The sequence below is a fragment of the Dermacentor variabilis genome, chromosome 9, assembly GCF_050947875.1.
Source record: "Dermacentor variabilis isolate Ectoservices chromosome 9, ASM5094787v1, whole genome shotgun sequence".
In the NCBI taxonomy this organism is placed as follows: domain Eukaryota; kingdom Metazoa; phylum Arthropoda; class Arachnida; order Ixodida; family Ixodidae; genus Dermacentor; species Dermacentor variabilis.
The window spans coordinates 127471306-127615484 of record NC_134576.1 but is presented as its reverse complement, the minus strand read 5'-3'; the positions used below and the strand labels follow the sequence as shown (position 1 = coordinate 127615484).

The 144179-nt window shown below is 46.3% G+C and overlaps 4 protein-coding genes and 1 non-coding gene across 6 annotated transcripts; 1 reads left to right on the top strand and 4 right to left on the bottom strand.

Moving 5' to 3' along the window:
• Positions 1-31156: 31156 nt before the first annotated feature.
• On the bottom strand, positions 31157-46856 carry AIMP3 (aaRS-interacting multifunctional protein 3). Its single transcript, XM_075669295.1, has 6 exons — positions 46717-46856; positions 46087-46186; positions 43533-43639; positions 37803-37898; positions 35406-35465; positions 31157-35314 (listed from the first exon to the last, which is right to left on the bottom strand). The coding sequence occupies exons 1-6, from the start codon at positions 46828-46830 to the stop codon at positions 35243-35245; spliced, it is 549 nt and encodes a 182-aa protein (XP_075525410.1). The 5' UTR covers positions 46831-46856; the 3' UTR covers positions 31157-35242.
• A 188-nt stretch (positions 46857-47044) lies between these two features.
• Positions 47045-143657, top strand: LOC142557446 (ras-like GTP-binding protein rhoA). The gene is made up of 9 exons (XM_075669296.1): positions 47045-47192; positions 47861-48012; positions 48999-49065; positions 49845-49937; positions 53557-53628; positions 133939-134093; positions 136315-136518; positions 139201-139383; positions 142997-143657. The coding sequence occupies exons 1-9, from the start codon at positions 47180-47182 to the stop codon at positions 143042-143044; spliced, it is 987 nt and encodes a 328-aa protein (XP_075525411.1). The 5' UTR covers positions 47045-47179; the 3' UTR covers positions 143045-143657.
• Positions 55321-65056, bottom strand: LOC142557448 (ras-like GTP-binding protein rhoA). Of its 2 annotated transcripts, none has more exons than XM_075669299.1 (5): positions 64685-65056; positions 60382-60702; positions 59249-59449; positions 58490-58684; positions 55321-55455 (listed from the first exon to the last, which is right to left on the bottom strand). In XM_075669299.1, the coding sequence occupies exons 2-5, from the start codon at positions 60547-60549 to the stop codon at positions 55408-55410; spliced, it is 612 nt and encodes a 203-aa protein (XP_075525414.1). In that variant the 5' UTR covers positions 60550-60702; positions 64685-65056; the 3' UTR covers positions 55321-55407. The 2 variants fall into 2 exon arrangements, with proteins under 2 accessions (XP_075525414.1, XP_075525413.1); XM_075669298.1 differs by having other exon boundaries at positions 60382-60696.
• Positions 66442-76081, bottom strand: LOC142557444 (ras-like GTP-binding protein rhoA). Its single transcript, XM_075669294.1, has 4 exons — positions 75545-76081; positions 72086-72286; positions 68902-69090; positions 66442-66611 (listed from the first exon to the last, which is right to left on the bottom strand). The coding sequence occupies exons 1-4, from the start codon at positions 75707-75709 to the stop codon at positions 66573-66575; spliced, it is 594 nt and encodes a 197-aa protein (XP_075525409.1). The 5' UTR covers positions 75710-76081; the 3' UTR covers positions 66442-66572.
• On the bottom strand, positions 131561-131633 carry TRNAT-CGU (transfer RNA threonine (anticodon CGU)). The gene has a single exon. It is a non-coding gene; the product is annotated as a tRNA-Thr (tRNA).
• Positions 143658-144179: the final 522 nt, after the last annotated feature.

The following is a 144179-nucleotide window of genomic DNA, read 5'->3' as shown; positions in this document are numbered from 1 at the left end:
CGTCTGTTTGATTTTTTACATTAATGCGTTTTTATAGTAGCTGAAATTAAGTTTGAAGTTGATTATGATGAAAGAAAAACTTTATTTGTCGCTACGGCCGCTACATCCTTATTTCCAAGGCGTTTTCCTGGCGCAGATCCAGCGCTCGCTGGATGTTTGCCACGAGATACTGCTGGACTCCTGCAGATGTCGCTTGGGTCAGCCGAGCCGGGTCGAGCGGCATAACTGTGATCGGGGCAGTTGGTAGAGGTGGGGACCGATGGTGGGACATTCCCAAATGACGTGCGGTCCATTGGAGTACCCCGCTGAGCGGGGGCAGGTGGATGCATGGGTCAGTAGAAATGCAGTTGTAGATGTGGAGGGCCCGCGCAGGGGGTTAAAAGAATGCCCGTCGAGCCTCCCTCATAGGGACGGCGTACTTGCGTGGACGTGAGGGATGTGGCGGAGAGAACTCGGAAGTGTTAAGCCTTAGCTTTCTAAGTGTGTTCTCGCGACGGCTAGAAAGACCGTGCGCCCGGAGTAATTCGGTCCGGGCTTTTGCTTACAAGGTTACCAGACACTCCGGCGTGCCCTGGGGTCCGTGTGAATTCGACGCTCCAATTGCAGTCTTCGTTCTGTACGTTCGCTGTTAGTGTTGTTCGTTGGGCTCGATCTGTCGGCTCGGCATGCCTTCTGAGAGACGCTAAATATGAGTGATTACGGCAGCTTTGCTGTTGGCTTTGATAGAATTGAGAAACACACTGTGCGAGCAAGGTAAGGCTACATACGTGAATGTGAATAACACGATCATTTTGTTTCCTTGAAGGCCTCACATACACTTCTTTATCAGTTTATCGCTGTCCCCAAAAATTTTTAAAGCGAATAGCTTTCTTTGGCTTTTTCGGGCCATTTTCGAGGTTGCTCAGTAGTTGGTTCAAAATTATCGGTGGTCGTACTCGGCAGAGAAAACGACCACTCTCTCTCTCGCTCGCACCCTCTCTCCCTTGTTCGTTTGCTCTCTCGTGTTCGCTCATTATTTCCCGCTCGCTCGCTCGCTCGCTCGTTCGTTCGTTCGTTCGTTCATTCGTTCGTTCGTTCGTTCGAGCTATTCGCTTACATGGACAATCATTGTCGACCGTTTCTGCACGCATTTTAAGTCGATTCCAACAGCTATAACACGCAGGACTGCAGCATTATTTGCGTGACTGACTCTTTCCGTCGGTACCTAACAAGCGTGCTGCGCGGCGTCTCACTTTTTTTTTCTAAATTAACTTAAAAAATGTTAGACTTCCCTGATCAGCAGACGACTGACGCGTATTCCGGAGCAGGTCTAACATGACAGTCTCGCAAGCAATCAGCTTAACATCTCTCACTGCTTGCTCCAGTTTCTTCCTCGAGGGTCCATGCCTTTGAGTCGCCACCGAACACACGTTATCCGTATGTGTGTTCATATGTTGTCCGTATGTACCTCGCGCGTAGTTTTGCGGTTTGATGACGTCTAAATACTTGAATTGATTAGCGTGTACAAGTAAATTACCGACAATAAGATATGCAAAAGACATTACGTTCGCCTTCTTTTTCTGGTGCGCCAGTTCATTTATTGTAATTGATTTGCATGCCCCATAGCTTACAGCAATGATTGAAATTATCCGAATGACGGTTTTTTTGTTGGTCCGTCGCATTGTTCTGGCATGTAAAATTACAAGGTCACGGGCAAGAACCTTCAACCTGTGATCATGTGCTTAATACGTTATCTTTCCTTAGACTATGTTACACGCCCTTGACAGCTGTTAGTTAAAAAAACATGAGGCTAACAGACAATAAAGTCAGGAAAAGCGTATCATCATCATAATTGTAATCATCATCATCATAATCCTATTTATGACCACTGCAGGATGAAAGCCTCTCCCAGTAATATCCAATTGCCCTTGTACTGTGCCGTCTGACCAGATCTTACAGGCCTGCGAACTTCGCAATTTCATCACAAGACCTATTTACCGTTCTCGACTGCTCTTCCAGTCTCGTGCTACTCGTGCTGTAACATAGACCAGCGGTTAACCAACCTACACATTGCATGGCCTGCCTAGCTCCACTTTTTCCTCTTAATGTCAACTAAGGAAAGGCGCATGCGCGCAGTTAACCGTTCTTTGCAACGCAGACGCTAAAGGGAAGTGGAAGTGACCGAAATGAGAACACCTATTCCACATTACGCGCGCCAAGCTCTACCGTTGAGCCGATGCGGCGGCCGTTCTTTTATCCACTTACTAGAGTATCAATTACAATAGCACTTTATTCGCAAACTTATCTCTACTTTGTTACCACTTTACCTCTCCCTCCCCTCTCTCCCCAGCGTAGGGTAGCAAACCGGATCTTTTTCTCTGGTTAACCTCCCTGTCTTTCCTCTTTCTCTGTCTCTATTCGGAAACTCCGAGCGAATTCTCGCCATTGGCGTCGCCGTGAGGTTCCGTGTAAACCCCAAGTGCGATAGGATCCTATCGTGCCCTGCGCCCCGCATGCTTTGTGTACGAGGGAAAGCGTGCGACGGTGAGCCGAGACGGATGGCGACTTGATGCGCGCTGCCTTCACGCGCCCACAATGTTTCTAAAGTCTGCAACTAAAAGGTTACCTCATATAATTAGTTCATTAGTAAACGAATTGTTTGGTTTCTCTTGCAAATAAGTATTGCCAGAGAGAGAGAGAGAGAGAGAAGTTTAATCATACGAAATATATTTTGTCTGAGGTATATTCCTCTAGCCTGCTACTCGGCGTTGTGGGAAGGGGAAGAGATAGATAGATAGATAGATAGATAGATAGATAGATAGATAGATAGATAGATAGATAGATAGATAGATAGATAGATAGATAGATAGATAGATAGATAGATAGATAGATAGATAGATAGATAGATAGATAGATAGATAGATAGATAGATAGATAGATAGATAGATAGATAGATAGATAGATAGATAGATATAGAAGTATTGAGACAATTCATCTGTAGGGACGTAATGTGAGTAAATATTGTAGTCTCTCTCTCTTTTTTTTTAATAACGCAGTATCTCTATGAAACGGACCTGCATTTTTATATTTAGCTTCGTACTGACGTTGTGCCGCGTGGCAACCCAAGCGAATAAAAAGATATGTTCTTCATTTTTCTGTGCGAACAACGATAGTAGCCGTATGGTATTCGTAAAGTTTAATACAGATCGGGTGGAAACCAGAAATAACCAATTTAATGTTTTCACCGATTATGCAATTCGTACCACACATGTTTAACGGTGCTTTTCGTTTTTCTCTTGATTTCTTCCCGCTTTTTTTTTCTTGCTGAACGGGAGAACTACTAGCCTATCGAGTAGTGAGGGCAGTTGCAACAGAAAAAGACACGTTTCCATAGTCGCCCTCTAGTCTGAACTATTGTCTAAGGAGCTTTAAAACGTGGTGTTCTGATGTCCCACATGAACTTCGCACGGTAGAGCCATCGTAATTTATAGTGGTGCTACGCTTGGCCAGAGGGATTGCAAGCCCAACCTCGAGTCCCTAATATTTTCGTTCGTGCGAACTACTTGTCAATGAATACCTGGCTTCGATAATATTTATATTTTGCTTATATGTTCGCAAGAACATGTGCGTGAAGGCATGTTCTTACCACGTTCTTGTTGACCGCTTTAGCGCGAGAACATGCTTCTCACGTACGAGCATAAGATTTCGACTATTCTCTGAACATGTAAGAATGCATTATAATCTGCAGATGCGAGGTCACTCGGCACTGCCAAGCGCTCTTCATGTCATAAGCATTTTTATACGATCGCGCTTCAAATCTGCTTGGAAGGCGCCAACGCCAGCTCTGCGCAAGTAGGGGCTGGCAACACACTCTATGACCATTACGCCGCATCGCTTAGTTCTCTGAGAGGCCAGCAATAAATAAATATATTGAAAGGACGCAAGTAATCAAGCAAACTAGATGAACGAAACCACCAAACCAGTCATACCCAATGCAAAACAAACAAGCGAGTGCTTATCAGACCTCTTCTCTTCTGAAAACTAGCCCTTGGCGTCTTCCCGGACAGACTTACCACTACGCGACTAGCACCCACAGCCCAAGGTTACACACATCTTATTGTTCAGCTTCCAAGCGCGCAGGCGTAGCAGACACACGAGGCGTACGAGGCACATCAAAACGAAGAACAATTCGAAGGCAAATGCGAAAGGTCATTCTTACACGGAACGGAAACGCCCGAAATACAGAGCAAATCATCGGTTCCCTTAATGCGCATCCACGCGTGAACGTAGTTTCGAGCCTGAGACCGCGGTTAAAAATAGAAAACGAAACCAGACCCGACGCCAAGCGATGCCGATGTCATCGTCAGCAGACTTTCATCCGGGGCCTGACGCGTTCCGATGCGTTCCGCGACGAACGGTCGTCAATCCAGCGGGTTCGGAAGTAGACGCTGTTAGCGAAACTGCGCAATAGATGAGCGCTTTGTCGGGAACGCTGTCGACGCTGCCGTTCCCGCTGTCCGTGAACTCGATTGTCTGCACGCACGATAATCTCATGCCTGCTTTTAACATCGACTACACTCCTGCGAGCAGCGTCGCGATGCAACGCCGGACCGCGCCGTACGACGGAAACCCGATCGAAATGCGCAGGTACTACTTCCACGGCACACTCGTCGACGTTCCGGTCGTTCTTGGTGGCACGCCGCAGCTATTTGTTCGCATCCCCTGCGGACTGATGATGACCAGCTTGCCGAACGGAGTGATGGACGACAGGCCCCGGAGTCGGTTTGTTGTGCACTCCGTCCCGTGTTACTGCCCCGCGCTAGCTGGCTCCGGACCGTTTCCAGCGGTTGCCGTGCCCGCCTACGGAGAGCTGGAACTGGCCGAGCACGCCCCGATTCAGGTAATACTGCGCCAGATACTGAGTGCTGTGCCTGTCATCCTCGTTGCGGGGCACGGTCAACCCCAGACCCTGACGCATACTCCGCTTGGCCACGTTCCGATGCTCGCTCATGTGTTGCCGGCCATCCCGGTTCAACACCTGGGTGTTTCCGATGCCGTCGCCATGCCCGTACTACTGATACCAGTTTCAGCTGACGCCGACGCAGTGCCGCAAACGCCGGTCCTGATGGGGACGCCAGCTGCTCGGGCAACGAAGAAGCCGTCGGAGTGGACGGTGAACGAAGTCGCGGAGTTTATAAGGCAAATTCCGGGATGCGCCCGCTACGTCCGAGCGTTCCGGGCACACCAGATTGATGGCGGCGCTTTGCTGCTCCTGTGCGAGCACCACCTTATCTCGGTCATGAACATCAGCGTTGGCGCTGCCGTCAAGATCCGCTCGGCGATAAGGTGGCTGCGCCGTAAGGAGAATGAAGGACCAGTGGGTCCATAGTGAACGTTTGCCTCCCCCGTATCATGCTGAGTGCGTCGAGCATCGCTTCTTTCGCTGACAGCAAGTCCGGTTGTTGTTAATTCACATTTTATGGCCAAGTCGCGCATAGACGCTAGTCACGATTGGCGCTACGTTGCAGCCTGCCATGTGACGTCATTATTGTTCAGCGTTGCAGTGCGTTACTGTAAGATGCTTTTATTTCGCGAAATAAATTATTTTGTGGGTCGTGTTTCCTCGCAGTCTCCTTTTGTAACCTTCGTTAACGGACACTGGTGTTACGGTAGGTGGTCCCTCAGATGCTGTCTGTGGTGTAGCCGACAGACCACGTTGGAAGACTATTGCGTGGCGTGAACTCCAGGAACGCCGCCTCACTGGAGCGACGATCATCACGTCTGCCTAGGTAAACTATGTGAATCAATGCGTGCGACATGGAGATGACGCCGAAAGAAGACGTTTCAATCCTTTCGTCACCTGGATTTGTCCGAGTACAGCCAGTCAGTGCACTCATGACTTCCCGCGCAGTGATCGAGAATGTGGCTCCTTCGAACGATAAGGCGATCGTCTCGGTCTTACGCGCGCAATCGATAAACGCTTGGCTATGCTGGCAGTATGCGCTCCTCTCACGCACGTCACGAGTGCTTCGTTCGTTGTCCAGTGGTGGTATTACTACGATAGTACAATTGTGAACACTCCAGGCGAATTTTCGGCGTTGCCTTGATGGCTGCGGGTCAAGTGCGGTAGGATCCTATATTGCGCCTCGCGCATTGCATGCTGTGGGTGCGAGGGTGAGCCGAGGAGGGTAGTGGCTTGATGCCCGCCGGCCTCCGGCGTCTTTCCTTTCTCTAGATCACTATCATCATCATCGTTCAGTAAGCAACCGCAAAGGAGGGAGTGCGGTTGAGGACGCGGCGACATGATCAAGCACGCGCTGGGGGGTGGGGGGGGGAGCACGTGAGCACGCATCTTCGCATGTCTCCCTCTAGGCCGGCCGTGGCTGTGTGTGGCTGCCTGTGCTGCTGAGCACGCACACCGTCCGCCACCACCTGCGCCCTGTCTTGGAGCTAATCTGCGGCGGGTGCAAGGGTAGGTAAGCCGAGAAAGCTGGTCTCCTTATGTGCGCTGTCTTTTCGTGGGCCCAATGTTACAGGTCGCATGGCCTCAAGTTTATGAGACGCCCTGAAGCGAGAGGGGGCGCAAAGAAGTGGCAGCATCCAGAGACGGGGCGCTCTTCATGCCAGCGTCATGAAAGCGAGTGTTAGGGGTGATCGAGTGATATCTCTTCATATTTGCCTGTGCGTGCGTGACGCCATGCTTGTTATTATATATACTGGTATTGTTATATATACTGTTATTATTATTAACACCGTTGGTAAAACTACGAGCATTACGTCGCGTAGTTGTCTAATACTTTCCGATCAATATCAGTGCTTTCCCTTTCGCACAAAACGCTGACTTGGCACTTTTTGAACTCCGCCATATTGCCAAATTAACCATCGTGTCATCTCTTGACTGGCCCACAGGGTATCTACAACAGCTACTCTCATTGGCTCGTAACATCAACAGGGTGTTATTCGGCTGTGTAGACAATAGCACACTCTCCTTCGGTTCCTTTCTCGCAATTTGTTTTAGAGCGCGGCTCTTAATAGCCCGCTCCTGCGCCAAGCGTCGTCGGCTGCGTCGGCGTAACCGAGCCAACGGGTGCAGGGAAGAATGAAAGCGAACGCGGAGCGTAGCGGTAGATGAAAGAAAGGCCATAGCAAAGAGGGGAGGAAGAAAGCGCAGGAGGAGGGTGCAGCGGAACCATGAGGCGGAAAGCGGAAGAGGAGCGCAGTGGAGACGGCCTGCGCATGCGCTGTCACGGCGTCTGCAGCTGCGTGGGCGATCTCATCTGTGCTTCCGAGCGTAGGGGAAGGCAGGGTGCCGTGAGATGGGGAGGGCTACGCTCTCCGCTGCAGAGGTCAGTCTCCTCCCCGGAATCTTTATGTACCAGGGCCGCCTGACAAAAAAAAAAAGAAAACGTAATGCGACGATCTCCGCCTGCCCCACTCCGCCGGTCAAGTGCGCCCCCCCCCCCCTTATTCCCGAAAAAAAAAACATCCTGGAAATGCCAATAGATACACATATTCGTAACAGATCAAGCACGTTTCTGCTGCAGCGAAAGGCCGGAGACAACTCAGCACTCGTAATTGAATGTCAATATGTTCACCCGGTAAGAACTGTAGGGGACGTTCACCTTCCAGCAGTTCTGGGATACAAAGCGAACCGAGGCATTCATTGGTCAGCGGCTGAGATAAGCAAAAGACGTTTAGATTATTGGTGTACAAGCAAAAGCAAAGAAGCGATCGATAGAGCCGTAGTCATAGCAGGCATAAGCAAAGTTCTAATGAAGAGACCTTTAGGCTTGTAGCGCAGCTGAGAACGAGTCATCATCGTCGTACGGACCTTCCGGTTGCCACACGAAACGCTGTGGTTATAGTGCGCCTACGTAAGCAGCCAAAGCGCCATACTAACGCTATTTTGTGTTGAGACTCGCCGGTTGACACGCCGTTTGACTCGCCGATTGTGTGTGCGGCGCGTCAAACGGAAGGAAAATATTAATATATCGATGGAAGCATACGCTTTCTACGTGTGCTTGCATGAGTGCGTGCGTGTCTGGTCAAACAAGTACTAAACGAACCTGATGCTTGAACGCGCATGTAGCTGCTGTGATATCCATATGTGCGATACCACGGCGTCTGTGTATAAGAACACGGTGTTACAAAGAAGCAACTATGGAGAGAGCGAGAGAGAGAGAGAGCAAGGAGAGGAAATGCAGGGAGGTCAACCATTCGAGCATCCGGTTTGCTACACTACACTGGGGGTAAAGTAAAGGGGCAATAGAAAGAGGGAGAGTTGAGTGCACGTGGGAGGATGCACAGGAACGCCCACGAGCGGTGTCTCAAACCGGTGCAAAAGTGTACGAGTGCAAACGAAGGCAAGCAAGGAATGCGCTGCCAGGGACTGGCGCCCACGCGAGATGGCGATCAGGTCGGCCGATTGGCCGCTCTAGTGTCATTTACACTCTACCGGCCTGAGTTTCGTTTGTTGATTCCAAATGAGTACACGTTGAATAGATTGTCCACCCACTCGAAAAAAAATGAAAACATTTTTTTACAGAGGCGATCTGAATACTTACGTGAACCAGAACGCAGATGTGTAGATGGTACATGGGGCCGGAAGCTTCGCATGGGCGTAGGCTCACCGTTGCCAAGGCACGTGCGAAACCACCTATACAACCTCCTCTTGTCCTACTGGTCTCCTGCTTTGCCTTCATTTCTTTATTGAAACCGCAACGAAATTGCGGCTTCGAGCCGCATAGCAGCACCACTTGTTAAACAGTTCAACAGAAGCATCTATAAACTTTATTGTCTTTCAGTTCTTCGTCGACGACGTGTTGAAAGTTTATTGACCTTCCGCAACAACAGTTGTGGTGGTTGTCAGCTTGAAACCACCGTGGTATTCTAGAATGAATAGTTTCATGCTTAGTCACAGGTAGCAGTCTGCGTTAGTTTGCGCCCAAGAGCTAATATACCGTATACGAGTGCGTTCACTCTAACAGGAGCTTTTGTCTACGTTGTTCGATGTGATCTTCTCCCGCTTTCCTGCGACAATCTGTTGACCTTCCTTTTTAATCACGTGTTCTAACTGAGATACTCCTACATTCTTCTGAGAATATGTGAACAATCTATCGACGCTGTGTAACAACCACGTGTTCTAATAGAGCTCTCCTACGCTCTTCTAAAAGGTGAATAATATATGCACTCTCTGCAACAACGAGGTGTCCAGAGTGAACTACTCCTATGCTCTTTAGAGAAGATGTGGACAATCCATTGACAATATTTAACAATCACCTGTTCAGACTGAGCGACCCCTAAGACCTTCCGAGAAGATCTGCAACAACCAGGTGTTCGAACTGAACTACTCACACGTTATTCTAAGAAGTGGACAATCTATTAACTCTAAGAACCACGTGTTCCAGGTGAGCTACTCCTACGTTTTTTAGAGGTTTCTAAAATCTATTGGCCCTTTGTGACAACCACATGTCCAAACTGAGCTACTCCTACGCTCTACTAAGGAGATGTGGACATTCTATTGACCCTCTGTAACAGCCACGTGTTCCGAGCTACTCCCATGCTCTTTAGAGAAGATGTGTATTGACCATTTGTAACAGCCACGCGTTTAAACTGAGCTTCGACTACCTACAGTAACGTTGCGCTACCAGAAGTTTCCCCACTGTTTCGGCTAAATGGGTGCCTATGTGGCATTCAAATTTCACACCGACGAACGGCTCTGCCTGAATGCCCATTGCTCCTGTGAGATCCCATGACGTCACTTCTGCTGCACTCCTTGCGTGCCAAAATAGTAAAAAAGTGGGGCCGGTCGACGTCACTTTCCAATACTTAAGTGCCTCATCAAGCAGAACACATTGTTCGGTGATATGCATCCCGTGCAATTTCTCCGTGCATTAAATTTAATGTCCCTTTTGTTCCTTCGCTGTCTGCTCAGATGAGAATAAACGAGAACTGCGCGTCACCTGCGACTACGCACAGGGTGTGGAATTCGCGGGAACGAAACGGTGCCGCCGTCTGCCACTCGACACGCCACATTTCGCCCGTATAGCCTCACCGGATACGTTCGCACTAGTAATGACGAAACAGTCCCACCACTCTGTCCTGCTTAAATTCAACATTTCTCTGTCCGGCATCGCTACGGGCAACGCGTACTTCTTCCTTATATAGGGTCAGCTCGACTTCTGGCTCAACCCGCTCTCGTCGTGTTCGTCTAAACGTGGTCGAGTCGGGAGGAGTTTAACTCCTGACTCGACCCCCTCTCACCGTACTCGTGTAAACGTGGTCGAGTCAGGACGAGTTTAACTCGACCTCTGACTCGACCCGCTCTGTTCGTGTTCGTGTAAACGTGGTCGAGTCGGGACGAGTTTAACTCGACTTCTGACTCAACCTGCTCTATTCGTGTTCATGTAAACGTGGTCGAGTCGGGACGAGTTCAACTCGACTTCTGACTCAACCTGCTCTCGTCGTGTTCGTGCAAACGTGGTCGAGTCGGATCGAGTGTAACTTGATTTCTGACTCGACCCGCTCGCGCGCGGAGTTCACGTAAGCGAAGCTTCCACGTGCCCCTCCGCAACAATCACACGCGCGCGCACGCGAACCACACCGCGTCTAATGCGGGGTGACGGAACCGCCGGCCCCACGCGGCTCGCGTTCCCCGTGCGTCCGCACCGGCTGACCAGCGCAGCGGCGGGCGCCTCGGCGACCAGCAGTGCTGCCAGGGCCAGACCGTGACCGGCCAGCAGCAGCAGGAACACGGAGCGGAGGTGGTCGAAGTGCAGCGTGTCCTGCTCGCCGACGTCGACGCGGGGGCAGCGCGAGAAGTCGCCGCCCGAGGACACCGTCTCGCCGTACCACTTGAGCACCACGCCGGCCTCGGTCAGGCGGGCGCGTCTGCGAAGGGTGTAAGACAACGTGGCGACGCAGAATGGTAGCCGATTTATCAGATAGTTTTTAGCAGAGCGTTTCTCACTCTCCGCCACATACGCACAGACTTCACGCGCACAAAGTGGCTCCACAGAATGCATTGGTTTCGCTTGTCTAACAAGTGCGCCTCCCAGAGTCGCCAGTGACCCGCTCTCAGCTTGGCTGTAAAGCGATAAAGCAAGCAACTCGACGCACGCTGACGCTCCGCTAAATCGGGTTCCTGTAGCGGAACGTACGCAGCGTTCTATGTTCCGCTGCTGCTATGAGCGTTCTACGCACGCCCATCAGTGTTCTTGGTATAGCGGTATAGCGTTCTGCTGAGCGGCTGTGTGCAGATTGCTATGAATGATAAAGTCGGTCTGAGCGCAGCGGCCCGTAAATGCTCCGTTAAAACTGCCTGTTACAACGCGAAGCTTTCTTCGCCTCTTGTCCTGACTTTCCTGCTATCCGTTCCTGTTATGGGCTTGCCTCGCGTGCCGCTGGGTTTCTAGTCACACCACCAGATGACGCTCGCCACCGCACAACTCGTCATTGTGTTTCTAGCCAACAAGCAAAGCGATATGCAACGTCTGGCGAAAATTTAGGTCTGAAATTTAGCGTTAAAAATCAGGTGTTATGCTATTCAACGAAAACAGTGAACAGTAAATGGCAATACAGGGCCAGGAAATACCTCGGCTAAAAGAACCTTGGTATATGGATAAAGGAAGGCAATAGATATATGGAAGCACAGGACAAAACAATAACAGCAAAGGGGAACAGAAATGCGGCCGTAATGAAACACAGAGCGCTATGGGGATAATAGGTACAAGGTGCTCCGGGGTATTTGGAAAGGTGTAATGGTTCGAAGACTTAATTTGGAAAGGCGGTTGTTTGCTTGAAATCAGGGGTACAATCGGGACTCGATGGCAATCAAAGGTCACTGGGACGCCTCGCGTTGGGCACTAACGGGAAGACTACAGATGAAGCTGTGCAGGGTGATATGGGCTGTACTAGCTTTGAAGTGATAGAAGCTCACAGTAAAATTGATTATGAAGAGCGACTGAAGAATACGGAAGAAAAGTAAACGAGCTGGCAGCGTTTTCAGGTATTAAGGTAAGAGAACTAAGAAGCTTACCAGCAAGTATGCGGCTTTTATGGTGAGCTACACAGAAACAAAGAACGTCAAGAGGAAAGTCGGAGAGGCTAAGATAATCTCATGGGTGGCGGCAACGGAAAAGAAACCTGCCATGAGGAAATACTGATTAGGATAAAACGAAATCAGGAAAGAACAAATTTATGATAACTCAAAGGGAAGCTGTATTTTTCGAAGCGAGATCAGGACGCCTTAGAACACGCGCTTATAAAGCGAGATATAAGAAGCAAGAAGAAACACGTGCTTGCTGCGGTATAGCTAGGGAAACGTTGAATCATGTTTCATTAGAATGCGAAGATACCTATCTGCCCAGCAGTCGGTTTAGGCATCTGCGGTCTCCTTGAAGCCCTTGGGTTCATCAAGAGCAGGCGGAAAGTAAACATGTCCGCAGTAGAGATTAGTAAGCGGCGATTGCAAGATTGGTAGAAGAAAAGTAGGGAAACGACAAACAACGGAGGCTTGCAAAAACAAAGTTAACAATAGTGTTTCAGAAAGTTTGGTTATGGGAATCCATTGTGGAATTTTTTTTTTATTTTCTTTCCTTTTTGTCTCTTTAACATGGTAGGTCCGTCCGTCCGTTCGCCCATCCGTCCATCCCTTCCTCCCTCCGTCCCTCCAGGCCGATTTCCGCCGTCGTCGTCGCCGTGCTGTTCCGTATAAAGTCCAAGTACGATAACATCGCCGCCACGCGCTGTATGATGTAGGTGCGAGCGAAAGCTTGCGAGGGTGAGCGGAGAGTGATGGTGGCTTGAAGCGGCGGTGTTTTCTCGCGCTAGCAAAATGTGGTTGGGGGGAGGAACGGTGTGCTAGGATGGGGGAGGGGGGATGGGGCAGGTTAGTGCGCATCTCCTGTCTCTAGTTGCGGCGGCTGAGCGTTGCCGCGCCCGTCCTATCTTAGAGGTAATCTGCGCTGGGTTGGAAGGCTGTGGCCGACCGGAGATAGCTGATGACATCGTGTGCGCTGTGTTCTCACACGCGTCCAGTTCGCGTCGAAACGCCAGGCAGTGCGAAGGGCAATTGGCCCACTGCTGCTGCCGCGCTCTTCATCAAGCCAGCGCTCTGACGGCGGATGCATCCACGGTCATCGAGCGAGCTGTTCGGGTTTGCCTGTGCACGCGTGACAACGCGTGGTTGTTAATCAAAGTCAGTAAGCGAGTGTTTGCAGCAGGTTATGCAACCGATACCACGAGTGTCCTTAATTCGTATAACTGTCTACTAATTTGCCCGTCCGGCGAACCTATGACTTTCCTAATCCTGCGACAGCTAGCCTGTGGGAGACCTCCCGCTGAGTCCACTCGGTAAAGCAGCCGGAACCCTTTACAGTGAAGCGAAAAGGCTTCTTTCTAACAAGAGACATCAGTGGCTCACCTGCGCTCCCAGGCGTTCATGATGAAGCGCACGTTGTCCCTTCTGTAGTAGACCACCATCGGGTGCGAGAAGAGACGCTCCCGGCCCAGGTAGAACTCGTGGTGCGGGTACCGGTGGCATCTCTGGGCCGCGTGGTACAGCAGCGTCGTGCGGTCGCCCGCGATGACCGCCTTGCCCGCGACCACCTGGTCCAGCACGTCGGCGGACCACAGGCGGTGGTAGGGAACCAGCGAACCGGGCTTCAGCTTTCGGTACACTTTCCGGTCGTGTTCGTTCGGCGACAGCTGCGTTTTTTTTTCAGTCGCTCATCTATAAGTTTGTGTCCGTGCTGTACGTGACAGTTGGGATAGACTTTCGTAAGAGATTATTTGGTTACTTGATCAATTGATTGATTGATTTACTTTAATTTTCTAAAGGCAACACACGGGCTATAAGGAACGTCGTAGTAAGGGGTTTCAAAATCATTTCTACGACTGTTGTAATTGTTCTTGGTTAGTTTTTAAAATATTTTTTTATTCATGCCTTTATCTCATCGTATCATGATACTCGCTTTCTCCCTCTCTTTTTGTTCCGCTTTCACCCTGCCCTGACGCTGAGTAGCAGGCTAGAACGTAGCACTTCAGGGCGACCTCTCGGCTTTCTCTCTTACAATAAACTCCTCTCCGTCTCAACCACCTGGGACCCTCTAACGCTCGCCCAAAGCGTGGTACACGAATGCTTTCGCAATCCGCTCCTACAGGAATGCAGGTCGCTGCGACCGGGAGTCGAGCCCGGGACCTCATGTGGGCAGCTGCCGTTCGCCATGACACACGCGACGGTGCTTCGCGACGACTCCTCGCTGGACTCACCGCGAGCAGGATCGGGTAGGCCGGACCGCGAAGCATGTAGACGCGGACGTCCTCGCGCGAAGCCAGTTGCGCGGCCGAGTCGATCCGGTGGCCGCTCTTGTGGCGCACCGTGAGGCCCGCCTTCATCTTGCCGTTGAACACGTTGGCGAACACCAGCACCGCCAGCCACCAGGTGGCCACCACAATTCGGGACGACGGACTTCGAGGCGGTTCGTGATTGACTGCGCGCCGAAGGAGAAGGGAAAGAAGGCGACGTGGACGCGACGTACCGGAAGGCTCGACGATGTGATCCTTCTCGGAGTTTATTAACGCGAATGACATTAACGAAATCGTCAGATCAGTTTTTTTTTTGTTTGTCCGACTATCCAGTTAACCTAGCTATCCCATCATAAACGTGAGCCGGTCCCGGAGATTTAGTGCAGTCTAAAAAACACGGACCGGTCTCGAAAGTAGTGCAGACTGAAATCGTGGGCCGTTCGCGCTGGTACGAGCAAACTGGGTACCTGCGCGTACTTCTCGGCAGCGCCGCCAGAAGGCGCAGCGTGTCCAGAGGAAAGCGCGGGAGAGGACTCAGCACGCTTCATGCATGAATACTGACGACATGAATTTTTTGTCCTATATTGGGGCACCCGCAGTTAAAACCGCACAGACAGACAGACAGACAGACAGACAGACAGACAGACAGACAGACAGACAGACAGACAGACAGACAGACAGACAGACAGACAGACAGACAGACAGACAGACAGACAGACAGACAGACAGACAGACAGACAGACAGACAGACAGACAGACAGACAGACAGACAGACAGACAGACAGACAGACAGACAGACAGACAGACAGACAGACAGACAGACAGACAGACAGACAGACAGACAGACAGACAGACAGACAGACAGACAGACAGACAGACAGACAGACAGACAGACAGACAGACAGACAGACAGACAGACAGACAGACAGACAGACAGACAGACAGACAGACAGACAGACAGACAGACAGACAGACAGACAGACAGACAGACAGACAGACAGACAGACAGACAGACAGACAGACAGACAGACAGACAGACAGACAGACAGACAGACAGACAGACAGACAGACAGACAGACAGACAGACAGACAGACAGACAGACAGACAGACAGACAGACAGACAGACAGACAGACAGACAGACAGACAGACAGACAGACAGACAGACAGACAGACAGACAGACAGACAGACAGACAGACAGACAGACAGACAGACAGACAGACAGACAGACAGACAGACAGACAGACAGACAGACAGACAGACAGACAGACAGACAGACAGACAGACAGACAGACAGACAGACAGACAGACAGACAGACAGACAGACAGACAGACAGACAGACAGACAGACAGACAGACAGACAGACAGACAGACAGACAGACAGACAGACAGACAGACAGACAGACAGACAGACAGACAGACAGACAGACAGACAGACAGACAGACAGACAGACAGACAGACAGACAGACAGACAGACAGACAGACAGACAGACAGACAGACAGACAGACAGACAGACAGACAGACAGACAGACAGACAGACAGACAGACAGACAGACAGACAGACAGACAGACAGACAGACAGACAGACAGACAGACAGACAGACAGACAGACAGACAGACAGACAGACAGACAGACAGACAGACAGACAGACAGACAGACAGATAGATAGATAGATAGATAGATAGATAGATAGATAGATAGATAGATAGATAGATAGATAGATAGATAGATAGATAGATAGATAGATACCAAAATGCAACCAGTATTTTTTCAACAAAACTGCATAGAGTGGTTCGTGTTTTAATGAATGTGTGAAATGCCTATTCCTGTACATTTCTTTTTTAGAATACGTAATCTCTCGTTGTCTAGAGCTGGTCTATTTTTTAGCACGAACAGCATGGGCACTCGCAAATTGAGCTATATGTGGCAAGCTTTAGTTCTCGTGCATCTCGACAAATCCCAATTTCAAGGTAGTCCCCACAAAAATGAATAAATAAAAGTTCGCCAAGTAGCTACACGTACCTTGAAGACACATGCTCCGTGTGAGCATAAGCAGGCTTTCCACCAGCCTTGAGATGAACGTTTTCGAGGAACCAGGCGCCAGTGATACGATCAAGCCCAGCACGAGAAGACTGACGCCTACCATTATCTGGACCTGCGTGTATGACCAGAACGGAAGTGTATTGGTGCGTAGTAAGCGTACATCGTATACAGTAATCTACGCTGGACCCACGGGAGCCTGTGGCCACGAAAGGCACGGCGAGAGAGGATAGACAAGGACGAAGGAAACTATTGACATAACGGATAATGTGGTAAATAAATAAATAAATAAATAAATAAAGTAATTAGAAGCGACTATGTCAAGCGGGAACCTTTTCAGGAATCCACAACACGCAATAACACTCACAACGGAACGATTGCTCTTGTCGGCTGAGCAGGTTGAACAATTATTGAACAAGCAGCTGCAGCGCCCTCTGCTCGGGCTACGGTTGTGTCGAGTAGTCGTCACTCTCGAATAAGTGCTGAGCCATGGAAACACACGCACACTGCACGAACTGAGTCGCACACCTCGCAACGTCCCACAGCTCCCGGACGCCGTAACCACCGAACCGTCCACTCTTAAAAGGACTTGCTACATGTGTTTAGCCACCTAAACCACAGCCGTTGAGGCGCTGGTTAACGGCTCTCTTCTCTGCGTGATTGTGCAACGAAAAAAAAAAAAAAAAACGCCACCTAGATGTCTTCAGTGCAACGAATGTATACGCGTTCAAGCGCATCTATTCCTTTAATGAAAGCTAGTAACTTTCTAGAAGCGATCGGCTGTTGGCATTCATTGACTGTCGCCGTTTTCTGCACACTTTCTTTTTTAATTTTTGTATTCCGCTTCTCGCGGAAGCACAGATGTCTACGCGATGTGGAGACTGCGCGAGAGCGTTTTTTTATGAGTGGCACCATGCTGACAATGCCGGGAGTGATGAGTTGACGCCGCAGTTAAAGCAACATGAAGTATACCAACTGGTTAAACGAAGCGTTGAATTTTGTTATGGCTACCCCTTTCACCTAATGTGAGGAGGAGAAAGGGAAGAAGGCACAGAGGCGTGCGTCCTGGAAGGGAAAGGCGCACTCCAGCGAGCGAGACCTGCAACCGGCTATGATGAACGGCCTTACGCTGCTCTCAATCAATCAATCAATCAATCAATCAATCAATCAATCAATCAATCAATCAATCAATCAATCAATCAATCAATCAATCAATCAATCGTGTTACTCTCAACTGTTGAGAGAGCGTGCTTTTCTCCCTTTCTTTCTTTGAATTGAACCGAATTTTATTTCATGTAAATATTTACAAGGTTTACTTCTTTCTTTTTATTAAAGTGTGTCTCCAGGAAAGGTCGGCATCACGGGCGTACCGGCTATGCTCTTTCTCGCTTAGCCAAACAGTACACGGCAAAGAACGGCCACATAACAAACAAACAAATAAATAAACAAGCAAGCAATGCAACGAATGAACTAGACAGACTATCACAATAAAATGTAAATAAAAGTCAGAACGGGATAGCCTATACATCACGGGAAGTTCCCGTCAGCCACCTTGTAAGCCACAACACTTTCTTTCTTTCTTTCTTTTTTTCTTTGAACGCACACGCTGGCTTTCCCTTAGTGCCACCAGACGAGATCCGGAAATCCGTGAGGTCCTTATACGCTAAGGAAAGAGAGTCTGTATCTGTGTAACTCCAATACGAGATTCTCGTTATCAGGGTTTGTATATATATATATATATATATATATATATATATATATATATATATATATATATATATATATTGTGTGTGTGTGTGTGTGTGTGTGTGTGTGTGTGTGTGTGTGTGTGTGTGTGTGTGTGTGTGTGTGCTCACGTCGCGCTCGAAGATCTCCAGGGAGGCCGCGATGCTGCTGCCCTGCGAGGTGTCGTTGCCGAACGCTCCGAGGATGACCACGTCCTCGGTCCAGACGCTGGCCGTCGGCTGGGCCACCCCGTTCCGCGAGTTGGTCGGGTAGAAGAGGGTGAACGACACGTCGCTCTCCTGCGAAGGGGGTGGCGCCGCGCATGCTTCTTCGGCGAGCTCGAAGGTCAACTGCCATCGAAATTTCGGACCCCGTAAAAAAAGCCCAACGACAGCCTTAAGGGCGCAAACACATGCAATGTACACATAGCGTAGAAAAAGGAGACAGCCACGCTGTTATTTGTCTCCTTTCTTTCTTCTACGCTAAACGCTGAATGTGCTTGCGTCCTTCAGGCTGCCATTAAGATACATCAACTCGTTTATCATCAAGTAAAAAGAAAGCCTCGTTTAAAGCAGTGCAGATACGGAGGAACGTCCGCGCAAAACTTGACGTTTGAAAGACAAGCGGACGCGTCACGAGAAAGCTCGCATAAACAGCCGTTTTTTGATACCAAGGTTAGTGACCGGTCCAGTTGGCGTTCCATGTTACCGCGAATTGTAGCGCACACACCCGGACAACGACAGGAAACGACGAAGATGAGCGCGCTGTTTTCCTCGTTTCCTGACCTTGTCCCGGCATGCACTGTAATTCTCAGTTTTAATACCGAAACTGAAAATAAAAAATACGCCACTGTGCCGCTCGCCGGAAGTGACGCATTACCCAGAGCGCACGGCTCCTCGGCATGGCGTCCGAGATAAGTCGGCGCCGGCGGCGCGCTGATAAACATCTCGGAGGCCGGCTTGTTGGGTCTTCCGTCATAGCGACAACCAGCAGGTGCACGCGTCGTCTGCTTAAAGGCTGTTTAAAGGCGGCTAACAAGAAAAATGTAGAATTACCAGCTTTGCAGCTTAGCTAAGATTGATTCAGTGGTAGACACATTAGTCACTTATGTAACAAACTTAGGTGAAGTGACATTTCGTTGCAGTCGGCCTTTAAAGCGCATTCTTATGGCACGTGACACATTCGACTGGTCGCTCTAGATAGCCCCATAGAGCATCCTCGTTGCGCGGCTTACATTCGAGGGGTCGAAATTGAGTGTTCGGAACCCATTCGTCTGGTACATTCAGAGCGCCGCGATTCACCTCAGATCGCTAGGAGGCGCTCTTATACCTTCGAACTGATAGCGCGACCGTGTGCGACCGTGAGGTGAGAAAGAACATTCAGGCCACGGGCGTTTTCGGATCGACCTGGGAGCAGCTGGGGGCTAGGTTGGCGTAGACTTTCTTTAACATTCGGCTGGTGAAGCTCGAGCGCCCGAAACATATTCGTCTGGTCACTCAGAGCGCCCCACTCCAGCCCAGAGCGCTCTACCAGGGCTCTCTTCAACTACCGAGCGCTGTAGAACTCCTCGAACAATCGGCTCTGGGAGCCGCTGAACGTTCGGTTGGGTTCCTCTTGCTCCAATGTCGATAAAGTTCCGCACCGCTGCAAACCGAGCTGCAGCGCAGTAGTTCATGCAGTTTTCATTTTATGTCTATGCAGTTCCCCCAGTCGGACGTATCATTCGTAAAGTGCGTTCTCGAACGAGGCGTTATAAATGAGCACGAAATAGCAGGAACCAGACGCGGAGGAATGGTATGATGCGTATGTATCTGTGACGCCTCCATTGTGGCTCGGAAAAGTGGATTAGATGTGGTCGATATACTTCGTTGATTGCACGTTCCCGTTCACTATGCGCATGTGTGACAGCCTGGAGTTACATATTTTGGCTAGATATGATTTCCTGTAGGCACCTGTTGTAATAAGATAGCATCATCCGTCCTGTGTCCTCCCTCGCGAATGTTCTTCTTGATTCTCATTTTTAACGTCCAAGGCGCTTTCAATTAATTCCGTAAGAAAAATGCGAAGAAAATCGCAAGGCCCTATATACAGCTCTGTAACTCTGCAATAGCAGGCGTCACAATTAAACGTGAACTGCTGGTATGAGGGCGGTTAGAGTGGCAACGTTGAAAACTTCGTGGCAGCGAAGTCTTTTACTGCAATGGCGGGCAGTGTGAATTAAAGAAAAGAAAAGAAAGGCTGCTAAAGCTGCCGGGGTGTGTAAGCATGCTGGAGTGCCGTTCGACAGTAGAAAGTATAGGCACCCAAACTAAGTCGGCACCAACGGAGCCCTTTGTACTCAGTCTAAGAGGTACATGATCCAACGGGTAAAAGACTAGTGAAGTTATTTGACGTCCACCGCATTGTCTTACCACCGTTGCCTTAAGCAGAGGAATCACGTTAAGTGCGTTGTTACAATAAAGTGGTGGCAGGTAAAGTGAGACCTCACGTTTCTCTGCAGTTCACCCAGGAATCCGGTCCACGAACCATTGGCCAGCTTGACCCCCCAATCGGCGTTGTGCAAGACGGTGGTCTTGTGCCTGCCGCCAGTACAGGTGAAAACGAACAGTGCGCATTACTGAGAATTGAGTATATTGTATATTGTATATTGTACAGTGTATATTGTTTTGCCGCGTGCAGCATTGCATGCATTCACGCTGGGCTCACGCAGACTTGACAAAGAAGGGGTATATTTCAGAGTGCTGTTCTTATGCATTAAGTTTGGCCGTTTTAGGTGTATTATAAGTGCAGTTTACAGAATTAGGATATCATTTGTTTCTTTTCTTTTTTCTTTTTGCTGAGGAAAACTAGTTACTCAAGCTTCTTATTTCGAAAATTTGCTATTTTAAACAATTTATGTAAAACAATTGGCGGCCTGAATGGAAATTCTGCTTCCTGCAGTCGGCAGAAGTTAGCTTTTCCTTTGAAATGCAAGAAACCTCACCAAATTGGGCGCAGTGGTTGCCGAGAAAGACCATTCCTCCGCGTTCCCGTGTATTTAGATAGGAGCTGCCAAGCTAAAGTAGCCAGTGTGGTTTTGTCGGTTTTATTTGTGGTAGATTTGTTTATTTAGTCATACAGCGGGCCATAAAATTCCGTCCAACCAGCTGCGGGTTACGAAAGCTGACACACGCTAACAGTGCAAGCGCGCAATACAATGGCAATTTTTTAAGACATATGAATGACTTCTTTATTGGAAAGCACTAAAGACGGAAAGCAAAGAACAGCTGCATTAACCAACAATCGCGAACTAGACTTACTTCTTTTTTTTTTGTAAGGGCTGCACATTTTATAATACATTATATATACGTAAAACACAACAATGCGCAATAAACTTCAAACCAAGAGAGAGAATGAACTTTAATGAAAAGCATGGCTCAGTGGCCCAAACACGGGTGCGGGTCAATGGTGGGGATCATAAACCAAACAAATACAAAAGGCAAAAGAAAAAGAGAAGAAAGAAAACAACAACAAAAAGAAACAAAACACTACATGTTCATAATCAAAAAGAAACAATTTTTATCAGTTCTGCGAAATTGCTCAAGAGAGCAATGCGTGTTATCCGCAGCAAAGGTATATGTCACGCAACAATTAGTGGGTTCTAGTCTGGCATTGTTATGGTAGATGAAAGGGAGTGTCAAATCTGAAGGTACAATCACTGTGCGGAAAAAGTGGGCAGTTCGCCCCGCAAGGTTGGTGGTAGGTGGTGTGTCCAACGAATCACGACATATCGGCAACCCTTAGGTTACGTCCTCGAAGAGGGGAAAAAAAAAAAAGAATAATGAGCTCACCGGACTCCAAGTGTATCCGCAGTGTCCCACAGCAGCTTCAGGAGTCCCGAGGCAAACGTGATGTTGTGAAGGCTGCCATTGGGAAAGAACTGGCCGTGGGGAATATGCTGTGCGGTCGCAACAACAACGAGCAGTTGTCGTTGAAATGGCTGCTATCAAATGCAAATTATCTTAACCGACATCATCATCATCATCATCATCATCATCATTATTATTATTATTATTATTATTATTATTATTATTATTATTATTATTATTATTATTATTATTATTATTATTATTATTATTATTATTATTATTATTATTATTATCAGATATGGTAACATGTACCCGCCGCGGTTGCTCATGTGGCTATGGTGTTGGGCTGCCGAGCACGAGGTCGCGGGATCGAATCCCGGCCGCGGCGGCCGCATTTCGATGGAGCCGAAATGCGAAAACACCCGTGCACTTAGATTTAGGTGCGCGTTTAAAGAACCCCAGGCGGTCGAAATTTTCGGAGTCCTCCACTACGGCGTGCCTCATAATCGGAAAGAGGTTTTGGCACGTAAAACCCCATAATATATATATATATATGGAAACATGCAAGCACGCAAAGAAAGCAGGGAAGAAGCGAGCTGGAAACTGCTACCGAGAAGGGCACAACGCCTGCCTACTCTCTCGGGAGGAGGGAATGAAAAGAGGAGGATAGGATAACAAAAAAAATAGGGAAGAAAATGGGAAACAAACAAATGCCAGAGACACGGACAATAGAAAGTAGGAAGCGCGGGGAAAAAGTATCTATAAACGGGAGTCCAAATCAGTTTTCTGCATGAAAGTTAGCAAGGCTCTATGGGCCTGGTCGCGTTGAGCAGCACTCCCTCTCGGAAACAGGCAAGATAACATTGTACAATAAGCAGAATCTTTGCGGAGGAGTCCTTTTAAATTCTGGACATTGTAAATGAATGGGAATTGCTCGTATTAAGTGGAACAAACGAAAGAAGTGCGTACAGCATAAGATTTTTTTCCTTGTACGCGTTCCACGTGCATTTCTAGGGAGCTTCCTGCAACAAGGCCGTGTTAACGTTGCAACGTCCAACGTATCAGATAGGCCGCGCTGTTTCGATACCTCAAAATTATGATTTCAGCACGGAAAATTTAACGCGTAGCGATAGTAGGGTTTTTTGATACGCTGAAGCAAATCTTCATTAGAGCATAGTATACAGCAAACAAAAATGCTAATCAGCAATTTACTGCGTCAGTTGGGTTATAACTCAAATAAGATTTTGTTGCTTTGTTCTGTACAAATCTACTCTCCGTGGCCAGCAACGAAGGCGAGCAAGTTATGTAGTTTTATTTATATAGTTAATACAGATTTATAGCTTACTTGTATATAGTTGTTTGTTACAATTTTCTCGACGTGGAACTACGTTTGGGCATTACAGCGTTAAAATAAGGTTTTGTGGCTTCAAGCTTCTCTGGGTAGCTTGGTGGTGGCTACGGCGCTGCGTGGTTGATGTCGAGGTCACGGGTTCGACCCCGGCCGTCTTGGCAGCACAGTTCGATGGGGGCCAAGAGCGAAAAACGCGCGCGCGCTTAGATTTAGGTGCACGTCAAAGAAGAACCCCGCGGTCGGTCAAAAATTAATGCGGAGGGTGGCCCCAACACTGCGCGTCCTCGTAACCACATCGTGATTCTGGCCCATAATGCCGCAAAATTGATTTAAATAGCGGTATTTTTTAGTAGCTCGGACGATCACGGTTTCATCACAGCGCACCTTACGCACATTGAGTTATAGTTGGAGCTGGACTTTAGTTTTCACATTATTCGCAAAAAAAAAAAAGAATTTGAAAGAAGATAGCGAAACAAGAAAAGTGCATATCACGACGGATGTAGTAGTGCCATCGACGCTATCTCTTACCGCTAACTGCGGGCGCCATATATACGCTGTAATAAGCAACCAGCTATTTATTGATAGCTAACGTAACGTTCACACTGCTTACATAAACGATAATCAATAAGCACGGTACTAATAATATGTACGGATACCTTTTTTTGTAGTTCGCCTGGCAGGGACCTCGCAATGTTTCCATTGACATGCGACACATTCCCGCTAAACTGAGCTAGCGAAAAGGCAGACCAGCGGAGTGCCTCTATTGCCCACTTTCGTGGTGAACTCGTGATGGCTTATCCAGACCATTCTTGCCGTAATGAGATGTCTTTAAGGTATACGCGTACGGAGCTATAGTGCAGTCTGGAATGGTTCTCGCGTTCGACCACATTAGATGACCTAATCGTCACAGACAACCACAGCGCAAGACTCATCAGCGCGGCTTAACTGTTCATCGAGGGCAAAGGTTTTCGCTACAGCCGCAACGAAGATCACGCAAGGTGGTATAAAAAAAAAACAATAAGACAAGTTTACACGCTTACGCTCATGGTGCTTATGCGCAGCACGGGCTCGGAGATATTCGACATGCTTATACTCCTCCAGAAATAAAGAAACAGAAAACAACAAAGGTCGATGCTATACGATGCTCAGGCGTAAAATCCTGGACTTCTATACACAGCTGACTTTTAGGGTGGTTTTACACCTAGGTTATTACGAACTGACTGCGTAAAGCATAAACGTCACTTTGCGCACCGTTCTCGGTTAGCCTAATACCAATCGGTGAGGTGAGACAGTTCGCCAGCGCCTTAAAAAAAAAAAAAAAAAGAAAGACAGGCGTTTCTCGCCATACCTGATTGGTCGGAACTGCGAACGTCATCACGCGCGTTGCTCGAGCACCCGCGACTGGCGAGAGTTAACGGGGTCTTTTTTTTTCTTTCATAGCTCACTTTTTTTTTTTTCGTGGGACGGGAGAGTCGAACATCATTTAGGAACTGCTGACAAATTTTGTCGGTAGTGCCGATTCTTCAGTCATCGAGGCGAGCATTAGGGAAATGAGCCGGGAAAATTAATCGCTTTTGTAAAGGCCCAGTCGACTACATATGTGACGCAAACAAGTCCGAGTGAACGCTGGATACTGAGATCGGAAAAAAAAAAAAAATACACGCAACTTGCGAATACAGGCAAAGTGTCTCGAGCGGCCAGTCGCGCTGCAAATTTTGCGTGCATTTTGCGGGCTTCTTTCACGCTCGGAAAAAAAAAAATTTGTGTAGCACGCATTGAGGAACAGAAAGCTGTATCGGGAGTTTTTTTTCATGTCGCCTTACAATTTTCTCATTGACACTTTTCATCTAACTATAACATTTGAGAAGTTGATTAGTTTATTAAGACTAATTGACTAATTAGGCGTAGTGCAAAAGCTAAACTGAGTAATCCGTTTGCCGACGACAAGCGACGGCGAACAACATTGCCTTCGTTCTGTCCAGCTACGTGGCATTTGCATATTCTTAAACTCTGGACAAATTCATAGCTGGGACACCCTGCATACATTGTTCGTAATGGCCGCGCTTCTTTCGATTCGCGTCACAGCGCTCAATACGCGAGCTGGGCATGCAGCTACACGCCTCAAATTGAGAAGAAATGCCGAAATCAGACGCAGCGCCACAAAAATGCAGCAGCCGCCGAGTAATACTCAACCGCGAGTCGTTTCCCATTCGTCGACGCGCATTTCTTTCCTTCCCATTGCATATCGATGTGGCTCGCAATTCTGAGGAAGGATCATTCATCCTACAGAGAGCGCTGACCACGCGCGGGCGCATGGAAGCTCATAAACGTTAACGAGCCCTCGCGTTGTCGCTAACGGGTTTGAGCAATGTGCATCATTGTTCACGGTCGCCCCGCATTCGCAGTTGTTGATCCGTTGACATATGGGCAGCCAATCTTCTGCAGTACATGCACTTGCCAAAATTTTACAACTGCGTATACAGGGCTCTCTCGTCCTGTGAGGCCCGTGTAATGAGGGAATGCATGGGGATGTTTGAAAGTTCACAGCAGACGAAGCTTCGGCGGTTTACGCGACAGCGCGGTCCAGAAGTCACGCCAGTTGTTTGCATTTCACCTCGCCCTTTTGTTTCTCCTCCCTTTAGTTGTCCAGAAGTCACACAAGTTGTTTGCATTTCAGCTCGCCCTTTCATTTCTCCTCTTTTCAGTTAACCGATCGGCGGCGCAAGCAGTTGTTGGAAGCTCAAACGATGGTATGGTGGTAGACGCCACTGTCCGGAATCAACGTATGTCACATAGTTTGCCTTGATGGTTGTTCGCCTGCAGTGGCGTTGTCAGGGGGCAGTAAACGTGGTCACGTACACCCCCCCCCCTTTCCGTGAAATTTCTGTGTTAGTAAGCGGGCTTCCAAACCCTCCTCCCCGCTACCTCCCTCTCCCCATACCCCTCAAGGTACCCTCCCCTAAAATCACTTCTGGCTATGCCACTGTTCGCTTGAAACAGCTGCAATTAAAGATTCGTCTGTTTGCTTCGTTGAAATTTGCCTTTTCGTTTGCTTCTAATCTTCGAATACGTGCTCAATACTCTTGTCGCCCTAAGTCAGTCGAGCGTCAGACAGTGTCGGGGAGGATGCGTATTTTGGATGCTAGTATACTTTGTATACATGTGATGTCAGCGGCCTTCGTAGTGTCTACGGATAATTCCCCGCAGGCCGGTCTCAGAGGCGATGTAATTAAAAGCGTGCATGGATCCTGTTACCAGCACACCATGTGCGTGTTTCCTGGCAATGCTTTTAAAAGGACACTAACGAGAAATAATAAATCATTTGGACTGATAGAATTTTAGTTGAAAAGTCTATTTCTCGATAATTTCACAGTTATATATGCATTGTTAGACCGAGAACGTAAAGGCGAAAGATTCATGTTCTGAATTTGGCGCTGGGAACACCAGCGCCGGTACTTCAGTTTGACGTCACTAGTCTCGGAAGTATTCCTTCGTACTTTGGTTCGTTTTTGGTGCCGTAAATGTTCTCGAATGTTGCAAAATTCAGTGTTTGGTTCCTTTAGAATATAGTGTAGAGACCACCTTTGCCAAAAAAAGATTAACTAGGCCCGGGTACGCAGGTGCCGTCAAAATCAATGACGCCACGGTAACCTGGTGCGAGAACTTGAAGGTAACGCCACCACCAGCCCTTAGTTTTCGCTTCATTTCTGGCTTACCAGTCCTCTACTCAAAGTAAGAGTGGCTGTAGATGGGTAATGCACCAATACGGCTCAAACATTTTTTTCCCTATTTAGTGTTTAAAGGCAAGTTTGGCTCAGGCGCGTCGTCTAAACAGATGGGAGCTGAGAAATTCGTCTTCATCGGCAGCTACCACACCATATCTGACGAGGTTTGCTGCATTTAAACAGAAAAGTTAAGCCTTTGTGACTGTATACTAGCAGATCCTTTATTTAGGCCATCAGTTTTCTTTTTACAAAAATGGTTGAATATTGCAAAATATGTAAGAAAAGATGTGGCAGCACCCATCACACGACAACCGTTGAGGTTAGTGCGAGTAGCATTCAAGCAACACCGTATTGCGACCACCGAAACGCGTCATGTATGAGCCGCGTACTACAACCGGGCTCCGCTCTCGCGTTTCCCTCTGGAAACACTACGCCATCTGTCGGTGTGCCCGCGAAGTCCCCATACTTTTGTGAGGCGCAGCGGCGCGTGCTGACTCTAACCCCCGTATTAGGAAATGCATCTCAACTTAAAGACCATGCTTGACGTTGATATAAATGACGCCCGATGTGAACGCGCCCAAGAGACGCCCATTGCGTTTCCGTTGGTGCGTTCACGACAGGCGTCACTTAAATCATGTCAAGCGTGGGCTTCAAGTTAAGATATTTCCGAATAGGGGGGTAAGAAAGCCTTGCTGCACGCGGGCATGTGTGGCGCAGCTCGAGTCCGCATTTTGGGTCTGCAATCACATTGCATGTGATTGTGCCTCTTCCATGTGTGTGTGATTGTCATTGCGCCGCCATTATCAGCTATGGACGTTTGGTGAACGTTTTATGGTGTTATTGTATCCGCCATACCTTTAATCGTTCTCTAATAAGGTGATGTTGCCGTTACATAATACTGTAGTAAATACCAATGGGGGAGGGGGCTAGTACTGTTGGCGCAGCGCTAGATCATTGTGGTTCGGTGCTTGAGGAAGCCGTGTAACGTGGATTCAATTTCGCTAAGTATTCAATTTCGCCCCGCACCAAAGAAATTGAAAGGATTTTTGTTCTTTCGTTGAAGAGAGGCGTAAAGAGTCTAGATAGGTAGACCCAAACTAGCTGAAGTAGGACAAGAATGCTATTTGGATTGACTCAAGTACCAAGTCTGTAACTCAGTAATAAGACTGACACAATTCTGTAAGCTGCACCTTTTAAGGCATCTAAAGCGGACAAAAGCGATGCGTTCTACACCGCTCTCAAGTATACCACGAATTTCTGTGTAGGACGCTTGCAAAACTCTCGTAGTAAACACTTCAACGATTTCACGTGAACTTTTGTCAAACCATGCATCAAATTCGGCTGCTTTAGACGATCAACATACGCTGTTTACAGCACTACGCTATGTTTTAGGTGCGGAATGAAGGGTTTGTAAACTTCGAGCTTCAATTTTATGGAGTTATAGGGACGTTGCGCATTCCCGCCGCCGCCGGGAGCTAATCTTCAGTAACGTTCCAGAAAGGCCCTTCCCGATTTCGCGCCGCGCGCAGAATCGAGCAACCAGTGTAAGTGAACAATACTTGCCATAATTTACTAACATGACTTGGCGGCACCTTCAGGACACTAAAGAGGCAACGTATACACACCAAAGGTGGAACCTGGCCTGGTCTGTGGGTTGGGGGCAGGCAGAGGGCTCCCCGTGGAGGCGATGTACAAGATGGACTGAGGCCGCTCTTGTATACACATAATGTGATGACGGACGCCTGCTGGGACTGGAGTACTTAGACCTTCATCTCCCCCCCATCCGGCCCCTCCCCTCTCTTAAAAGGGGAATAAAGTTCATTCATTCACTAATACCAATACCCCGCGGAACGCTCCGGCCGCTTCAACTTGCCGACCAACATGCTTTTCTAGCTTTGATCCCACCGCTCTCAGTGCTCCCCTGATGCCTCCGCTTACCATTATTGTATTAACGCGACTAGAACATTATTAGCCTACTTCAGCCACTTCGCGTTCCTCTTTTCCCAATTAAAAAAAGAAAGTTATTTCAGCGGTACGCGGACTCGAACCCGTGTCACGCGGTTTCTTCAAGCGCAGCAGCCGGACACTTTATTGCTGTTCCGAGAATACCCGCGGGCAGCGAGGGATCTCATTCTCAGCGTCATCATAAGGCCCCTGCATAAGTTGCAAGGTAGGGCCGTTATTCTTTTACCGCTCCTTTTCTAGCCCTCCGAAATGTTCCGAACCTCCCAACACACGTGTAAAAACAAATAGCTGCACACGCATAAAATGTAGGCGTACTACATTTACTGTCAATACCCGTTTTTAAATATGTGTTTCGTGCATTAAATCCGTGTTCACAAGTATATTGGCGTAAACCGTGTTCTACGTTAAACAACTCTGGAAATTTTTAAGAGCGCTAGCGATCCGTGCGGTCACGTAGAAATGCCACGTGATCACACTAAGCCAATCACGTACGGACAATGGTAAGATAGTGAGAAGGAGGAAGATGGCGGCTAGATGAAAGAATGGCGTCACCTTGGAACTTTTTCTTTATCTAGGGACCCTACGTTAGCACGCACCGGTGCGCCACTGGTGCACTCTAGTGCAGTTTAGGAGGCCAGGAAGAGGGGGGGGGGGGAGAACACGCAGGTCGATTGACGGCAGCCGATAGATGGCGCAGCCTGCCCAGAGGGAATAGGGTGCCTCGATGCCTAACAGGTTTACAGGGTGGAGACACTGTCGCCATCTTGGGGCCAACCTTTACGACTTCGGGCACGTAGCCCACATGTGGACATAAATTTAAAAAAAAAAGGACGCGCCATTACAACTTCATACCAAATGCTAGTACTAGGAGTGCCCGAATATTCAGTTGGAATATTATATCTTTAATATTCTAATTCGATTAGAAAAATAGATATTCGAAAATGTTCCAATATTCGGTCGGATACAAATTTTCGAATAAAGAATAAATTGCTGGCTGTGCGGGAGCAGACACGGTTCTTAGCATCTGTTACTATCTAATTTACGAATATTACCGTGATTTTGTGCAGAATATTGCGACGACTCCGTGCTGCTAGCGAAATTTCACCTGTAAAGCACACTTAGCTACTAAACGTTGAAACTTTGCGGAAAAGCCAGCCTCTCAATAGCAAGGGGCACGAATTTGCATACAGCGAGGATTTACCCCTTTTTTTTCAGCCTCCCCCCCCCCCCCCCAATTCTGAGCTTACTGCTAACAGCAAGTGCGACGAGTGACTACTGCCACAGCGTCAAATGCCTCCGAGTTTAGGGGCATTTGATGCGGTATAATAAGGGCAGGCAGGAGAGGTCAGCTGGCGGGAATGTCTAAATTTTCTAAGTTAACATGAGCCAAATACACTGTTTTAGTATAACGGCTAACTAGTCTAGTTTTTTAACATTGACAATGCAATTGCAATGTTCCAACGTAACAAATTAAACCAACTTACTAATAAATGCATGCGCATATCATTATTCAATATTTGATTCAATATGCAAAGCTAAGTAGATGTATTCGATTCATATTCGAAGATTTTGATAGTTGCACAACCCTAGTGAGTATGTATGTCAAAGTATAGTTCCGAGGGCAATTAATAAATAATAATAATAATAATAATAATAATAGGCACTAGAAATGCTGTAATCTGGCCTGGATGTGAAAATTGCCTCCCTAACATAGGCAGATTCTAAAATTATAAACTTTCTTTTTTGGGGGGGCAAGGAGTGTCTCTAATCTGTAAACCTGTTTGGCATTGAGGCACCCTTAAGAGAGAAGCGAGAGAGAGCGCCTGGCTGCAGTACGCGGCTCATACATGAAGTATTTCGGCAGTGGCTTGAGTTGGCCACGAACGGCTACAAAGAACACGCGCTTTTGGGTTCAGCTACACTTTTGCCGTAAACTTGCACCCTTGTGCCGTCAGCAGCGTGGTGTGTCGCTGCATTGTGAAACGGGTTCGCCCCAATTTTTTTTAATTTTCTCGACAAATTATCATAGATTACACAGGGCCAAATCGTACAGTAAACGCGACTTCCTTCCTGCAGGAAGAAGCGTGAAAGGGCCATGTGCCATGGCCACAAGAAGGAAAAGGCAGACTTTTATTAAATGTACTGAAAAGAACCGTTTAAAGTGAAATCAAATGCACAGTATATGAGACTCATTTTCAGAAGGTTCTCCAAGGGCAGTGGAGTCCTTTATTACCAAGACAGAAGGCAAACCCGAGAACAAACTTTGATCACCTTGGTTTCAAACCAAATCCCAACATCAATATCATTGCTGCACAGTGAAACAAACAGAGGAGGACTTCAACAAATAACGCAAGGTGTTCAAAATGCACGTTTCTGAAATTACTTGCCTTCGCATTTTTCAACAGCCTTATAAATGAAATTTTCATGCAGACGCTTATCTACACTTCACTGGTGCCCGGAATACTTGATAACGTCCAGTAAATGGCAACATAACTTCAGGTCATTTGCCAAGAAATTTTCTAGGCTAGCGTAATGCAACAGTTAGCTTGATTTGGTTCCGTTTTCACCATCCACTGCTCTCTGTAGGCCAATTTCAGAAAGATAACAGGCAAACTACTAGGCCGAGTGATGGCATGCAAAAAGAAATGGAGTAGCTGCAATACCTGGTCCTGTACACTACTCACAATATTTGCAGACTTTACCATACTACCAGACTCCTGATACTACTAAGAATTATAATCGCTATGACAACCTAGGTACACAGTTGCAAATACAGCGCTGCCCAACTAAAAGAGAAATTAGATACAGTGTAACCTTGTTATAATAAAATCGTATCCGCCACGCAAATACTTTTGCTATATTGGGTATTCTTTCTGAGCATATATTTGTTACAAGCTGATAGTAGCAACAAACATTTTAGATGTATTTCATTATATTCGATTATTCATTATATCCGTGTTCGTTACATCGAGGTTACACTTAGATGTACCAGACTCATTTCATTGACAGTACATTGGCATCCTTCTATGGCAACTATGTTTCAGAGTGCAGATGTACAGATCACAAGTGCGGCGTGGTTTTGTGGGTGGAGCTTCAACTGAATTCTATTGAACTGCTGTATAAAGCATGGCCTCAGAGATCTCCAGAATCGCACACGCATTAACTGATCATGGAAGCAATGGCCTGAGCAAACACTTGTGGAGCACTGACCTATGCAGATTTGTGCACCACTGTTTATATAGATTTTAATAACATATGCCCTCACTTCCATATGCGGGCCATATGTTCTTTTTCCTTCTCGAGGGTTATAAACAGGGGAAGGGAGTAACATCCATAATTATGTCGCACTCCCAAGGTGTTAAAAAAAGACTGGATTCATTCTCATACCTTCTACTTTTCTGCAGCTCCATTTCATGCAGCAAGGTTTCTTTTCTTTTCTGTAGCCTTTACAGTGATTAGCCTTGCGTGATGCACAATCGAAACACACTACTTAATGTGGTGAAACAACTGAAGAGTGCCTAACAAGCTGGCATGTTTATACCAGAGTGCCATATGTAAACAGAAAATCTTAAATAGTGAGTAGTACTGTTTGCTTAAGAAAAGTGCTCAAGCATGTCACAATCATCCTGTTTCAAAAAGATGTCATCAACGAAAGCAAAAGCAAGAATGCCCCAAAGGCAGCAGAAAAGCATTCTATTGGAGACTAAGAAAAAGCTGCCAGGAAAACAAATACAGTAGAACCTCATTACAGTGAACCCGCATATAGTGAACAGCTACAGCAAGGAGAAACGCTCATCACGATCATACTCACACAGGCAGCGATGGACCTTTCACTTATATAACAGACAGATACAGAGAAGTGGATATATAAAAGAAAAACATACATTTTTTTACTATATAAGGAACGACATAAATAGTTGTCCATAAAAAAATAACATAACGAATAAAGGAAGTACTGACTTCCTGAAGATGACGGAATAAGCAATGATAATGTACTCACCATGGTTTCAACACATTGTTTCATTAACTATATGACAATTCCTATGTGTACTGGCTGCCTACAATTCGTATATGGGTGTTCACAGTTTTCCTATCAGACAAATGGTGGTAGCATCTGTACGTTTAATGATAGCAGTGTGCGAATGTACGTTTCAATAAAAAGCGAATTTGCATTCTTTTGACTGAGAATCAACTTACTACGCTTAAAAAAACTTCATCATAGTTACAAAAGCGAAAAAGGTGAACTACAGCTATAGTGAAGATACTGGTACAGTGATTTTTTCCAGTCCTAAAGATATGACTATAACAAGGTTCTACTGTACGTGCCAAAGAAACAGCATGAAGCAGAAAATTTGCATAAGAGAGTTGTTTGCTGGCTAGAAAGATGAATGCTTGCACTGTCCATTAGGACATGTCTGTGTCAGCGCTCTAGGAAAGCGACTATGAAACTAAACAGAAAGCTGTGTCGAGAGTTAATCAATGCTCACAGCTCAATCATACACTAGTCACTAAGGAACAAGAAACTACCGATAGCCTTCACACAGGACTTGTTTGCAGGAATATCGAGACTAGAGGTAATAAACAGTGGCCTCGTTGTCTAAACGTCAGCTCAAGCTGAAGACACGTCACGTTCAATCACTTTTTATCACTTACAGCGTTCAAGAAAGATTATGCAAAGACACTTAACATAAATTGTGCGTGAGAGAAGTGCATAGACGAGAACAGCAGGGAACACGTTAATAACGTGACAAAACTGACCACAAACACCAAATTATGTGCATGGACAGATGTTCTGGAGTGAATCACCTAACCTGAGACATTACATTTCCACATAGAGCTCAATAAATGATCATGAAAGTCTCGTGACGTCGCTTCACAAATATAACATGCTATTACTAACTTAGGTAGCAAAATATGTAGAGAACTTGGTTCAGAAGACAACAATGAATCACCACAAATAATAAATACACCACATGCCACCGAAACAAAAGTTATTCGTCATTTTCGAGCACGCTTAAAAAGACCCACCGACAGGCGCATAAATAACAAAGAGGCAGACGAGCAACTGCAATATCCGCGTCAAAAAGCCACTGAAATTGTTTCAGTACATTCAGTGAAGAAGCTTATGAAACAAGCAACTGAGGAGACAAAAAAAAAAAAAGAACAACAGTTGACAGCTACTTTTAGCAACTGCTTACACAAAACGCACAAAAAAAAGAACATTGTATCAGTCATAAATAGGTCAGCATTAGTAGACCACCACCTACGTTTACATCGTACAGGAAATTATATATAAGTGCTCAGTCACTATTAATTGGGAAAGATTACTTTTAAAGGAATAAAATCACCTCCATGCGCACAGTAGAGGCATATGCACGTTTGTAGTGAGTGAGCCTACAGGGATGCAATACTGTATAGTGGATGTGACATCCTCAATCAATGCTTCAGTCACGCTATCACAATTGAACTGCCACCCTATAAATCATAGTCTCAATAAACCTGCTATCAGCAAAAAAAGGACTAATCTGCCTTTGATAAACATTACATATGACATGAACGTGCTTTGTAGAGTTGAGATAAAAAAGGAACACCACTTTTCAAGTTTTACAGTTCACAAAGTAATGGTTCAATCACACCGGCAATTTGCAGAGGTCATGCATCTAAAGTTGGTTGCAAAAATCACTTTTGTTGGAAGGCCACTGTTTTGGGTCTGTTCTTTACGACTCAATCTTTTAGCTTTATAACCGGAGTCGCAAAGCTGCTGAACCAATCACCGGCACGAGAGCAGGACGCTAATATATGCTGACACTTAATTTACGTGGTGATGGTGGTGTGAGCAGATGCAAATGGCACCAATTACGAGATATGCCGGTGTAGAAAACGAGCAAATTTCACTTGCTGGGGCGAGCATCGGTTGCTGTGAGCTACTGCTTAGTCGCCAGCTGTGGTCGTTCATGCAAACTCTATCAATCATTGGTCTGAATGCACCCTAACATGTACAGTCATGAATCAGTACCAACTGTTAGCATGAATTAGTGCTAACCTGCCCTGTTCACTACTCTCGAATCACACAGAGAACTGATTTCCATAATCCTGCAAGTCAATGTTGGGCAAATAAGCTAGCACCAAAATTCTGAGCTCATCCCATAAAACAATTACAGATTGCAGACGAGAAAAGACAAGAGTCAGGCATAAATCGCACAAAACAGAACTAAAAGATATGCGATCATAGCATGTAGTGTGATTGAGAAGTGTTCCCATGAGGTTGTATTCAGAGAGGTCGTCCCAGGATGTGGCGTTAGAGGTACAATCGGGTCTTGGTGAAAACTATGATTGGGAGATTCTGCCGAAGACCATCTTGATGCTGAACCTGCGATGTCACAGTCACGGATGCCTCATCAACAAAACGATTCTGTTTGCAAAGGCAGGAGTAATGAAAAAACACTGATGGGCAGACTCACCAGGTCAAACCAACGGCAGAGATGACCGTACTTCTCCTTCTCTTTAAATGTCAGTGACAACTAGAAGAGAAGAGAGGGAAGTCACAATGACGAAAAACGGCAAACAGTGCACTCAAGAACATCAATATGGGTTTGTAACTGCTATTATGGAATAAAAATCCCAAGGAATTTTAGAGGAGTACTCATGCATATTTTTGAAGTAGAGATTCTAACACGTCACTCGCAGGCACAAACATGACACTCGACATTTATTAAGGTTGGAAAACATAAGATATTTTGATATCAAAGTTGGTGTTGGAATAAGGACCTGCCGTCACAGACAGTAGTGACATCACGATGCACGGCAACATTTGCCAACATTGTGTAGCAATAATTCTAGATAATGATGCTGTTGCTCATTCAACCAATACCGTAACTTCTGTTAATTCAACTCCGGTTAATTCGACCCCTAACTAGCATCCCGGCTGGCGCCCATACATTTATCTGGGCCCAAACTTCTGTTATTTGGATCTCAAAATTGGCCTTCACCGGATAATTTGAACTTGACTGGTCAGCATCGCCGAAACTGGTTCCCAGAAAGAAGTACTATATTATATTCCATTGTTTAAAGTTCTCTGATGCTTGCCAGCATTTTTTAGAGTTTAGAATGTTTGGACAATAATTTATTGCAAAAGGAAACCTACATACATAAATACACACACACACGTGTGTGCGTGTGTTCAAAATGTTATGTCAGTTATGTCAGTATTTAAACTCCTGGTCCAGAAGTACAAGCAAAGTACTTTTTATAACATGTGGTAAATCTAATGAGCACAGAACTAAATTGAGCTGACACAACACCAGTGCTGATGTTGTGAATCACCAAGAAGCCCAGATCTACAGTTTGATCTAATCATACAGTTTGAATGCCAAAAATTTAATGCCATTTGGTGGCAGGAAGGAACAGGGAAAGCTTATAAACAATAAGATATGGGGACAGTAGTCAGCAAAGTGTCGGAACGAAATGTTTTTAGTTCTGGTTTTAGTTTCATTACACTGAAAAATGTTACCTTCCGGTTCTGCTCTAAACCGGGGGGAAAAGATATCCGTAACGGTTCTTCACGAATTTGGTTTGCATGCAAAAACTTTCGAAGCAAAGTAATGATAAAAACATAGTAGCATTTATATTTCTCAATAAGTGAATTATGAATTATAAGATCATGCTCAGTGCCTTGAGACTCAGAAGCAGCACGTCATCAAGTGTACATGCCGAAAAGCGAGAGCACTGTTTCGATAAAATAAATTTAAGTAAATGATAAAACTTTGGTAACAAAGTGTTGTACCCGTAGAAAATGAAACGATAATCTCTTCAGCACACAAGCCCTGGGTTTTGCTATGTTGCCGATCTACTAGTGCACCGAGCGGCAGGCTTAGATTAGTGGAACACTCAACTGGCTATCACTCACACTATCCCTGCCTCAGACACATGCGCTTACACGGATCCCTGAGATATGCACTAATTCTGACGTTGCCTGTTGTTGGCTGTTTTGGATTGCCGACTTTCCCCTCGAACCAAAAACTGATTAAAAATATTTCAGTTTCACTCCGACACAAAATAATAAATAATGTTTCAGTAACATCTTTGTTCAGGTCAAAAATATTGTTTTGTTTTGTTTTTGTTTCGTTCCGACACATAGGCAATGCTCGTAACTCGAGTAGGCATGCATTCCTGTCCTGCGACTGGGGGCAGACAAAATTACAAACACCCGAGAAACACTACAGACAAAGTTTGCGGTAGCACTCCCTCACGAAGCATTCCTGAGGAGCAGATGAACCAACCGTGACGAAGGGCCAAATTACGACAAAACCTAAGTTTTAGCTTTCCTTTGTACAAAAATAATTCTGTGTTGCGCTGCGAGAAAGAGCACTCGAGCGGCACTGAATAAAAGCTAAAGTTGAGACAGTGGTAGTCGGCAGCTAAAAAAACTTAAGATTTGTGCCACCAGATAACTAATGAAAGATTTGGAAATCGAAGGATGAAGTGGTAGTGAGAGTAAGATACTAAGTACACTGCATTAAAGAAAAGATATGCTCACAGGGATACAAAAGTTGGCACAACAGGTGACATTTTGAAAACTGGCACATGATGCACTGCGACTGAGACAATGAGCAAAACGACAACAAGGTAAAAGCGGGAGCCAACGTTTCGACAAGTGGACTTGTCGTTGGCTCCCGCTTTTACCTTGTTCTTGTTTTGCTCATCGTCTTGAATTTCAATCTCACGTCTTCCCCGTGTTTTCACTGCGATTGAGTCGCACATGATTTTGCCGTGCTCTTTGTTCAAACATACAATGCGAATAACTGCCAAATTGTTTACGAGAATCAAGTGATGAGAAGATAAAGGTATCCAAGACTTACAACAGTGGGATGAAGACTGTAGTAAAGAAAGACATCAGCCAGAGTCAGTGAAATGCCCACAAAGAAACATCGGTCCGCTAGGTAACTGTCCAGCTCCTGAAAAGTTGAAAGCAAAGCCAAGCATTAAAAGAACATTAAAGAAAAAAAAATTTAAACAGTTTAAGCTTCTAAAGTATTCTTCAAAAGCACTATTTTACTTAATTTCGCAGTATTTGGTTGACTATTACAAGAGAAAAATTAAAGTCAGGATTGTATTTCTCGAATTTTGCGCTGAAATCCTAGCATCAGCACCGCACTGCAACATCATGGATTTCAATATGTTCTACTTTCAGCAATTGTGGTGCAGCAATAGTTCCCCGAACCAGATAAGTTCAGTCTTTTGGTTCTTTTACAACAGAGGACAGTCAATGTTTTCTGACAAAGTATTTAACTAGGCATGAGCAAAAGCCGTCAAAATCCATGACATCACAGCTGGCTGGTGTGGGAACTTCCAAGGGGGCATTGCCACCTGCCTTTCTGTATAGCGCCTCTTCTAGTCAACCAAGTCTCTTCCCAAAGTAACAGTGCCTTTTTTTGGTATTGTAGAAGGATAATTTACTAACACAGTTTGAATCATTTTACTATTTCATATCCCTTTAGGGCATGTGCCATAGGCAAGCCGCAAAGTCAGCTCAATTCTTGAAAAAGTGCTGACATTTTCTCACCACGCCCTTGGTAAAATATAACTACAGAATAATGCAGGCCTAACTAGTTTGCCTTCTCTGCAGTCGGGCACACACCAAATCCCGCCAGTGATGCGAAACTTGTGAACACCTTTCTTACTTGCACGATGTCCTCGTGCAATCCCTTGTACATTATAACACACATTGCTTTCAGTCCTTTTCAAAATTAACTCTGAAGCGATTACATAACATATCCATAGTAGACATATATGTCTACAATATAGACACAACTATATTGTAGTAGTTTGATCACATTACTGCCGTCAGCTTTTTTGAAGATAGACACTACTTTGATCGAGAATGTTGTATTGTCACAGATGAAAAGCGCCTGTGAAATGCATTTAGAATACTGTGAGTTTGCATTAAAATCCAAAATGTAGCATCAACATTCCAACCTCCCATGTGTTGCTGCACCCTCATCCCTGTGTTTATGTCAATAAAGACACTTTTTATGACAATGGTCACGAGGAGAGGGTTACATTGTACACATACATAGAGATATGCTGCCTTGCACATCTAATCATGGCATTGAAAAAAAAGAAAGGGTTTGTCAGGCTGGTAACACACCCCCCAATTGGGGATAAGAACGAAATTTAAAAGTCATTATGCCGTCAAGCTGTCTTTGTGTTTGAGGACAATATACAAAACATGTTGACATAGCTAAGGTAATGTAAAAAAAGTTATTCTGAATTTTGACCACCTGCGGTTGTTTAACGAACATGCAATACGTAATACATGGGCATCTTTGCATTCTGCCTCCATCGGAATGCAGCCAGGATCGAACCCATGACCTTGTGCTTAGCAGTTCAACACGGGTGCTACCGTGGCGAGTTGTCACTGAGCAATCGCTGAGATGACACAGGACTGTAATTTTGAATTGAGAGTTCAAGAAGTCTTTATGAAATCTGCTTATTTACGCTATAAATTGCTCATAACAGCAAGACAAATTAGAGTGTTTGTGACGTTTAGTCATGGAACATACAAGCGACAACAGCTGAAATTTAGGTTACTGTCGTATGCTGGTTCTATGAGTTGGTGGCACTGCTATGGTTACGTCTGAATAATGGAGCGAGTCTGAAAAATCAGGCTCTCAAAAGCAGTTGAAGACGGCATCTGTATTCCTTAGAAATCAGTGCTGCACAAACTGAAATCAGTATATTGCCCTATATTGGACACAAATAAGATATAGTTAAATCATCAGTGTCAATACAATAATTGCAAAAACAAGCTCAAAAAGTCAAGCATTTTATGATAAAATTGTATAAGTTGGCACTTATGCAGATATGCCGCAGAAAGAAAAAACATGTGAAAGCTATATTCCCAGACAACTTTCTGTGGCAATGAAAAGAAAGCTACAGGAGCAGAGCTTGTGCTCATGTGTATTAATGCAGCAGGTAGTAAGTTTCAGTTTCTTGCAGTACTGACTCAGCATAGCTTGCTATTTCCAAGTTTCACGCTCACCAAAACATGGAAGAGGAAAGTGAAGAGATAAGGTTGAAGCTTAATACTGAGAGTTGTATTTATATCTTAACGTAAGCGCCACAGTGAATGAAATGCCCGTGTTTTCTATTCCACGGCTTAAACTAATGCAACTGAGACGGTGAAACTACAGTACTTACTCGAATCTAACGCGCACCTTTTTTCCGATAAAACGGGTCCAAAAATTGCATGCGCGTTAGAATCGAGTACGACCCTAAATCCGCGTTAACATATCGCCATCGGCATTAGAAAAATGGCTGCCTCGTACGCGCTTCTAGCCTAGCTGCCGTAGCTTCTTCCATGTGCATACCTTCATGTTGCACATGTAACCAGGTGCTGGTGTGAACTAGTCTACCGCCTGTCTTTCCGTTTTCTGCGTTTATTCAATCAACATGGTAGCCCCAACTGCGAAGACCCGCCAAGTCCACCCTGATGCCGCATTTAAAAGGAAAATTATAATGTGTGCAAAGACGGACAGAAATCGGGCCGCATCACGGGCGTTCGGAGTTCCCGAAACTTGCGTGCAAGACTGGCACAAGCAGAAGAATATTTTCACCAGCAAAGCAACAAGGAAGGGTTTCAGTGGACCGAAGCAGGGCCGCTTCGCCGAAACATAAGAGCTGCACACGGAATACGTGCAAGAGCAACGAGCGGCACAGCGGCCTGTGACGACTGATCTGCTTAAAGTACGGGCGATGCAGTTAGCCCTACAGAATGGGCTAATGCGGAGTGACTTCAAAGCGAGCAGGTCCTGGCTATCAAATTTTATGAGAAGAAAAGGTTTTTCTCTTTGAAGGTGGACAGGGATATGCCAAAAATTGCCCGAAGAATATGAAGAGAAATTGCAGTTTTCAGCAGTACGTTTTGAAGTTGCGCCACAGAAACGGCTATTACTTTGGATAGATTGAAAATACCGATCAGACGCCGCTCTACTTTGACATGCATGCCGCTACAACCGTTGGAAAGAAGGGGCAAAGCAAGTGCGCATTTTGTCTTCCGGGCACGAAAAAACTAGAGTCACCGCAATGCTTTGTTGCACTGCGGATGGGCACGAGGTACCCCCGTATCTTATCTTCAGATAGAAGACGCTACCAAAAGGAATCGTGTTTCTGAGTGGCGTCATTGTGTGTGCAAATGAAAAAAATGGAAAAGGTTGGATGACCACGGACTTGGTCGCTGACTGGATTGATAACGTTTGGTGGAAGACACACGCAGCAGTTTGGGTCTGCGTGGGATGCTTGTGCTCAACGCGTTCAGGTGCCACCTTGACCAGTGCATCAAGGACACGCTGGCTGCATGCAACACCAACCTTGTCGTGATACCCGGCAGCATGACATCGCAGTTCCAGCCGCTCGATGTCTGTTTGAACAAGCCAGTGAAAGATAGAATTCAGGCGCTCTATGCCAAATGGCTTGTCATTGGCTGCCATGAATTCACGCCCGCCAATAAAATGAAGTGTGCCTCGCTGCAGGACTTTGCTGGATGGGTGAAAGATGCATGGTGCACAATCCCGTCTGCCATGGTCAACAAGGCCTTTAAGAAGTGCAGGATTTTGAATGCCATGGACGGCACTGAGGATGAAATGCTTTGGTCTGTTGATAGCGATAAGGAGTCATCTGATAGTGACGGCGAGTGATATTTATTGCCCCATGCGATTCGTACCGTCGCAGTGAAAATATTGGCGGCGAGGTATGCCACTTCCATTTGTGTTTTTATTCATCGCAACTTTAGTGTAGTGGGAATAAATCTGTTTTTTCCAAATGACAGAAAATAGTATTTCTGTATGAAGGCCTTGAGGTGTGCGCTATTGTACACTTCTATGTTTTTTTTGGTCATGGAGAACGGGTGCATGTTACAATTGAGGTTTTTATTTTTTTTATTTTTTTGGTCATGCAAAATGGGTGCGCGTCACAGTAGAGTAAATACGGTACTTTCAAGAGGACCATCACACATGCACACTTTGTCTCCACGGCTTTCCTTTCACTGTTACAGAAAGTTGTCTGCGAGTATAGGTGGCACAGGTCTACGCAAGCGGAAGAGAGAGATACTTTATTTCATGACAACCCTTAGTCTGAGTCGTCGCTGTTGGAGTCCCTCTGAGTCCTAGGTTTTGATGTTGAGTACATTTGTTGGGATCTAATAAACGTGTTCGATGTGGGCCACCAGCAGCGGCCGTAGTGTAGCTGCAGCTCTTGCAGTGCAGCGGTCCTGCTCTCCCAGGCATACGAAAGGGAGGGAGGGATTTTCGAGCAAATTAAAAAGTGCGGAGAAGAGAGCCAATCGCAGTAAGCATAGAGTGCATTGGAGTACTAGTCCCATACTTGTGGCGTGACATACATGTGATGAATACTCCAACGCACTCCATACTTGACACGCTGGCGTGCCATTTCTGTAGGTGGGAGAGAGTAGCTATGGGTGTCATTCTTAACGAGGTGGAAAAGACGAGCTGAGGAATGGGGGGGTCGTGAACAATACACTCGTAACATTTTCACAATTTCTCTCAGGCATATCTTTCTTGTGAGGCACAGCCCTCCACCGAAATTGTTCCTTAAGTTTTAAAAAAAGCAGTTTAAGAGATACTTCAGTGAGCTACTTCCCAGGTATAATGATGCTGCATATGTCCTACCCTTCGTTTTTTGTCAATGTCTGTCTCACACTATGCTGCTTTCTTATTGTGAATCTGAACCAGCTTGCTCAACTTACAGTGGTAAAGAATTATGTTTTTAGTACTGTTTTAAATTAAGGGTATCAGTGCCACTTAAAAAAAAAAGAACAGCTTTCGCTTTATCCACACATGAAGCAAGTGACAGAATACGTACGCAAGTGAAAGGTTAGTAGAGTTTCACTGGCATGATAGTGAGAGAACTATAAGCAGAGTAAAGTGTCAGCCTACAAAAAGGGCAAGAACGTGCAAATTCAATGCCTTAATAAGTCTCTATTCATTACATGTGCTGTCAGAAAGTAAAGTACTTTGTAATGTCACATAGTCTGTTTTATTCTGATTCAATCCTTATTTGGCATAGAATAGAGGCAGAGCGCTGAGTTCCCAAACACAAGGCCCTCGGCTCAAATCCCCGGTCCAAGAAACTACGAATTTCAGGCACTTTATGTGGTGCCTAAATTTAAGCTGGAGAATCATGCTACTCCAAGTGCAAACACATCATGAAGGCTCCACTGAGATTCAAGAAAACATTTCCTCGCCAGAACAGCAATTCACTCTGCTAACGATGGGACGTGATTGGCGACGACCTCCATCACGAATCTCGTCTATGGCAGCAAACAAGTGTAGCTGATATTGTAGACGAGATTAAGACAATGAAGTAGAGTTCGGTAGTTCATGTGGTGCATAGCACAGATAACTGGCAGTCTATTAAATTTACAGAATGGGTGCAGTAGAGGACAGCAGACAATTAGGTGGTGCGGTGAGATTATGAAATTTGCAAGCATAGTCAGCTCGCAGGCAAAAAAAAAAAAAAAGGTTTGAAGCAAAGAAAATTGGCGAGTATAGTGTGTAGAGAGGCAGCCATACCTGTAGTATACTGTGAGCAGTATCTGATGAGAGCGCGCCGTGTTCCCACCGAACAGCCACGTATTCAAGCCATTGCTGGATAAGAGCGCGCTCCTGGGCATCTTTTCCTGCAGTGAGCATGGCCGCACAGTATCAGCACGCATTGACCTTCCTATGCATACTTTCTATAACATAACAAAGTCATCATCATCATCAGCCTAGTTACGCCCACTACAGGGCAAAGGCCTCTCCCATACTTCTCCAACTACCCCGGTCATGTACTAATTGTGGCCATGTTGTCCCTGCAAACTTCTTAATCTCATCCGCCCACCTAACTTTCTGCCGCCCCCTGATACGCTTCCTTCCCTTGGAATCCAGTCCGTAACCCTTAATGACCATTGGTTATCTTCCCGCCTCATTACATGTCCTGTCCATGGCCCCCATTTCTTTTTCTTGATTTCAACTAAGATGTCATTAACTCGCGTTTGTTCCCTCACCCAATCTGCTCTTTTCTTATCTCTTAACGTTACACCTATCACACCTAACATAACAAAGTGACACACCGTTAAAGAAACAAAGGATCAGTACAATTTACTGACAACTGGAATGCAAAAAATTTTGCTGCACAGTGCCGATACTCATGAGCGTGCAGATAACAAGAGTGTCGGGCCTTTCCCACTATGCAAGATCGGCGAGACCAACGACTGTTGCCAAGACCAAACGTTGGCATGCAGTGTGTCACTGTGCACATGAGCTTCCTGTGTCGCATCGTAATCGATTACCCCTGAAAGTTTCACCCCCCCCCCTCCCCACACGATGAAAAGCGAAAGTCATCCGGCTATCTTATTGTCGGCATGCAGCACCGAACTGCAGCACTGGACTGTAGCACCGAGCAGCAGAATGTTTCCACTCCTGTCATCACTCACTCGTGCTAATATTTTTTTTTTTCAGATGAATGTATAAGGTTCCTAAGTTGCATAGAATGCATTCTACCTCTGTTGTTACAACACGCTGTTTTGCATTTTGAATGACATGTCAACTGCTCAAAGAAAACCCAGAACTTTTGGGGTCTTTTCATGGTGCCATAGGTATATGTGCTCAATAAATGTAACTGTGTCGGCACAATCCTTGCACATTTTGCATTGTAATAAAAAAAATGTTGAAAAGAAAAGTACAAGAGCTTTCGGAAACAGGAGTACATTTATAGAGAAGAGTACATACACATTGGCCATGAATTATTTTACCATTATTTAGAGTAAAAAAAAAAATGGAATTAGAACCTCAAAGATCTCTCTAAAAAAAGCCTCCCTTACTGATCTCAATATACCTGACCTGTGGGGCTTCATTAAACAAGGTTGTAGTGATATGCACCCCTTAAATGAGCACCAACAGCAAATTTTATAATTTGATCATTAGCTTCCAAAATTTTGAATCGAGAGTCCCTAGATCATCTTTGCGTGCGAATGGCCACTTGAGGCACTTTTCATGTATTTGCAGGCTTCTTTCATGCTCGGAAAAACACTTTTATGTAGCATGTATTGAGCAACAGAGAGCTGTCTCAGGGGTTTTTCATGTCGCTCTACAATTTTCTCATTGACACTGTTAATCTAATTATAATAATTGAGAAGTTGATTATTTAAGACCAGTTATCTAATTAGGCAGAATGAAAAAACTAATCTGAGTATCTCCAAGCGACGGCAAGCAACAGTACCTTGGTACTGTCCAGCTACGTGACATTTGCAAATTTTTAAACTCTGGCTAAAGTTAGTTGGGACACGCTGTAGACTTGAAAGGTAAGCCAGAAAGGGCTGGATCGAATTAAAGGGACACTAAGGACACGCCTGCCAACCTGTTAACATTGAAATTCACAAAAATCCCAGACACAACCCCCCTTCTTTCTCTTCCTAAGGAAGGAGAGGGGGGAGGCAGAGAGGAAAGCTATTACACTAATTATTTTTCTTTTTAGTTTGTCCTGAGAAGACATCTTTTGTGGGATAGGTACACACTTTATTGATGACGATTTACCTTTAGACGCAGTACACAAGCATCAAACAACTTGGGAGAGCAGAGATTGAAAAGAAGCAGATTGCTCTGATGTGACTTCTGCAGTGATTCTGAAGTTGCCGATTTTGCCTGCTGCAGGAACTTGTCTCACTAAACTTGCTTGAAGCAAGTATCGCTCTGGTGTCCTTTCACCATCGGATATTCACCTGGCGGTTATTTCACTTTAATTTGTTATTCAAACCAGCCGAAAGCAGTCATATTAAACACAGTGCCAATTCATTAGCTGCGTCTATTTTCGTCACAAACATGACGTGTTTTGATTTTTTTTACTTTACTTAAGCTGTACGCTCTTCATGCAATCGACGAAGCTCACTGGAGAAAAATTGGCAGGCATTTATTGTTTAAAAGCTGGTAATTCTTTCAACTGAATTCATACACTTTTTGTTTTCTATCGGACATCCAGTCAAAGCAACACATCTTCGAACAGCACATAATGCGAATGTCACATCCGCTGCCCCTCACGGCGGCGTAGATTGCCGTGTTCATAGTCGACAGAAGTGAAACACCTTACCGAGAACGATCGGTCCTTTCTCCGACTGCTCGGCGATGTACCGTCCGATCGGCGCGCATCCTGTGAGCTCAAGCCCAGAGTCCACCTTAACCGTAGGAACCTGCAAATTTCGTCGCAACGTTAAAGCGCACATCCGTTTCGAAGAGCCACAGAGCTGTTTACCACCCAAGATCGCAGCTTCTCTACGCGTGCAATTAATCCATCGCAATGAGAAATACATCGAAAGCCGGCGCCCACTTCGACATGACGTGTCGGGGGCGCCGTTCTGCATAGGGCGCCTGTCTACGTGGAGTGAGTTTCCTCCCGGCCATGACATAAGAGCTTACAAAAACAACAAAAAGAATGAATGGAGACTGGGGTTACCAGATGTGCGGCGTAGTTCGTTCATGCACCCTATCCAATTTGACGTCCCTGTGATCAGTGCGCCGTTCACGCGGCATGACAGAATCGGCAGCGAGTGGTGAGCAACAGAGCAGGCGATCGGTGACGCCAAAAGAGAAGGTTGTGTCGGAAGCAACCGGCATGAACACGTAAACACATATGGCAAACTCCTTTGAGTTTTGTGTCCGCGAAGTCAAAGTAGGCGGTTATAAATGCGGATCGAAGTAGAAGGACTGAACTGTCGCTCACCTTTTCTTTGAACTGAATATTTACACTGTCCGCAGAAACATTCATGAAATCGAGAAAATGCTTTATGTGGGCTACCATCTTGGACACCGGTCGTATTGATGCTAACGCTGGCATTTGTTTTTGCTGCAACAGCGCGAGTTGCGATGACCGAAGCATTACCCATGAAGAGGTAAATTTTGTGTTATTGACTTGGATATTTTTACTATTGCGCACTTTTGTTTAAGAAGATTACATGGTAATACGTAATAATTATCATACGTGTCCATCTGACAAATTGAGATAGCACCGTAACCATGGCAACAAACTTTACAAATGGTAGCAATCGCAAAGGGAGGTTTGGGAGGAGCTCAGAGGAGCAGCGTGTTTTTCGTACATAAATGAAGTATTTAAATGAATACGCTGGGACCACGTAGTTGTCGGGCGTTCCAGTGAACATTTAGTGGTCGTGCGGCGCACTGTCGACATGCTTGACCCTGGTAGGTCGTCTCGGTCACCCTATGACTTGCATGCATACGGTGATGGCACAATCCGAAATTAATTATTACTCATTCAACAGCACCTTCCTGATTACATTTTAACCGGTATTTCAACCCTATTCAATGCTATTCCCATAGATATTAGGAAATTTATGCTCTACATTATTTTGGTATAATCCACCCATTTCTTGGCCAATCCCCCATCGTGGGTAGGAGCCACACGTGCCACAGGCTACAACAACAACAACAAGCTAAATACAACTGCCTTATTAGAGCCCTATGCTATCACTTATCTTTACAGTTTGCCGTGTACGGATTCCGTTCTATTCCACGCCTCATCGTCATGTGCTACATCTGAGAAAAATCATTTTATCGTTCACGAAAGTCACGTTCACTGAAGTCGCGTTCACAGCCGTCGTCTAGGTTTTGGCGTTGTGCATATGTTGTGCACTGCGCGGATAGTATGTGAAAAATTACTTGTGTTCTGGTGACAGTACCAACGAAGGCTTCAAACAAAGAATTGTGCAATGCGCTTGACCAGAGCGCTGACTTGGCATCCTCGAGTGATCGTCATTTGCATGCTAGCCTTCGACATACATATTGTTGTGTTGTATGATTTTACTTTACTAAAGGAACGGGCTTTTGTTACCGCATTTTTTTTTTCCCAGTGCAAGTGCTGTGGCTAGTCGCCGTGGCCGCTCTCTGGGGGTTTTCAGCCCCGCTCTTGCGTCGAGGAGGCAAAGGTGTGGAAGATATCAAACGCCAAGGAGCACTGAACCAGTGGCTAGCGGAAGTTAAGTTCCTTGCGACCAGGCCTCAGGTAAAGGCCTTGACCACACGCTATGTTTCATCCCACTCTTTATGAGCACATATCTGGGAATGTCATACGTCTGCAGCCTGTTTATCACGCCGGGATTCGTCTGGATGCTGCCTAAGATATGGTGGCGTGCATCATAATTATAAACGCGGCTAGAACTATATGTAGCTAGTCTAAAGCAATCTTCATACAAAATATGTGCCAAGATTTAAGAGCTAAGAAGGGAACAACTACGTAGGAGTGAAAGCACTACTTATTCCATCCAATACTACTTACGGCTTCAGCTTTACGATTGTGTATAGTTCAAGTTGGGCCCGCATGTGTAATCTGGCACAGCATAGGGCAGGCGAAAGGGCCACACTCACATTGGCTCTAATGTGTGTCCCAAATTGTGCTGATCAACCTTTGTTTTGAGGATGGATCTGAGACTGGCTACATTGCTTTGGCTACTACTGGGGTCTGTACTGGTGTTAACAGTCATGTTCAAGGCTTTATGCCAAATTTCTTTAATTGCTTTTCTCATTATTGTATACAAATAGGAGGATATGCACATTTTATTTGGGACATTACTGGTGTTAACAGTGCCACGTTCAAAACTGCAACATTTCAGCATCAACATTGATTGCTTTTCTTGGTGTATGCAAAGATGGACAGATAAAGGAAGGAATGCACTGTGCAGTCCGACGCTTGACTGACCAAGTACTTCGCGACAAGGTTTCCATACTGTTCACTGAAACCTCAAGTTACTGGCATATTTCTGGCAGGGCTGGAAGGATGAAAATTATGGTTATATTGATCCCTTGTAAACATAAGACCTGTCCTGGCAGCTAAGTGCTGTTGTCAATGGCCAAATGTTGCACATTACCCTGTGAGAAGACAGTGTGTTTAGTATAGAACTTCTTCTGTGGCCAGTGTTACATTCTCTTATTTATCATGTTGCTGAAGTGTGATGTGCTTCTCTCTTTTTTTTTATATATATATCTTTCCAGTATGTGTTGCCATTCCTAATAAACCAGAGTGGGTCTGCCATTTATGCACTGGCCTTAGGATCTGCAGGTAAGTAGGGTGGTTCATTGGCACTGTACGCTAAACTTGTTCTCTCCACTTGTCTGTGAGAAGAGTTTGTCATCCATTTGGCCATTGATATTATCTTTAGCAAATTAGTAGTGTCTCCCTTTGACGTTGCAAACCAAATGGATACCATTCAGCCTTTAATGTACACACGTCCACAAAATATTAAAGGCACACAAGGCCGTTCTCCACAGGCAGCGCTAATGCAGCTTCTGCAGCAGGTGCAGCGATTCCTGGAGGCATGACTCTATACTACAATATTTGGGCATGCCAACATGAATGTTTGCTGGTGTCGACAATCTAGTGCCAAGATGGTGAAATCACCATCCTCCCTCATGTGGTACTAGCACACAAGTCTGGCGACAAGCCAGACATGAGTTATGGAGCTATGCTACTGAAAGCAAAGTTGAGTCAAAGCGCAGAATGAGCAAAGACACTGATGCGTTTAAGAATTTTCTCTGTTGTTTCTGCATCTTTCCCCCATTAAAGCTCTGAATATGCAGTCTCATGCCCTGTAGCAGTGTCATTAGCTGCAGAGTTACTATGGGGTTTGCTTGTTGTATCCCGACAGTAATAAAGTCATTTACAGGTACATTTAATTTCTTCAACTGTCGCTAAGTCTGCAAACATATTGATATTAAATAGTCTTCCATCTCTTCATGAATTTTGCACATTTGAAGCTGCACATTTGAAGCCAATTTCACACTGTGTGGCATTCTATCATGGTGATCACTTGAATGGCAGTTTTATTGCATTTATTACAGACTTGTCCTTGGCGGTGCCGCTTACCAATTCTCTCAACTTCATCTTTGTCACCTTGGCTGGGCGTATTCTGGGTGAAACAACCACCAGTGCTCGTGAGTACCGCCACTCGTGTCAATTGAGGACTGTGGCCAGTGATGCGATTGCTGCTCCAATTGCCCTGAACTGCTCCAAAAGGCAAATCCTGCTACATTTTCGCTAACAATCTCCAAAGCTGCATCAAAAGATGCTTTCTGCTACTTTCGAAGACGAGACAAGTATCTTGAGGTAGAGGCGCTTTACTGTCGCAAGCGACGTCATCCTTCCACCATCTGTTTCCCTTCAGCAGGAAGTAAAAACTGCAAAGATGATGCTGGCGAATGCAGAGCTCCTCATCAACCACGGTGCAAAGACCAAGAGTTTCAGTGACATTTAAAGTAGGCAGGCTTTGCTTGACGTAGGCAAGACATCTGCTCTAGACAAAATGTTGCATCAAAAAAGTGCCAACTAGCCAGTATTTGTAATTCAAGAAGAGCACAAGCACTGCCGCATACATGCAGGGTAGAGGGCAAGTGCCTTGCTTTATGATGGGTCTGCATGCTGAGAATTTATTCAATAATTTCATGGAAAACAGGTGGAAGGAGGGAGATGGAAATTCAAGACGATGAGAAAAACAAGAACAAGGTGAAAGCAGGAGCCAACATTTCGACAAGCGGACTTGTCTTCTTCAAGGTGCCTTGAAGAAGACAAGTCCACTTGTTGAAACGTTGGGTGCTGCTTTCCCCTTGTTCTCGTTTTGCTCATCGTCTTCAGTCGTTTCATGTATGTTATTAGCATACATGTTTACATCGATTACATTGTGAATTGCAAATAGTGCTGGGTTTTTGTTTAAACTTTATCATTACAACTTGTACAAGCTAAGCATATCTAGTCACTCTGAAATAAAATAAGTTCCACACTGACCAGAAGTCCAGTGCTATGGAAGTTTGGAAGCTAGATTAGAGCACTCATTTGCTCTTAGTGAGTGGGCCAAACATAGTGCATAAGTTGTAACATTTTTAATTTGCGGCAATATCTGATGGGGTTACACATTGGCCACCAACACCCATTTTCAGGCACAACTATATTTTTTTTACCTCGACTTCCTCCTTCTGAAAACACTTTTACTTCCCTCAATGCCAGTTTTTTCCATGATGAAGTATGCCTTTAGAGGCTCCAAAAGCCTCTTTTTCTGCTCCAAAACAGCTTTGGCCAATCACATTGCTCTGTGGCTCTTTGCCCTGATACATCACTGAAGTAATCTGACACGGGAGATAATTTCCAGCCATTTGAGATGCTGTGTCACACGCAGCCTACCGTTATGCCTTCAACCCACCACGGTAGCTTTGTGGCTGTGCCATTGGGCTGCCAAGCTCCAGGTTGCAGATTTGATCTTGGCTGCAGCGACTGCATTTCCATGGGGGCTAAGTGTAAAAACGCTCGTGTGCTTATACTTTTAGTGCATGTAAAAAAAGACTCAGGTGGTCAGAATTAATCTGGAGTCCCCACTATGGCATGCTCCGTAATCTGATTGTTACTTTGGCATGCAAAGCCCTGGAATTTCATTAAATAATGTAATCATTACACCTTCCCTTCTGAGAAATCCCAGCCATGTGAGATGCTGTGTCAAATGCAGCATCTCAAGCGACTGCAATGTATCAGATGTGAACGTCTGGAGAGCCGTGAGGATGTCATGAATCGGACGGCAGCAAAATGCTGTTTGAAAGGGACGAACAATGATGTGAATTTCTTTGCTCCGATTCCGAGCTTCTGGCATGTTTTGGTCATCTTATTTGGGTTTTCTGCACTGCAAATTTAATGTGATAGTTGTTTACATAGGGCAGTATTTAATATGTACCATTATTTAGTTGCTGTATTGACCCGTTAGAACCTGATTTTACTGTAGCTAAGCTGATATCTTGCCCATTAAGATGCTTTCATTCTGGCTCTAGCATGGGAGCAACATAGTTTAAGACCTCTGCCATCAAGCTGTGCACAATTTTATCATTTTTACTATGAAGCCAGAGAGAGAACTGATTATAGGAAAGGCAGAGAGGTTGGCCTAAGCTAGTAGCATACCTGGCAGTTCTCCCAAATTTTTCTTAAGTAGTTATGAATTTGGGCTCGTTCTACGATTTTGCAAATGTTCTATAGAGTTTTCCTAAAAGTAGACTTCATTTGTGAAAACATTTTAAAAGTGTTGAATAATGGGACGGTGCAAGATTGCAGAAAAAAGAAAAATAATTCTTACTACAAAAAAAAAAAGATTATGATAGTACCTGTCGGGGCAGTCCAAGATGCCAAATACTAGAGGGATCCTCTCTTGGAGCAAGCTTATTAAGGGAAGTTCCTGAAACAGGCAAAATTCACAAGCAAAGGCAGAGTCGCAGAATAATTTGCTGCAGTCTAAGAAGAATTTATTGCTTGTCAGTCTTTGGTGTGCCATGCTAATGAATCATTAAGAGGTGCATACGTATCCCACAGAAAGGTGGGATACGTATGCACCTGACAAGCATAAATTAGCATGATAAGCATGCTGCTCAGGGTGAGCCTTAAGCAAAAATGAGTTCTATATCCACGAGAGCTTTCTTGCTCCCTTCCTCATCACAATTTGTATAAACTGTGTTTATTACATAAAGTTAAGTGTAACCTAACCTAATAGACGAGGGGCAGGATCTTATTGCTGCACAGTGAGTGGGTCTTGTAGTTATTTTTGCGGCCTGTCACCAATTGGGAAGACTATTGAGGAGTGGCCGATTCATTCCCGTGGGGAAATGCTGTCGAGCTTCTCACCCTCTCTAAGCATCGCCGGCCACCCGCAGTGATACCAGCTGAGAGCGAATTTGTCATGTGCTTGCTGCTGCACCAAAGATGACCCCCAGTGTGACCACGACAACGCTGGTGCATTTTGCTGTGCACAGTTTTCTGCCAGTGCGGCTGTGCATCTATAGTCCTACCAACAACAGCATCCAGCAAGTTTCGACAGCAAGAACAGCCATGTTTCTGACGCATTGTCTGACAAATCAGCAAACTCGTGCTACGATTTGGACCGCAACCTGCTACTACTCTAGTCCTGACTTGTGCAGTCATCTTAATCCTGCATGCGTACAGCAGGTCTACATCAATATTTTCTAAGGTTTTGACTGCAGAACCCCAGGGGTCCTTCAGATCTAGGTTCCATAGTCTGTAGAAAAGTCTCTGGTAGCCTCTCCAAATGTACACCATTGCCAAGCATTTTGTATTGCAAGAGTAAGTGAGATGTCTGGAAAGGCATTTGCAATCTGTTTGAAACTGCATTTCATTCTGATGTAGATCAAATAAAAGATTGATGCAGGGTTGATGATAAAGTGGGCTTTTAAACATCTTCCTTTGATTGACATGACATCTAAAAATCTTGTTTCCTGCATTCGACGTCCCTTTCTCATTATTGATGGACTGTGAGTGATATATGTACTTGAACTTAAACTTATTAAAATGACCTTAGTAGTTCTACACTTGATGGCTAGTTTTCTATGAATACATTTGCATAAAAGATGACATGCTGAACACGGGTCCACGAATAGTCTGCAGTGGCTAAATTTTTTTTGCAACTGCCGGCCTAAATGGTCTCATTCCGAAAGTGATTGCAAAAGTTGAACAAAGGTATCTGACACAGAGTTATGTTAGTTTTTGATGCATTTTTCTCTTTACTTACAGGCACATACATTGGCATGGCCTTCGTGACTACAGGAGTGACCCTGTGTGTTGCCGACAAAGCCTGGAACCAAGGTTGACCTTCCTTTTTTTTTTTATAGCAACAGCATCAGGGAGACGATCACTTTAGCATCCCAGTCATAGCAGCACCTGGATATATCTTTGTGTAGACTGAGGAAAGTGCGATCATCAAGTGATTTGTACAGAAGTCAGAAATTGACTTTTCTTCCAGGCTTGTTCTTTTTTTTTTAGTTGCACCTTGTACTTATTTAAGTTGCCAAACTGGAATGTTCAAGTGCTCTGACATTGTATGGCATTTCATCTTGTCTGGCTGGGATCCTAATTTATAACAGAGTGCCTATAGTGTCTTGTCAATGTGCAGTCAGACAATGTGCGAGAAGTGCACAGTCTTGTTTTCATGCTAAGCTGTATAGAGTGTCCGGAATCAAACATTCCATCTATTTGTCTGCACTTGCTGCACTAGTTCTGAAACATGAAACATACCTTGTGTACGAGTGCAGTGTAGCAACTTGATCTCTTCATGGGGCACCCAATTAGTAGCGTAGAACAGTGCAGTGACATCCATGCCTCATTGTCCGCTGTCATAAGCCTTTGTGGTGAATTCCATGCATGCAGGCATGCAAAGCCTTTTTTTATATGCATGTAATCATTATTACCATAGTATATGCCGTATTTACTCAATTGTAAGGCACACCTGATTTACATGGCGAGAAATAATCTCAATTTTTTTTTATCATTTGGAAAAACAATTAATGCATTCAAGCGACAGTGAACTGGGCACTACTCATTGTCACTGTCAGAGGCCTTCTTATCGCTTAGTGCTTCTTAGTGCCGTCCACAGCATTTGAGATACCAAATTTCATTAAACGCCTTGCAGACGACTGTGGGCGCATAACAAGCTCGCAAAAGTGGGCACAAACATTGTTGCAGCTACTAGAGCTACAGCTCATGTGTGGATTGGTTTGGATTACAGCAATGTTGAATGCCAATGATGATAGCTCGTCACTATTGCAGTTCTGGTTTCACACTCTATTCCAAAGTGCATTTCATTGTTTAGTGAAGCTTTCTAGAAAGAAGCGCACATTAAAATTGAGTAATTATGGTATTTCATAGAGGCAATGAAGAGGGAGCTGTGGATGGATCTTGCTAGGCAGAAAGTGTGATGGATGAGAACTTGGAGACACTATCATTATATGTTTGTGAATGTGTGCTTGTAACAATCCATCCTGTGAACTTACCTTCTGCTTGGTACACTGATTGCGTCAATGAAACATTAAGTAACGTTATGTTTGGCATTGCTGGTAAGGCTCACAGTGCTGTGTTTTGCATTGCGAAATATTTACATGGCACCTGCACGTTCTACATTTCTAAATAAGCTACAGTAAACGTGCCAAGAAGTTGATTTCTTACATAGTGACGGAAGGAGGAGTGGGGTGCAGGCGTCTCATGCTGTACTGTTTCTGAGCAACTGCAGCCAAATCAAGCAGAACCTGTGATATGCTGTTCTAGTGCATTAGAAGTGTTGCCAGAGGTAGAGAGTCAATAAAACAATTATGTACAGGAAGTTGACTGTTCCGAAGCAGTTCGTGTACTGGAGTGGTTGACAAGAAGAGGCACTAGCCAATTGTAACAGTGAACATATTTGGTGGTAGTGAAGGCACCCAACTGATGACGAAACACTTATGAACGAAGAAGCTTTGCGAATCAAGCTGCTCCAAATTCACTGTCACAGGAGAGGAACTGTCACGTGCAACTTTGTGACCAGCATTTGGTTGAGATTTCCTCGGTTGAGATTTTAATACTGAAAGACGTGAAACTGTACAAACCAAACGGTTACAGAATACTGCAGCAGCAAGGGCAGCATTTCTTCTTTTGGGTTTTCTGCAAAAAGAAGAAGGATGTGTCACTTTTACCAGGTAAAGTGTTAGTTATGCTTCTCTACTATCGTTGATGAGGATATGCAGCAAAAAGATGATCTTGCAATTCAAAGCATGTTGAGCTCTTGGTAAACTAAGCCAACATAATGTTTGCTCGATTGATTGGTTTGAACATGGCCCATATTTTGTAATGTTGCATTTCACTTGCCATACTTTGCTTATTATGGTCACGACAAGTGGCAGATCCTAGCAATAACGGCATCTGAGCCATTGACAAAGGCAAAAAAGAAACAAAAATGAATAATTACAAATTCAGCCTCAGATCCAGGTATTAACAATAGACTCTCTGGAGTGGAGAGCGAGAGAGAGGTCATAAGGGAAAGGCAGGGAGGTATACCAGGCTGAGCCCGGCAGGCTACCCTGCACTGGGGAAAGAAATTGAGAGGAGAAGGAAGGGAGAAGATCACACTTTGCACGGGTACATACACAATCAAGCGTCCACTGCCGAGTCAGTCACAAGCAGCCATATAGGCTGGTGCATTCTGCTAGGGTACCTGACATTTTTTGTGATTATAAAGCAAGTGGTTCAGACACAAGAGAGCACCTCTCACTTGAAGTGTTTCTCACAAATAGTGTGCTCTCAAAAAAAGCTATAGATCTTTGAAATTTCCCTCATCTCAATCTGCAGCCAGCTCCTTCAACTGGTATTTCGCGTAGCTACGGAAGTGTCTCGTCTACTCGGGCACTATCTTGCCCAGTGATACGAGTGTTTGATACATACGGTCAGATTGAATCGGTGCTTTTGCTCGCAGTGTTGTCATGCCTGGTTTTTTCCAGCACATTCTTTCAGTTCGCTACCTGCAGCGGAGGTCTCAGTGTGAAAGTTATATGCAGTGTGTGCATATTCCAGCTGATGCTCGCCGATACTTTTGCAGTCTTTGTACTCACTCACACTTGCGCGCACTCTGCAGTCGTCGCTACTGGTTCATGTTCCTACTCTCGCCCATTCACTTGTGTTCACAATTACCTACGCCAACTCCTGCTCACGCTTGCAGACAGTCACTCATGTTCATACTCATGTCCACTTGAAGTCACCGTCACTGACTTTTGTTGGCACTCACCCCAGTTCATACTCACGTCCACTCACACTCTTCATTGCTCACTAATGCTCTATCTCACACCTGTGAAATGAGTGTGGAGCTAGCATAGGTCAGTGCATGGACTTGTGCACTCACTCATGCATGAGCTAGTCTAGTATAGTGCACGCACTCGTGAGTGAGTATGGCAACCTATCCTTATATAAGCGCACGTGTGTGTTCTCATCTAATTCACTCGTGTGGTCAGCAAGCTCGCTCAGGCACAAACCAACCTATCAGTGAGTTTGCATAAGCGCAGGGAGGTGTTAGTCCGAGTCGGAGTGAGCGTTGTTTGTTTTGCCAACCTATGCTGCATGAACAGAGCAGGTGCAGCTAATGGTCTTTGTTCCCAACCAGAATTGCTGGTTTAATGCTGAACTGCAGAATTAATAGATAATTTACGTTCATGACTTCCATGCTATTATTTTTAAATGCATGCAGATTACTCTCAGTATCGCAATATTTCTGAAAAGTGCATTTGTTCGCTGTTGTGTTAAGATTGTTACAGATGAAGTCCTGTGAGAAGTCCATGAGATCGTTCGCGTGAGAGAGGTCACGACCATTTTACGCAAGTGGGCAGAGGCGAGAGGAAACGTGTTGAGAAGCCTACCTGTTATTGACAGGGATGTACAACCTTATATGTTCGTTCATAAATTAGTAGTCTTACGCATAGTGGATAAAATTGGCCCTTAATGTTCATCAGAACCTACCTTACCTAATCAATGCTATCAGCACAGGGTGGAGGGTTAGCTGGTCACAGTTTTAAATGAAAGACATGTTTTGCACAAGTGTGAATGTACATCGCGATTTCTTATGTGTTTTATCTGTTGTTCATCCACATTTACACTGAATGTGCCCTTGGTTCAAAAGCAAAAGGACTGTGCAATTGTAAGTAGGGATGTAGGATAGGACGTTGGGTGTGATCACGACCCCTTTGCTGCCACCCTTAGATTACTGTGTGGCATATTGGCAAGTAAGTGAAAAGCCGAATTGCGCAATTGTAAGAAATTTGTTTTGCTGTAACTGATGCCACTTTAGAACTTGAATTTCGGTTCTGTTCTAGAGCATCCAGTGGAACTCGCTGTGGCTAGCAATATTTTCAGCTTACTTTCTTCTTGTGTTTGATATTTGCTTATCAGTGCTTGTTACAACAATACTGTACACTGTTCAGGTAACGCAAACTACTTTTATACTGCATGCTTGCAGCTCTGTTTGCAAAGCTTTTAATGATGTGTACTTGGTCTCATACAAAAATGCATCACAGTCTTATATTTTAAAACATGTTTTGCGAAACATGTTTTCATAGGTATTATTGAAATTTCGCAAGGTGTTTCAGACTGAAACATCCTTCCTGGCTATGCCTGTGTCCCAGCGTCATGTGTAACTTAATGGACAAAAAAGAAAAATGGACTTGGCCCTCGCCAGATTTCACATCAGTCACCTATCATTGTAGCACTGCCACTGCTTTGTAATCATCGCATGTTTTATTCTTTCCCAGCCCCAAAAACGATAAATGACAATAGAATGAGCGCTGCTATAAAAAATTTTACCTCGTTCCTGGATTATTATCTTCTGGTGCAACCCTGCAGCATAGGTATTTTTTGATCTTATAGGGGGGTGCTCTCACAAGTTCTGGATTATGCCTTATTTGTTCTTATTCACTCGAGTGTACATATCTTTCATGCTTAGTCATCGAATGGCTGCTCTCAAGAGTTCTGGGTTGCGCCTTATTTGCTTCCGGTAGCAGCCTGACACTGCATGTACCTTTTGTTCTTAGCCGCGGATATAAAACTGCGACGCAGTCACGTAGGCCTGATCGAGTGCTTGTGGCCGCTACTTCTGCCATAGTTGTCCGAGTACGAGAGTATTTAGCAAGGAGGAGGAGGAATGCCTATGACCTACCTGCTTGAGTGCCACTTCGATTGCTGCACCAAAGACCCTTTCAAGACCTTGGTCCATGAGAGCTGAGCATTCCACATAGGCAGACCCTCCGATGCATTCCAGCATGGCTTCACCCTCGGAAGTGCTCACAAATGACTCAGCATCTGGCCTTGGATTCACTTCACACAGTGGCTGTGGATCAATGTCGCGAAGGTCCTGCATGAAGCCATATATAGCACTGTCATGCTACATTATGCTGTTTGAGGTTGTCACGCACGACTTGCAACCACTATGGGAGATGTTGCAGTGGTGGGGACTTTGGGTTAATTTCATTCACATAGGCTATGTACCACCCCCAATCAGAATGCGGCCACTGCAACTAGGGATCGAACCCGCAACCTAGTTCTTAGCAGCGGAATGCTATATCCAGTTTTCAGAATCTGCATGCGTGGTGGCTTTCTAGTTAGAATTGCGCACTTATTTTTCTTTTCCAAATATTGATCCTACCTGGTAAAGCTTGCAAATTTATTTAGTAGCTGGTCGCATGGCAGTTTGCCTGTTTCGGCAGTTAGCAGATTAAGTCATTGCAGCACACACAGTAATCTTTGCCGAGTACAATAGTATCTGCAAAGTTGTGTATAATCATATCTTCTGAAAAAAATATTTCATGCCTGTAGAGTTTTGCCGAAAATCAGGTTTTGCTTTTCACGCTGATCGAAACCGACAACAGCGCCAAAACAACATTTTAAGGCCACGCTGTACGACACGAGCCAAACTTGCCTGTTTATTTCCAACGAGTATTATCGGCACGTTGGGCAGGCGTTGCCTAATCTCGGGCGCCCACTTCTGCTCGACGTTGACTAGGCTGGCGCGGTTGTCGAGCGCAAAGCAGATCAAGACCGCGTCAGCCTCGGGGTAGGCGAGCGGCCTCAGCGCGTCGTACGAGCTGGACCCCGGAGTATCCCACAGGCTCAGGTACACCTGTTGGAAGGGAATAGAAAGAGAATGCCAGTTGAGCCTTCGCCTCAGTTATTTATCGGTATTCATCCAGCGATTAAATGTGGGAAAAGTCAGTCGGTCCGAGGTCATATGTGGGTTTTACTGCGGCGCCTGTAACACTTTCAACGAGGTAAGAAAATGATCGTGATCCGTAGACAATGCCACAAACACGCGGGCCACGTATCATTCTGCTGCAAGCAGCAGTGAGACCACAACATCCAGCATGAAACATCGCCCACTCTTACATGAGGCTTGTACTAAACCGTCTCTATCATATGTCGCGCCCATTACGTTGCAGGCCAATAAGTGGCAACCAGCAGGCGCCACGACAGCGAGTGACTCCCAAGTGAAAGCTCGCGCGCGCATGCGCACTTGCAGGCAATAGGGAAGCGGCGGACAGCGCGACCCACCCGCCGTGTCGCCACCCCGTAGCCAATTCTCTTGCATTTTTGTCAGGCGCCAACCTTGAAGGGCTACCATAAGGGCACGTTGAGAAGTGCGCAAGTGCAACCTCTGCAGCCGATGCAAACGTTCAGAAGGAGTACGTGGGTACGGTAAGCATTGTGCTCTCTACATCTGTGTTTCAATCAATTTCAACATTAGCACGGTTACTTAAAAAAAATGCAGGAATATATTCAATGAAATTACACCCATTGCAGCTTGTTGCCCGATGTCAAGAAAGATGTGTTTCAGGGCCCCCTTAAACCTAATATTCCTGCTTGATGTAGCTTTAGCAAGAGCCAACATACCAATTTCGTAAGTGAGAGAAATAGAAGGCAGGGAGGTCAAGTAGACGCACGTTCGGTTTGCTACCCTGCACTAGTGGAAGGGGGTACGGGGATGGAGAGAGAGAGAGAGACTTGCGCAAGATGCACCTCGACAAATGGTGCGCGTGCAAGAAAACTCGCGCCCACCGTTTCGCCGTTCCAGTGCAGCAGCGTCTCCTTCTGGTCGAGCGCCGTGGGCGGACACTCGGCCGGGAAGCACCGGTGCACGAAGACGTGCAGCACGGCGGACTTGCCGACCGCGCTGTCGCCCGCCGCTACCAGCGTGACGCGCACGATGTCGCCCTTGTGTCCCATATATGGGCGCTACGCGACGACGTCACGGAACCGCCCGCTTCGAGCGTGGACGCTGGCCTTACGAGCCGGGCAAGCACGTCCACTGACGCCCATGGCGCTGCTCAAGCCATGGCTTTGGATGTCGAGGCCGTCTGCAGGCAGCGTGCTCTGAAACTGAAAGAACCCCAACTTTAGGCCTAACTTTGCGCACGGTGCCGCTGACGTATGCACATGCAGTCGGCGTCAAAAAAAAAAAAAAAAGTTGAGGGACCGCGTGATTAAGAAAACGTTGGATTTCCGGGCAGTATTGTGAGCGTATACCCATTAGGTAACTGTAAAACAGTATGTTAATTGTTAGCGTCTGTGGTACAGGTTGGAAACACGAACAGCGCGCAGGACAAATACTCAGCTTCATTCGGATTCCACGGCCTGTAGGCTTTTGATGCCGACTGTACGTTCTCCTGCTCGCCACTCGCCGCGTCACGTGCACGTTGGCAAATTTGCATTAAGGTGCAGATGCTACACGCGTTGGCGAAGGTGTCTGTATTTTCGGTGGTGCGGCGTTACGGAGCCACCTATCCTTCAATCACTTGTCGAATGGCAATTGCTTCTATTGTTCTGGTTCATTTACAAGAAAAACCGTGAAACGGCAGGCAAACGGTGCCGTCTGTGAGGCTATAGCCCACCGATAAGCAGTAAGAAACAAACATTGACAGTATATGCAGTAATCAGACGTGTGCAGGTATTCATTAGCATCAAACAGAATGCTGGCTGTCGCCTCCGATATTTCTGTGGAGACTCAAAAGTGCCTTTCTCCGCCGTCCTCCCCCCCCCCCTTTTCTTTTCATTGCATTATTTGACATATGACGTACGAGAGGCTTCAGATTACACGAACCAGTGCAAACAGTAAGATAAGAATTGCTACTGCATCTAAAGTCTCGCGTGACGTCATCTCTGAGGCGCATATATGACAAACGAGAGCCTGCACGCAAAAATGTTTCACGAACCAGGGCAAATACTATGTATGACTCGTTTCTGTGAATAAAAGGGTAGGCAATTAAGTTGCATTCCTACTAACTCCACGATACTGCTCCTGTGATTTCTATCATCCCAAACCGTGATACAACTAAAATGCCTCCTTTCCGTCGCATGGCCTAATATCATCTTGTGCGGAATAAACGACCACGAAAGGCGTACAATTCACAATGTCACTACCTCAGTCGCAGGCGCCCTTTCAATCAGCGACTTAGCTGCTCGTCGCTGCCTGTATCGTACTATAGGACAGAAAGAAAATGTAGCGCTTTTCTATACATTGGAGTACTCATTTAAGGGTCTAATGGTTTTAAAGCGAATGTGTGAACTCGTCAAAAAGCCAAGTGCATTAGAGCCGACACAGACGAAAATAGCACTCCTTAAGAGTCCTAAATGCTGCGCACTCAAGGCTCATTGTGGACGCTGCAGGACTCCTTAGCCAATAGGAAGGCCGAATTCCTCTCGAGACGTGCTCGTCCGCCACAGTAATTCGCGACATACGACGTGCATGCGCAAATGTCTCGCGTATCGCTGTAAAGTATCATGTACGAAGCAAAATATTAAACTGTACCGTTCCGCCAATAATCGCAGTTACGCCCGGAACTACATTCTGCTGCGCAAGGATATTACCTGAGTGCGCCTCGTACCTCCGGCAGTGCTGACTTGCGAGATCGAGCGTAGCCGTCATTCAGACTGATGTGCGCGTATATATCCCGTAAAAAGTCGAGCAGGAAAATCAAGTTGATGAGTGGGACTCGGACATTCATCACTGAATATGACAAAAGTGAAATGAAGAGATCAGGTTGTGTCGGTAATTTTGTATTTCTGTTTTTTTTTTCTCTCTCTTCGGTCTGGCTTCCTTAATTCGAAGGCCTTTCTCACCCCACCCTCTTGCACAGTAGCATTTAGGCGAATACTCATACGCCGCCGAACCTCTCTGCTTTTTTAATAAAGATGTATATCTCTCTCACTCGGTAACGTATCGTGCTGCTACGAAACTGTGCCATTTCTGTGCTGTGTGGGACTGCAGACAGTGTGTTCAATGGAGCTCGTTGGTTCATCTTGATAATAAAACAGACTGCAGACAGCCTGCATACTCGCGAGTCTGTGATGGAACTCCTATCGGGCCGCTTGGCCACTGATTGAGTAGAGAGAGAGAGAGAGAGAGATGCAAATGAGAGATAGGCAGGGAGGTTAACCAGACTTAAAACCTCCGGTTTGCTACCCTGCACTAGGGGAAGGGAAAGGGGAAGTAAAGACGGAAAGAAGAGCGTGACAAAAATAAAAGCGTGAGAAAAAAAATATGAAAAGGGATGAAATGGGGTCCTTATAGTCTTTCTAATAGGCCACTGTCACGTAGAAAAGTCAACAAAGTCTTGACCGACTTTTGCTGCGACGACAGTTCACGTCGACTGATTGAGTAACTTACTATGACAACCATGGGGCTGCCACTACAGGCCACACCCTCTTTAGAGCGGCGGCCAAGTAAGTAGCAGACACGATCATTATAAAGCGTCGTTGTTTCGTCAACAAACGAGTGCCTTGCACTAAACGTGGCTTGATGGAACGTAACGGTGATAATGCTATTGATAATTCTATTTAGTTTGTGCTCTAGGCGCTAGCATGATCTATGTACTGATTGGCATGCGACTATGTAAGAAAAAAAAAAGCAAGACGTGTTTCTCAAAAAAACCAGAAATGTTGTAGATGTAGATCCCTTGGAAATACTGGCACATACCCACTCTGGAGTATTGGACAAGGGCAAGGTAGGCCGAAGTAAAGTAAAAAATGAGAAGACAAAATCTTATCGAAAGCTAGAGATTGGAGAGACTGACTTTACAAAAATGAGAAATTACACGAGAACTACAAACACAAAATTAAAATTAACTTTCTTTAAGAGAAAATGAAGCTTAATATTTGAATTCAGAGCAAATATCATTGATCGTAAAAGAAAATCGTGGATGGCAGCGCGAACGTTTCCGTCGCTGTGCTCAGAGTAGAGGTACCCAAAAAATAGTAAATTTTAACTGTTAAACCTAAGCCGAGAAGGGCGGAGTGGTTTGTGTAGGGTTCCTTTTCTTAAGCCAATAAAACGTCGACAAGAAATAAAAAAAAAGATTTTCCTATGTTCTCATCTTCCCTATACACGTAAGATAAATCGGTGAAGGTGTCAGGCCATTCATGTGCAAGCAAAAATTTTAAAAAAATATACGCCGACAGCCGTAAACCTACTAACAGATACTTCAATTCTGTTCTGCGCTTGCTGAGTGCGCGGGGCTACGTTTTCTTTCCTTTTTTTTTTTTACATTTCTACGAGAGACGGATGTGTCACGGCGGTGTTTACCGTGTTTGCGTTTACACGTTTCGTTTACCCCGCTCGTTGAGTCGGCTCAGCGACACATCCGCTGTGCACGCACTGCTGAATGCGTTCCACGTATTTACTAAGTAAGCCTGCCGCTTAGTCACAACTTCTCGTCTCCATACCCTGCGAGTTTCTAAGCTCAGCGAAATTTAATTTCATTGATTGAGTGCTACATGTCCAGAAATACGGAGAGTCGTGGCTATACCTTATATTCACTCTGTCACGTAGAGATAAGAAAGTAGGGAGTCGATGCGGGGTTGACGTTTGTGGTTACGGCTGCCAGCAAGTTTAGAAACGAAAATAGACGGTAGAGCGTCCATGTGTATTGTGTGTGTGTGGACGGTGCGGTGGGGAGGGGGGCGGAGGAGGGGTTGGGGGAGGGCGACCACTGTCAGTCGTCGGTGTGAACGAGCCCGATCCAGTGCTCCAGACAGAAAGACAGGGGGCTAGCTGTACGGGCCCTCGCGGTATTTGTTTGAGCAAGCGCGTCATGGGTTCGTAATGAAGGACCCTGCCAGTAGAGTAGACAGGTGCGCAATGCGCATCCCGCCTGTTTCGCAACACACCCCGCGTGCGTCGTGCGCTTGCAGTGTCGCATCCTGTTAAGCCTAGCAGGGAGGCTGAACGTGAGAAACGCTGCCAGGGCAACGAAAACCGTGGGTGGGGGAGGAGGAGGGTTGAATGAGGAGAGGATGAAGAAAAGTTTCGCGGTAGTGCGATGGAGCAACGCGCCGATGGCGAGACGTGCGTACACAGACTCACCTATTCGCGCTGTTTCCGGGGGCGACGTCTATGCGCTGCAATGCAGTAAGCGCTGCTTCCACGGCCAACACGTGTTGTCGGTTCCCCTACGCGAGCCGACTTTGCTTGCGTGGCTATGCGTCATCCGCGCGTACGCCCCGTTGGCCCGGCGCCGGTGCGTCTCCGATGAACATTCCTCGCAGGAGAGTCTGCCGCAGTATGTGTGTAGTATACGCGCGTATATACGACGGCGGCGACGACTGAGAAGCAGCTGCGAAAGCACCGATTCTTCGGCCAGTCGCTGGCTGGCTGGATGGACTGTTTGCTCGAGCTCTGCGCGCAGCTCGGGTGCTCGGACAGTGTGTCGATGGCCGATCGGCCATGTCGACGTGACCCCTGCGATTCGATAAGGTTCGATAACGGGGAAACGCGATAAGGCGTGTATGTATACGCTTTGTATGCTCGGCAGAGCCACCGGACAAATTGATTTTTCGTTTCTGCGCCCGCTGCTGTGCTGCGCATCAATTGCGCGAAATGTTGTCGCATATAGTTTAACTCTGTGGGCGCGCGATATAATAAAGCGAGCGCTGCTGGGCTGATTTTTCTGAGTTTTTTTGTCTTTTATTCAAGCCGAACAGCGAAAGTGTGGTACAGTGCAGGCATCTGGGGAGCTTTGCAGCTGGTGGTTTCAGCCAGTTTACGTGCTAGTAGCATTATGAAACATCGTTCCAGAGCACAAATAGACGCGGACGAGCAGATAGGGACAGCAAGAACGCCGGTTGTGTCGCGGCGGCTATGGGTAGGGCGGGAGATTTGCAAGATCGTTCATCAGCGATGTGAAAAATGTTTTCCTTCATTTGTAACACAGGGCACTGCTCTGGCACTGTCCTGTGTTACGGGATTTTAACGAAGAAGAAGACTGTACGAAGGACATCACAGACCACAGACAAGACGTCCGGCTCCTGGCTGCCCAGAGGGCCTGTGAACGAGCGGAGAGCCATGGTCTGCCTGTTCCGACATGGGATGAGCCCAACGGCTGGGTATGCGGCTGGGTATGAGCTATGCAGGGGGCCTAGCAGGCCCCCTGCATAGCTCCTCAGGATCCCGATAAAGTTGTTTACTACTACTATATACTACTACTACTATTACTACTACTACTACTACTACTTCATTTGTTTTTCTGCTGCCTTTCATGATTGTGGCCTGGTTCGAGGAAATATGTTTGGGCGGTCGGGGGCACCAGCATCGCCTCATTGTCTATTGCGGCGTTCTTGTTGTCCCTCCCTGCTCGCCCCTGTTTATTTGTGCGCTGGAGCGGTGTTTCACAATGCAATTCGCAATTAACTAGCTCAGCTGTCCACGCTTAGCGATATGCCATCAGAACGCGCAGACTTAGGCGAACTGGCGATTCCTCTTCGGTGCCACATTTTGCACCAGACGCGCATAGAATAGAAAGTTTTAGATTAGGGGACGCAAGCCGCTTGCGTCCCCTAATCTGAAACTCTCCAATGTCCCCGTTCTGCGCGAAAGTATATCGCAAACTGTTGTCGAACGTGGGGACTCGCGTTCAACCACACATTCTATGTTTCGCCACTAGCTTGGTGCTTTTTTGCACGTGTTCCGCTTGCGTTCTGCCTACTCTGTTTTTAGTGTAGCTTTTTATGTAGCCTCAAGGGTAATGGTGTCAGCTATGAAAAATTGTGGCTGCAAAAGTTAGTTCACGTGCATGTGTTGGCGAATGACAATTCAAATGGCTTAGCTTTTCCCGACGTAACGGGATATTTATTTATTGTATGATTTTGATTGACTGTGCCTTGAACGACTTGAAAACGGGGTGCTGCTGCCTCGACAGGGACGATCACGAACAGAAGCGTTTCATGTGTGACGATGGCTTGCCTCTTGGGTACAGTTACAGCATGCTACACCGACGTTGCTTCTTTCGTCCAGTCTGAAAAAGAAAATGCGCAAATAAAGAAGTATAACTTTACAAGAGTGTAAGAAGAGACGACGTACAAGAACACAAATAAAATGTAGACGGGCGTGAAACTTCGTTTTCTTTTTTTTAGGTCGCATTGTTTGCCATAATCGCCTCGGAAAGGCGAGCGCCAGGAACGCCATTTTTTAACGCTAAACGAAAGCACATCAATACTTCTTGTTGGGCGAGTTGGTTCATCTTGAAACATATGGGTAACAGTGCGAACAGACGACCACAAGACTACAAGTGTACGTGTCTCCCTTTTTGTGGTCGTCTGTTCGCGCTGTTAACCATATATTTAAAACGAAAGCACGCCAACGAATTACGGGTGGATCGGAGGCTTGCGGTCTGCCAGTCCATGTTACGGAATGAAAGTTAAAATATGGTACGGGGAGACCCGATTGTGAGACATGGAAATAGTGGGCGAGGCATGCACCTTGTCTCGATACACCCTCGCTTTATACATCCAAGCACATACAAAGGAAAGTGCTGTGAGGGAGTGCCAATGGGAGGCCAGAAACAGTCGGCCCAACAGGTGATCATGTCACGGTAACTTTTAGTGTCTTCCACCGCCGCGCTAGCGAACGCTTTTGCGCATATAGTTTCTTACAATTATGCTATGACGGGAACTGCAAGAGTGGCACTTTAGCCAGCATGGGAATGATGGGTGGCATTCGTGGATTTGCCTAAACTTCGTCCTCCTGGCTTTAAACGGCTTCGAGACTTTTCAATGTGATCGCTTTTAAGAAAGTACGGCGTTATGAATAATTAAACAAACATTATTAAAACTGTACAACGGCAGGATTCGAACACGGGGCCTCAGGTACGGAAGCCCGATATCGAAAATATTACGTCACGAACGCACGGACGAGCGGAACCACCAGCTGCAATTAGCAGCGATTATGCGTGCTACTTTGCAGAGTCTTACTGCCTCCTGTATTAAAAGACAGTATAAATTGCTTTACAGTTTACGCCAATTCAGGCCCAGGATAAGGCTTAATAAACGAGGCCACAAGAACGTCTGAATCCACAAGCACGAAGATAAGACAAATCCATGTGCTACCCATCATTCCCATAGTGGCTGAACGATCGCAGCGCCAGAGTTCCCTCTTGCGATTATTGTAGGAAACTCTCTCCTCATCCGATAAGGCAATGAGTGCGACGGCAACGGGCGACTGTAGCATTCGCTCGACGCAAACAAGACGATAATTGTATATAACGTTGCAATAAACGACCGAATTTGCACAAACACATCGCGAGGAAACGTGGACATAGCGGTCGGCGAAAGACCCGAACGTCGATTAAAACCTACCGGTAACCAAACACACTGGGCCCAGTACGCCGAGCGCAGGGTCACGTGCTGGGCCGAGTTTTTTTTTTTGAGAGCGAAAAAGAGAAGGAGGATGGTTTCGTGCAGAGTTGGCTTGCGACGGCTATAGCTTCGTTACGTAACGCTTCCGCCTAATGTTTATTTCTTCTTTGTCCAATATTATAATATCAATCACAGAAATCCTGTATTGTTTAGCGATGACTGTTGTAATAGGTCAGCACCCCCCTCCGCTCACAGGTAACCGTAACATACGAAAGACATGGAACTTTGGCATCGACCGTGCTGCGCTGTCTCGCCACGGATGACACGAAAGACATAGCAGGAAGTGACATACGTAGTCATCCTGTTAATGAATAATAGCCAATCGGTGGTCTTTTGGAGTAATGGTGCCCAGGGAACGCAAACGAGGACAGTCGAGTGTTAGAGGGTGGGACGAAATTAGGAAATTTGCAGGTACAGTTACGAAGTCAGCTAGAAGACTGTTCTAATCTAATACCATGCAGAACTGACGTATTTCATGTTTTGCCTTCTTTATTTTGCTCAGCCGCGTTTGGTAGCGAACTGCCAAATAGTTGAAACTGCTATAAAAGTTAAAAGGCCTCACTTGTACCTATCATCATCTATCATTCATACAATTTAACGTCGTGGGGAAGCCGGCGACACGCTGTATACTTGTTGCCAAAATTCCCGATCGATCGTTCAGTCAGTCTATCACTCAATCAATTGATCAATCGATAAATAAATAAATAAATAAATAAATAAATTGATCAATCGATAAATCAATCGATCAATCGATCGATCAATCATTCATTCATTCAATAAATCAATCGATCGATCAATCAATCAATCATTCAATCAATCAATCAATCAATCAATCAATCAATCAATCAATCAATCAATCAATGAAGCACTGAGGATAGTTGGTGTCTCGACCTGCTGCTGAAGCGACGCCTTGATGGCCGCGTCGAAGACCTCCTTGACGCCGATCCTCTTGAGGGCCGAGCACTCTACGTAGGCCGCGGCCCTGATGCGGCTGGCCACCGCTCGTCCTTCGGAAGCCGTCACGGGTGGCTTGTAGTTTCGCGGCAGCACCAGGGGCGGCCGGTAGTCGTCGCGGACGTCCTGCGCACCGGGTGGGCCGAGAGTTTTTTGACAAACGCGAGCCGTCTCGTACCTCGTTTAACCCTTCCTGGTCTAATGATAATACTCGTCGTGGACGGCTAAGTAGACTGATGGGTGGATAGCGGCCATCCTAGGTGTTGTTGCAATTCTGACGGAGCCAGCAAAAAGAGACAGCTTCGCGAAGACAGCATATATCGACGGCGAAAACGATGTCGGCAAACAAGATGGCGGCTGAGCAGAAGGGCTCGTATGCTCCACTGGTATGTCGTCTGCTCAGAAAAAAAAAAATGTAGTCGCCCCTTTCCTATGCGTTTAACGTAAGCGACGTTACGTTTTTCACGGCTTCACACACGCAAAGTGTTAAAATACAGCGTTAATATGTGCCTTTCTTAGCTCTTTTTTTTTTTTTTTTGTCAACGCGAGGTGGCGTCACATTTGAACGCAGTAGTTTTGCACAAACCCGCAAGGTAGAGAGAAGTAATTAAGGAAAAATGAGACGTCCACCCAATCGTAGCGATTGCTACAAAGGAAACCGATACGGGTTCCTCGAAAGAAAAAGCCTCACAGTTGAAGGAAAACTCGTCCTGGTACGGGACGAAGAGAGAGATTCATCCCGTACCAGGACGAATTTTTCTTCAACTGCGAGGCCTTTTTCTTTAGAGGATCCCGTATGGGTTTCCCTTGTAGCAATCGCTACGATTGGGTGGATGTCTCACTTTCGCTTAAGTGGCGTCACGTTGTAGAGACGTTTCCCAAACGGTTGTATAGATGGGTTCCATTAGTTATGCTCAAAACTGGCTTCTTGTCTGTTAACGTAGACTGTCTCCAATGCTGGCCGGCATTGGAACACAGCCACTGTCTCCCAGATCGGCCTACTTTTCATCCCGCCATGGTCTGGATTGGCACAGATTACACTGCCTCTGGGATTGGTTCACGAGCGCTACTCGGCGAGAGACCGACCCGGAGACACGCCAACAATCCGAAGAGGAAGGCCAGCGAAAGTTTTGCTTCAATAAAAAAAAGGAATTATTCGCTTGAAAGGCGTATACTTCTTGCTGTGAGGATATATAGGTGTACCGTCCGTTGTTTTCTTGTAAATTCTTTAGAGAGAACAAAGCCGCGGACACCGGCGCATTTGTAAGGGTATAGTACAGATGGCTATAAAAGCCGTGTCTTGACCCGTTCGCGGTCTGAGTTAAACCAAACGCCCACCGATTAAAGGATTTAGATTGTCGATTAACAGAACGTGGCCTTTATTTGTTGCAGCAACCTGCGCAGAGTGACAGAAAAATACGGCTTTGGTGTCCTTTTGGCTTCCCGTTTCCCGTCTCGTGCTGTGTTTTCGCGAAACACGTGCCAATTCGCTGTAATTTCTCGCTGCGAGAATGGCCACGTGCACGTGTGATTAAAGATATACCGCACGCATACCAGCGTTTCATCGAAAGAAAAATTTAAAAAAGAGAATTTTTTTGGCGACTCGGTCTCGGACCGAAAACCTGAAACTGATGAATTAACCATGACGCTTGCAATGTCATATCTGAACCGCGGTCGTCAGTTCCATGTTGCAAGCCAAGGCGTCGATGAAGTTCACTTTTTTTTTCACAGTGCCCGTGGTTAGCGAACTTCTAACTCTGACAGTACGGAGAGAGATTGAGAGCAAATAATGTACGCACCTAAATGTATACCTCAAGTGTCACAGCTTGATCTACGTGTACTTTGACCATATCCTATGCATATACATGTATAATGCCGCCGATGCTTCCCGCGCCACGAAGGTACTTCTAGCTTATTATTTAGGTTGCGAAACTGCGATATCTGAGCAAGGCAATTTAATTTCTGTATGTTGTGTGTGTTAAGCGTATGGCTTACGTCGTCCGTCCTGCGTGTATAATGTTTCATTTGTCACCGCATTCACCTGTAGTAGCCCGCAAGGCAAACCTCTATACTAACCAGCAAACTCCTGCAGTTTTCACTGTCTGTCTGTCTGTCTGTCTGTCTATCTATCTGTCTCTGTCTGTCTGTCTCTGTCTGTCTGTCTGTCTGTCTCTGTCTGTCTGTCTGTCTGTCTGTCTGTCTCCGTCTGTTTGTCTGTCTCTGTCTGTCTGTCTGTCTGTCTGTCTCCGTCTGTTTGTCTGTCTCTGTCTGTCTGTCTGTCTGTCACTATCTGTCTCTGTCTGTCTCTGTCTGTCTGTCTGTCTGTCTCTGTCTGTCTGTCTGTCTCTGTCTGTCTGTCTGTCTGTCTGTCTGTCTGTCTCTGTCTGACTCTGTCTGTCTGTCTGTCTGTCTCTGTCTGACTCTGTCTGTCTGTCTGACTCTGTCTGTCTGTCTGTCTGTCTGTCTGTCTGTGTCTGTCTGTCTGTCTGTCTGTCTGTCTGTCTGTCTGACTCTGTCTGTCTGTCTGTCTGTCTGTCTGTCTGTCTGTCTGTCTGTCTGTCTGTCTGTCTGTGTCTGTCTGTCTGTCTGTCTGTCTGTCTGTCTGTCTGTCTGTCTGTGTCTGTCTGTCTGTCTGTCTGTCTGTCTGACTCTGTCTGTCTGTCTGTCTGTCTCCGTCTGTTTGTCTGTCTCTGTCTGTCCGTCTGTCACTATCTGTCTCTGTCTGTCTCTGTCTGTCTGTCTGTCTGTCTCTGTCTGTCTGTCTGTCTCTGTCTGTCTCTGTCTGTCTGTCTGTCTGTCTCTGTCTGTCTGTCTGTCTCTGTCTGTCTGTCTGTCTGTCTCTGTCTGACTCTGTCTGTCTGTCTGACTCTGTCTGTCTGTCTGTCTGTCTCTGTCTGACTCTGTCTGTCTGTCTGACTCTGTCTGTCTGTCTGTCTGTCTCTGTCTGACTCTGTCTGTCTGTCTGTCTGACTCTGTCTGTCTGTCTGTCTGTCTGTCTGTCTGCCTGTCTGTGTCTGTCTGTCTGTCTGTCTGTCTGTCTGTCTGTCTGTCTGTCTGTCTGTCTGTCTGTCTGTCTGTCTGTCTGTCTGTCTGTCTGTCTGTCTGTCTGTCTAAACCATACCCTTTTGTTTCCGACGAGCACGATTGGAACCTTGGGAAGGTAGTGGCGTATCTCGGGCTCCCACTTGCACTCCACGTTGCTCAGGCTGTCGGGGTTGTCGAGCGTGAAGCACATGAGCACCACGTTGGCCTGCTCGTAAGAAAGGGGGCGGAGTCGGTCGTAGTCCTCTTCGCCGGCCGTGTCCCAAAGCGACAGCCGTACCTGCGACGGCGAAAATTTCCGGCGTCGCGGAGTGCGAAAAGATCCTTATACAGTGTATGCATAGCACTGCTTACAAGGGCAACGTGAACCTCTGCGCACCAACTTCACACGTTTGGTCAGCTGAAAACACTGGTACACATATTTTAGACTGTGTGGTAAAGCGCGAAGTACAGGGCCGGGACACAGGAAGAAGCGAGGACAAGCGCTTACAGCCAACTGGAAATTTATTGCTTGATACAAGGTGTTATATGAAAGAAAAAAAAAAACAGAGGGAAAACGATATAAAAGTATGTATGTAAAAACCAAACAGCAAAGATGAAAAAAAAAGGTGGAAAAACATTACAAGGATGCCATCACTGCTCACTGTTCGCGCTACCGTTGTCTAAGAATGCCATCTCCCTCCGTGATAAGGCCAGGGATGGCTTGATTATGCACAGGCATACTTCACGTGCCACGCTAGCCGATGCAACGACGACGCGCCTTCGATAATCCCTCGGTGTGAAGATTACTTTTGTTCTTTCCTCTACAACACCTTGTATCGGGCAATACATTTTCAGTTGGTAGTATAGCGCTTGTCCTCGTTTCTTCCTGTGTCCTCTCTCCCGTTTCGCGCTGTACCACAAAGTCTAAAATGGAAGACGAACTAGCTATAGCTATCACTCTTCTAAGCTATACGCATATTTCGAAGTCGTCGAAGCAGGGCGAAATGGCGGGACACAAAGCGAGAATGCGAACGAATAACAGCGCCGACCTGCAACCAACGTTCACGGAATATAAATAGACTGTAAACAGAGAAACGCTAGGAGAAGGCAATCCGGACGAGGTACATCGGAGTATACCCGGTGTACCTCGTAAGTAAGTACACCCGGCCACAAAACATTACGGACCATGAAATTTGAGAAAAAGCAGAATATATCCGCAACCTCACAGCGCAGCCTGACATTTGCATTTCGGGCGTCAGCTAGAATATGCTAACATTGTAGTATACAGTTCTGTTGGCTACTGCTACAGGCTGCTTGGGAATTGAACGTTTTCTGCTATCCCATGCTCCGTAAACTTTTGTGGCCGGGTGTACGATTTGACGTAAGTGCCACTGTAACTCCGGCGCGCACTGTACGTGTAAAAAAGTTCTACGTCTTTATCAAAAAAAAAAAAGACTATATTCAATGGCACGTATAGGTCCTTAGAATATATATGAAGGCAAGTACATGCAGACACGGGCAGATGCTGCGTGCAAATACATGGCCGGCAAATACAAGCCAGTGATTTTGAAGGTGCGCATTTATATTCCGCGAGCAGCAGCACTGTACAAATATCAGTGCACAAACTGTAGCCGCTGAGACTGCGAAGCAGATCCGCATGAAGAAGGATTTTTTTGGATGACACCATCCTCAAGATGAGCGCCATCGAAATTCCGGTAAAGAATGAACTGTTGTTCCACTTTTCTTGTCTTTTAAAAAAAAAAGGACGCCATTTATAGCATTGAAGCGCAAAAGTAATTGCAACGCGAATATACTTCGTCGAAAAATTCGGGAATTAATATTCCGTAACTGGTGTCATCGCGATAATTCGTTCCAAGTGTATCTTGCTTGCAGACTCACCTGCTACAGTTTGTAAATTGCAATATGTGCGGTAAGGTAATTAATTCAAAACCAAATTAGTTGATGTTTGTTAATAATTGATTATCCATTTCGATTTCTTGTGCAAGTTATGTCTGCCTCTTCGAGTATAGACCAGCTCAGAGACTAGAATTATCCTATCTGCCACAATCGATATTAAAAAAAAAATTGCTTAGTTAGTCTTTGCAGAAACACCCTGTACACGCCGGTGGTGCGGCGGTTTATTATGGTTTACGTCTGTTCCCGCCGTCAGCTTTCGTAAATATCGACGCCGATTCGATCGATGCCGTTGTGGGGTAGCAGACGATGCTAAAGCAGTTGTGACGTTGGTTCCGTTGTGACGTTGGTTCCGTTGTGACGAGTGTCCCGTTGCAATATCGTACTTTGGGACCATCGTCTGTATATCTTATATGCTCTAATTAACACACGATGTAATAATAATTATGTGTAACGCTAAGGGATAAGAAGAGAGCAAGCTGGGTGAGGTAACAAACGCGAGGTAATGACATCTTAGTTGAAATCAAGAAAAAGAAATGGGGGGCATGGGCAGGACATGTAATGGGGAGGGAAGGTAACCGATGGTCATTAAGGGTTACGGACTGGATTCCAAGGGAAGGAAAGCGTAGCAAGGGACGGCAGAAGGTTAGGTGCACGGATGCGTTTAAGAAGTTTGCATCGACAACGCGGCCACAGTTAGTACATGACCGCGGTAGTTGGAGAAGTATGGGAAATGCCTTTGCCCTGCAGTGGGCGTAGCCAGGTTGTTGTTGTTGTTGATGATGATGATGTAATAATAATAATAATAATAATGAACTGATTTGAAACTGATTTTGATTTGACGTGTGTTTCGACTTCCAGCGAGTTGACACGAAAGTACAAGCTGCAGCGTCAACGTGCCAAACCATGACCACGTGACGTTACAACCTTCGTCACTGCGTTTAGGGAAAAAAAAGAGAAATAAATAAGAAAAAAAAAGGCTGTTTTCACGAAAATGCGCCTGATGAAATGGTTACTTTCTGCGCGTGCGTCTGTGAGCAAAAGTATACGGGCCACAGGCTCGCTGAAAGAAATAAGAAAGAAGGAAAGAAAAACTGAATTCATACGCAGTGCAGACGCGAAAACTCACATTCACGAGTGCAGGGGAAATTTGCAATGTCAAGTTACATTCACAGGCGGCGAAGGAAAATCGGTTTTATCGCTGAATTCTTGGTCCGTATGCTTTTGGTATGGAGACACTGCCTTTAGGATATGAAGGGGCACTTCAGAAGAAAATCGGATTATCGCGTTCGTAATATACCAGCAGGTATCTATAAGGTGTCCCAGCTGACATTACCCAAGCCGCTGAATGAAAAAAGAATTATTAAAAAGAAACGGGGTGCAAGACACGATTTTAACACCTATAGGGATTCGGTTGTCAGGACGCTGGTGACCGAGCACCCTAGGTGTATCATGCAGCGTGTGCTTTTTAGATAATTTATTTCGCCGAACGGCTAGGGTAACTTTAGCCGGTAGACACGGTATTGTTAAGAGCCGCTTTGAAAAAAAAAAAAGCGATTATACATCCGAGCATGACTTTCCAACTGAGGAGGTTATAATAGCACGCATGAGAGGATACACATGGCCCCTGTCATGTGCGTACCGTCTGCTGGTTGCACTCGACGAAGGTGCTGTACGTCTCGAACACGGTCGGCACGTAGAGGTCCGGGAAGCTGTCGCTGCAGTAAGTGACGAGCAGGCAGGTCTTGCCGCAGTTGCCGTCACCGACCACGACGAGCTTCCGGTCGACGGAGTCCTTCCCGGTCATGACACTGTCCCGACGTCTCCCGGAACGCTTTCCCACGGGCCCCCGCCCACCACCCCCAACGCCGCGCCCGCAGGTTCGGCAAACTACACTAGACGTCCCGGTCCGAAGGCGCGGCGACGTCGCGCGAAACCTCACCGCGTCGGGAGAGACGGTCGGAGACCCTCAGTCGTGGCAGGATTGGCCATCGCTCGGGAGGAGGCGTCTGGGGACAAGCCTGCGAGGCACGGGGTTCATCTCGAAGAAGCGGCCTCGGCGTTCGTAAAAGTCTTTTCCACTCTTTCGCGGAGGCGAGGCGGAGTTTCTGCCGACCAGGCCGGGGTTCCAGTTTGAGCCGTTGCACACGCTTGACGACGTCGATGTTTGTTTCGTTTCCTGGTGGTGCGCTAGGCTGCGGCGCGACGCGGATCTTGCTTCCGCTGATAAAAGAGGACCACGGTCCCCACCCCCTCGCGCGGAGCAAGGTCGCACGGATCACGTGTTTCCTCTGGCAAATGAAAAACATGCGTCGCACGAATCTTGTATATATATGTATAGATGTGCAGTCGCGAGAGTTCGACGTTCTCGCGAAACTGATCACGCGCGCGGCCTTCTCGATCGAGAGAAGCGATTCCAATTGTCGTCTGCATCCGGCGTGGTGCGACATTCCTCTCGTAACGTTCTGCATGCCAAGCACGACGAGATCGCGGGTTCGTTTCCCCGACTGCATTCTGATGGTGGTCGCGAAACCACCTCTATTTACAGGAGACCATACAACACGAATAAATGGGACAAATTACTTCACATATCAGGGAGTCCAAATTGACTTCCTGTATTTGCGTGTATATACAGACGAAAGCGTGTGCCAGGATGTACCATTTAGCCTTTTTTTTTGCGGGCTAAGTTCGTGTCGGAGTGCTGGTCCCGGCTTAGGCGGCGTGGTGGCGGCCGCCAAAGTCCGTAGCAGGTTTTGCGCGTCCGCCGTCTCATCATCCCGATGGCGTAAGGGAAAGGAACTAACTGGTCGGTTGGTTTGGGTCGCCACGAAAGATCGGAATTACAATGCAGATCTTTCCAGGGCGGCGTCCCGATCGTGGTACAGGTATAGCTTTAGAATCAATCAATCAATCAATCAATCAATCAATCAATCAATCAATCAATCAATCAATCAATCAATCAATTATGACCCATGATAGAAATTCATGTGGGATTTTCATCAAAGTTCGTGATGGATGAAAGAATAACACAGATATCACGTCGTCAAAAAGGTTGAAAAAAGGTAATCGAGAAATGTTTATTGGTTCTCAAATTACAATGGTGTACCACATCTCATGCATTGGGCGCTTGTGGTTTAAATAGCCAAGGCACTTGCCATTGCGCTCTTACCTCCTTGTATGAAAGTATAGCAATTATATGGAAACTTCAGGCGCATTACTGCCGTCGCCGTCGCCGTGAAGTTCCGTATAAAGCACAAGGGCAATAACATCGTCGCCGCGCGTCGTAAGCTGTAGGTGCGAGTTAAAGCGTGCGAGGGTGAGCCGACGATGGAGGCTCGATCTCGCGCACGCAAGGGAGGAAAGCGGGCACGTAGCGCGCCGTCTTCCGTCGAACTTGGAGCAGCATAATCTGACAAACAACACATTGTTCTTTAAATATCACAGTGGCATCTTTCGGCACAATTGCTGTTGCCGATTGGGCCCACTTCTGGAACTTGTCTGTATATAAACTTGTTCGAAGCAAGTGCCAACCTGGTGACTTTTAACCACCACCAGAAAAATTTCCAACGGAAAGCTTGCAGATGACCGATGAGTGGAACTTTCTCGGGAATAGAGCTCATTTTTCGTAAAAACTTGACTCAACATTTATAAAAATATCAAATTGGTTCGGCGGAGGCCCGCAAGGTGAAGAAAAATTCGTCCGGTACCAGGACGAAGTTTTCTTCAGCTGCGTGGCTTTCTCTCTGAGAAAACCGTGTGTAAGTTTCCTTTGTGGCTTCGTTCTACCAAATGGGTGGATCACAATTTTCCCCCCTTTCATTCGTAAAAGTGTAAAGTGAGCCAAAAGTCGTAAACGTTACGAAAAAAATTCGGGGGAGGGGGGAGGTTGGCAGGTAGACCTAAAGGGACAGTTTAGAGAAACTCTATAAATTTCGACTGAGAAAGAAAGCATCTTTTCGAGACTCTCTTTCATTAATTTCGTGATAACAGATGGGCTAATGGAAGAGAGAACGAAGTTCAAAGTTTCATGTTTTGAACTTTGCTCCGCGACCGCATCTTTGTTACGTCACTTTGACGTCACAGATGTCAACGCATTTTTTTTTCACATTTAGGCCTTATACGTACGTTGTGGTCCAGTAAAAAAAAAAATTCTTGAAACTGAAGCAGTCCAGTCCTTGGATCTTTTTAGATTGCAATGTAGTCATGGCAAACTGGCTAGGGAACTTCAAGGCAACCGCATCGCGAAACTTTCGTTTCTGTGTCCTTTCTGGCTTACCAGTGCTCTTCTCGCAGTAAGAGAGCTTTTGTGTTCTCTGTTAATATTGCAGAAGGATAATTTACGAATGTTGCTGGAATTACTGATATCATTAGTATAGTTATATCCCTTTAAAGGAGTGCGGGTGCGACGTATTCCGACTTATCGCTTTTTTTTTTTTTTGCGCTAGGTGAAGGTCTTGGATATCGAAACCATAGAAGAAATATTAGTTGGTACTCCGTAATAGTATGCACACAAACATGTACTTCAAAAGCGTTACGTTTTGTGCGAGTTGGTTATACATCAGAAGAACTTCACTTTGGCCTAGTTGGTATTTACTGCATGTCATATTGACCGCAAAAAAGACGGACAACCGCCCGTGCTGCCCGTGCGGTTGTCAAAAATGACAACCGCCCGTGCTGTTTATTTGTTATCTCCCCTCTGTCCCCGTCTTTTTTGCAGTCAATATGATATGGTTATACATCGTTCTTATTAGACTTCTGCGCGCAAAAAGACAGGACGTCGAACGAAGAAGGGACACACAACTGTGTTGTGTGTCCCTTCTTCGTTCGACGTCCTGTCTTTTTGCGCGCAGAAGTCTAATAAGAACACGAACATGTACTGTCCTATGTGCCACCCCGTGTATTGTTTGCGAATATTTTTAGCAAGCCTTCGACCGTGTTTAAAGACGTTTCACGTCAATAAAGAAGAGTGAAAAAGAATTGGTTCGTGAGAAACTTACTGTAGTAAATTATTCAAGTGCGTTCTGACAACCGTCATGCTTGCAGCTCATGTACAGACGCTAGCGGCACTCTTTACTCCAGCAACTTTTGTGGGAAACTAGATCTATGGTCGAAAGCTCACTTCGCTGTGTTCTAGCACATCTATCTTTAATTCAAACCGTAATAATAATAATATTTGGGGTTTTACGTGCCAAAACCACTTTCTGATTATGAGGCACGCCGTAGTGGAGGACTCCGGAAATTTTGACCACCTGGGGTTCTTTAACGTGCACCTAAATCTAAGCACACGGGTGTTTTTTCGTATTTCGCCCCCATCGATATGCGGCCGCCGCGGCCGGGATTCGATCCCGCGACCTCGTGCTCAGCAGCCCAACACCATAGCCACTGAGCAACCACGGCGGGTAATTCAAACCAAACGCGAAAGACAATGATGGTATACACGAATACTAAGGTCTGCGTCTCACAGTGTGGGTTTTTCTTTTTTGGCGTGAAATGTCATTAAGAACGGTCAAAAAGGAGGGGCGCGGGGGGGGGGGGTGTAGGGTCGCTTGCTGAGACTGATGGAACGAAAACGTGCCATAGCATTGTCGCCTATACATCTTTGCAAGCATACTAACTACACACCTCACCTTGCTTTGTTATCTTTATGCAGTGGGAAACAATCCCTTACTCATTCATGTACGTATCGCGCTCACAGATGGCGTCGTTGTCGCGCAACGCGTGACGCAATCGGAGCTAAATTTAGCCTCTTCTCAAAAAGGCGGTCAAGGAGGCGCACACGTCTGCCGATTCGCGAGCAGGAGTGGTGGCGTTTGTGAAAAGTTAACTCAGCCATAGTATAGGATGATGGATTCCTTTAAACCATGATAATAGGATACCTTTAAACCATGTTTCATCCCGACCAGACGGGCTTCCGTCAAACGCTGAAATTCATAGGATAATCCATCAAACTGATACCTACAAGATTACCAGGCGTTTAAGGGCTTACAAGTGCACGTGCGATTGTTTCTTTTTGTTGTTGTTTTGTTTTCGCAGAAATCTAACGCTTGCTCGGGTATGGCGCCCCCGCATTCGACGGACGCGTAGGTTCTAGAAATGGCATTAAGAGATTGGGGAGCGCAAGAGCAGGACATTGAGGTGAACACGGGAGTCCCAACCAACCATCTACATACAAGTGCTGCGGGCTCGAGTGGCACAGGGCAGTTCCGGGCACCACCGTTAGGGCATTGCCATTAACTCTAAGACAATTGCTAATAATTCTGCCTGAAAGACAGGCGCGAATTCAAGTAGTCAAATGAAAAAAAAAACACAATTTATATGTGGTGATACAATGCCCATACATGCCTTCGCTTCACGGATGGAAGCATCAGTCGCTATCACGGTCTTTCTATCCAAGTTTGTAAGAGGCTATTCAAAAGAAAAAAAGAAAGAAAGAAAAGAAAAAGAAAAGCGATATGATAGTGACAGGGCAAATGTTTAGTATTGTTTGGAAAAAAATCATCAAATTCAATTTTAGCGACTGGAACAGAGGGATTTAGTAAGACCACCTCGCATAGGCGAACATTTAGTGGGTCCAATAGTTTTTTGTGCAGAACAACTTGAGGGCAATGTGAGCGATACCATTGATGGTTAAACAACGAGGCCGAATCAATAATATGAAAGCGTATTGTGACCTCATCTGTGGAGATGCATATATCTTTATGAAGGTTCGTACTTTTAGGTTGTGAAATCTCACGAGAAGAGAAGGCAGGCGTGCTTCTTCATGTAAGATATCATTTGCGACAAATTTAGGAAGCCCAAGACGTAAACGTGTTCTGTACTCTAGCTACTGCCCAAGCACCCTCTGCAGAACAATCGGCTCCACTACAAGTAGGGAACGAACGCGATGTTAAAATTAGGCTCTTAAGACCCCGACTAACCGTAGCATAAGTCAGGGATGTAACCATTCTAATGAGTGAATAAATTTAACTTGTGTATTTGGTTACGTCATTTTTCTGCCCCAGCGCCTTGTACACCGTCTTCGGTGTGTACAATAGGACGTTTCACGTGTACACGATTGCGGCTGCTTTCTCCCTGATACAACCTACCCGATTTTTCACATCTCACGAATGTCCGTATTTGAGCATCATTCTTTTTTAAACGGCATTACAAAACTTGTGGGATACTCGAGCTATAGAATCTGCGTGTTTTTCTTCTTAGTTTCATCAATTCTTTAAAAATATTGCCTGTGGCACAACTCTAAAGATTGAGCACAACTCAAAAGCTTGAGCTAAATTACTCGACGAGGAGGCCTCTACTTCCACGTGAAATCGAAATGCTTAATTGAGTAATTAACTTAATTGCGAGGGAATTAACTTTATAATTTTTTTTTTTTTACTTTACGGCACCTACATCAATCCACGAATTGTAGCCGGCGAGGTCCATACTATTCTCGAACGGTGTATATGTTATTCTGCTCTCTCTGGCTCTCCCTCAGCATTCGCCTCTTTGCTCATCGCAGCTGTGCATCTCTCGGAAACGCGCCGTCCGGTCGCCGTTCCCGTGACTGCTTTATTAGATAAGAGCTCGGAGGAGACGAAAAGAAATAAATAAAGGAAACAAAGAAACACTCGAGGCAGGGCAGGGGGTCGGGTCTGCGTCGGAGATCCGTCGTGCTGCGGTCTCGACCGATAAGCAACGACGAGGCGCCGCTCCTTCGCACTGACGGCAGGACCGGCAGGACGCGTGTTCGCCGATCTAACCGCGGCGCTCTTTCGATCTGGCTTCCTTCCACCCCGTTGCGGCGCGATTTCATTTCCTGCGGATTCCTCGGCGATGCGCCACCGGAGATGCTCCGGCTCTTGGCTCCACCAACTCTCTGGATCGCGGTGGCTCTGCGGCTTTCAGCGTTGCGCTGCCGAGCGCCAGGTCGCGGGTTCGACCCCGCCCGCGGCGGCGGTCGCGGTCCGACCGAGGTATAATGCAAGAAAAAAAAAAAAGAAAGAAACAGTGACGTGGGTAGCGTGCTTTGGGTGTGCACGTTAAAGACCCCGGGTGGTCGAAATTGATCCTGGCGCTAGTTCCCCGCCGCACGCGTCAGCTGCGCAGTTTTCACGATGGTTATATTGTGTGCAACTTCTGTATGAACGTAATGAGTACTAGTAGTAGTAGTAGGCGTAATAGTGCTGCTAGATAGCAGTAGTAGTAGTAGTAGTAGTATCAGTAGTGTCAGCAGTAGCAGCAGTGGTACTACTACTACTACTACTGCTACTACTATTACTACTACTACTAGTAGTAGTAGTAGTAGTAGTAGCAGCAGCAGCAGCAGCAGTAGCAGCCACAACTGACACGGCTGTAGCATTGGTTGTTCACGCTGCGGCAGTGGCCGTTCGCAAAAGAGAAGCGCCCGTTGACCACATCGCGCTCCCAGGGCACACCTTGACCGTGGTCCCTTCTCCCGCCTGACGTCTCTCGCGTATAGGCTATTCATTAGCGAAAGTGGTCGCAGTTTTGAATTACGCATAAGTCTCTTTATAGGCTCTTGTGTGGGTTTCCCCCACCCCCTCGTCATCGCTGCAGCGTTCATTCCAGGACGCGCGCGCAGTCTCGTCGCCTTGCGTGGGGTCCCTCCGTGATGCGAAGTTTCCTTGTGTTGCGAAGGGAACGCGACCCAAGCCCTCTCTCTCTCTCCTCTCTCTCTCTCTCTTTTTCCGCGCCCCACGATTACCTCACACCGGCGGCGACGTCGACAGCGCGGAGGAGGTGCTGGGAGCTTCCGCGACGCACTCTCGTATACGCGAGCAGAGCCGGATCGGACGGGAAACGTTGCGACGTTGTGCCCCGCCGCGCTCGACGTCTACATGACGATTCTCCCTGTCTACCCGTCGCCGCCGCCACCGCCGAACCAACGACACCGCCCCAGCCTCTTCTCCTCCGCCTTCGCTGCCGTCGCCGAAGGAGCCGAGATTGAGAAGCCGTTGGCGCCGCGCATCAGGTGTTTCTTCTCGGGTGTCTGTCGCGGTGCTTCGTCGCGAGACCGCGTGTGACTCATGTTATTCTACCCTGTCGAGACCTCTGGAAGGCGTCCCGTTCGGCATACCAGCAGGTGCGCCGCGCGCTGAGGCAGCCGTTGAGAGACGACGTGTTTTGAGGGGAGAGCTTGAGAGACTGTGCTCGAGACGAAACGGCCCGTGAGAACGACGTTGCTTGAGCCCTTCGGGGGCTTACTTCGAGAACAGAAAAAAGAAAAGAAGCGCTCGAACAAGCGTGCTGCGCTTGAGAACATTTTTGAGACCACGTTACAAAGCAGGTTGTAGGACACAGTTTGAGACTGAATTTGAGACGACTCAAGTTTCAGTTACGCTTGAGAACCACTTCGAGATCTCGCTTGAGGCTGCGACAGAGCTGAAGTGTCTCACTAGCTGCTTCCACCTGACCCGCTGAGCTGTTCAAGACGTCTTGAACGCGATTCTGTCGAGCGCTCTTCAAGACATTTCACTCCAGCCTGCTTGTTGAGGCTAGCAAACTTTAAGTCGCGAAGTAAAGGGCTGAATGAACTGAACTTCTTGAACCAGAAAGGCGTTCTGGCGACAGGCCTACAACAATCTCGACAGTCGCATCGCAGGACTAAATCTGATCGAGCACTGAGGGAGAAGGCTTGCCCGGCGTGCGTGACAGTGCTGGTACCGGAACAGGGGAGCCTACTCTGGAACTAAATATCTGCGACGTTTGTTCCACGTTAGTTTTGCTTTTCATTACGCCGTGTGTTTGCCTTGGCATGGATTTCGCTGGCGATCTTCGAAGTCGCCTACGTTGCTCCGGCCACAGCTGAAGAAACGAGACATCCATCGTTGTGATTGGCACTGTGATATAACAACGTTAGCTCGAACATGGGTGAGTGGATGATTCTTTTTCAACATGACATTCTGTTCTTCTCTTCCCATTGTGTTTTTATTTTTATTTTTTGTGCCACATATGCAGCCGATGGAGGAAATGTTGCTTTTTGAGTGCTATTGAGGAGTCGTCGCGACCTGTCACGTAGTGATAAATTGTAGGTGCCTTAATAATAATAATAATAATAATAATAATAATAATAATAATAATAATAATAATAATAATGTTCACTGCAGGATGAAGGCATCTCCCTGTAATCTCCAATTACTCTTGTCCTGCGCCAACCGATTCCAACTTGCGCCTGCACATTTCCTGATTTCATCACCCCACCTAGTTTTCTGTCGTCCTCGGCTGCGATTCCCTTCTCTTGGCACCCATTCTGTAACTATAATGGTGCAACGGTTATCCATCCTACGCATTACATGGCCTGCCCAGCTCCATTATTTTTTCTCTTAATGCCAAGTAGAATATCGGCTGTCCCCGTTTGCTCTCTGGTGCATACCGCTCCCTTCCTGTCTTTTAACGTTACGCCTAATATTTTTCGTTCTATCGCTCTTTGCGTGGTCCTTAACTTGTTGTCGAGCCTCTTTGTTAATCTCCAAGTTTCTGCCCCATATGTTAGCACCGGTAGAATGCAGTGATATTACACCTTTCTTTTCAATCATAGTGGTAAGCTCCAAGTCAGGATCTGGCAATGCCTGCCGTATGCACTTCAACCCATTTTTATTATTCTGTAAATTTTCTTCTCATCATCAGGGTCCCCTGCGAGTAATTATTCACTATGTATTTATTTATTTATTTATAAACTGGTCTTAATTCATGTCATGCATGACGAGCAGTCACATGTTACCTTCGAAGTGTGAACGCAAAGAAGGAACTGGTTTACGCCTAATTATGACAAGACGCACTCAAAGGCAAACAACACCGAGGGGGAAAAAAGTAACAGGTTTCATTCCGACCTCTACGGCGTCGCCTGACGCCATGAGGCGTGAGATGTTTTTTCTTGTTCTATTTTTGTCACTGTCGTTCTTTTTCCGTAGCACATACCGTGTGAATTTTCACTTGTTTCAACTTTCCGCAACTCGAGTACGCCTATCAGGTAAACACGGAGCCGCCATGCGAACAATCTTAGGCAAGTGTTTACGCAGACGACACTGTATGTACAGTGCGGTAAATTGTTAAAGGGAACACGCCAGTGTGGAACACGTGATAGTTTTTTTCTCTCTCTCTTTCTCTGGTAAATGTGCAATCGCCAGGCGTTGCAACAGGTGTCTTGAATGGACGCTCTGGTACGTTTCTATGAACATGTACAATGTGTTCACATAGACTCCCTTACAGAAATTATAGTACATATTGTGTTGTATCTCTGTTTAATTTTTGTTGCCTTCTATAGACTTTCTGTAGAGATGCTATTGAATATCACGTGAGATCTGTGTTGGGATTGAACCGCCACTTGCAGCTATAGAGCGCCAGCACACTGAGAACCACAACATTGGAGTGGTCCTTTTTAAGAATGGAATGCATTTGTACACTGTACATACCATTTTACTCAGGAGAAAATATCCGGAAGGATGCTCGCTTTTGAAATCGCTCGGTTCGTTGTGTTGTTATCTTGATGAATGATAAGTGCAAACGCCAGCGAAATACACCGCCGGCTGACAGCGGACGGTAACCGCGATTAACCCCACGAGACTTCGTCACTCTTATCGCGAGGGTGGAAAAGCGAATCATCATCATCCTCCTCCTCCTCCTCCTCTTATTCCACTGCAGGACGCAGGCCTCTCTCAGTAATCTCCAATTACTCCTGACCTGCGCCAACCGATTCCAGCTAGCGCCTGCGAATTTCTTAATTTCATCACCCTATCTAGTCTTCTGCCGTCCTCGACTGCGCTTCCTTTATCTTGGCACTCATTCTGTAACCTTAATGGTCCACGGGTTATTTAACCTACGCGTTACGTGGCCTTCCCAGCTCCATTTATTTCTATTAATGTCAATTAGAATATCTGATATCCCTGTTTGCTCTCTGATCAACACCGCTCTCTTCCTTTCTCTTAACGTTGTGCCTGATATTCTTCATTCCATCGCTCTTCGCGCGGTCCTTAACTTGTTTTCGAGCTTCTTTGTCAATCTCCAAGTCTCTGCCTCATATGTCAGCACCGGTTGAATGCCTTGACTGTACACCTTTCTTTTTAATGGTAATGGTAAGCTTCCAGTCAGGATCTAACATTTTCTGCCGAATGCGCTCCAACCCATTTATATTCTTCTGTAAGTTTCCTTCTCATGATCAGGGTTGCCTGTGAGTAATTGACGTAGGTAAACATACTCCTTCACAGACTCTAGAGGCTGACTGGCGATCCTGAACTCTTGTTCCCTTGCCCGGCTATTGATCATTATATTTGTCTTCTGCATATTAATCTTCCAATCCCTTTCATATACTCTCTCTGTTAAAGTCCTCAATAATTTGTTGTAATTCGTCCCCAGTGTTGCTGAACAGGACAATGTCATTTGGAAACCGAAAGTTGCTGAGATATTCGCCGTTGTTCCTCACTCCTAAGCTTCCCCAATTTAATAGCTTGAATTCTTCTTCCACGCACGCAGTGGCAATGGCCCAAGGCCCATTGGAGAGATTGTGTCTACTTGTCTGACCACTTTCTTCACAGGTATCTTCCTACTTTTCTTGTGGAGAATTAAGGTAACTGTGGTATCTCTGTAGATACGTTCCAAGATATTTACGTAAGCGTCCTGTACTCCTATTACGTAATGCCCCTATGTCTGCTGGTATCTGTACTGAATCAAATGCCTTTTCGTAATTTATGAAAGCCATATAGAGAGGCTGATTGTACTCTGCGGATTTCTCGATTACCTTATTGATGACATGGATGTGATCCACTGTAGAGGATCCCTTCCTGAAACCTACCTGTTCCCTTGGTTGACTGAAGTCCAGCGTGGGCCTTATTCTATTCGAGATTATCTTAGTGAATATTTTATATAATACTGGAACTAAGCTAATGGGCGTATAATTTTACAATTCTTAAACGTTTCCCTTTTTATGGATTAGTGTAATGTTGGCATTCTTCGAATAGCGGGTGACAACGCCACCTTGACGCCCCTCACCCCCCCCCCCCCCCAGGTCGTTTTGACGTCATGGATTACGACGGTCTATATATACTCGGGAATATAGCTATTGTAGCAAAATCTGTTATTGGCTCACTCCCCTGGTCGTTTTGGTGTCCGCCTGTTTATATGTCGCAGGAATTCCAAAGGGCTTTGACAAATTTATAAAAAGAAAAGAAAAAAAGTGCAGTGCTCCGTGTGGATTCGAATTCTGGCCGCACAGAGCAGCAGTTAGAGGTTTCGCCTTTCAGCCATTCTACTATATTTTCCCCCTTTATTACGAGGAAGCAATGTCAAAGCACCCACACTAAAAAGTATCACAGGTCGGTGATCAGGCAAATTTAAAACACAAACGAAACCAATAAAAACATTCATGAGCACTGATGTTGCGTTCCTGTATCCCGCGTGTGTGAATTATCTCTTCCTGAAAGACGATCTTTACTGTTCGCGGTCGTTCAGCATTTGATTCAATCATTCTCGCTATCCTAATACTACGCATACCGACAAGCGAAAATGAGATCATACAGCAAGGTGCTGTCCTCTCTTTTTTCACATCAAGTCACTTGAAAGTGGTTGGATTGATCTCTGTCTTTTTTTTAATGTTCGCTGTAGAACATCTCAGCAAAATTACTGTATCCCAATAAGGAGAAATGGAAAAAAATGAGGCGAACTTTTGGTTAGAAGTCAATGAGGGCGTTTGATCTACTTGTAGTGGCCTTAATAACGAATTGGTGAACCCTTAGTTTTAGCACCAGTCGATGCGTTTGAGGAAGGAATTCTTACCGCGTATAGGAGGATTGCTAAAGCAGAAAAGAGGGAATTTTCTTCTTTCGGAAGTTTTGTTGAACTTTTCCTGCGTCAAGAACGGCCCAAGCACGAGAAAATGCCTTGAAATCTAATTTATTAGACTTACGTGCCAGCTTTGAGGTTTCTGCGCTAACTTCAGGAAAGGGAGGCCTCACACTCATTTCCTGCAGCAATATATCCAACTTTCTTCTGCCGAATGAATGAATGAATGAATGAATGAATGAATGAATGAATGAATGAATGAATGAATGAATGAATGAATGAATGTCGTGTTTTAAAGTTGTGTCTTCTTAAAGCTTTTTATCAGTAGAAACCGCCGGCCTCATGCGCAAGGCCCAAAGCAGCTGTTCCTCTCTTAAATAAGATTAAAAAAAACCCAAAAATTGACTGCAATGTTTTCTCAAAGAAAGCAGGAATCGGTGTAGCATAAGCATTGAAAAACACTTAACCATAACGTGAGCGTAGTGATGAATTAGAGCGAATGAGTATAATGCGTACATAATAATCAAGACGAAATGTGAAACCGGGGAGGGGGGACATAGGAGAAAGACAACAATGAAAAGGCGAGAACCTTCACTGAATCCCGTTTCGTGAATACGTACATTCAATTAATTCTGTAGGCGTCAACGCTCTCACAGTACCCACGTTTACTACTACTATTTTACTATTTTACTATTTGCTGTGTTAAACATAAACTAATTTAACGTTGCTTTTTCATACCGTGATTTCAACTTCATAACAGCGTTTAAAAAAATTTATTGTGCTTAAAGAGATGTTGCTGCTTGTAGGACGATGCAAATGTTATAAGCAAGAATATATATATATATATATATATATGTATATATATATATATATATATATATATTGAAAGCAATTCCACGCACATGAATAAAGAAGGTATGCACGCGTACATACAAATACAGAAAGAAGACATGTTCCTTTGACAGGTGACATTATGCGGATGTTCCTGTGGAGGTGGACTAATGAGGTTTCGCGTGAGTGCCGCATTTAAACATCTTTAAAGATTCTTACAATTCCCATTCGCTCGGTTCGTCGTCGGAGTTGTCACCGGCGGGCATAGCCGCACCAAGGTAGGCCAAGGTCGTTGAGTCACCTTGATCTACATTTGATAGGAGGGGGGCGGGGGTAGTGGAGACCGGTCTCGCACTACGACTGAGCAAGACAAAGTGACGTAGCGACGAGGAAAGAATCGAGAGTGTGAGTCCCACGAGGACGCCCCGGCGGCTCGGACGCCCAATCGGTCGGCGACCGAAGAAACATAGCCCCGATGACCTTTTTTTTTTACTGTAGCCAAAGCTGTAATTAGGTAAATAAACTTAATTCGTGTAGCAAGCGTCGGCGTCATCGAAACGTCATTGAACAACGACAACGCCAAAACACGTCGCTCGCGAACGCGCACACTATAGAGTCACGGAAACAAGGAAATAAAACGAAAAGAAAAACTTATTTTTAAAGAAAACGAGGAAAAAGAAACTTACTTTTGTCTGGCGCTGGCCAGCTGCCATCGGGTGATTTCCATTGCAGTACAGAGGCAAACGACGCTTCGCTTTAGAGACGGATTCTTTTTAAAATAAAGAAATAAACACAAGGTGAAGGTGTAACATCACGTTGATACGTTGCTATACGTTGGTGGTGTGTACTGGATTTTTCGTGGCGGCTCGCGGTATCGCAAGTGCGCTTAATTCGCGGGTTCCTTATCGTCGTTCATGACGACGCAGTGGTATTACGCGAATCAAATTGCTACCACTTTTTACAAGAGGTAGGGACAAGAGTATTTGTTTATTTAATTATTTCGTACTGCCTGGGACGGACCACGGGAAGAGCGTCGTTAGGGCGTCAATGGGCACGCTTGGGGTACAAAGGGGCAACTTAAAGCCAGAGGAATCGGTAACCCGACGCGCGGTCTCTTGAAAGGCAGGCTGGCACCCGAGACAAATCCATCTGTGCACTTAGCTTCACGGGCCCGCCGGAGGAGACGAACCATGCACAAGACGGCATGGTGAATCGGTGGGTGCACTTCGGCAGGGGTGCCCTTTGCGGCACACAGTGCGCGATGGTTTTAATTAAGGTGCGAGGATGGGGCGACGCAGATGGTCGTTTCCCGTAAGTGTTCGTCAAAGTGTCGGGAGGCTTTTCCATATATGTCGCGGAGACGAAACGGTTGGGATGTTATTTGTTTATTTGTTGTTTGGGTGGTTCCTTTCTCTCCCTCTATCTCTCTGAATGTTCCGAGGAACGCAGAGAGAGGGTGAGAGAAAGAGAGTGTCCAATGAGTGACAGCCCAGTTAACCCAATCAGGTGATTGGGGTGTCGTGATTTGCCGTGAGGGGATTCGGGAGGAGCAACTGAAGGGTTAAAACCTGGCTCCCGACCTCTCACGGTGGTTCCGGGCGCAGGAAAGGTGCTCTGCACTTTCGGCTCTGCCGAGCTAAGGCGCCGGTCCCAGTGTAACCCAAGGGTCTTGACGTACGAACGGTGCTACGCGCTATCGGCTATGTCGAGTTGATACGTCAGACCCGCTGTAAATAGCTGTCAATGTAAATATTCTGTACATAAAGTCTATTCTCCAAGTGCAACGTCTATGGCGTCCCATCTCTGATGGAAGGGGAGAAACGACGACAGCTGAAGAAAAGTTTTCTACCAAGTCAGCTGGTTACGCCAGCTTGGAGGCACTCTGTGCCACGAAAGTAAGAAGAAGGGAAAGAAAATTTACTTATATATATATATATATATATATATATATATATATATATATATATATATATATATATATATATGTGTGTGTGTGTGTGTGTGTGTGTGTGTGTGTGTGTGTGTGTGTGAGGTTTTTTAACATGCACCTAAATCCCTAAGCACTCTAACATTAAATTTTTTTGCATTTAGTCCATATCGAAATGGAGCCGCGACAGTGATTTTTTTTCTCCATTTCGCTCCCTTTGAAACGCGGCCGCCGCGGACGGGGTCGAACCCACAACCTCGAGCTCTGCAGTGCAACGCACTCGGCTATCGCGACTGACAGTCTCAACTTTGCGGAGGACTGAACGCAGCGTGCACTATAATGTACAGTCAGCCACACAATCTTACGGAACACGAAACCTGCTAAGAAAGAAAAAAAAAGCCTGAATATCTGCGCAGCCTCACAACGCAGCCTACACTACTCGCATTTACACCCTCTACCTACCAGTACTCGTGAACAGCATTGCGATGTCCGTTTTTGTTTTTTGTTTTTACTGACTATACTTTTACAGGCTGCTTGGAAACTGAACGTTTCCTGAGATCCGCTGGTTGACTTGTGGTTGACTGTGTGGTTGACTGTGTCGTTGACTGTGTCGTTGACTGTGTGGTTGACTGTGTGGTTGACTGTGTGGTTGATTTATGGTTAGCTTCTGGTTGACTTATGGTTGACTTATGGTTGACTGTGTGGTTGACTGTGTGGTTGACTTGTGGTTGACTTGTGGTTGACTTCTGGTTGACTTATGGTCGACTGTGCAACGGGTCCACGCGAGTGTGTGAACACGTCTGAGCTCTGTTTCACATCGTCGCAGATAAGAGTTTCCCGCACCAGAAAGTGCGTTAGGTTAGGTTAGGTTGAGTTAGGTTAGGTTAGGCAAGGCAACCAAACGTGGGCGACGGAAGCCAGGCAGAGCCAGGTGCCCGCGACTTCTGTCTCCACGCGCTTCCAGTTTAACGCGACGCCGCGCGCGGTAATGGGAGCCGCTGTCTCTCGCTTCTGTCTCTTTTTTTTTTTTTTCGCCGTACCTGTACCGTTCGTGGAAACCCCGGGGCTCCCGTAGCACACACGTACTGCACGCGGTTCGTGCGGCAGACGCAACCTTCCAGGTACGCGAGTCGGCGCACCGGCACGACAGGATGTGACGTCTGTCGGGAAAGCCGATGCTTCGGGGTTCGTTCCGTCAACAGCGCCGGAGGAGTGTAGAGATGGCACGGGGTGTTCGGCGAGGCTTCCGCCGGGTCTTCCGTGAAGAACTGTTCTTCCTTCGTGTGGCGCGCATGTGGATGAACTCTCGATGCGCTTGCGGCGGGAATTCGTAACGGAGTGTGGCGGACTCTTTGTTTAGCCGTAAGTCGAAGCTTTCTTTTTCTGTATTTACGGCGGCCACGGTAATGAAATGGCGAATTCGTTGTTCTAAGTCGATGCTGTTCCCGTTATTGCGTTGACCTTGTTGAGCAGGTGGCCGACTCCTTGCTTTTAAGTCGATGCGTCTGGTGTATTTACGGGGATGTTGATAACGACCTGGTGAATTTTTTCGTTAGGCGTACATGACCTTCGATGTGGGCTTGATAACGAAGTGGTGAACGCTTCGCTTAGCGTATATATATAAGCAGATGTGTTTGATGTGCTTGCGGCGGTATTGATAACGAAGCGATAAATTCTATGTTTTAGGTTGATGCGCTTGCCGTACTTACGCTGGTCTTGTTTAACGAAGTGGCGAACTGTTCGCTTAGAGCAAGTCGATACTCTTGGAATGTTTGCAGTGACATTCATAATGAAGTGGCGAACTTGCTTTGGTCTAAGTGGATGCGTTTGATCTATTTGCGGCGGTATTGATAACGGTGTACTCCTTCTTCGGAGGCGATGCGTTTGAGGTAATTACTGTGGCAGCGATAACGACGTCGTGAATGTTTCGTCTGGCGCAGGCCGAGGTTCTTGTTATATTTTCAGTAGCACTGCTAACGAAGTGATGAACTTCGTTCAGCGAAACTCGATGCGTTTGATGCATTTGTGAGTGTTGAAATGAGCGAGAAACTTATTTTTTTCGTGAAGGTGGTAAAATATCTTAAATCGATGCGTTCGATTCATCTGCGGTGGCATTGATAACGAAGTGGTGAAGACTTTGTGTAGCGTGAGTCGAGGCTTTTGCTTTATTTGCTGTGGCCTCGATAACGAAGTAACCGGCTCCTTGCTTTAGGTCTGTAAGTTTCGGTGAGGTCAACGAGAACCTAGATCTTCATTTTCTCTCGTAACCATGAGCCTGCATTACCGCGAAATTAAAGAAAATTGAGTTTTTTTTTTCTATAAGTAACTTATCCATCTCAATTGGCTCAGCGTGTCTTTCTTTAGCGTCCCTATTAAATATACGATTCTCGTTTTTACGTTGGCAAACAACAGTAGGCGAACCCAACAGTCGGTTTACACAGAACTCTCGGAAAACGATTTATCCGCTCCACATCTGGACCCGGAACAATTTGCTCTGAGGTGCTCCTATTACCTGGCTCCGTCATTGAGATAAGCGTAGAAGACTCGTTAGCTTATCGCACGTGCTCGTCGAGGCACGGGCAACGGAGATACGCGCCACGCAGTGTACGTGCATATGAAGTAGGTGACGTCGTCGAGCTGATGCGATAAGCGCCAACGTTTTACGCGGGCCGTGACGAACTCGGCTGGTCGTATATGAATGAGTAATTCGCTGTGACCAGTCCGTCGAGAAACTGCGTCTGGGGCGCTTACGGGGGGCAGAACATGCAGCGTTCGCACGCATCTAGCTCGGTCCAATGGACGAGAGTCGGCGTGGAACGTGTGAGACGTGCGTTTACTAGGAAGGCGCTAGCTAGCAGGCGGTCTCCGAAAGGCATTTTGCAAGACGATGCTTAAGCGCCTTACAAGACTCGACAGTAAGTCTTCTCACTACATTTTCGCTTGTTGCAATCGCAGTTCTTTAGGGCTCGTTAAAGGCTGTGTCTGCGTGATCACTGACTCCTCGAAATATATCTGGTCTTGTTTTTTTTAACCGTTTTATTTTATTGCTTATTTCTGTCATGACGCCAATATTACTGAGGCGACCATTACAAAGGAAAAGTTGACGTAACGCCGGCGCGTAGACTATTTGCAATTACAAGTACGTCATTCTTCAGAGGCTTCTGTTTGCTTTGGTCATCGATGGTATAGCCTTAGAAAAAGAGAGAAAACTAAAAAAACAAAGGCAGGTAGGTGAATGAGACGGATGTCCGGTTGGCACGTCTTACTTAAATGCGTTACATGCTTGCAACTTTGTATCCCTTGGGGCTGACTACGTTTGTAATTGGTAGCTGAGATTCTTTACTAACTGTGGCTGCCTTGCTTAGTCAGTACTGTTGCTAACTCTAGCCGTTACCAACTGCTGTTATATACCAAGGTAGTGAATGTTGTCACAGCTAAGTAATAAATACAACAACCCTAATATGCAACAACGTGTTCGTGTTTTATATGCTTTTAACGCATGCGCACGCATTTAACTGTTTGGAGTTGAGTGTTCATAACTGCTACCTTTTGTAATGTCTTTGGCCCTCTGGGATCACTAAATAAACAAGTAACCAAAAAACTCTATTGCTCAGGTCCAACGCGCATGTTGGAAGCCATGTGAAGCGAAGCTTTCGCGAAGCGCTTAATGAAACGTTATGTTTTTTTTCTTCGTTTCATTCCTGCGTTTCTCGCGTAGCGTAAACTGGTGCGCATAGCAGTCGCATACGCAATGTGACGAAACTTGTACTGCATATCCCCTTCAGTCACGAATCATGATCGACTGTTGATAGATGCATGTGTGAAACACAGGCGGTGTTTGACGCTGCATTGAAAGCAAATCAAGGTGGTAGAATGACTCTTAGAGCATTTTGTGATGAGTTATTATAATTACAGAATAACTAAACATTTGAATATTGTAAAGTCGGTCGCGCTACATTTCTTCGTAAAAAGGATTAAATCCCCTACTCGAATTACACGCACAAGTTATTCATTGGCCTCAAACAGTTCAAGAAAGAAAAAAATATATATTTCAAGGTTGGAAACGACATGCCCCACGGCAATAATCACGTAAAACATGGTAGTCAATACATATCATTCAGAAGCAAAATGGAAGTAATTTAGCTTATCAGAATGTTCAGTTTGCCCTAGGCTTAATGTTTGTGCTCCATTCCTTGCTACCATTGCACATAAATGGCACAAGTAGGTCGCGTCCACATATGTGGACGCCGTGACTGAAGGGGATATACTCGTATACGGTACTCCAGGATTGTCTGCGCTTAAAGCTGCCGGTCACAAAGGAAAAAAGAAATGTTTGGAATACTCGCATGGCAGTGCTTTTTCTGTTCGAAGCAAGTTTAGGGGGTTTTCGAAACGCGCCGACGAAATATTGCAGAAACCGACTGAGCGTGCTCAGGAAGAATATGTAACAGCATCCATCGAGCGATAACAAAATGCATATATTTATAGTTAGCCTGTTCGCGGGCCTGGAACAAGTATAGAAAGCGTAGATGGGTCGGCTGTAGCATGAGAGACACCGTTTGAAGAAGTGGAAAAAGAAGTCGATATTCACAGTTCGTTTTGGGGAGGGGGGGGGGAAGGCTTTTCTGAAATGGCCCTGATTGAATTCGGCTGTGGAGAGAAAAAAAAGTTACGGTCCACTATGCAGCGGTGTCTCAGTTGCCGTGGTGTTGCTGAATGCGAGGCCGCCGGTTCGATTCCCGGTGGCTGCGGGGGCCGCATTCCGATGCCACGCGAAATGCAGAAACGCTCGGTTACCAAATTTTAAATTCTCGTTAGAGAACCCCAGGTGTGTCGGAATTTAATCCGGAGCCACCACAGCGGTGTTCTCCCAGATCGTGGGCACGAAACGTAAAGCTCACTTACATGCGCATCGTATCGAATATTATGTCGTGCCCTCTACGTATTGCTCATCGATTCTAGCGTGCTGATTGCAAGTGGTTGGCATTTTACCTGCGTGTGTGTGTGTGTGCGTGTGTGTGTGTGCGCGCGTATGTTCTCATTTGCTCGTTTCGTCGTGTCACTTTTGTATATTCATTATAAAATCAGATGCCACGAAAAAAAAAACAAACGCTCGCGACGAAAGTTGAGAATATTTTTTTGTGTAATCAAATAAATCAAAGCAAAATCTGTATTTGAAAAATATATATCTTGAGTTGAGCCGTCTGGTCGTCTTGTCTCGCGTCGGATTTCCTCAACAGAAGTAGACGACGTTGGGTCTATCGTCTGGTTCGCGTGGTTCTTTAGTATACAGTCTTTTGTTTTTTGTTTTCGCGACAGATCCAGACGACACTTCAAAGGCGTAGCGTAAACAACGTTTCTATATGCAGAAATGACGTCGCAGAAAAGATAGCAGACAATGAAGATGACGAAACATGCGAGAAAAAAAAACGAGACAGAGAGAGAGAGAGAGAGTGAGAGAGCTCTGTATATCCAAAAGCGCATCATCAACAAGGCCGAGAAATTCTATCGCACAATTGCGGTGTTGAAATGAAATAGCTGCGCGCACCATCGCCTGCGAGTTGCTCGCGCTAATCTTTTTTTCTTTCTTTTTTGTTGTCCTCGCAGTAGCAATAATAAAAATGCAAAGAGAACGAGGAATGCAGCCGCAAGGCCGACTTGTACGTCCACGTATATGACAGTCTCGTTTCCGCATTTTTGTTTGACACATTGCCACATTGTCACATTAAATTTAGTTTTTTTCTTTCCTGCAAAAAAAAAGAAAGATAAAGAAAAGAAAGGGAAATGTGAGGAAAGAAAAGCTAACAAAGAGGAATGCCGCCGCAAGAAATGACCCGAGTGTTCACGTGACATAGTCGTTTTCCACATTTCGCTGGACGCATATTGCCACATTGTTCTGAAGAAAGGCGCACGAATGAACCACTGGTTGCGCCAACACGATGCCTTTGCCGCCATAGCTTTCCACGTGATCCCACTGACATTAAGCCTAAAGAATAATAAGAAGAAAGAGACAAAAGAATAATAAGGGAAACAGCCAGTGAGAACATTGGCCCCACGGAATTTCCTACAAAAAAGCAGTATAGGCTAACTCTGGTGCTAAACGTACGGGGTGATGGGAAACTAAGCTTTACAGATTTACAAAAAAATTAAAATACAACAAAAGGTATGCGGCCTGGGGAGAAGACATCCGGCCACGGTGTGATGTAACCGCTGCGTCACATCGGGGAGAAGCTTTGCGCCGACCCTGACGGTCTTGCATGCCTAATAGGTATACAAACCGAGATGAAAATTTGCAGACGGATATCTTAGAACGCGGGTATGCTAGAAGAATTCTGCCGAGTGCAGTCGTGTATAGGGATACGACTGCCTGTAAGTTTTCAATGCAAAAAATGACCGCTTACTGCTGTCACTAAGGACAAAGTTCATTTATTGCAGCATGGCCATTTGTTGGGCGTGTTGGACTTGGAAATCATATTTAGCGCCAGCAAACAAGGACAGAAGGTGTTGTCTCCCTTCTGTCCTTGTTTGCTGGCGCTAAATATACTTTCCAATTCATTAGTTGATTTTAGTCAATTAAGGTGGCTGACGGGGACTATTATCTCGCTTTGCGTACCCCTAACTTATGTGCAGAGCTAGATTTCACCTACCTCCAAGTACCTAACGTTAAGAAATCTGTAAAGCTTAAATTTGATTCCCCTATAGTGTATTAGTGTGGATTAGCGGGGGGGTCAGAGACAAAACGGCGGTAGCCAAATATTCTAGTTGACTTTAAGAGAGAGGCAAAAAAAAAAAATATTGGAGCTGGGCGAGCCAGGTAATGCGTAGAGAAGATAACCGGTGGGCCATTAAAGTTACAGAATGGGTGCCAAGGGAAGGGAAGCGCAGTCGAGGGCAATAGAAAATTAGGTGGTGTGATGAAATTATTAAATTTGCAGGTGCATGTGGGAATCAGCTAGCGGAAGACAGGGGTAACTGGAGATCGTTGGGAGAGGCCTTCCTCCTGTTGTGGACATAAAGATAGGCTGCGCTGCAGCTGATAATGATGATAACATATTGAATAAGCTGCGAGAGCTAAGAATAAGCTAAGAAAGCCTTATTGCTGTGCTCATCCGCCCATTCTGAGACCGTCAAGAAGGCAATCGCTTCCTTGTGTTTGGAGTCGTCCCTTGCGAAATCGTCTCCTCACATGATGCAGGCCAGCTTCCTATACAGATCAGATTGAAAAGTTAAAATCAGCTGGGCTTCCGCAGTCGGTGCTTGTAGCGGTATAGTTGAGACCGTCCTGCAGAAGTTTAAAAGGGCGCCCACAAAAGCAAAGGCAGAAGCTAGGGGCCAGGCGTCTTGCGTGGTAAGAAGAAACCGCAAGTGGTTCCTCACTCACACAGCGTTATGCTTAACCTGAAGAAGGTTGCAAACCGTTACGACATGAGCAATGGTGTTTTCGGCACTGAGAAAAAAAAAAAAGAGACTTGCACGGTTATGTTCGCGTATTTCACGCGATGAATCCACGAGCCGCTGTGGCAAAAAAAAAAAAAAAAAGAAAAAGCATGAAAAACCTATACGCTGCGCCGCAGAAGTGGTATAAGAGATCCCGCGAACCTCTGGGAAATCCTACGTCCTTTGCTTTTCATGTCCCCCGGTGTAGAAAAGAACGGAAAAATAAAAATGGAGGTAGGCCCGCACCAGCTGTAAGGTATAACAGGCATGAAGCCCAAGAGACTTTCGACTACATAAGTGTGGAGACATGTAGAACCCTCAATGATGTATGACGGAACCACCCAAGAGATAAGGAGTAGCCGGCGCCTTAAATTGCGCGCCAACATCTCCTTATATCATATCAATAAAAAAAAAAAGCCTAATACCAGCACACTTATAAGGGGTCCCACCACCCACTGGCAGCAGACTGACGCCCGCTACCTCCCTGAGTCATTCCAGCCGAGTGTTCTAGACACGAGGTGCAAGCAACCGTGCACGAGAGCATCTGCTGCCTATATCAAAAATAAAGAAAGGGCCAATTTTGACCGCTCATTGCGCTGCCTGCACTTGTGAGGCGCGATTTCATTCCTGCCAAGATGCTGTAGGAAGAAGCAAGAAGGCATGTGCCCGAGAGATTTTGTAGGCGTTTTCTTTTAATCAAAAGAAGAGGCAGTGCCTGTGTAAGTGGCACATCTTATTGCTGTTGTCCTTATTAGAAATGTCCTTATTTTTATTAATCAGATGCATTAGGAAGTTCTGTGGGGATTTGAGAAAGCGCATCTATCTTTCTTATTCTTTTGTATACGCCTGCGCATTTGGGCTGTCCCTGTAAAGGCATGTTTTGTAACGTCCAACGTTGCAGTAAGCCAACCAGTAGTCTGCACTCGATCTTGCTGCTTGTATCTTCTAGCGTCATGCCCTGTTTTGCAATTTTGCGCATTTAACAATCAGTCATCAGAATAAGCCTGCTATGTAGCTCCTCGAGACATTCTGTAACGTCATATGCTTTTTCTTCCTCAGCCATGTCTCTAACGCGGATGAGAATGTGGAACATTTCTTTTTCCTTCTCAGGAGCGCTGATATGCTTTGTGCGAGCTTTGCCCGCGCAGCTTTACAATTATAAGCTATAGAAAGTCGGTTAAGTTTCTATTGACATTTTAATAAGATTCGATTTACTTTTTGCAGAAGGGCAATTGAAAGTCGCACATGTTTTTTTTTTCTTTTTTCTTTACAAAGGATAACCTTACCTTCGTTTCCCCAGAAAGTTGTCCTCGGAAACTCTATTCCTGTTCCATAAACAACAATAACTCATTTCCTTTCTCCCTTACCATGAGGCCCGACGCATTACAGAAAATCCTCCGGTTTTCTTTTTTGCTTAATAAACGTTCGAAACATCAACTCTATCCGCAAGGTAGCCCTGGTGCAAGTAGCGAGGACATTAAGCGAAGAAAGAAAGAAAGAAAGAAAGAAGGAAGGAAAGGAATAAATAAATAAATAAATAAATAAATAAATAAATAAAGAAAGAAAGAAAGAAAGATAGAAGTAGAAGAGTTGAGTTTAATGGCACATAAGCAGCTAAGGCTATCATGCGCCAAACACTAGGTATAGATTCTTTAAAAAGTTGGGACACCTCGGTGAGTCCTTGCCTGGGCAAGAGCCCGGAGGGTCCCAACAAATTAACTAAAGACCTCGGCCTTCTCTCACAGATGAGAAGGTGGATGAGGTGTTCTGTAATATGTAGTTAAGCACTCTGCGATGTTTTAAAGTTCTATGAGAACACCTGCTTCTCTTAAAAAGCTAAAACATATGATATATCAACAAGCGCACCTTCGCCTAAAATCAAAGCTGGGTGAAAAGGAATGCGTTCATTGTAAAATAGGGTAAAAAAAAACTTCTTCCTTAGTGGTTCAAGCTTTCTGCATGAAAATAAGATGTGGTTTACTGTTAGTTCGTCTCCACATGATTCACATTGGGGTTTGTCTTGCTTTCTTAGAATGAACTTGTGTGTTAGGTGTGTGTGTGTCCTATGCGAAGACGGCATAGAATCGCTTCTTTGAAACGTTCCTGGTGTGTGCAAGATTTCCATTCGCCCAACGCGGGCTTTAGCAAACGTAATTTGTTGTTTGTGTTTGTGTAATTTGGAGGTAGACGAAGAAAGGAAACAGCTGGGGGGAGGGAGTGGACGGGGTTGAGGAGGCGAGGGAGTTGACCCGGCGGCACGGATGCAGCGGACGAGTCTCGGCTCGTGCCATAGTAGCGGTGTACATGGCGAATTGCGAAACGAAACGGGAGACGCGCCGCGTATAAAACTGATTCCGCGCGCGGGCCAGCTTTATCACGCGCTTCCTTCACCCCCCCCCCCACCTCCCCTCCCCCCCACCCCCCCGGGACAAGCGCACGCGGCGTGCCCTCGGACGATGCGGAGAGATGGCTCGCAGCTGGCGACCTTGTTTATACGTATGCACCGCCGCGAGGACGATGTGCGGCAATGCACTCCCCCCCCCCCCCGCCGCCGGGACTCACGCCGCATAAGCGTGCGCGCCGCAATGTGACGTGTATACACACACGCGTATAAGGGTCACTTCCATCGTGGCCGGGTGCTTTGTGCAGCAACGTCCGCTTGGTTCCTTCGCAGTTCTTTTTTTTTTTTTTTTTGTGCTCTCGCTTTCTCTATTACGGCGGGAGAGGGGTAAAGCGGGGTGGCGGACTCGGGTCTATGAGTTATATGCGAACGGTGTGTATACCGTCAGAAGCGAAAGTTGAGGCCCTGCTGTTTTTTTTTTCAAGCAATTATCTTATTTTCTTGGGGGGGGGGGGTGCGTGTGAAGGGGGGGGGGGGCTATTTCTTTCTCGTGTTCGTGGTCAGTATGTTTGCGATTATATATATATATATATATATATATATATATACATACAAGCGGCACAGATGTGCTGGTTGGCCGCTCCGTTGTTCCACGGAATTATGCAATAAAACGTGGAACGCTACCAAAACATTCTCATTGCAAGAAATCCATGCGAGTGTTGACTTGCACGATTATAACCGATTATGATCAAATGCGCAAGAGTATATGCACATACCTTTTTTGTAACCAACATCAGTTGGAAGTTTGCGCTTCTCCTTGTCGCCTTTTTAGCGTCCCGTGTCCACTCTTGCACTAGTCACTTCGGCATGGAATACCAGCTAGCCCGGTCTCACACCCTGTTACGTTGCTCATCCGTTTTGGCTAGGGCGTTTCGAATAGAAGGGAAAGTAGCGGCAAGGCTTCGGTGGCGATTTCCTACGCAAAGAAAGTCATATATTGTCGCATGATGGTGTACACTTCTGGACCGATAATCTATTGATTTAACTCGACGGAATATTTCCTTTAGTGTCCTTTTAACTTTGCGAAGCAACTCAAGGACTATGCGAAACGCTGTAGGGGGAGGGGAGGGGGTGGCGGGGGTGGGATGTCAGTAATAGTTTAGAATCTTAAAATACTGAGTTGGGTAGCCTTTGGTAACAACAAATTACTTTATTGCCGAATTTAAGCAAATAAGAAATTCAGGGATTCCTCGTGTTATTAGCTCATGAAGATGCAGTGCGAGATCGTTTGGCGGATTCTATCAATCGATGATCTCTCCCAACAATCATTCGCTTAGAATGAACCTCGAAATTTTCGCTGCGCGCGCAGACTGATAATTATGTTTTTTTTTTTTTTTACCGAAGCACATCGGACCTCGTGCGCACTTGGCCCAAAGAACATTTCAACAGATTTATTGTTTATTTATACAATACTGCAAAATCAACACTGCGATGAAGCAGGAAGGGCAGCATGAATATTGCAAAAAAAAAAAAAGAAAATGATGTGAGTACATTGTTTACAAAGAGCAGAAAATAACATACCGAATTCGCTCCACGAAGCGGAAATGGAAGGCACAAAACTTTTTCTTTCGTATTTCTTTATTCTCCTAGAGAACAGCTGTGTAAAGTTGAAGGAAAGCAAGCTTGACAGCACAATTCACGATATCGAGAAAAAACAAAAACAAAGGTGAAGTAAAGAAAAAGTAATGGGATGGGGACACAGATGCGGTACCGCAAACAAGGCGAAGGTCGCAGCGACACAGCTAGGTGCGACAGAACATGGTGAGCCTGCCTACCTGATTTTTTTTTTCTGGCATTTCCGTGCAAGCACATTTCTGTTTCTACTTGCTCTTATGCAATGACAGCGCAGATGCACCGTACTACATCAGAATTCCGGCTTTGTAACTCCGGAACATGCATCGAACAAATATATTGCAATTCTGTGAGCTGCATCTGTTTAGACCTATTGATTAAAATTAAATTATGTGGTTTTACGTGCCAAAACCACTTTCTGATTATGAGACATGCCGTAGTGGAGCACTCCGGAAATTTGGATCACCTGGGGGTTCTTCAACGTGCACCTAAATCCAAGTACACGGGTGTTTTCGCATTTCGCCCCCGTCGAAATGCGGCCGCCGTGCCAGGATTCAATCCCGCGACCTCGTGCTCAGCAGCCCAACACCATAGCCACTGAGCAACCACGGCGGGTACCTATTGATTATGTATGTATGTATGTATGTATGTATGTATGTATGTATGTATGTATGTATGTATGTATGTATGTATGTATGTATGTATGTATGTATGTATGTATGTATGTATGTATGTATGTATGTATGTATGTATGTATGTATGTATGTATGTATGTATGTATGTATGTATGTATGTATGTATGTATGTATGTATGTATGTATGTATGTATGTATGTATTTTGTTGTTTATTTATTTACTGTATCCCAGACCTTACAGTGAAGCATTGCAGGGAGGAAGGGCTAATATGTATAGGCAACTAGCAAGATAGGAAATACAGACGATGAGCAATCAAATTATAATGCATTGTAATATGTAAGACTGCAATGAAAAGTAGATTGAAACAGTAAGCGCGTAATTATGACAAGAATAAACATGCTACATAGCAAGGCACTTGTTGCACTTTAAGGAGATACAACAATGCAAGTGACATACAGAGGGAAAAAATTAAAGAAAGAACAAAGAAAGAAAACACAACTTCTTCGAAACGCCTACATATGCCAGCAGGTGTATCAGATGGTGTTAGTGAGGGCGTTAGGGAAGGGATTGTAATTAGAACATTACACGAAATTAGAAACGCAGGCATATTGTCACGGCGTAAAAATTAGCAGAGTAGAATGTTGGGCAAGTTGATGCATAGCTTTAACGAAAGACATGTAGCGCGGAGTAAGGGACAAGAAGCACAAGAGGGACAGGACAGGACGCCGAATGCCGAATACCGCCGAAACTGGCGTCCTACCCTGCCCCTGTTGTGTTTCCGGTCACTTATCATACGCCGAATATCTTTTGTTAATCCGTAAAATTGATTTGAGTGTTGCTTTTTTTTTCGGCTGGGCAGAAGTTCGCCCAATGAATAGTTGGGGTTCTAACTCAGTACTTTTGGCAGTATTTCTTTCTCTTCGCACTCTGTGCAACGTGGCGGTATCAGCGCCAAGGTTAGCGCATCCGTAACTCTAAAGTATAAAGCACAGTTGTACTGAACCTAGTCTGGCTTGCAGTTCTGTAGCCCTGGAGCAGGAACACATATATATTCAATTGTGTTCGTTCAATTGCGCCTTTTTAAGAATGATACGCATCTTCATATGACGTCACTGCTTTTAGCTCGACTAATTTCAGCGCTCCCCGATAAATGAAGTAACGATTTCACATGTGTGCTATAAATCAATACACCAACATTGTTTCCTTAAATGTTATTTCAGGTACAATTTTAAGCAATTTCGATGCTTTGTTTTCTTGTTCTCTCCTTTTTTTCACTCCAGGTTAGGTTAGGTTAAGTCGGGTTAGGCTGGGTTAGGTTGGGTTAGGTCGGGTTAGGTATTGGAGCGAACTTGAAACTTCAGTTGTCTGAGAATATTTCAATTTGCTTCAGTTATCGCTAGGTTTAAAGGTCCGAACGAAAAGGTCCAGGTGCCAACACCCTCTAGAATTCTACTACGTTATTTATCTTCTTTTGCAAGAAATGTTGTTCAAACTTGTTAGACGGTTTTCGAACGTGCGCACAATTCTGCCCTTTACATATGCGGCATATGTTCTCGTACTGTTGAAAAAAAAAAAAAAACGTTGCGCGGACAAAACCCACCTGGAACGGCATTTCACGGGGCACATTTTAAGTGCGCATTTCTCGGAACGGCACGGGGCACGAAGTCTTTGTCTAAATGTTATACATTTGCTAGTGGCTGCCTCCGTTCAATCTACAAATGTAATATCTTCCGTAGTGTCCTTAATTACAAACATAATTAGCGACATGTTCTTAGTTAATAATGCTATTGACGATTGCTGCTCAAATTCTAATGTATACGCCGCTGCTATCAAAGCAAATTCATAGCACGAAACAACACGGGGACAGGAAGCGCGGAAAGTAATTGACAAACGCTGTGAGGGTGCGCGAATAATCGAAAAATTTCGAACACTTTCGAACACAATCGAATAAACGTAAATACCAATATCTACAACGAACTCGTAAACCACGAACATCTTTTGCGAATTCACAAGAGCGAATACTTTTCGCATAGGTCTTGAACGGTTTTTTTTTTAACTCGTCAAGTATAACAGTAGTGAGTTGGACAAAGAGCGTACGACCTTGACAAAGCAAATAAAAAAAAGAAAAAGAAAAGAAGGAATGCCAGGCGTGCGGCTCGACGGCTTTCATGGGAGGCGCTCAATAAGCGCTATCCGCAAACGCGAGAAATGCCCATTCGTGACGTCAGCGTGACGACAGTGAACCGCATAATGCAATGGCTTTTCCTACTGCTGCCGCTACGCGCGTCAGAGAGACCGTCTTTGTAGGCGGCACTATGTCTGCAATGAGCGTCGAGCTTAGAACTGCGGTACATTTTCAGCCCACGACGAAGCACCGCTCGTTGCCTCCTCTCCACCCCCACCCCCCCTCCGAAAGCGCTGCTGACGTGGTACTTGCGGCCGGGCCACGAGCCTTAACGAAACTTTGTGAATATCTCCATAGTGTAGACGGGTGTGTGTGAGTGCACTGTATATGTCGTAATCATCACCCAGCACTTGTAGTAGCATGCCAGGCGAACAGCCAGGCTGACATCTCCAGCGTATCATTAAAGCTTGTATGCCCCCCCCCTCTCTCTCTCTACTGTGGAAAGTACCAATACGCATTCTTTCCCGATGGGCCCTATTCTGACCTCTCTCAGTATCTTTGACCAGAGACGAAGAGAGAGAGAGATCAAGGACAGGAAAGGCAGGGAGGTCAACCAGACGGGCACCCGGTTTGCTACCCTACACTGGGGGTGGTGGAAAGGGGAATAGAAAGAGGAAAAGAGGAAGAGAGTGAGCGCTGAGTGCGTGCGGGAGGAACAGACTCTATTTCCGGCTACGACTTCCGCTTAGATGAAATCCTGTAGGAAGGGCCGGAAGATGTCGGCAATCTAACTGTCTTGTCGCTTTTTCATTTGATATTGAATAAATGCGTAATGAATGATTCGCGCATAGTTTTATTCAGTGATTTATTTCGTTCATTTATTATGTAATTCATTCAGGTATCTTTTCATTGCTTCATTAGAGCGTGTATCATTTCCTTCATTGTTTCTTAACTTCATTCCTTCATTCGTGCCTCCGCTCTATCGTCCTTTCTCCAATTAATTTATTATATTTTTCATTCAGTGTTTGATGATTCCTTCTTTGTTACCTTCATTATTTGTCTTTCGCTAATTTATTTCCGTGCTATTTCATTTACTCATACATAAATGCATTCATTCTTAAGCAACGCGTAACTTTGAGTGCACAAGTCGACGTTTGCTTCATTCCATAGTGAATTGCTTCTTCTTTCTTTTATAATAGAGAGAAAAATAAACGAAGAACACAATCCTCAAGTACCCGCGCGCGCACGTTACCTGTTCGCGCGTGCGTTAAGCGAAGCTGCCTTATAATAGTGTAATAAAATAATAGTATAATAAACGCTTTCCTCGTTTCTCTCAATGCCGGAAACCGTAAAAGGCAATAATGAAACGGGTCTTTGCACAGCTTCCCCCATGTCTCAGTATACGTGCGGTCTCTCTCCCTCTCTCTTCTCTGTTCTTTTTCTTTATCCACCCCTTTTGTTCTTTTCAACGAATGGAATAGAAAACGACGTTCGCTCCAAATAAGGAACGGGTCCGGGGCTGTCGATACAGAGGCGGGATACGAGCTTACAGGAAGGCGTACCTTGCCTTCAACCGGTCGAGGCGGTGAAACGTTCGACCAAGGAACTGAAAGGCAAGGAGTTCAAGCGCGCTTGACAGGAAGTTTAACCGAAGGGAAACTAAAAATGAAGGAAGGGGGGGGGGGGGGGAGTACTTTGTGAATATTTCTGGGCCCGTTCTTATGTCCTCCCCGTGGAGTGGAAGGCGAGTCAGGAAAGCACGTATTGTGAAATCTCCTTTTTTTCTTTCTTTTGAAATATCGGGGCGATGTAGAGTTAGGCTTGAGTAAAAGTAGTGCGCACAACAGACGAAGACAACAAGCGAGAGACAGGAACTAGTGCAGCCCTCTTATCTTCTTTTTTTTTTTGCGCCGTATCTTTTCATAAGCATAATAAACGAAATGACCCAGCAACAAGTCTTTATTGGGGCAGAGTTACGGACTACTATGCTTATGGGACAGTGCTGTCGGGTGTACGGTGGAGCAGAGACAAACGAGGAATTGCAATTTGCACTTAGCACTTCAGACTTAATTTTCAGCGAGCCGGCCTTGAGATCCTAGTTAGGGCTGGTAGAATCAAAAAGGATACGAAAAGGCTTATCGTGGTGCGGAATCTTCAATGATAATAATAATCTTCAGCCTTCAATTATTTAACAGGTATGCATGCCGCCGAAGAACGTCATGAACACAAACAAATAAATTTTTTGGGATCCCGTACCTGGCGTTCTCGTGACAGGTAGGCCTATGAAATGAGCACATACGATATCGAAAATCAATCAATCAATCAATCAATCAATCAATCAATCAATCAATCAATCAATCAATCAATCAATCAATCAATCAATCAATCAATCAATCAACTTGTCTGTGGCGTAAATTGTAATATGCCGTAAGTCTCGTCGCCCAAGCACGCCTTACGCCGGCCCGTGCTTCGTCATCATTGTTATCATAAGCGTCATCGATTGGCCGTCGCTCTTTCCTAAAAATAGATTTCAGAAGTGTACAAAACATTGAGATAAAGGGAGATTAAGTATAAAAGTGCACGTTTCATTGTTCTTCTTTCATTCTTTGGGCAGTTGCAGTGGTCGTAAAGAAATAAGAGGATCGCGTAGGATGAGGCAGTGCTGACCACAGCGGTGTTGGTACAAATGAGGTTTGAGCCTGACCGTCTGGGTCGTTAAGTGGCTTCGCCCTAAGCTTCTATTTTGGAGACGTGTGTCTCGAAGAGTCTTCCGGGAATACAAGTTGCTGCGCGCGCTGTAAAACACACACACACACACACACACACACACACACACACACACACACACACACACACACACACACACACACACACACACACACACGCACACACACACACACACCTTTTTTACGCAAGTTGTCAAGTAGGATAAACAGAAGTACGTGCGCTTGTGCGTATGAGAGAGAGAGAGTAACTAAAGAACGCTATGGCGCGTAGCGGGCACTGCCGACATCCTAATGGTTTGCACGCTTCGACGACTGCCAACGCTTTCATGTGCGTTCGATGCCGCAGTATTCCGGCCGTACACGCCGTGATGGTGCTGCATTACAAGCTTGCGGCTCATCGTTATTATTCTGCGGCTCGTCATTATATTCGCTCGAACGGCGTAGCGGATGCAGCTTCGCTGCCAGCAGATGCGCGTCCTCTCTCAATCTTTACCCTCTCCCTCATCCCTCTATCCTCCTTCCCTTCACACATGTTTCTTTGCGCGTACCACGTGCAAGCGTACTATACCCAGCCCTTCTTGCGGTATAGGGTATACATACTACTGCCGCACCTAGGCGGCGTTGTGACGCTAGGCGAGGCAAGGCCGCGCGAACGCGCTTTCCTACGCAAAGCGTTCACCGCTGCGGCGCGCGTCGTGTCCGACCGAGCGCGTGTCACGGGTACGCCGGCGGCGGCGGCGGCATGCCGCTCTCGCAAACAGCAGCCATATGTGGCGGGGGCTCTCTCTCCCCCGCTGAGACGAGCGCGCGATTGTGAAGCGCCGTGCCGAGCTGCATAGCTGGAACGAGTTTATTGGCCGCATCGGCGGCGTATCGTTCGCCACGCGCCTCTATCGACGATCGACTGACTGACTGTGACTGCGAGCCCGAACAACCCGCTTGGGTGAAACTGCTATCGACGCTTCCTGTGTGATCAGCGTAATCGACGATCGACTGGACTGACTGCCAGCCCAACAACCCGCTTGGGTGAAACTGCTATCGACGCTGCCTGTGTGCTTAGTGGGGTAGGTGCGTCCGGGAACCACGTGCTGCAAGGTCGCCTGCTGGTCGACGGGGTGAGACGACGACGCTGTGTGCAACTCCGACCACGCCGTAGTTCTGACGGACGATCGACTTAGGCGACAATCCGCGCTGGGGAAAAAAACAAACAAACAAAGAATCCGGCTGTCGTGGTCGATTTGCGGCGGGGGGAGGTTCTTTCTCGGCCTTACGTACCGTACGTCGTTTCAACAGTGTTCGGAGGTTTCGTGCGACTCGTTGCGAACCCACGGTCCGACGAGAACCGCAGGAGGACGTGCCTCGTGGTGACCGACCAGCCCCGGCGCGCATCGTACGCGAAGAACGAGCACGATATACTGCACTGCGCGTGGGTTTTGTTCCGCGTCCGAGTGTTTGCACCGCTTGCCGCGTGAGTCGGGGTTTAAGAAAAAAAAAACAACGAAAAAGGAGACGTTGCGGAACGCATCGGTGCCTTGAGAAACCTTCCGGCGGAGACCCGCACACCTGGCTTTGTGGTTCCTATAGATTACGCCGCCGTTAACAACGGAGAGGTGCGCGCCGAGACGGATACACGTTCGATCGTCGAAGAGGAACGAGGCGGAAGCGAAAGCTTTGCTGGCGCCCGCCGCACGTGGCTCGCGTGGCGGCAAGTGTTTGTTGCGTGACCCTCGGGCATTCTGCCGGCCGGATTCGCCGTCGCCGCTGGCTTCTTCGACCGGGAGGCGGCGAGGGGGAGACAAAGAGAGAAGCCGTTGCCGGCACTTTCGTCGCTTCCACGTTCCGAACTCGTCGTTCGCCGCCTTTCCCGTGTGATACCTGGCGTCGTCGTAGTCGGCAACACTACCACACCATGACCGGCTGCCGGGTTTTCTCCTAACGTGAGTCACCGACTCGACCTTCGCCTCCGCCTTCTTTCTTCTGTAAAGACGTCGTAATTAGCGTCTATTCTAAGCGTCACGCCTTCTTGCTACTTTGTGTGCGGCGACGTAAGTACGTTGGGCGTGTTTGTACTACGATCGACGAGCTCGGCTGGTAGCCGCACTCGCGAAAACACTCGTAGTGACACCCGCTGCATGTCCACGCGTCGTCGTCGGGAAAAGTCCAGCAATAAAAACCCTCCCCCCTCCCTCAAAAAAAGAAAAGAAAGTTTACATTTTAAATTATCGTGGTGCGAGTTGATTTTGGAAGCAGTAAAGTCGGATAGTTAGCGTCGAGCGTTAGATCGGTATACCTCGCATGGCGATACTCTAAGTTGATTTTGAAAGCGGTACAGCCGGACAGTTAGCATCGACGGTTGACCGGTATACCTGGCGTGGCGATGCGCATTTGAAGGAAATGACCCGAAATACGAATATATACTCCGCACGAGCGGAGGCTGTTACAAGCACGAAAGTTAAGACAGCGAATGGGCGTATCTGGTATTTTGGCTCGGGTTACGAGGGAGGGAGAAGCGCGGAGTTCGTGCGGATCGTGTAATGCGTAGAATAGATAAATCGGTGGTCTACTAGAGTGTGCAGAATGGGTGGCAAGAGAAGTGAATGGCTGTCGAGGACGGCAAAGGTTTTTATTAGGTCGTATGATTTAAACTAGGAAATTTGCGGGCGCAGGATGTAGAGCCTGCTGACGTAAGACAGGAGAGTGCCCTTCCTGCAGTCGGTATAAAAATAAGCTGATGATGGGGGCACTTAACAAGCGCAAGTCTCTCATATGATATTTTAGAACGGGGACGATCCTATGTTCGACAATCCTCACTCAACTGTTGTGAAGTTTACTCGGCCACCTTCATCGAAATCTGCATTGGAGCATCTGTGTTCTTGACATGCGGGGTAGATCGAACGTAGCTATTCCGTTGTCGGCCACAATTCTCATTTTTTTTTTGCTTTATTGCGCGAATTTAATGACGCGACAAGCGCTTGGGGGCACTTCTGTTCAGTGCTTGCTGCGTAATAACATCAAAATTAAAATAGATATTACTATTGTGTATATCTATATATGCAGACTAGATAGTGCATTTTTTTGTAAATCTGGTTTGTTTACATTGCTGCATTGTATTCGCTAAAAGTTGCTTCTACATAAGATGATGTTAGTTGTTCCGAATAACCTGATGATGTTCGTAGTATAGCTATTTTTCTTTGATGTGCGTATTAGCGGGAAGTTTCGCATTCAGTCATATGGCTATATGCGACCTCCTCCTATATTTACGTCTTCGTTTAAATTCATACTTCAGATTTGCAAAAAAAAGAAAATCGAAACATAGGAAGCGTTTGCGAAAATTGTCGACCCGTAGAAAAATGCTGCACGTATATATGTGGTCCGCATAAAGATAAGGCCAAGTTCAAGTACGTAGACGAACAAGAAATAGCTTTCTAAGTGCGCAAGAAACGCAAGAACGTCGAATTTAACCGATTCAGAGTAAAAATAGAGCGGGGAAAAAATACAGCAGTCGTTGTAAGGATGTGTCATGTACACTGCGAGCAAAAGTATTCGGGCTAGGGATAGCGCGATAAAGCATTTTTTTTTTTTCATCTGCCCGTGAAAACAACTTGGAATTGATGACTGCAGTCCGAACTTGGTATCGCGAACTTTCCATTGTACTCGTCAATTTTAGTTTGTGCACGTTAATTAAACAGAAATTCAGCTTCTTCGGCGACCCTGTGGTCCGTATACTTTTGCTCACGTGTGTACTACATAGTGCTGCAGACAGCTCCGGCAGAGCACTGTTTCGTGCGCGTTGACTCACGTGCATTTGATTACGCGTGTTTTTTTTTTTCTAGGCATACTGCGTTTGTGTGGCGTTTATACGTAGTGCATCTTTGCTAACTGAAAATTATACATATGTGTTTTTTGAAATGCGTAAGAATTTCTATCCAACGTGAAAAGCCGCCCGTCTGTTATACGTAAGGCGAATCGATATAAAGAAATGTATAAACCGCGCGTGTGATGTATAAAACAGAATAGATTCGAGAGTAAACAAAAATGTTTGTGGTGGTGAATGAGCAGTCAATGACTTCATAAGGATAAGAAGTGATGAGGGGTTAGATGGATCCTGTCACGGTTGATAATGGTTCGGCGCGGATGGATAAAGTGCTAAAGAGCGATAAGGGCTTATAATTGTCGGGACAATTCTGATAAGGTTAACAAGCAGCGATAAAGGTTGATGAGGGCCGGATCAAGTCGTATAAGGTTGATAAGAACCGATAACAGTTGCTAAGAGTCGCTTTATGCCAGGTAAAGTTGATAAGGACGGATAAGGGCTGATAATGGTTGGATCGATTGCGATAAGTTTGATACCGACCGATAAGTGTTTATAAGGCTCGTATCGAATCCTATGCAGTTGACTGAAACCGATAAGAGTTGATAAGGGTCGGATCTAGTCCGATAAGGTTGATAACGACCGATAAGGGTTGGGGGTTTATACTGGTCGGATCAAGTTCTATAACATTGATAATGACACCGGGGTGCGTGAAGATGAGCAAGCGACACAATGCTTATGCGTGCTTAGACAACTGCCAGAGGCATTTCTGCGCGATTTTTTTTAACGCTTTACAGGCGCGCAGACGCTTTTCTCAGTCCCTGAGAGTAAACGGCAGGAGGTGTTGCTGACGAACGATTGATTTTAATATATTCATGTCTTCAGACTCAATAGCGTGCATGAAAGTGAAGAAAATATAATAATAATAATAATAATAATAATAATAATAATAATAATAATAATAATAATAATGGCTGTTGAAGGTTGGCGCTCTTCCTCCCCATTCTTTGTTTTGAACAAGGCCAAACAAATGGTCACGACTGTAAACTTCGACATCAAAGCTTTATTTGGCCCAGTTGTTTAATCTTGATGCGCTAGTCCTGTTGTGAATGTTGTTGGGTTTCCCATCGCGCCGCTTTAATGACCTTCGATAACGTTATCCACGGTTAGCTCGACGTTACAGCGCTTGTATGCCTCTTCTAGAAATTTACGTTTAGGTGTTTAGGTTGAATTGCCTAACGTGATTGATTTTGTTTGGCGTAGGTAGTTCGTCGCAGATTTGCTGATTGCACCTGGGCGAATACGCTGTTGTTTTGGCTTCTTGCAATGTGTGTATACGTCTGACGCGTGGAGGTGCGTGTCGGGATCATCACCGAGGCCAGTCGATGAGCATGGCGCACCATAACGGGGTCGGTGGCGGAATGATTGATTACGAAGTGCGCGCGGATGAATGTTGCAGCAACACCTGGGTGACCCGTCGCGTCGACGTCGATGCATCAGTTGTTTCGGCTGCGCGGTTCTTTACCTTTTATTGTGCTGTTTTTTGTCTCGGGCGAACTGTGTCGCGTACGCGCTCTGACATCCAAAGACGATGTGCAGACCGCACGGCGCACACCGCTGTGTCACGCCCTCGCGGCTGATGACACGCCGGTGTTGCGCAGCCAAAAAAGAAAATGCTAGCGCATCAGTAGTCGATTATCATCGGCTAGATCGTCGTCGGCTAGATCACCGTCTGCTAGATCACCGTCTGCTAGATAACAGACTGCTATGGGTACGTGCCTTATACCGGAAGCAGTAGCAGCGACGACGACCATAGGCTAACTGCGCCTAACTAAGGCGTTAGGTACGCACTCAAAAGATATTGGATACCTTTCTAAGGGAAGGTTATGAATGTTTCTCCTGCAGTGATAATCAGTATCCTTTATCTGAATAATTAATATAGTTTCGAAACCCCTTGTACATGATTTTGCACATCGTCTACAGTTCTTCTCAATGTCAACTGGGAAGCGATTACTCAACACATTCCTCCCGGATATTAAATCGGATCCAAGCGGAAATGTATGAAAATGGCTCAATGGTATTCTTGCCCTGAGTATTTTCGAGCGTTGACACTAATTTCACATAGACCGTTCTTTCGTCACGGACGACAAAAAGCGCGCCTTGAAAAGCATTTCAAAAACCACGCGACGACGAATTCCAGCGCGCAGCAACAAGGCAATCCAAGAAACGACTGTACATCTTTGTCTGTGCGTTTATAAAAAACGAAAAAAAAAGAAAGCCTTTGCAGAATGAATGTATGGTATTCAATTTCATCTCGACAAACATTATTTAGAAAACATTATAACAGAAAAGACATGGAAAAACAACATTTTACATGTCTTTTTTCTCTAAGGGCAATTTTTACTAAGACAAACGTGAGACTGTTAGTTTGTCCACGTAACTGAAGATGCTGCCCTTCGGCGTCTAACCGTGGTAACAACAACAACAACAACAACAATAATAATAATAAGCCTCGCTACGCCCACTGCAGGTCAAAGGCCTCTCCCATACTTCTCCAACTTCCCCGGTCATGTGCTATTTGTGGCCATGTTGTCCCTGAAAACTTCTTAATCTCATCCGTTTACCTAACTTTCTGCCGCCCCCTGCTACGCTTCTCTTCTCTTGAAATCCAGTCCGTAACCCTCAATGACCATCGATTATCTTCTCTCCTCATTACATGCCCTGCCCATGCCCATTTCTTTTTCTTGATTTCTTCACACCGCAGAAGCCCAAACACCCTTGCGCACCTTAGAAAAATAGGTCATAGAACACTCAGGGGGTTTTACATGCCAAACCCGCGATTTCATTACGAGGGACGCCGTATTAGCGGACTCCGGAGTAATTTGCACCACCTGGGAGTCCTTAAAGTGCACCTGAATCTAAGCAAACGAGCGTTCTTGCCCATCGCCCCTGATCGAAACGCGGCCGCCGCAGCGGGAATCGAACCAGCGACCTCGAGCCCAGTCGCGCAACCCCCATAGCCACTGGGCTACCGCGGCAGGTTAAGAGTTCGACGATGCGAAATGTCCAGCGGGCCAGCTGCTCGTTATGCATTCACATCATTGTTGGTTGGTAACTTAGCCAGAATATCACTAAACTGAACGAGCTTCCAGTCATTTTAACGACATTTCTGCCTTCTTTAGCGACCTTTTCTAGTGACGTAAATAGCCATATATTAAATTGTCCTTAGCAGCTTGTGTAGACGCTGATAAATGCCACCTGCTACGGCCTCTCTGATAGGCTCAAAATGCCGCGCCATTACAGAATTTTGGTAAAATTCCCCCGATACAATTGTTCAAGAGACTTTGGCCGACTTGAATGCTTCGCCCCGATTTTGTACAATATAGGGGGGGGGGGGGCTTCGTGCGCCTGCATTTGTTGCTGCACTTTTAACAGCATGCAGAAAAGCTTGTTAGTGAGCCATATGGGTGCGAACCGCAATCTTGAGATGCGGTAGTGTTTTTAGAAAGTCGGGGGTGGTTTTGCCATTCCACAATTCCGACGGTTGACTGCCCACAACAAGGTGTATTTTATGGTTATAGTAGTTAAAAAAAAGTAACAAGGAAGACGTCGTGTGTGCATTCATATCATAAAGAAACCTCCAAATTCTGAGCAAGCCATCCACATCATCATGCACTTTGCGACTTTTCGCGAAAAATACAGCGTTCTTGGCCAGGGCCGGTCGACGTTGTTAATTGCCAATGCTGATTCACATGTCCGATCCGAAAAAAGAAATGTCATGATTATCATTGCTTGGAAACCAGTTTCCTCGATGTTGAAAAACCAACCCTCCATGCGCGCTTACGCGTGGGCTGCGTATAGGTCGCGTGAACGTCGACGCTGTTGAGAGTACTAAAGCCTGCGCAGAATCCGCGTTGGCAATCTACGAAGGAGCGTTCTACTATAGCAAGTTTTTAGAGACTACTGCGTAAATAATCTGTACGAGTGCCTTACAAGCTGCCACAAGTCAGTTCAACAAGCTTTTGTGCGAGCACTTTTGACTCTGTAGTGTTTTCCGTGCACGCTTCTCTACCTCCCTCTCCCTTCTTTATATTTTCTTGCTGCCTACAACTAGCGTATAGCTAGGGTAGCCAAGCGGACTCTCGACTAGTTAACATCCCTGCCTTCCTTATACAGGGTGTTTCAGCGAACACTTCCCAATTTTTTTAAAGCTTGTCTGTGGCAGATAGCTCAATTCTAGTTTACGAGTGGGTCTACTAGAAGCAGCGGACACTACTTCTACAAAAAATTGAGACACAAAATCGACTAATTAACACGAATTTACTAATCAACATTTTAGCTAATTATCTCATGACCCATACTGCAATTTACAAATTCTAGCAGTGGACTTCGCAAGGCTGATCCACCTGGAACGAATACTCAGGACGACACCAGTTTCGAGATATAAATTCCCGAACTTTGCGGAGAAATGCATTGGCGTTCCAGTTACTTGTGTGCTTCAGTGCATGAAACGACGTTTTGTTAACAAATTAACGGGAACGCCGATGCATTTCTCCGCAAAGTCAGGGAATCTATATCTCGAAACTGGTGTCTTCCTGAGTATTCGTTCCAAGTGGATCAGCCCTGCGAAGTCCACTGCTAGAATTTGTAAATTGCAATATGGGGTCATAATATAAAGTTAAAAACTTAATTGGTGAATTTTTATTAATTAGGCGATTTCGCGTCTCAATCTTTTGTGCAAGTATTGTCCGCCGCTTCGAGTAGACCAGCTCATGAACTAGAATTGTGATTTCTGCCACGGGCAATCTTAAAGATTTTTTGAAAGTGTTCGCAGAAACGCCCTGTACATGTCTTGCGCAGGAGTGAACGTACCGCGGCGGAACACATTTTAGGAGACAAACAGTTTGCTGTGCTGCAAAGCAAGGCGTGTATATATATATATATATATATATATATATATATATATATATATATATATATATATATATATATATATACGGGATGGTGAGAGTGCGCGACTCGCTGCGACTGAACGAAAATGACGTGGTGCAGCTGCGGCTGAGTCATCCAACATATATTTCTGCGGCGATGTACTCTGCAGCTCGACAAATGTCGCTCACTCCATGGAATCGTTCCCCCGAGCGTAAAGTCAATGCATTTTTGAGGTGAAGCTTTATTCGCAAACCCTCCCCCGGCATTTGCTGACTGTGACCGCTGTTCTTTTGCCGAATGGCTCATCATGCACAGGACAGCTAGCTCACATATCTAACAAATAAACTTCCGTGTTTAATATATATATATATATAGATATATATATATATATATATATATATATATATATATATATATATATATATATATATATATATATATATATATATATGTATATATATACAGCTTCGGAAGCAACGAAGTTAGGCAAAAAAAATCCAGTTAGAAAGTTGTAGGGCGCTTTTAGAAACGTCCGATTGAACACTTTCTAACCATCTATCTATTGGGTATCAATGTTTTATCGCTTACTGTAGATGTCCACGAAATAAAAAAAAAAGAATACCACGTGACTTTCCCGCTTGCGCGTCGTGATCGCAGCGCTTCCTAATGTTTCTCGTACAAACGAAAATAGCATCTAGCAGGGTGTGCTGCCGCTTAAAACGCGACAGGGCAGTGGCGCGGGCGCTGGCTGTGCGATTTACGCCAGCGATGTGCTTCCCTCGCGGCGGTTCATGATAGCGATAAGCAGGCGCAGCGGGACGCTCGGGGGCGTTGAAATCGCGACACTCAAGCGGACATGTCACGTGGTATATTTTCTTTTGTATTTCGCGGGCATCTGCAGTAAGCGACAAAACACTAATGCCTAATAGAAGTAGGAGACTGTTTAATCGAACGTTTTGCAAAGCGCCCTACAACTTTCTAATTGGATTTTTCTTTTGCCTAACTTCGTATCTTCCGAAGTTGGTTAATTAATCTTGACTAATGACGCAATTAAGCACAATACAAAAAATAGTGTGACTTACTCCATACAATAGTCAGCAATATGCATTTGGTAACGTCGTCTTAGAGCGCATCGGCACATTTTTAAACTCATATACATGAAACATTCGCACGTTTAAGAACAACAAAATATAATGTTATGCTACTAATGTTCCGGCCGGTGACCCTGCCTTCATCGGAGTTAACGAGACTACAGAGCCTGTTCTTTTCCAATGTTTCGGATTACGAAAAGACACGTGGGAAGGACGCATGGCTCGAAGTAGAGTGTTAGCGAAAAAAATTAGCGTGAAAGAAAAATCTGGGGACACCTAAGCACTTACGAATTGTGAATACGAAAGCATCAATGTCTATTTGAACGCCACTGAGCAGTCCTCCGAGTTAGGAACCCCTCGCGTGCAAGCGAGCGCTTTGACATGCCTGGCGCGTTTTCCTTTGGCCTTACCGAAGCGCAGTTAGAACGAAGGCGAGAGCTTGCGTGGAGGTTATGTGATAATGCGGATAACACAGGCTTCCTAATGCCCTTTAAACTTCGTAAAGTAGTGCCACGCTTTGGAGAATGCCGCCTCCTCCGCGCGCGCTCTGGCCGAGGCCGCCGCCGCGTCGCTATTGGCTTAATAGCATCACGTGGGCCCTCGCGCCTTGCTTCAGCGCCATTTTTGCTCGAGAAGCGTCCAGGGAGTGGCGAGGAGCGCATGTTGGCGCCGTTGCTACGCTCGAGCAGTGTAGGCGGCGCCACGGTCGAGGAGGGAGCGGGAAAGAGAGCAGAAACGAGGAAGGGTGAAGGCGGAGTAGGAGCGTGTCGCTACTCTACGAAGTTTAGGAGGCTTTAAGGCTTCCGAGAGCGAGGGTGACGTGGCATCGCGGCCATGCCCTCTCCCCTTACGCAACACATTGTGCCCTATCGCGGTAGCAGGTGTCCCCTTTACCCCGCTTGGCTCCGTGAAGGCTCTCTTGTGACGTGGCGTCGCAGCCAATGGCGACGGGAGCTTAGGTGTCGTTTCGCTGCGACAGACGACGCTCCGACAGACGACGACAGACGACGCTGCGACAGACGACGCCAATGGGCCATTGACGCTATCGCATCAATACGTTTTTTTTATTTTTCGAAACGGGTAATAACTCAGCACTAGAGAGGTTACACAGGACAGTGTACCCGCCAGCACACAAACCGCTTAACAAGCTACAAGAAGTAGCTTGGAGGCGACTCCGGACAAATATCTACCCCAAACCCGTAGCTTATCACTCCTACTACCCGGACCAATACCCCGATATCTGTGACCATTGTAAGCAAAAAGCGGAGGTGTTCCACATTATGAGGTCGTGCACAGCGGAAGATCGCACTAATCACGAAACAAGCAATACTGAGCAGTGGGAAGCCGTGTTTGCTCACCTCCGACCCTGTGCCACCTCCGACCCTGTGCCAAGGTCATCAAGAGAGCTGAAGAAGTCGCCCAGGCCCCAGGGGCTCGTGGCCGCCTAACCACAAGGTCAATAGCTCGTTTTTCAATAACGTCTTTGCTCACTCACTCTCGAAGCGGGGAAGTAACGCGTGAACAGAACACAACACATGGGTGGCTGCGATGAATCACGGAAAAGGCAGTGTTCTACTCACCCTACACAAAGCAAAAAATAAAAAACTGACAACAAACGCACAAAGCGTCCCTTGCACGACGTCGGAAAGATAAAAAAGAGCGTGTGGGTGCCTGCGATGTGCCACGCCTAAGGCAATGCTCTCCGAAACCTCAAGAAATCGTCATCGTTTAGGATAAGAAGCCGCTCTGCTACAGGCCTGCCGTGCGATAGGCACGCGACACAATAGCGGCTCGAAACAGTGTTAAAGAGAGAGAGAGAGAGAGACAGACAGACAGTGAGAGAGAGGCGCATGTAGACGTGTCAGGCACAAAGCAATCAAAGAAGCGTCGCGGTTAAATTACAAGGGATTTCCTTTCGACCTACAACAACGTTTTAATCAGAAGGTTAGCTTCCTGGCGCTTTAAATAATACCCGAGGCGATGCTATGAAACTTTTAAATAAGGTAGGACTCACGAATTTCCGGGTCGTGGTGTGGGCGAAAGCCTGACTCCAATATTTTCGCTTTTAAGTCACTGAAAGTATGGCCAGCAAGGCTGGCAATACGTTTGGAGACGGGAATGTTAAAAAAAGTTCTTGCATGTGACCTGTGGTTACTGAATCGTAACGTATCCTGAACGGTTTCTCCGTCTGACCAACGTATTGTTGATTACGGGTAGTAGGGACATTCAAGCAGGTAACTACATTGGCGGTGTCACATGTAATGTTTCCTTTAGCTTGGGCAGAGAAATTGGATGCGGTACTGATTGCTTTCTGCGTAGTTCTCATGTAAGGACATATCTGGGAATGGGATTTGTTGCAAGGCATACAGCCGATGCCACGTCTGTATGGACATAGACGCTCTTGTGAAATGGTTGAACTCGATTTGCACAAACATCACTGGGACAAAGACGACCTAATAGACGAGGTGAGACACAAAGCTGTCTATCAACATGCCTTCGGAAACTGGAAGAGGAACGAATGACAAATGACTATAGACAGGACAGGCGCTTGGGACGCAGGACAGGCGCTTAAAGCGGTTGTGCTGTGCGGTCAGTCCTTCGTCTTTCGTTCCCCTTGCGCTACACAAAGTTATGGATCCCTATGAACTAGGCCGATCGCAGTGCTTACAGGTGTATCAACATGAGTGGACAGACCTGGGGCTTGTCTATTTGATTGTTCTGTTGCAGTCTATAATTCATTTGTGCACTGAGAGTGGACGGCGACGGTAATTTTTCGGTGCGCTGCCTCTGATGGAATTCGCCAGTCACTACTCGGGAATCGGATCCGCGACCTGGTGTACAGCGCGACTGTGCGGCATTTCCTACTGAACCACCATGGTTGACACATCCGCCACTGTAGAACCCAAGAGTCCCATCTATGATTGCTGAACATATGACAACAGATACCACTAATCACTGCTTGAATTCATACAAAACGCAGGCCTTATAGCACACGTATAATACGTATACCGGACATTATACCTAAAAGTAACTCTATCAAAAAAGAAAGATGGATAGAACCTAACGATTTCTGCGTCCCTTGCGTTTCATCATCAGCTCTTGCAAGCTGATGATGAGCTGCTATAGCGATGACAGGGTGCTGTCTTTGTTGACCTTTATTCTAATTGCCGTGGTGGCGTTTTCTTCGTAAAGTAGGCAAAAGTAACGTTAATTCTGAATAAAACCGTTTACTATTGGTGTTTAGGTGTGTTGGCTGCAGTCAGCCGAGACGGCAGTTTATGCGCTTGTTAACCATATATAGCGTTTTTGTGACTTGGTAAAGTGTGTACAAAACAACGCGCTGTAATTTAACTATCTCTGTAAAGCACTATATAGTTATTGATAATTTGGAATTTACTGTCGCTGTTTAGGTGTCTTTGCTGCAGTCAACCAAGACGGCAATTTCCGCACTTGTCAACATAGCGTTTCCGTGACTCGGATAAGTCTGTACAAAACTACGCGCTGCAACTTCAATATCTCCGCAACACACTAATTATATGTATATATAGAAAGTATAAACGTTATACTTCCCCAAGTAATTTGCGAGCAAGTAATAGATGGCTTTCGAGGCTTGGTTTCTGTGTCGTCTTTGCGATTCTGCTTCCGGAACATGCAATTAGGAAAAGCACGACCTTCGAGATCGGGCAGTGCACACAGCAACGCGTGCGCCGGAAATACGAGGAGTGAAACGCGCTCTTTTGCAGTCGACGAGCGACGACGCCGCTCCGCCCACAAAACAACCTGTTTGCGCGTTCAGGACTTCCGACGGCGACCGCAACTCGTCAAAGTTCTTGAGATGGGCGACCGTTGCCAAGGCCTGTCTTGAAGGGCCTTGAACGAGGTCGTTAGGGAGAAAAGAACGAATGGGCGAAACAGAAAGAAAGAAAGAAAGAAAGAAAGAAAGAAAGAAAGAAAGAAAGAAAGAAAGGAAGAACGCGTCTGTATTACATGCCCGACACGACGAGTACCCGTCGTAAACATTGCCTGCAAGAAGCTCGCTTTCGGGAGCTGTTTCAGGATTCCACTTTTTTTTTCCCATTTTTTTTTTTATTCATATGATATAAGGAGATGTTGGCGCGCAATTTAAGGCGCCGGCTACTCCTTATCTCTTGGGTGGTTCCGCCATACATCATTCAGGGTGCACGGTTACATATCAGATAGTCTTTTCACACAAGCACACCTATGGCTCCACATCTACGTAGTCCAAAGTCTCAAAAGTACAAACGATACTGTCGCCTAATACTATGTCTCCACACCTATGTAGTCGAAAGTCTCAATAGTACAAACGATACTGTCGCCTAATAGCACATTTTCTAGTCAGCGGGTCAGCGGGTACATACAATATACATGGCAAATGTCTTCACACTTATGTAGCCGAAAGTCTCAAAAGTACAAACGATACTGTCGCCTAATAACACGTTGTCTAGTGAGCGGGTGGTATATACATCGTGTTAAAATATTAGCACATACAGTCACAACAAAGCAGTCAACATAACATAATTCCCAAACAGATGGATATATAGAGTGACATTCAAATGAACAGAACAATGAAAGCACTAATAACGTCCAACGATGCCACTGTCTTTAAAAAAAGTCTTTAGTGCTTTTAAAGCGCTCTTCTGCAAGGCCGTTGTTGGCCAAGGGCCCAAAAGTTTCCTTAAACTGAAAGGTCTGCGGTCTAATTTACTTAGCGCTGATTTAAGTCGGCATCTTGGTGTGTCGTGATGTGGGCAATCTAGAAGGAGGTGATATATATCTTCATCTACAAATCCACAATCACATTCGGGGGTTTCCGCTCGGCCAATTCTGTGTAAGAAATGCTTTGTGTAGGCAGTGCCTAGCCGTAATCGATGAATAAGCGTTTCCATAGTTCTATCTAATGACAATGAAAATTTGAATTCAATAAATGGATCAATGTGATATAAGTCAGAGCTCTTAGAATTCTGGTCAAACCAAGTGTTTCTAGACATGTTGACAGACGTTGTCCTTATAATGCAGCGTAATTCATTTTTTGATATTGGGAGCGGAGCCGTATCATCCTTCAGGTGCGCTTGTCGTGCTGCTTCATCGGCTGCTGTGTTGCCAGGAATGTTACAATGCCCTGGTATCCACTGGAGTGCTATTGCATGTTTCGCTTCGCTTGCCTTTGTGAGGTTTTTAAGTGTTTCATAAATTATACTGTCGCTGAATGCTTTCCCCTTTGTGCTGCAGAGTGATGTTAGAGCCGCCTGTGAATCGCTGAAAATTACCCATTTTTGCGCTTCTGTTACTGACAATATAAATTTTACCGCACATAGGATTGCGAACAGTTCAGCCGTTGTGGACGAAGTCGCACGAGATAACTTAAATGATTCTTGTTTGTTGAGGTGCGGTATAATGAATGATGAAGTGGAAGAGGTTGCTGTACTGGAGCCGTCTGTATAGACGTGTGTGTATCCTGAATACCGCATATATATCTGGTATAGTGCGAGTTGTTGAGCAGCTTGAATGAACATGTCTCTTTTGCTGAATATTCCTTCTACTGACAATTCGATTTTTGGAACTGTAAGCAGCCATGGAGGATATTCGATGTCTGAGTTCCAAAATTCATTTCCTGGCAATATGTGAAGATTTTTTTGAATTTCTATATGAACATAACTTCTATCTCGTTTCATTATGTCGAGAGCCAATGGGTGGTTTTTATGCTGGGTTTGAAGACGGAAATAATGCCGGCATGTTTCTGTAGTTCGCATAACTGGAAATGGTGATTGGCGAGCCTCAGCTATTACAAGAGAACTCGAAGTCGCTCGTGGAACTCCTAGACATAGGCGTAGTCCTCTAGCTAAAAGTCTTTGAAGTCTCTCTTCTGACGTGTGGGAAAGTCCGTGTAAGATGGGCGCGGAATATGCAATTTTTTGTCGTATTAATGCATTGTAAACAGTCAGCATGGACGATACTGATCCGCCCCATGATGTGCCTGCAAGTCTGCGAAGTACAGTCACTGTGGCATTGACCTCGTTTTCGAGTTTCTTTAAGTGGGGTGCCCAGGATAGCTGCCTATCAAGTATTACGCCAAGAAATCGATGCTGTGTGACAATCATTAGAGGGTGTCCTTCCAGATTAAGAGTGAAATTTTTTAACTGCCTCCGAGTGAAGGGCAATACAGCAGTCTTTGCGTGTGATAGTACCATTCCTCTTTCCCTCAAAAATTGGTTGATGATATTTATGCCGTCTTGCAATGCCATCTGGAGTAGTTGAGCATTAGATCCAGATGTCCAAATACACACATCATCTGCATACAGAGAAAACTTTAACTGTGATGGCAGTCTTCGTGTTAAATCAGCCATGACGCAGTTAAAAAGGAAGGGGCTGAGTACGCTTCCCTGTGGTACTCCCTGTTTGACGAGATGTTCAGCACTCTTTCCTTCACCCGTCTGAACAAATATTTTGCGACCTGATAGAAATTCAGAAATCCATCGCAAGGACCTGCCAGACAGACCAAGTTCCAACATGCTTAGCAAAACATGAACGTGACTAACAGTGTCAAATGCCCTCTTGATGTCTAGGAATACTGCTATAGTCATGTTTCCACATGCACGCTCGTGCTCCACACAGGTTACTATATCTAATATTGCATCCATTGTGCATCTATGTTTTCTAAAACCTACTAAGTAGTTGGACAACACATTCGTCTCATTACACCACCATTGAAGTCGCGCGTCAATCATTTTCTCCATTACTTTGCATAAACAACTTGTCAAACTAATGGCGCGGAAGGATTCAAGGCACAAGGGCGTCTTACCAGGTTTTAAAATTGGTATGATCCGAGCGACTTTCCAAGAGTCAGGTACAGTTTCCTCTATCCATAAGTTATTATAGATGTCTAAGAGCGCATTTGTACCTGTCGGTCCGAGGTTTCTTAGCATATTGTACGTGATGCCGTCCGGCCCAGCAGCGGACTTTTGGCGACATGATGCAATTGCACATTGGAGCTCGCTTAATGTGAAAGTGTGATCTAATTGAGGATGTTGGGCCCAGTAGCCTAGTTTCTACAGCTGCCGCATTTCTTACAAGCCATTACCTCCCCTTATTTATCTGCTCTTTTCATTCTTTCTTTTTAATGCCGCTGGGTGTTTGTGATGATGTAGGCGCGAGCCTCCTCCACGGAGTTATGCGTTACCACTTTCGTCTTTTAGAACAATGCGTTTCAGCATGTTTTGTATTAGGCATTTTCACGTCACACCGCTAACGTCTGTTTAAGTTTCTGGCTTATGCGTTGCTGTTCTAATAATGACTTTTTAGGCTTACGGCTACGCGAGTAAAACGTATATTTTATGTCCTCTGCGGGACGAAGGCCTCTCCCAGAGACCTCCAATTACCCGTTTCTTGCGACGGATGGCGCCACACCTTATGCCTGCACAAAGCCCCTATGCCTGCTAATTTGTTAACTTTGTTACACCCAGGTGGTTGAAATTTCCGGGGCCCTGCACTACGGCGTGCCTCATAATCAGAAAGTGGTTTTGGCACGAAAAACCCCATAATTAATTTCATTACGCTACCGAGCTCTCTGCCGCACTCGACCGCCGCTTCGCGTCCCTTGGCCTCCATTCTCTAACCTTAAAAGAGCACCGGTTATCTACCCTACGCCTCACGTGGCTTGCCCCAGCTGCATTTCTTTCTCTCAACTTCAACGTCGAATATCGGCTATCCCCGTTTGCTCAACAATCCACGCCGCTGTCTTCCTGTCTCCTAACGGTACGCCTATAGTTTTTCGTTCTGTGGCCCGTTTGGGGGGTCCTTAGCTTCTCCGCAAGCTTCTTTGCTAACCACCGAGCTTCGCCCCGGTATATTAGTACCGGTAGAATGCGGTGGTTGCACAGCACGTGTAAAGTTCCCATCAGGTAAACTGCAACCTCAACTTGCCGCCCCTTCCCCGTGCTTTACATTTTCCCCACAGTCAACCTCGCAATACCTGGCATCTCGAAAAAAGCTGATCTGTCATCACCAGCCCTTAGACAGCTCACGCTACTATATTTGTACGAGAACTACCGTGACTCTACGCATATTTACACTGATGGATCTGTCCTTCCAAGCAGCTCCGCAGCGGCAATCGCCATACCAGTGAAAGCTACAACAATAGAATTTAAGACGACCCACGCGACAACATCGACGGCAGCAGAGCTCGCAGCGCTCTTTACTGCTCTTCATCACATTGGTGATGAACCGCCACACAAATGGACAATATTCTGCGATTCGAAGGCGGCACTGCAGTCTCTACTGTCACCTTTACGACGCGGACCGCACGAACAACTAATATTCCATATTACAGAGACATTACACCATATAAGTGATGCAGGCCACGAAATAACCTTTCAGTGGCTTCCAAGTCACTGCGGCATTATCGGCAATGAACGGGCGGATCACGCTGCCCGCTCAGCCCATACTGAGGAGCGCCACGTCCCAATTCCTCTTTCTAGAACTGACGCGGCACGGAAGCTCCGCCTACTTGCTCGGCAGTGCACCGCGTCGCAATGGAATGAGCCACATTTAAGAAATCCGCGACTGTACTCACTTGATCCAACATTAAGTCTTCGAGCGCCATCACAGCTTCGCCGTAGAGACGCCACACTTTTATATCGACTTTGGTTGGGCGTTGCCTTTACTAAAGCCTATGCCTTCCGCATAGGGATGACCGACACCCCAACCTGTGACCACTGCGGCCATGAAGAATCAATTGGCCATATTTTGTGCGCCTGCCCGCAGTACAGTCCACAGAGGGCATGCCTTAGCCACGAACTTGACCAACTGGACGACCAACCGCTATCCGAAAAAAGAATTCTGCAACATCGAAAGGACCTACCGTCACAGAAGAAGGCCGTGCAAGCGCTTCTGCGCTTTTTGCGATCTACCGGCCTGTGTGAACGACTTTAACTGGAACGCCTTTTGTGCGTGTGTCTCCATGTGTGCGCGTGCGTTTATTTATTTTTTTTGCGTTTTCCTCTCTGTCAGCTTTCTAACCCCTATCCCCCATCCCCAGTGTAGGGTAGCAAACCGGAGACTCATATCTGGTTAACCTCCGTACCTTTCTTCTTCATTCTCTCTCTCTCTCTTCCCCACAATTCGCGAGAGGCAGTGCTATTTGTTCAATTGTCTTCCGTTTCTCTTAAAGATCACTATCCCCCTCTCTCTCTCCCTCTCTTCTGAAGGTATACGGTTCATATTTTGCATTTCCTTAGCTCCCTTTACCGATAACTATCCTCGCTGCTTCCGTGTCTGACGAGCCCCTCCCCCCTCCCCCCCCCCCCTCCCCCCCGTGTCTTTCCTTATATGGTGTCGTGAAAGCGCATGCGGAGGTGCAAAAAAGAAAAAAAAGAAAGAAAGAAAGCGACGAGCGATTGTCTATAAGCTTTCGTCTGCCGCAGCCTTATCAAGTGCGCAGGTATTTTTCTTCTTTTACCGCGCTTCGGCCACCGTGCGTGACGTGTCCGCCCGAAACAGCTTATGCAGACGTCGAGACCGATAAGGATTTATAGTCGCTCGAACAACAATCGAGTCGATCGTCCGCCGAGGAGCTACGCATGTAGTTCCCCGGGATGATCGCCGTCGCCTCTACGTAGGCCTCCTCGTAGCTGACGCTGCGCGCCATGCCAACTTTACACGCGTTCTCCGAATGAACCGTCCCGTGCGATTTGTGCCAGCGACCACCAGTTGCGCTTATAAGCGGACTGTCCAGCGCGAAAATCGCGGACGTCGGCGGCGTCGGCGACGCCAGCTTTCCTGGTAATCACGTGAGTGCGTCGCATTACCGTTGATTTGCTTAATCGCTTATTTATGTTGACCCGTCGTGGTGGCTTAGTGCGGCTATGGCGTCGGGCTGCTATATAAGCCCGAGGTCGCGGGTGTGATTCCCGCCCGCGGAGGGCCGCGTTTCGACGGGAGCGAAATAGAGGAAGGGGGGAGGAGGAAAAACCAAAAAAGAAAAACCAAAAGAAAGCAAATAAGAAAAGTTCGTGTACCGTGCGTCGGTGCTCGTTAAGGAAGCCGAGGTGGTCAAAAATAATTCCAGTGTCCTGACTACAACCGCGCGCCTCGTATAGTTAGATCCTGTTTCTTTTATTTTTTGCCATAATTTATTTTTTATTATCAATTGCAAGTGTTGGCCGCGAGTGGTATATCTCGCTGACTTTTTCACAACGCTCAATTGTTGTATGAATAAAGGACGATTATTGATGAAGTGAAATAGTTCAGCTATATACGTTTAATTTTGGCGCGGCAGCCGGGAGAACTTCTGAAACGAATTTCTCCCGGTACTCGCCTCCTTTTGGCTCTCAGAAGGTTAGGTTAGGGAACACCTGCAGGCAGTTCTTGCCCGGCAGTTTGTCACGTGACTTCCTAGCGTCAATAGGAGGTAAGCGCCGGGAGAAATTTCAGAAATTCTCCCGGCTACTGGGACAGTAGACGGTGTCATTTTTTCTTAAGGTACCAAGTTTGGCCAGCGGCCTAAAGCTAGTGAGGCGCGTTATTTGCACAGGCTTTAGCCAAAAATGCGCGTGCTACTCCGCGCTTTTTTTACCGCATACATCATTCGACTATAGTTTCGTGTCCCGTGGGAACTGCCTGTCTTCGCCTCCGCAGCTGTAACAGCTCCGGAGCTTGGGCTACTAAGGCGAACACTCAAATTTCTAGTAGCCACTTTGCCGTGGTATTCGTGCATCAGTCTTCCTTTTAGGGCACATTTTCCTTCCTCGCGCTTCGCAACTGTAGTTCCGCCCGTTACATGACTGTTTGTTGTACATCGACGGCGGATGCAAACGCACCGGCATGCTCACACTTACCGTCACCGGAGGCTCCCGTCGCACTAAGCTGTGTGAGATGGACCATGACTGAAGATTGGGCTAGTTCCTAAGACATTAAGAATGACGAAGCATTGCAAAGGTAAAAATAATTGCAACGGACAGAGAACGGGAACTTACTGACGTACGTGCGATCGGCGAAGCAGTCCAAGAAACAAATAAGGGAGACCTATATTTCTCATTCTTTTTGTCTATAATTATACAGCGCAGCTCTTAGCCGCCTGTTCCTGCGTTGACCGTCGGCGTCAGTGTAACCGAGCGAACGAGCACAGCGAAGGATGCAAGAGCGAACGCGGAGCGCATGGGGGACATGAAAGGCTGTGATAGCGAAGAGAGCGTGAGGAGTAGGGTACGGCAAAAGCGTGAGAAGAAAAGCGTAGGGCCGCGCAAGATGGGCTCTGCGGCGACGACCGCTACGAGATGGCGCCAGAGTAGTGCGTCGTCTTCTGTTCACCGATACCATGCGGAGAGCGCGCCGACCGGTACCATATATGGAAACGTAGCGCTGCGTGAGCAGGGGTCTGTCTGCGGCGGCTGCTCTGAATCGCATCCATGACTCATCCATGCGCTGCCTCTCGCGATCTCTCGATTAGCGAGGCGGTCGCGCCAGACTTTGCTCCGTTTGCAATGGGCCGCACGAGACAGATTGTCCGCACCAGCCAATACATCGCGAAATGAAAATGCGTATATATTTCGCATTAGGGAATATCGTAATCGTCGGCGAATTTTTTTATAGCGAAGCTTTCTTTGCCTTTTGTTTCGACTTTCCCACTGCTGCTTCTGTGTGACACACCGCGTTGGGGAGGGGTTCAGAGCTTGTGTACACATGACAGGAGCGAGTCAGAGAGGAAAGGCGACGCGAGAAACTCGTTTGGACCCCACCACGTCGAATGTGCACAATGCTCTTTGGAGCTCCCTGGGCAGCTCCACATTAGCCTCTCGACAGATGTAATTATCCGTGACCCCCATCAAAAGCATTGTAGAAACTGCAGCGCTTCCCCTTCTACTAACGTGCGAGACCAAAGGAGACGTAGATAGAACTGTAGAAAGGAGGGAGAAGAGACAGTTTCAATACAAGGGAAGGAAGGTGACGTGAGAAGGCAAAGAAACGCTACTATTAAAGACACGACAGCGGTTGCGGGGAAACTGGATAAACTTATGTGTAAGGTACGGTACAGTATGTTTCTGCCATTTGGGAAAAATAAACGCCATACAAATATCGACCGGACAAATCACAATGGACGTGCAGAAGCAGAGCCGCATTAATTAAAACGCACCGCGCGGTTCAGGCGACACTATACGGAAACGATCGGCCGTCAAATCAACACTTCTGTGCCCACCGCGGTAGCTTTGCGGTTATGGCATCGCTGGAGGTCGCGGATTTATCCCGACCGCGGCAGCCGCATTTCGGCGTGGGCGATACAGCAAACACACGCGCACTTGGATTTTGGGACACCTTAAAGGACGTCACGGTGTCAAAATTAATCCGGAGTCCTCCACTACGACACGCCTCGTAATCCGATTGTGGTTTTGGCACGTGCAGCCCCATAATGCAATTCAAGTTCAACACTTCTACCACGACGCGATGTGCCATGTGAGGCAATGACAATGCTCAACCCTCTCAGAGGTTATGAAAATGTGGCGCACAGCAATACCTCAAGCAAACACCTCTCCCTCTGTGCTCTACGCAGACAAACAGCAGAGGCGCACGCTAGTTAACGTGTAACATCAACTCACCACTCTCGTGTTAGACTGAATGTTGAACAAATTAAGCTTTCGCCGTCAACATCACCGCTAATTATCGCCAGTCAAAGCGACCATCACGGAAATCTTCTCGTATACATCGATTCCCACAGTGCGTGGGATCTGCATAATTTTCACTCCTGAAAGGAACGATACAACGTTGGGCGAACCCGAAACGGTACAATGTCTCGCAGCATGGCGTTCAGCTACGAGGAAAGGACCGGGCAATGAGAGCCGAGCCCGAAGGGCGGGGGTGCAGTTTAACACATTGTCCCAAAGCGTTAGCTGCCACGAGACGAGAATGGGACAAACTGACACGCTACGAGTCGCGTGACTGAAGGAATGAAGTAATTAATTCCAGTGGCCGAATGGAAGCTAGAGCGCACACAAGTGCGTAAGCTCGTGGCATGTGGAACGCGACGTATTCGCGCCAATCGCGGCAAAGAAGTGTGATACAGTAGAACGCGTTTAAGACGAAGTGCTTGGAGCGTCCTAAGTCCTTCGTTATGCAGGTCACTTCATTGTAAAGGTCCCGCAGCGCACAGATCGCATAAGAGCAGGCGATTCCGTTCTATAAAGCAGGGCTTGACTGTACTTGGCGTCGGCACGAGATAAGCATGCCTAAAGCTTGAACATCGCGCTGCTGTGTCTGTTGGGTTAGCGTTTCGATGCCACTGTCCATGGGAACATTTGTACCTCCCTACCAAGGAGGTTTAACAAAAATAATTCTGGCATGGAGACGGCGCCCTGAAATTGAAGCCGGCCGCCGGCATCTTACTAAGGGAATCGATTAAGGTTAGGATGTGACGGAGTTGAGGAAGCGTTTTTTCTTTTCGCTTTCAGCGGTTTTCAAACGGCCAATTTCGCGATGCAGATGATTCTTGATGTGTCTGTCAGTGTCACTTAGGTTCAAAACTGAACGTCTTGACAACTTGTTATGGGAGATCGCGATATGACGACTAAGCCAATGGTAATATTCTAGCCCGAAACAACAACTTTTATTTTTGCAATCACTCCAGAATTTATCACACAGCAAGAGCAGCTGCGCTGCCACTATTCTCCGCCTAGTTTCAGCACACTTTTAACAATGAAGTAAGGGAAAGCCCTGGCTACACCTCTGCTGGTAAGAATCTGCGGTAGTTGCCACTCCACAATTTTTCGTAAAACGCATGTGCCACAGCATAACCTTCATTGGAGCCAAACAATACGGGCACAAGCCTGCATGTTATCGCTCATAACCACTGCAGTCACTCCGATATTATTTTCGGTCTTCTGACAAATCCTTCGTCATTCTCCGATTAACGAGAAAATCAAAGCAGTCTTCGTGCGCCACTTCGGTAGCAGCGAAAACTTCTTAGCTCACTATCTCTCATGCAAAGCCCTTAAAGAGCACAAACGAGATGTTGAAGGTCACATTTGGCAAGAACGGGTTTTTGTGAGTCGGAAAAAAATTTACAACGTCGGCGACGACCCTCATTTGCAAGAAAAATAGCACTACGTGAACACCACCGTGTAGGCGTGATGTTGCGATACTTGCAATGACCGAAGTTGATGTCAAAAAAAAAAAAAAGGTTTACTGAAGAGCGGCAGATGCCCGTTGGTTCCCGGGGCAGATACCCAGTGACACACACACTGCGGCCGCATGATAAATACCCAATCGTATGTCATAAGAAGCCAACAAACACTGACACCAAGTACAACACAGGGGAAATTACTTGTGCCTAATAAATTAAATAAGCAAACGATAAATTATTGGAAATGAAGGTGGATGAAAGAACAACTTGCCGCAGGTGGGAAACGATCCCACAAGCTTCGCATTACGCGTGCGATGCTCTACCAATTGAGCTACCGCGGCGCCGTTTCCCCGTCCACTTTCTTGGGCATTTATGTTTCCTGTAGTAGAACCCTGGGAGTGTTAGCCAGCGCCACCACTCGCTCACCACTCACATACACGCATGCATACCTATCTCGTGCCAATACCAGCTATCGTTTCGAGAAGGCTGACTCGTGTCTCACGTCGCATGGCAACAATTGGCTTTTACATATGGCTTTGATTCTGCTGGATTGGAGAACTTAAGGAGAGATACGCTCATTACATACAATGAAACTACAAAACATTGCTACATGGGAAGAAGGGAGTTTGCACCCCCTCACTGTAGGCCAAACAAAGCACAAGCAATTACACTTAGGCAATTGCAAACACAGTCCTATTATTCACCTGCACAAACGAAGGAATGGTATGACATTGCAGACATGAACTATATATGCAAAGTATGCAAAAAGGAGATGCGCGTGCTTGAACGTGTGCTCTAGGAGTGTGGGTCGCTCGGCCCTGGCATTTCCCGGAATCGGTTTTCAGGAATGATTAGATCCCACGATCATATCCCTCAAGTCCTGGCTGTCCAGTACGCCCGTGATAGGGCCAGGAGGCTTGACGTCCCGGTCCCAACATGGGACTAGCCAGGCAGAGAGAGAGAGAGAGAGGTTTCATGATACGAAATGCAGAGAGGTTGGCCTGAGGTATATTCCTCTAGCCAACTACTCGGCGTTGGGGGAAGGGGAAGAGGGAAAGAAATAGGGAAGAAAGAGGCGCATGATGGGTGATGATGACGAGAGAAGGAGGATGTAAAACATATGGCAGGCAATTTGGTATGCTCAAAGCCTACAGTCCAGGCCCGTACTTTTTAAAAAATTCAGTAACGCCTGGATGGCCTGGAAACTCGATTGAGCGTCTGGCCAAGGGCCTAAAGTAACGTCCTCCGACAGCGGTGGGCTGTCGAGACGCGTAAGGCCAAGACGCGGGCGTCACTTTTGGCGCTATTCCACGTACTTAGGGCATACACAAAGCCCATGACCTATAGTCTCATTCACATTGCACAACTCAGTCTGGAGACTCAGTGCGTCACATCAGGTGCCCGTATCCGCTCGTGAACGCTACCCCCAGCCTTAGTCTGTGCATAAGACTGGCACAGCTGCGTTGAATTTTCGGTTGTAGCCTAAATTTCATGGTAGGGTCCAATCTCTGGAGTCGTCTGTGGCGATTATCCGGATTGTCCCTGTTCTTTTCTGTCGAATTTCGTATGACACTGGAGAGGAGGCAGTTGGTGTCTGCTCTTTAAAAAGGAATTGCAAGCAGTGACTCTGGTTCTTTCAATGCTTTCTTCGCTTCGGCATCGGCCGGTTCGTTGCCGTGTATACCACAGTGACTGGGAATCCACTGAAACGTCATGTGGTGGCCGTTTCCTTGCGCTAAAGCCAGGCAGGTGGCAACACCTTGTACAGGACCTGAATGAAGTTTTTTTCCTCCTCCTCCTTTAAAAAGCGACAGGACCCGTGCCGGTCCCCATTAATCTTTAAATGCAGGAATGGAGAGCTCGAGTAATCGCCGTCCTTAGTACTCTGGCCGTCGCATAGCAACAGGTTGCTTATAAAACCTACAGCGCGCCACTTTCCCCCCATCCTTCTTTCGCGACAGCTGGCGCTTTGAAACGCCACGTGACGCAGCAGTGACTCCGCAGTATTGGCCCACGTTTCGTAGTCCATGCGGCGTGCGAGCGCTCTGAGACGCTGTGTGACGTCGTAGCGCCTTCGGACCCGGATGCAATGAAACGTGCTGGAAGGTTTCTTCGCCGGAACACAATAAATCAGTCGTTGTCGATGGCGTCATGGTGGTCACCGTTATCCTTCCCCTTGCTGCTGTCGCCACATACGATATTACTCGCTCTACACAAGCATGTCGATCCATCTTTTAACGCTTTGAAGAACCCCAAGCTACGTTGGACAGCCTGCTAAACACTTCGCGCAACAGTTATTCCCACAGCGCGTGGGACCTGGACAATATTCGTTCTGTGAAAGTCCGAATAAACTACTGTTCACTTCAGTGGGACTCGTTGTCCCAGTTAGCGCAGGTTCCATTCTGCTGTAACTGCCACAACGTGCCAGAAACTCACGTGACGTCTCACGTGACGTCTCACGTGACGTCTCCTTTTGTGTCACGTGTACCGAGACGATATGCTGTGATTCGCCGTTCGGCGTGCCCTGTTTTGAAACGCGGCGCAGCTCTCTCGCGGCATGGTTTCTGACCGGAGCGATTAAATATAGTTCTGAGCTCGGGTGACAGTCGCGTGCATAACCTGTGTTATCCCCCCCGTCCTTCGCAGCGATGCTCACGCTCAAGGTGGTGGTGGTCGGAAGCTGCGCCTGCGGGAAGACCACGCTGATACGGACTTTCCTGCGCGATGACGTCAAGGGCTCCGTGCCTGCGCCAACCGTCCAGGAAGTCTACGTCGGTCACATGCAGCACGACGGCAAGAAGGTGCGAAGTTCACGCTGTTTCGGGGGCCTCTACATGGTGGAGAGAGGGAGAGAGAGAAAAGGAAAGAAGGAAAGGCATGAAGGTTGACCAAACCGAGTCCAGTTTGCTACCTCACACATCGGGAGGGGGACGGGATAGTGAAAGAGAAACAGAGAGAGAAAACATGAGTCTACTGTAAAAATATTTACACCACACCCTTAGAAGTGAAGTTTGTATAGTTAATCTAGAAGTCATCGTATTTTACGTATATTGTGTATCCTTGCAGTTTGTGGTTTCCACTACTTTTTAACTTTTTAAACTATGAATTGCTGCTTTTTACTGTTCTATTTTTTTGTTATTCTCACTGGGGGTTTGTACTTCTGGGTAGCTGGCGCTTTGTCAGGCATTTGTTTGCCTTTTCGCCAACGTCCCCGAAAAATCTGTACGTGATTGTACGAAAACAAACCAACTTCTTAAAAAAAAAAAAGCGGGTGTACGTATGTCTGCAACTCGCATTCTTGCAGCCGTTTTGGATGTAAGGGTGTGTGAGTTATAGACAAATTTACGAGCGTTTACACTTTAAGGGCGTAAATTATATTATGTGACGGTGTACGGAAGCTGTACCATCATGCGTAAACAGGAATCTCGCAGGCACTGGGAAATAACTGGCAAACTTGAAGGTAAGGAATGATGTACATCCGTCTATAACTCACACTCTTACACCCAGAAATGGTGCTAAGAATTGAGTGGTAAACCAATTTACGCCCGTATTTACTTATAAGGGTTCGAAATACTTCACCGTGGGCGACTCTTATTTGGAAATTTACCAGGCCCGGACATGGCGCCAAAGTTTTATGTGGATGGATGTCAAGAAATTAAGACACAAGGATATGTGCTCAGGTGTAGTGATGTAAACGGGCACGAAGTTCGAAAATACAGAATACGAACGTTCAGGCCAACACGTGGCGAATATGTACTCTGCGGCGCGAGGGTCGCCTAAGCGAGAATAGAATTGCAGCGTCGAATGTTGGAAGTTCAGTGAACTTGTATTCGCTTTCCTTCCTGTGTGTTTGTGTGGTTACAGCGTATAATTTCTTTTTACCCGAGAAACACAGAATTTAGCGCTCTGAATAGCCATTCACGTTCTAAGCCGTTTCTACACTTTTCCTGTGCGATTCCTTTCGGGCGCGCTCGCCATAGTCGGTCAGGCTAAACTGCGGGCCAGTTGACCCTCTCATTTCGATGACGTTGAGGATTTATAATTGGCAATCCCTTTGAAAACAGGGTGGCGTCCAATAGACTGCCTGCTTGAGCTGATCAGGTTTTATATACGTATCGCAGTCTAGAATTTGTCTATCTCAACTTTCTATTCTCTAGCTTCGTTAAAATTCCTGTATCTATATTGTACAGTTGCCGACTGTCATAGAATCTAATGACAATGCTGTCGAGTAAGCCGTGGTGATTTTGACGTCACCGCTTTCGTCACGCCGGGCTTGGTAATGGAAATTTCGGCCATACAGCAGCGTGACGTCAAAAAGCATAGTGCACAGTCCTCTTCATATGTAGATGGCGTTGTATGTCCTTGGAAGAGTACATGCCATGGGGAGAGCGATGGAGCGGGAAAGGAGGAGCATCGGTGGAAAATGACGTAGAGAGGCGCGTGACAGAAGGAGCGGCGGCAGTTGATAACAATAGCATTGATAATTGCACGTGCACGACGGCGGTAGAAAGCAGCAAAGGCTGCCGGTTTTAGCGAATCGTATGGCGCCAAATTGCTGTCGCATTACACCTGCTGACGTGTAGCGTGATTATCTGAGCGCTTTTCATATCGAGCCTTTTCGACGTGGGAACTTGGGTAAACACGTGTACCCGTATGGCTTCGGCAATGCTATTACTAGCATTACTGTTTGTAACGTTACTAGGTATAGTTTTGCATATTGGTATGTAGCTTAGGAGAACTTCTTGTTGGGCGAGTTGGTGCATCTTCGCGAACAGTTTTATAACTGCGCAAACAAACGACCACAGAGAGAGAGAGCACACAAGGACAGCGCAGTCCTTGGACAGTCGCAGTCCAAATGCTCTGACACAAGGACTGCGCCTGTCCTTGCGTGCTCCCTCTCTGTGGTCGTTTGCTCGCGCAGTTATAAAATTGTTTGCCAATCATTGGTAGCGTGATTTGTGCTGCATATATGTCAGCTGAATCGCGCCCTCCACAGACGTGTCGTCGCCGACTGCTGCGCAGGTCCGGCTGGTCATCTGGGACACGGGCGACTCTGACCTGCTGTGCGACCCGCACCGGGCCTCTTGCTACGCCGAAGCCGACGTGGTGCTCATCTGCTTCTCGGTGCGCGACATCTTCTCCGGCAGCGAGGTGCCGACCCGCTGGGCGACCGAAGTGCGACACTTCAACCCGAACGTGCCCGTGCTGCTGGTCGCCACGCAAATGGTGGGCGTGACGTCATTGTCCCCGCGAATGAGCTCACTGAGGAATGGCCGCGGAGCCGATGCTCTCACCTCGTTGGCACATAGGGAACCAGCGCTAGCTATAGGAGGCGTTACAGCAGTTTGAACAGCTTGTGTGAATGTCTGTGACTATTAATGCAACTTCTATTAGACCACACGCGTCAGCGAACCCACCGCTAATTTCCTTCTTTCCTTCCCTCCTCTCTCTTCCTGCCATCTTTGTTTTTCCCTCTCCCATTGCCCCGGTGTAGGGTAGTCAACCGGACGTTATTCTGGTTAACCTCCCTGCCTTCTGCTTTTTCTCATTCCTCCTGCTTCTAAAATGGAGGAATCCTTCTTCAGTGCCTATACTAAAAGTTCTCTGACTACTAGAAATACTCTGCTCCTGTAGAGAGGCCGCAGGGATGACACGGCGCCCGGAACGATAACAGACGCGCGCCTGTGTCAATCTTTGCTTAAGCCCGACGCGTAGAGCCAAGCTGTCCAAGGCCGTACGCGTTACAAAGAGCGAATGCGCTCCTACTTTCTGGCGCGCAGGTGTCCAGTCGGCTCAGACGCTGGACACTCGTGCGTCGAGATGAGCGGGAGCGGCGAACTTGCGGACGCGAATTCGCAACTGGTCCCGCTAAAAACTGTTTACTCCGCCCACTGAGTTGTGCGTTATAGCCTGGTGTTGGCATGCGAAGTTTCAGTGCTTGTTGTCCATAACCCGAACGCACTAGGTCCAACGCGGGAGAATGCGCACTTCGCGTGCATTCGCGGGCTTCTTCGACACTCGGAAAAACACTTTTATATAACGCGTATTGGGCAGCTGAAAGCTGTATCGGGTGTTTTTCACGTCACTCTATACAATTTTCTCATCGACACTTTCCGTCTTATTATAATGTTTGAGAAGTCGATAAATTAAGATTAGTTATCTAATTAGTCGGAATGAAAAAAGGAATAGTTTGGGTATCTCCTAGTGGGCGGCAAACAAAATTACTTTTGTTCTGTCCAGCTACGTGCCATTTGCATATTTGCATTTGTATGTTTGCATTTGCCTAATTTAATGTTAGCCGGGACACCCTGTATATGTTCACGGGGTCTCGTTGAGACCTGCAACTTTCGCGAAGTCTAGAATCGCCTTTGTCGCGCCCAGTGCTCGAACGCATTGCTTCTTCGCAGGCCTAGAATGTGCAGCAACACGAGGACTGAATGTTCACGCAAATGTAGCCCGGGTTTTAGAGATTTCTGTCCGAAGAATAGCCGCTGTAGGCGCAATGAACACGAGCATTGCACGTATGCAAGAAATTCGGGTGCCTGTCTACTCAATCTTGTGTTGGAACAAATCACAAACGTCACTTGACAGAAACGTTCCCAGGAAACCTACAAAAATTTTCTAATTAGTAGATTAATTAGCAGACAAATGATACTGCATGCAGAATCACTTGACTCACCGAGCCTTCCCTATCACGGCAACGGCGGTGAGCCGATGTTGTTGTTGATAACGGTCATGCGACTTCACTTGCTGCTTGATAACACTCACTGCAGGAGGCACAAGGCAGTCTCGGCGATAGCGGTTTTATCATATCTCCGATATTAGCCCGCCAGACGGCTTGGCATGCTGCCCCGGATGTTGGGTGATAAGTTATGTTCAACTTTGAAGCTTATTTCGAGACGGCGGTGATACATACGGGAAGATATTTGGGGATACATTCTTTCCTTTTGAATCTACACTTGACCCCGAGACTTTCCTCTGTTCTTGATGAAATTGTTGTCAGTCGCGCACATCTTTCTTTCACTGTATCTTGTTTTTACTTAGCGCCGTTCGGAATTAACAGCGTACATAACCTGGTGACTGAGCAACGATTTCTGTTGACGAAATGCTGTTTTCTACAGTAATGTATTATAAAGAAGCTTGTCGCAAAGAAGCATTTCGTAGTTTTGAGCACCGATTTCTGATGACGAGATGCTGTTTTCCACAGTAAGATATTATAAAAAAGCTTGTCTCAAAGAAGCATTTCGTAGTTTTGCCCTTGTTACGTCCTAGATGTTCTCTGGAACTGCGCCTTTATTGGCTGGATTCGATACCATCGTCAGAGACGGAATATCCATGGGAAGGTGACCTCAGGCCTGGCAGGCTGAGCAGAGAAGCGCTGGCATTGCTATACGATATCCGAAACCCTGTCCGTTAAGACACACGGACTTTGCACTGAAGCCGTCGAGAATCTCGCGGTGCATCGTCACGTTGCCAGGAGTTCTGACACTGAAAACGTGAACGGCTACAGAAGAACTTCAGTTTGGCCTAGTTGGTGTTTACTGCATATCATATTGACCGCAAATAAAGACCGGGACAGCGGAAGAGAACACCAAAACGACACGTCGCGTTTGTGTTCTCTTCCGCTGTCCCCGTTTTTTAGAGACGAGGACAGCGGTGTCACGGTGACAGGAATGAAGTGCGAGACGTAGCAAGGAGTAGAGGTAACTTGGGCTTCGGCCCGGCTTGTCGCAGTCGTTCGTAATTTTTCGGTGTCAAAAACTCGGCGCAACGTAACCACGAGCGTGCACCAACAAGCGGCAGTTAGTTCATCGCTCCACTAAAATCACGCGGGGCCTTAAATTAGGTCAATCAGGCCCAATTTAATTTAAGTTGACCCTTTTCCTTTTCTGTGACGTCACACCGCAGGATCTTCGCGAGGACTCCGTGACCGTTCAGGAGCTGGCGCAGATCAAGTGCCGGCCCTCTAGTGTCGCCGAGGGTCTACAGCTGGCCCAGAAGATCCAGGCGGCGCACTACGTCGAATGCTCAGCGCTAGACCTTGCCAGCGTGCGCAAGGTCTTCGAGAGCGTGCTACACACCTGCCTCAGGGTACGCTCCGCACTTTCTTACTGCATTCAATGCTATAGCAACAGTGTGGGTGGACTTGAGCCTCTGTGCAGCTATCCAACAGAGAACTCGAGGTGCGCTGAGCGTACGCAAGCGCGTTACAGTGTGCACGATGCTATTAAATGCTATTGCATTTAACAGCATCTGCTATTGCTACACCTGCCTCAGGATACGCTCCGTACTTTCTTACTGCATGCAATGCTATAGCAACAGTGTGGGCGGACTTGAGCCTCTGTACCGCTATCCAACAGAGAACTCGAGGTGTGCTGAGCGTACGCAAGCGCGTTACAGTGTGCGCGATGCTATTAAATGCTATTGCATTTAACATCATTTGCTATTGCTACACCTGCCTCAGGATACGCTCCGTACTTTCTTACTGCATTCAATGCTATAGCAACAGTGTGGGCGGACTTGAGCCTCTGTGCAGCTATCCAACAGAGAACTCCAGGTGTGCTGAGCGTACGCTAGCGCGTTACAGTGTGCACGATGCTTTAAATGCTATTGCATCTAATAGCATCTGCTATTGCTATCGTATCTGCAAATGCTATTGCGTTAAATACTAGGCGTTCGCCGACCTTCTTTGTTCTTCTCGACGCATAGTAAAGCGCGCTGATGTCGGGGAAAATTGCAGACCAAGACGTTAGCGGGCCGATATTGATTTCAGTGCACCATAAAGTTCTTCGCAATTGTTATAATGCTGTTTACCACTCGGGGCCGATCCTCGAGGCAGTGCGTAATCAAATGCGTGGGCGGTGAGATCGTGATAAGGATATCGTATTACTCACCAAGGTGTACACTCACTAAAGTAGCGTGAGGAACTCTTATTCTTTTTTTTTCTTTTTGGTTAAAGCATTGTAGGACACTGTACATATATATTTTTACAAAACTCTTCAAATTCTGTGCGTGGTATGAGTAAATGCGCTACTTGGGAATAATTTACTACAAATTTCACTTCTCTACACCAAGCCCTTTATTTTTAATAAGTGGGACGTATTTTCCCCACTTACACTAAATTGTACTTCAAGAAGTTGGACGCAAATGTCCCATTGACCCTCTAGGGTCGTGATGCGAAATTAATTCTGCGTACCTCCCTCGCGAACCACAACTTTCGAAATTTATTTTGTGGTATTAGTAAATGAGGTGCCTAGAAGAAGTTGCTTGCAACTAATTTCCCTTCTGTACAACAAACCGTTTAATTTGAAACACAAAAAGGGACTTATTTGTTCCATTGACACTACGTGAATTTTTTTTTTCGAGAAGCGGGACTAATTTGCCCGACAGACCTTCGAGGGTTACAACGAAAAATATTATATATTTAACTTCTTCCCCCACAAAGCGGGTGAAATCACGATGGACAAACAGGCACGACGGAGGCCATACAAAAAAAAAAACAAGAAAGTTTGTGCGCACTTTTCCCCAGAGCGTGGAACACCAACGACATCAGCGCTTTTTTCAAGTGAAGTTTATTGCAACAGCCATGTTCGAGTTACATGGCAATAGTATTACAGCAGGAGGTCCTAGAATTATGAAAAAAAAAAACTCTGGGCCACGCGTTCATACCCGGCTATGGCTAGGCGGCCGCATTCTTGGGGGGGAAAGGCGGAATTCGAGAACGTTCGCATGTCGAGCGTTTGTGTGGACGTTAGAGAGCCCGCGTTGATAAAACATAAAGTAACTGGGAGCCCTCGCTACGATCTCTTTGTGATATAGCCCCACCGGTGTCGCCTTTAGGCGTCGAACCACCATTGCTCAGCGAACGCAAGAGCAAAATATGCAACAAGAACGCGAATGAACAGTCCGAGCTTAATTAGCGAACCTGAGAATGTGGTGAAATAACGGCATTCTGCCGATACATTTGTTGGTATCCCCAGCAGCAATAAAAGAGAGGCATACAGACAGACAGACAAAGAACTTTATTGATGGTCCTGAGGAACCGGGCGTTAGGGTACCTCCCTTTTGCAATGCTCAAGTTGGATTCAAATGCCCGTTGTGCCTAAACACACAATCTCTGTGACCTCTGTGACACTCGATTTTGGGCGGGAAAAGCTACATCCTTCATATTATACGACGTCTGACTCGATTTCACAGGTCAGGAGTCATCACTGTTTGAAAAAGGAACTCGGTGCTCCCTCTGACATTGCTCTCGAAAGAACATATCTTTATAGGTTTTTTTCATCCTTTTTACATGTAAGTCTTCTTGTCAGTTTATGGTGTACTCACACTACGATAAAGGAAAAAAAAAAGCCATTTGGTTGTTTACTCTGCGTTCACAGCACTATCGCCTTTCGTTGCCCTTGTGTCACTTGAGACTTGCAACGTAGCGCGAAGTGAACTTTCTTTGAAGCTTTGCGTGCAAGGGGGGGGGGGGGGGTGAGCAGGCACTGATCGTAAGGCTATGAGGGAACGAAAACGCAATAGGCGGCAGATGACTAGACGAAAATCAGGATTATAATATAGTCTTGGGGGCTTGTTGTAGATTGTGTTGCTTGTGTAGGCATTAATTGAAATCGAAAGAGTAATACGGGTATTTAAAAAGGGACACGTAAGAGAAAGGCAGTAAATCAGTGCGACTGGTAAGGATTCTTTAAAAACTCCATCTTTGTTAATTTCGCACTGAGCGGTCGACTTGCGGAAGAGAAATTGAAGGTCAAAGTTTTATACTTTTTTAATTTGGTGGCGAATCCTCAGCGATGGTGCATTAGTGTGACGTCACTGATTTGGAAATTCCTTTTTTTTTGTATTTGAGCCGTTGTGGCCCACTAAAAGTTCTTGCAAACCCGCCGTGGCCGCTCAGTGGCTACGGTGCTGGGTTGCTAAGCACGAGGTCGCGGGATAGAATCCCGGCCACGGCGGCCGCATTTCGATGGAGGCGAAATTCCAAAACGCCCGTGTCCTTTGATTTAGGTGCACGTTAAGAAACCCCAGGTGGTCCAAATTTCTGGAGTCACCGACTACGGCGTACCTCATAATCAGATCGTGGTGTTGGCGCCAAAAACCCCGTAATTAAATTATTGTTAAGTTCTTGTAACGTGTTAAATGCAGTCTTGGACTATTTTAGAGTACAGTGTAGTCCATCTTTGCTGATAAAAAAAATTTAATAGGCCATTGCAGACACCGCCAAAACCTATGACGTCACGGCGATGTGGTGCGGGAACTTTACGGTGGCGTCGCCACCATTCCTCTGTATTTGCGGTTTTTCTTGCTTACCACTTCTCACAGTAAGAGTGGGCTTTTTGGTACTGTAGAAAGGTCATTTTTTCTCTTTAGTGTTAATTGAAGCGCTGTTCTGTCGAGTATGATCGTGTTGAAGTACCGAGGGGTGCTTACCTTAGTCTTGACATCGGTATCATGACGAAATTGGGATTATCTTTTAATTTAATATTTTAATAATTGGGCACATCGTAAAGAATGGTTGGCATCATGTCGAGTTAAACATTGAAAAAGAAGTAACATTTCACTGGCTGAACAGTAATAGCTCACTGTAGAGCCAGCTCGACAGTCACAGACAACACGTCAACAACCCTCTGCACCTTCTATACAGTGCTGTTAACATCTTGCCAATGTATGTGTGTTTCTTTCTTTTTTTTCTTTGTAGACGACGCAAAGTCGACAGAAGAAGTCAAGGTGGAAGTGCTGCTGCTGACGTCATCATGCGCGGAACAATTCCTCTGTATCTAGTCACACGACACGCTGGGCCAAAGAATCGAACGGTGTCATTTGGCTGCAGGCAGGCTTTCAGCTACATTCCAATCGACGTTCATTTATGCGCGGCCTGCCGCTGCACTCCTCGCTGCAGACCGGATGGGGAGACGTATACTGTTGCGAACTATATGTGCCTTTATTTTGCAGGTGACCTGATATTTCTAGAGGAGATATTTGCAACACATCTTTGCCAGGAAAGTCTATTTATAGCCTACGTAGCACGTTGCGTTGCGGCATGTTCTGCTTGCGAGAGTCGCCAAACGATATCCGCAGGGTACAAAGATAGCGTCGTGTATCGTTTGTTGTTGTTAACGATCGAAAGTGTGATATGCGAGCCGTATGTGTTGTGTCAGTCGTGAGACTCACGTCAGGTTCTAGCAAATGATTGAAACTTTAGCGTGAGAGAGAAGCTCTTAAAAGGAAGGGATGTGATATGCGGTTTAGTAATTTTGGGACCAATTACGTGAGCTGACGAAGTGTTAGTTGACAAGACGCTTGCACGTTGATGTTTTTAAATGATTGTTGTTCATAAACATGTATTTATGCCCAAACCACATGCTGTGTTGAAGACTCTTGACTGTGTTAAAGCCATGAGCTTCTGATGTTCTACTCAAGCAAACATATCCCAGGTGGCGATGTCAACGATTTGTTAGAAGAATATGTTCGGCGATCACATGGGATGTTTTGAACATTTTCGCTAATGTCACTGTATTTCGAGCATTGCTGGTGAGCTCTCAACGCGACATTGTCACGCGCGGTTAAGATGCTAACGAAGCGAGCTCAGTACATGAAATGTTTGCAAGGGTTGTAATAAATGGCTATTTCGCCATAAAGCAAATGGGTTGCCCACAAAATGCGGCTGGCTTGAAAGCATTATTTCTGTCCGAGTGGTTTCAATATGTGCGATGAAGAAATGTTGCAGTGCTCGAGACTGTGACACCGGCAAGAAACATGCGCATGATCCCACCTCGATTTGGGCGAAATTTCTGACGTACGTAATATCGAATATTCCGATGCTATGACATGTAGTACATGGGATGCGGTGTTTCCTTATAAAAGTAGGCAGCTCCAACAGG

What these genes read in the sequence shown, in the direction of transcription:
- LOC142557448 (XM_075669299.1), bottom strand. Translation starts at nt 60,549, where the DNA reads ATGGGACACAAGGGCGACATCGTGCGCGTCACGCTGGTAGCGGCGGGC. An exon ending in TGCACTGGAACGGCGAAACG is followed by an intron (nt 59,450 to 60,381) that starts GTGGGCGCGAGT and finishes CCCTTCCAACAG; the next exon opens with GTGTACCTGAGCCTGTGGGA. An exon ending in TCGAAGTGGCACTCAAGCAG is followed by an intron (nt 55,456 to 58,489) that starts GTAGGTCATAGG and finishes TTCTTTTTGCAG; the next exon opens with AAAACCCAAAAGAAGAAATG.
- AIMP3 (XM_075669295.1), bottom strand. Translation starts at nt 46,830, where the DNA reads ATGCCAGCGTTAGCATCAATACGACCGGTGTCCAAGATGGTAGCCCAC. An exon ending in CTGCTCACAGTATACTACAG is followed by an intron (nt 37,899 to 43,532) that starts GTATGGCTGCCT and finishes TCAACTTTTCAG; the next exon opens with GAGCTGGACAGTTACCTAGC. An exon ending in ACAGTCTTCATCCCACTGTT is followed by an intron (nt 35,466 to 37,802) that starts GTAAGTCTTGGA and finishes CTTCTCTTCTAG; the next exon opens with TTGTCACTGACATTTAAAGA.
- LOC142557446 (XM_075669296.1), top strand. An exon ending in ACTGGCCTTAGGATCTGCAG is followed by an intron (nt 49,066 to 49,844) that starts GTAAGTAGGGTG and finishes CATTTATTACAG; the next exon opens with ACTTGTCCTTGGCGGTGCCG. An exon ending in TGCAGCACGACGGCAAGAAG is followed by an intron (nt 134,094 to 136,314) that starts GTGCGAAGTTCA and finishes ACTGCTGCGCAG; the next exon opens with GTCCGGCTGGTCATCTGGGA.
- LOC142557444 (XM_075669294.1), bottom strand. Translation starts at nt 75,709, where the DNA reads ATGACCGGGAAGGACTCCGTCGACCGGAAGCTCGTCGTGGTCGGTGAC. An exon ending in TCGAGTGCAACCAGCAGACG is followed by an intron (nt 72,287 to 75,544) that starts GTACGCACATGA and finishes TCGCCGTCGCAG; the next exon opens with GTACGGCTGTCGCTTTGGGA. An exon ending in AGGCGTCGCTTCAGCAGCAG is followed by an intron (nt 66,612 to 68,901) that starts GTCGAGACACCA and finishes TTTCTTTTTCAG; the next exon opens with ACTGGACGAAAGAAGCAACG.